Source organism: Artemia sp. Qi Xiang Cuo, chromosome 15 (assembly GCF_049724085.1).
Source record: "Artemia sp. Qi Xiang Cuo chromosome 15, ASM4972408v1, whole genome shotgun sequence".
In the NCBI taxonomy this organism is placed as follows: Eukaryota; Metazoa; Arthropoda; class Branchiopoda; order Anostraca; family Artemiidae; genus Artemia; species Artemia sp. Qi Xiang Cuo.
The window spans coordinates 696,429-832,794 of NC_142808.1; the positions used below are offsets into that span (position 1 = coordinate 696,429).

The window sequence follows — 136,366 nt, forward strand, 5'->3', positions numbered from 1 at the left end:
AGTGTCTACATCAATGGCAGGCTGGTGAGCACAAGCTACAATCTCTCAAATTATACAAGTTTCATACAATTCACGCTGATGAAACCTAAGTCCTACAAGGAATTGAGAGGCACCTCCAATGGATATGAATATATTACTAATACTGATAGTACAGATGCACTTAAAAATGCTACAACTAGTGAATTACATCTAGTTGGAAAAATATATCATGAAATATTTAATATACCCCAATGGCTGCCGCCCAATATTAAAGTGGATATAAAACTAACGCTTGCACCCTCCAATTTCATATTGAGAAAAGAACTTGCTGCCAATCCTGATGTAAGTCTTTCCTTCACCTCGGCAATACTTCATGTACGCAAACAGCAGGTCATGAGTTCTGTTGCTTTGGCAGTGGGAAAACTGAGAGCCAATGGTAACAATATTAAACTACTTGTTCCTCATACAATCACCAATCAACGTCATATTGCCATGGGCTCACGCACCTTCACCGATTCATCATTTATCAATGGTGAAATCCCTTCAAAACTCGCTTTGGCATTTGTAAAAAGCGCCAGTGCAATAGGATCGTGGACTGAATGCCCACATAAATTCGAGATGTATGGACTTTCATCTTTTGTGTGCAAAGTAAACGGTATCCCACTCTACAATCTATCTTTTGATAAATCCTATAGAACATTGTATGAGTTGACCATGCAAACCCTAGATCATGACTCTCAACTATTTGAAAATGGTATAACCGAAAATATGTTTCCTAAAACACATGGTTTCATTGTTCTGGATTTGTCTGGCACACATGATATGAGTATACTACCTACGGGGAGTGTGCGTTTAGAGTGTACATTTGCCGATCCATTGGCTGAGAGTATTGCCCTAATCTCACTAAATCAATATGAAACCTATTGGGAAATCACTCCCGAAGGCAGTGTTCTACTAGACTTGGCGCCATGAACACTAGTCAAATAATCAATGAATTTAATATGGACCCCTACATGTCCCAGTACAAATCCTATTGTCTACCCTCAGACTTTGTTGGAAAAATTCAAAATGTCAACAATACCTTGATTATTGTTAATAGCAGTCCGTCGACTGTGCTGACGGGTCATTGGCTGTGCATCTTTCAAACAATGAAGACGATTGAATTTTTTGATCCTCTTGGTCTACCATATACATTCTACACACCCCACATCAGCAACTATATTGAGAGCAGTGGGAAAACTATTATTCAAAATCAGAAGAGGGTTCAGGATCTAACGACTAAAAGCTGTGGCTTCCATGCACTACTATATTATGTGTTCCGATGTCGCGGCTATACTTACAAGCAGTTTCTCCACATTTATGGTAACAATCCGCGTCTGAACGACTTCCTAGTGGAAAATATCCTCTCGCACCTGTACAGTATTGATTTCAGTGCCCTAAGAGTCAACTGCTAAAAAATTTTTGTGAATTTGTTTATTAATAAAATGCATATATATACAACAATGTCTTTAAATCTTCACTTTAGATTTCTTCATCTTTGATATATAGGCAACTGTCGTGTACCACTAATGCTGATAAATCATTTGGATTCACTGTATATTGATCTTGATTTACTGCAAAGTCAGGGTCACATTTTCTACAGTACAATGTAACTTCGCTCTTGTCATATCTCTTTGTATAGTCAATGATACTATTTGCATTCATATTATGAAATTCACGAGTTTCAATCTGTCTATTTGAAGCAATATCACATACAATGTTTTCAAATGGTGAATCACATTCGGTAACTGCCCAATAAAAATCACTTGGTTTATAGTCATAGTAGGTAGTGTCGTCACAACGATGACGTAGAAACCAAATTGTCTTGTTACCCCAACAGTTGAATCGTAGAACAGATTCCTCCTCCCAGAATAATTTAAATCCACGACGATACCAATCTCGTAGAAATAAACTAAAATCACGTTTGGGATTCTTTCCAATCATAGCGGGGTAAGTATTCTCCCACTGATCACATTTATCATAGTGACAATTGGACATATTGGACAAATAGCACAGGTGCCCTCTAGGGTGAGTCACACACCTCTTCAAGACATGAATTACATCCTTTAATTTGTACTGCATAGCCTCTATGTAATTTACAACGATTACATAATTTACACTTTTCACTATAGTCATCAATAATTGTACAATTCTCACATTGAGTCCAACTGCCAAGAGTGTACATGCACAATGGGCATATATAGAACATTTTTGGTTTCCGATGTCAACTCACTCACAGCTAAAACGAAACTGATCGTCCTTGCTCCATAAATTCAATGAGGGGAAATGGGGGAGAGGAGTAACTTTGTGACGTTATCTCTTTCGAAGGAGGAGCCATCTACATTGAATCCGGTGGTAATGATTTCAAAAGAGTATTAACGATATTATTCTGCTTGGTTCCAATTAATATTTCAATATAATTACTATATGCATTTGAGTCACATCTTAAAAGTTTCATAAAATAGTCCACTGGGTGAGAAGCAGTCCTCATTATATTGTCAAGTGTTCCCTGACGAGAGAATATCCTGCGTTTAAGAGATAACTCGAGAAAATCGTCATCCAAAATCAAATGTTTTTCCATAAACACTAGATTTGATCTAATTCTCTCTTTCTCAAATTTATCCATTTTTCAATCCTTTCACTCCGACTGCTGACTCTAGACTGACCCTGATTCGTTAGCCCATAGCCTAACCTAACCAGAAAAGAAAGAAAACATTTTCGATTTCGATACAATTTTATTGAATAATTACAACAGCCTTAATAATATAGAGCATGTAGAATTAGCAATACTGTTTATTGCCTTCAATATGTTTCACTAGTGCACTTAAAGCACATTGAAGTTTCTTCACATGTGATACATCAACTTTGGTGGCGAAACACAATTGATCTCCTATTTTAAATTTGCTCAAGGATAACACATATCTTGCATATACTGCATCCGATTCCAGACAAAGACGTGGTCCTTGCGTGATTTCCACCGCAATGTTTGGTGCTCTTGTATTATTATCATCAACTCCACTATCAACTTCTAATAGGGTAAAAATTCCACTCATTGCCATCAAAACAAATATATATCCAAATGAGTAAAGTCAAACTGTTCTTCTTCTCACTCCTTTGAATTATATTCACAGACAAATAAAACTTTAGAAAAAAACCCTTTCCTTATATTCCCTCCGCCGCTAATATGTAACCAGCCCTCTGATTGGCTGAGAAGGGGTATGTAACCGACTCGCTGATTGGCTGAGAAGGAAACACGTGATCTAACTGTTTCCTGGAAACTCATAACATTCGCGTCGAGCATGTACATTCTCACTGACAAAAACCATAAAACAGACATAAATTGCTGTTGACATCCATAAATGTGAGAAAGTTCCTGTTTTTCCATTCTCATTGACAATGAACCATAAAACATCCATCAAAGTGAGAAAGTTCCTGTTTTTCCATTCTCACTGACACTGAACCATAAAACATCCATCAAAGTGAGAAAGTTCCTGTTTTTTCATTCTCACTGACAACGAACCATAAAACAGACATGAATTGCTGTTGACATCCAAGAAAAACATCAAATAAATTGACCAACACCCATAACCATCCAAGAAAACATCCATCAATGTGAGAAAATTCATGTTTTTTCAAGTGAGAAAATTCCTGTTTTTCCATTCTCACTGACAAAAACCATAAAAACATGCATAAATTATGTAAAAAAGTTGTAGGTGGCAGCAGGGGTTCCCCGTGGGGCTGGTACCCCCCTTCTACTGTCGCCAAGTTTAAAAAAAAAAAAAAAAAAAAAACAACTATTCAACTTACTCTATATAGACTAACCACCTCTCTCTCACCGTTTGACCCCAAAAAATGGATGTTACCTCAGAAGAACCCGTCTGTTAAGGCAAGTACCGTTCCTAGTAATAGGTGACTGACCCTGGTAAGCCAATGTACCGGTTAAACTGCACACATATCCATGTGTAATTCAATGTAGGATCAGCGCTAATTGATGCCTTACTACTTACATTGTGCCAACATCGTTCTTTACTTAGGCAGCGCTATTGCGCTGCCTATGATAGCAAAAAGTAGCTCGTCTAAAATTTTACCATATATAATTCAGACTATATATTTGCACATTATGGGGGGGAGGTAAAGTGTAGTAAACTTGTAGTTAAAAAGTGTTAATTACAATAGTCTAGAGAAGGACATGTTGAGAAGGAAATATAAAAACAATTCATAATATGCAGAATAATTGTAGCTAACACATATCGCATGCATCCCAGATATACTTTACCCCTAGCCCCCCCCCCCTAATGCACAAATATATAGAACGAAATATATATTCCCAATGCATTCTGCCACCCATCACTGGTTTTTCTGGTTCTTGTTTTGTCACTGCTGATTAAATTTACTGGTAGGCTACACTGAACGAATTTCAGCTATAGGCTATATTTGCACATTAAGGGGGAGTTCCTGTGGGTAATGTATAGCAGGTCTACAAGCAAGATATCGGCAACAATAATTGCTATATATTATTAAATATGAAGTGTGTTCTTAACATGTATCCTTCTCTAGATGTATACCCTTACAACTAGGGTAATCTGCATATTACAAAGTATAAATTGTTTTCTTAACATGATTTTTTTTTGCAACAGCCCCAATTCTAGATTTAGCCTAGCTTAGGCCACAAAAAGGTTGGGCCAGGAGATCTGTCAAACATATCAAAAAAGGATAGATCTGCATTAAATTTAAGTCTTGCCTCAATCAAGCAGCAATGAAACTCCTTGTAGCAATTAGAATAAGAAACCTCACAAGTATATTCCCTTAAATTAGCACTATTCTGCTTGCATCTTAACCTAAGACCTAAAACACAGAGCCATATCAGCCTTGCGGAAATACATTCCCTAGATGGGAAGCAATACAGAAAAGATAAAGTTCCATGGGTTAAAGGAGGGCGCTCTTGCCTCTTTGACAAGAGCGACAATAGCCACGGCTGAGCCACAGTGATTTTGGAATTTTCGTACGGTTCCGAACTTTCAGTCAAAATAAGCCCATTATTTTTTTTAAGCTGACATTCCCGCCCCACGCCCACTCCAAAATTAAGCCCGCCCCTGACGGCTAAAACAAGCCCGCGGGGCGGAAAACAAGCCCATCTGGCAACACAGGGAAGAACAGCCATTTTGCGTGATTCGCCAAAATTCATCTGTTTTTAGCTGCAGGTTTATGCGTCATAATGGTTAAACCGTTGTCGAGTCTTTTCATTTACTTTTATAACTTAATAGAGCTTGTTCCTACGGATATGCTGGTGTATGCAAGTAATAACCACAAGCTAAAGACTTACGATATCTTAGGTTTATTATCATATAAAAATTTTTGGTACAGTTGCAATGCATGATTAAAGGTAACTTTATAATTAAAGTAAGGCCTGAAAATGAAACGTGAGAATCACAGCAGCAACAACTGTATATATGGATAATGGTTTTTTATTTCTTGGGTTTAGGTTTGATTTAACTGGTCGTAGTCCCCTTTGTCTTCTTCATTTTGAGATTTTTCTCTCTCTTTGTTTTTAAACTGACTGAACATGTGAATTAAAATAAGTCTCAGTTCAGTCAGAAATGCCACATAATGCCTTTTACCACAACCGCCTAGTAACTAAGAAATTAACTCACCGATTCAACTATGCTAGGAGACATCAGGCCATTAAAACGTAATAGTGTAACCCGAAGCGTTAAAACACGATAGTCTCACTGCCCCATAGACGGTTATACCATATATTAACTATAGACAAAAATCCTGTTTGTACCGTAGTTCAAAAACCAGAAAATAGGACAAATATCTTATTTGTCATAACAAAACAACAGGGCATTTTATCGGGCAGAAAAATTTATTGAACCGATTACCAACCGGTTTGAGCAGTCTATTTCTTTGACAGAAAAAAACAAGAAATTGCGCGGACCGGAGTTTTTTACCAAAGATTGTAATTGAATTAAAATCCTAATGCGCTTTTACGAGGGGATACAGGGGGTATTTGCCCTAGGCGCAGAAATTTTAGGTGTGCAAAATGTCGGTGGCCGGTGCTTACACCCCCCCCCGGCGATTACCCCACGCAGAATACCCCAAGCGGAAAATCCCTCCAGAAAATAAGGCTTTCCAAATTTGAGAATTTTATTTGAATTTTATTTCCTTAGGGGAAAGGAATTTTGGTACTTGTGTATTATGCGCCACTCATTCAAGTTTACGCTGTGTAAAATTCGAGAACACGCCGGTTTTTTTCGTTAGTTTCTTCGTTACTTTAGAAATAAATTTGGGCTACAGATTTGCACATTAGGGGGGGGGGGGTAAAGTATAGCGGGTCTGCATGCATAATGTGTTTAGTACAATTATTCTGCATATTAGATAGATAGTTAAATAAGTGTATTTTAAAGCCAAATATATGGCCATGAACACAGTAAAATAACATAAATGAAAGGCACAAATAACAAACTTTGATCAGGGATCATCATAAAACACTTATATGAAACTCTACATTAACCTAATAATAGTACTTAATACTTGGAAAAACGGTCATTGAAAAAAAAAACATTTAACACTTGGAAAAAAAACACTTAAATAAAACATTACATTTACTTTATGATGGGATTTATTTTTTTTTTACTTAACAAAATTTCCAGATACCACGCTATTCTTCTGTGATTTTTTAGTGGCCATATACATAGAAAAAATTGTTTTCTGACTTCAAACTATCAAAATACTTTACCCCCCCCCCTCCCCTAGATACAAGTACCTACAAGTCTTATAAGGGCATAACCTTTGGGCTTATAAGGGCATAGTCTTTATAAATTTCGATTACATCCATCTCAATTTCACTGAGAAATATTTTCATGATCTTATATAAATATGACAATAATGCAGACTTAATTCATTAAAGATACCCGTTAGTTATCTTTAGTAAAATTTACTACAAAAATAAATTAAAAGTTACTTTTCAGTAAGTAACTGTAAAAGCTACTTAAAAGCTATTACACTAGCGTCACGTGGAATTAAAAAAAAAAAAGTTAGTTTTAGTTAGGTTTTCTTGAACCCGGGTTGCACCCATGCTGTCTGTAGTTTATCATAATTTATGTCGTCTATAGATATGATAAATTTTTGTTTTGAAAACAGCTTTTACAATTAATTGATGTCAGATTTGCGACCTTATTAGTAAATAACAATGAACAAATAAAGCTAAAATTAAATGATCAAAGCCACTAAGCTTCAATATTGACATGAATCCGTTATTAATCCAAAACAAAAGACTATATGTTTCTCGTCATCAAAATTCTTTCACCCTTAAATTTATCATTTGACATTACCTAGATGTCACACCCAAAGGTAATATATGACATTCGGAAACTTCTGAAATGATTGCAAAAAAACTAAAAAACTTTAGCATCGAGAGGGGGATAAGGGTAGTTACATACACAGGGTGGCATCGGGACTAGTCCCCACGTCCCTCTCTCTGATACCCTAATTTTTTTTTAATTTCTTAGCACATCTTATTCAAATTGTCAAATAAAACTAATTTTTTGACTGTTTTCCACCCTAATTTTACTTTTCTTTGCCTTCCCAATCCTCTCCCCAAGAAAAAGTCCTGGGTATGTGACTGGTGAAGGGGGTGGCAGTGTCCCTATTACATACGATAGTTCCTGCATGTTTAAGTTAATGTTCTCTTTACTTTCAACAGTATTCTTTTATTTAATTCTAAAAGGATCGATCAGCAGGGCCATGCGGATCAGGAGGATAATCAGGGTATGAGCAAATAATAATATGTCTTGGAGGGGCAATTGCCCCCCCTCCAGACTTTGAAAAATACCTTCTTATTTCTTTTTCATAGCTGTTTTCTATTCTACCGTGGCTAACTAGTTGTTTTTGCCTCCTTACAATCCCTGTTCCCCTACATTTGTGGGAACCGGTGAGAGTGCATTAATCCCCGAAGAGTTTAATAAACAGTTTTTGGAAATTATCTTAGAACTTTATTAGAGTTAAGTACAATCCTTAGGCGTTGCAGTGGCATTAATTCCCCTCAGGAGGCCCATCTCGCCTAAAATCTTAATTTTTGGGAACTTTTTTTTCAAATTGTCAGTAATTTTTTTTATATATATATCCCCTCTTCCAAAAAAAAATGGTATGTTCCATGATGTCACTTGGGTTAAAATTTATTGGTGATACAGTAAATTCAAGGTAAATCAAGGAATTAATATTCAGCAGACATACTGCATAGAACTTTGTTACTTGACGCCCCTCCCCATACTGATTCAGTTTAAAACGGTTTCATATGGTTGAAGTTTTAGTTTCAATAGCGTTTCATTCAGTTGGTATTGTAAGCGCCGCTTATTCAGCGCTCAGGAATTTGAATCACCTAATTAGCATAAAAAAAAATTAATTCAGGTCACTTTAATTAACTATCATCAATACTTGACTTTGAAAAACTCTTTTAAAACCACCATGGTCAATGCATACCGCACTCGCACACCATTGATTTATGCCCAATCCTGTATACCCGAAATTCATTCAGTCTTCATCAAAACTGTTGAGCGTACACTTAGGATTGTAAAACATGGGTAGTCGTGTAATTAACAAAAGGATTATGGTAAATTGCTTTCTTTATTTGACTATCGCAATTAATCCTTGCGACCTGTATGGTATTTGATTGAAATAAAACTTACATATAAATTTGACTAAATCACATAAATTTTAGGGAAGGCGTCATACCGAAGCAGTTCAAAATCCGTCAGAACCTCGAACCGTCATAACATCGAAAAGTTTTAAACTTTAGTTTTTTGGGGTATAAGGGGGAAAAGGTACCTAGGTTAGGTTACGTATTTAATATATGCTATGCTTTACCCACACCCCCCTGATGTGCAAATATATGGCCGAAATTTGTTTCTAAACTATTAGGCTATGTACTTATTACTATTATATAAACTTATAAATTTTTTTAGTTGTTATGACGCTTCGCGGTACTGACGGTTCGATGTTATGACGTTTCGTGTTTGTTACGGTTCACCGAAATGGTAGCACCCCATTTTAGAACCCTTCAGTCAAAAAAATATTTGGGCAATCAAATAGTATATATTTTTTTTTATGATTTCTGTCCTACAAGAAAAAATTACGAAAAATTGGGTAAATATTTTGCAGTTTTGACTTGCGAATAAAGTGAACATAACACTCGATTTCTTTTTTTTGCTCTTTACGAATATATCCTAATAATCAGTTTTGTGGCACATGAATTCTACTCCACTCCTATATATACCAATTCAGGGTATATATTTGCACATTATGGGCGGTGTTTATTTCTGATGCAAATGAGAGATAAGTTAAAAACTTTATCCCCCTCCCCTAGTGGGCAAATATATACCCTGAATTGGTATATATAGGGGTGTGGGTAAAATTCGTTTGCGGCATAAGTGATTTTTTTTGGAAAGAGCATAAAAAAGACATCAAGTGGTAGGTTCACTATATTCTCAAGTTAATAATATGAACAGCGAAATATTTACCCTAGAAGCTTCCCAAACATCCTTCCTCCTCCTACAGTTTCGTGAATTGGGGCTCCTGATCCCAGGTCAATGGGTATACTTTGATTATTCCTTGGTATGACCTTGTTTAACAAGCTTAGATTACTTATTTACCGGATGAGCTGACCGTTGAAACACGATTGTCAAACATGATACACTTTTTAATTGGTAATTAATTTAGCGAAATTAGTTTCGTATCGCAGTTTTGGAGTTTTGATTTTTTTTTTCTAGATAGGGATTAGCGCTAAAATTGAAAGCGAATTTTTACTCAAACTTTAAAACGATTCTTCTTCGTAACAACTCTAGCTGTAAAATAACAATCCAGTGGTCTTTCCTCCTCCTTAGAAGTAATAATCTAGTGATATTTCCTCCTCCTTAGAAAATCTAAATTGGCGATAATGTTTGCTCTCACATGTACACATCCTATGTACATGTAGCCTATACACATCATATGTACAGATTAACACTTCTTATCTCAGCATTGAAAGAAAAGCATATAAAATCGCACGGGATGCTTGCTCGAGTTAAAGGCCAGTTTCACAAAATGACACCGGACAGACTTTACAACACTTTTTTTGCCCCACATTTCTTCTTCTCGGTCCCTTTATGGAGTTTTTTCCACAATATCTGAGCGGAAGAAAATTAGATCTCTACTCTTCCGTTTTTGCAAATGTAGCTTAATTGTGTTGTTTAACTACCCGAGATGTTATTTTTTCTGAGTTTTTTCTTGTTAGAGTTTTCATTTTTTTGTATTTTTATACTCCTTTAAGTACATTTGGGGGAGGGGGTAAAGCATAGCATATATTACATGCGTAGCCTAACCTAGGTACCTTTCTCCCTCCTAAACCCCAAAAAACAATCGTTTAAATATTGAGAAGCTTTGCCATCAATTTATCTAGAAAACCACCCGTTGTCTGCTAATGAAATAGCAGTTTGACGGGTTTCGTGACTGGTTTCTTTGATACAGTATATAGCGATGCCCGCACAATGCACCAGTACCCATGTTTCTTTTTCTCAGATCTCATACTGTCTTTGTTTCTCTTGTCGTACAAACATTCTTGAGCTCCAGTGCCCTCTCCCAGCATTTCACTTGTTTTTTAAGTCTACTTCACTTGTTATTTATTATTCTCTTTTTTGCGATTGTTATGGAAACGCTCTCGTATAATCTCATCAACAGAATCAAATTACGAGTCTTGCAGGAGGGTTGCCGCAGGTAAGTTCGAACTCTAGGTCCTGTATTCCCAAGCAGAGAACAACTCTACCGTGCCGCTACAGGGCATTTATTTTTCATTTGCAGTTTTTTTTTATGTCTGAACAAGATTCAGAAAATTAGCTAGTCAAGCCATGATTCACCAATAGTCCCAGGGTGCACAATGCCAGGGGATGCAATACTGGTGTGGTGTGAAACTGGACTGGTGTGATTTATCGTCAAAGTGCCAGGTGCACTCCACCATCGTCCTGCCCATTCCAGAAAATACAGTTTAAAACAACTGAGGAATTCCGTTGCCGCTACTGTCAAATGTCTCCCAAGAATGGCAGCTGAGAGTTTGGTGTCACCTCTTTCATTACTTTTGACTCATCAGTTGCGTTCTGTTCGGTGCTTCCGCCATCCCTGAATTTTCAGGGATTTCCCCCAAAATCTCGCAAAAGCGGAGCGACCAAAACGCTTGGGTCTAGAAGCGTCAAAGCTTTAAAACCGTCCCTGTAGCCAGTCAAAAATTCTATGACGAATTCTGGTTAACTCCGCCTAAGTTCAAACCGACTGAACTTTGGCTGTGGGTCGATCCAGTTGTGGAAGTTAGCTGGATCACTATTGTAAACAGGCAGGGGCGAATCTACAACATTTTCATTGGGGGGGGGGCAAGAGGGGTCTACTTTTGGATGTTCAAGGAGCATGGGCTATATAATAATTATTTCTCCATATTAATGGAGGGGCAACAGCCCCCCCCCCCTTGCCCCACCCAAACGACGCCCCTGTAAACGGGTTTGGTTTCAACTAATTCCTTAAATTAGCGGTAGCTAATTCTGCGTCTTACTAAAACCTCATTGTTAATGAGCATTGAGCGCTTCATTCATCAGAAAGGCAGAAATAGCTTAATTCGAGATCGAGAAATAGACTGTGAAGCTTAACTCAACTCCAAAAATAGGACTTTAACCCGGATTCTTTGACTGATAAGAAACATTTAGGCTGAATAAAATGTCGAGCCTAACCTAACCTAGGTACCTCTCCCCCCCCCCCCCCGACAAAAAAAAAGAAAAACAACACTTTAAATATCGTATACGCAATTAAAACCACGCTATACATTGTATTTCTCTACAGCGGTGTCTTGTATCATCCCGTTGAGATTTTTCCTCTTCATTTGTGACGTCTTTTCGGTAAAGATTTAATTTTGTAAAAAAAGAGAACAACAATTATGGTTACTTTCGCATTAGATGGGCCCCTCTAAAGAAGTCCAACAAGAGATGCTACAGTCAAACGGCCGAGACGGCTTTGCTAAAGAAGTCCAACAAGAGATGCTACAGTCAAACGGCCGAGACGGCTTTGAAAAACCTGGTTTTACAAGATGATGCAAGACACCGCTGAGAGAAATACTTTATCTAGCGTGGTTTTAATTGCGTACAGTATACGATATTAAACTGTGGTTTTTTGGAGTTTAGATGGGGAAAAAGGTACCTAGGTTAGGTTGCGTATTTAATATATGCTATGCTTTGCCCCCACTCCCCCTAATGTGCAAATATAAAGCCCAAATTTGTTTCTAAACTATTACATAGTCATCCTATTTTATTTTATTAGCATTAACCAAACTTGAATTTTTAGAGAGACCTATCTAATGCGAAAGTACCCAATTGTAACATATTGTTATTTGCTTCGCTTGTCTTGACAGTACTGAATGTCCAAAGCTTATAGGCATGTTGCAGACAAGGGTGGATCCAGGATTTTTTTAGGAGGGGGGGCAACATAGGTTGATCCAATAAGCTTGCGTTAGGAGCAAGTTTAATTAACGCAAAATTGCATTAATTAAGTGAATTACACTACTTTAGACTAGGTTAGGGGGCGCGCGCCCACCTCGTCCCCTGGATCCGCCACTGGTTGCAGAGGTTTCATTAATAGTATATTGATCGATGCCAGGAGACACGATAATCACACAAGTTTTAGAGGGTGCATATTCCTTTTCAATGGGGACGGCTACTTTGAAATTCCAAGTGGGATCTCCCCCTCTTAAAGTCCTACTTTTGGATTCCCCGCGAACATCCGTTAAAAAGGGTTAATAAATCTTTTTTAGGGTAAAGGCTAATTTACAGGCTTTCAAAGCAAATTATGGTAGTATTTGGTAGAAAATGTTTCAGGTTTCCCGTAATAAAAATGTGTTGTTGTTTTTTATTGTCCTGCTTTTTGTAGATACTTTTTTGCCAAACATGTGTTTGTTAAAAAGGTAATAATAATGGAATACAAAAATATAGGGAATTTGTTAATATGATGAATAAGAAAAAACAGTTTTTAGCATGACTGGCAATTTGATTTTATTATATAAACCCCAATGCATACATATTTGCATGTATTTAAATTAAACTAAGAATTCTGATCAAAGTATTCCATTTTCATCATATTTTATTGTCATCAAACCCCACTTCTCGAGTGTGTTTATATAATAGACAAGTACCGTTTTATCTTTTCCAACCCAGCAAATAAACCAGTCATCATGTTGTAGGTAACATTTTCAAACTTCTGAATGATGGTCAAAACCGTTGTCGCTCTTCGCTCTCAAAGAGAGAATCACAAAAAGCAACTCATGGGTGTTACCAAATAAATATGATATTTTTGGGGTCCAAGATCCCCAAATATGTGATAATTGTAGGGGGTTCTCTTTGGAAGTTTCGATCCTGCTACTTTAGTGCCGGTTCGTGTCATCCACGAGGATAGCACTTATGCAATATTTTGTATCGGTTGACGGAAGGGTAGGCTACGCCATCAAAGGAAAATCAATTGGCCATTTAAATAGAAAATATAAAAAAAAACACTTTTTGATATATCCAGGGATACAGTGTTCCGTTTCGTGAAAGATCCTAAGCTGAAATGCCCAAACCTTTCTGCCAAACCAACAAATCCTGCTTTTGGCACTTGCGCAATATAAATAATTTGTTGTTAAATTTTGTGGCAAATTAATATCTTTTATGCATTTTTTCTGGTTAGGCCACTAAATACATCTTAACTTAGCACCGTGGGAAACTTACATTATGCCCTATGATTGTGCATAACTGACCTACCCTCTACGCTTCTCTTGCTCGACTTTTTGTTTATTTCATCATTTCTCAACCTATTTAGTGCCGTAACCTCTAAAAAGGTTAACCACCTCGGTATTTTCCTATATAAGTAATAACTTTGACCTATATCTGTGAGTACTATCACAAAAGCTTATCTCATTAATTATTAATGATCTTGGTAATTATTAATTGATGTATGGCTAACTATTTTCTAACTCTCCATTTTTACGCTTGTATCTAAATTTGATTGAAATCTATGAACAAAAAAATAAAACGTTCTTTCTTGTGTGAGCTTTGTTTTTGGTCTGACCGAGTACAACCCCTTGTCTATGTGACTACAACCCTCCCTCAGGGATTGAAACAAGGGTGTATGTTTTTTTTTCTTGACAAAGCAAGACATTTTTAATCAGTAGCCTATTTACGGAAGGCACTTATGTGGGTAAATAGACAAATTACATGAAAGACCTTGAAATTTCCCAAAGATCTATAAATTTCTGGGGGTTAGAAGCCCTAAGGTCAGTAGAGATGCCTCAGGAGGTCCCACGCGACACCCCTGCTGCCACCTACAACTTTTTTACATAATTCATGGATGGTTATGTGTATTGGTCGATTTATTTGACGTTTTATGGTTTTTGTCAGTGAGAATTTGAAAAAACAGGAATTTTGTCACATTTTTGTATGGTTTTATGGACTTTCTCAGTGAGAATGAAAAAAAAGGAAGTTTGTCACATTTATGTCTGTTTTTATGGATTTTTATGTGTGTTGATTATTTGACGGTTTTATGGATTTTGTCAGTGAGAATGGAAAAACAGGAACTTTGTCACTTCCTTCTTGTTGTTGTTCAAGCCAGATGTTACGGGTTTCCGGGAAACAGTATCTATTGTTGTTATTCAAGCCAAATGGTGTGAGTTTCAATGGTAGCAGTTAGACCCCCTATTCTCAGGCGATCAGGGGACTTTGTTTACATAACAATTTGACCTTGAGATTTCATATATAACAGGCAGGCAATGTGATTCAATTATCAGAAAGTATTGTGACACAATGGATAGAACAATTGACATAATTGATGAGCTTGAGGCCTTGGCAGCCGCAATTAGCAATGTAAGTGCATTTTTATTTTCAAAGGAATTTTCCTTGGACACCCTCCAGTATATTCAGCTAAAACGTAAATATTTTCCTATACCCTCAACCCCTCCCCCCTCCACAAACCCTACTCAATGCAAAACTTAAATATATTCCTATACCCTCAAACCCCCCCCCTCCACAAACCATACTCAATGCAAAACGTGAATATATTCCTTTACCCTCAAACCCCCCCCCCCTCCACAAACCATACTCAATGCAAAACGTAAATATATTCCTTTACCCTCAAACCCCCCCCCTCCACAAACCATACTCAATGCAAAACGTGAATATATTCCTTTACCCTCAAAACCTATCCCCCCCTCCATTGTCTTACAACCCCAAATTCTCGCAAAAAGAAATACCTTTTCGACAAATTCCACTATTTATTTTCGTTGGACACCCTCCAGTATAATCAGCTAAAACGTGAATATATTCCTTTACCCTCAAACCCCCCCCCCCCTCCCCCATTGTCTTACAACCCCAAATTCTCGCAAAAAGAAATACCTTTTCGACAAATTCCACCATTTATTTTCGTTGGACACCCTCCAGTATAATCAGCTAAAACGTGAATATATTTCTTTACCCTCAAAACCTAACCCCCCCCCCCATTGTCTTACAACCCCAAATTCTCGCAAAAAGAAAAACCATTTCGATAAATTCCTTCTCTCTATATTTGCAGCTAAATCCCCCCCCCCAACAAACCATACTCAATGCAAAACGTAAAAATATTCTTTTACAGTCAAAAACATTTTCGATAGAAATAATTTTTAGGTAAATTTGGCCTTTCTGTAAGCCTCATCAACTTCTGCCTATCTCTTAACTATTAACCCGCTATGTTTTGACTATACATTTCCGTGCAAGCATATAATTACTTTATCACCCCTTTTCCGGTGTGCTCACGGTATCGATCTAGCCAAAGGGTTGTTTTGGTTGTCAAATTAAAACGATTTTAAGCAAAATTAGATTGTGGATTCGTAGCCTGTATGGAAGTAGAGAAACAGATTATTTTCAAAATAATTGCTAACAATATATTTAGAACATTATGTAAGGGGGAGGGCAATACCTTCAATTCTACCGCCATCAGTGTAAAATGAAAACAAACAGTGCAGGGCTAGAAAAGTCTTTGGGAGTTGCATGAAGCTTATATTATGTATAAATTGAATAGCATTTTAACCTATGTTTGCAAAATATAGGCCTATAGGTCGATGGGTTAACGATCTAATTTAAAGCCTATAGACCGGAAAATTTAATATTTTTCTAAATGGTAAAAATAGAAACAATGATTCCTATCCTATGGCTATAGACTACTGATTGTCTAATAAAAACGTTTGATTTCTAAGCCTAATATATTTCTCGCGAAATTTTTACTTTTGCTTTACTGAAAAGAGATAAAATGCTTTGTCTAAACAAAATTATGGTTAATAATTTTCATTCTTTAAAAAGGGGAAAATTATTTGATACTAATTTTTTTCTCTTCTTTAAGGCAAATCATGAAGAATTTGCGGTCCCTACATCGAAGAGAGCTACAGGTAGCGCAAATAGCGAAGAATGCTCGTCACCGCCACCCACCAAGAGAGCAAGGGCTAATAATGCGCCCCCTGTGAAGGCTACTGTCGTACAGTATGGTCGCTGGCCAAAACCCCCCAGCTCCACACTGCCTGCCCAAGTGCAGCCGTCTGTACCAGCCCCTCTTAATCAAGCCTCAATGCTGCCTCGTCAAGTTGCAGCCTCGGCTGCACAGTCATATGATATCGCTGGCCCGGCGGCTGCACAGTCATAGGATATTGCTGGCCCGGCTGCGAAAGAAATTAACGTCACCAGTCGCTCCGCCCTCCAGCATGCACTACCTGGTCCTCTAATAGCTGCCCGGCTGCAAAGTCATATGATATTGCTGGCCCAGCTGCACAAAATCATGAGGTTACCATCCAACATGCACTACCTGGTCCTTCGGGCACCCAAGCTCAGATAGATTACGCAAATGTGAGCATTTTTCTCCTACCTATCTATTTCTTCCAATGTTTTAGTCTTTTTCATTTCCAATATAAACTTATCTCTGCGAGATATTAACCCCTATTACATATCTAAATGTAATTTTTTTTTGCAAGGAAACCACTCTTTTCTCTGTTGCTATCGCTTCACATATAGTTTAGATACCATTGAAACTCAAAATGCTATTCCGTTCATAATTGAATATTATCTTGCTTTAATCTTTGACATAAGCTCTCCACACAAGCATATAAATAGATCTCTTTCATCCCCTTTTCCTGTTCTATCATTAGCGAGGGTTAGGCCACCAAGTCTAGGCTTTTAACATAATTCTAATGTATGAGCTGTGAATTGTCTGCAAAATTAGGAAATTAGAATTCTATGTAAGAGCGAAACAAGTCATATCCCCCAAAAATAAGAAATGGTGAAAAGAGGAGATGCTACTTGCCCTCGAACCGTTATAGTCATTTAAAAAGGGCGCTAGAACTTTTAATTTCCATTTACAAAGTTTCAAGAGATATTATTCCCTCTGTCACACATTGACGTCCTAATTTACACTGAATATTGCTATTTTAGTGAGGGGGAATTAGAGCTAATTGTTCCAGCCTGGAACACTCGCGCGAGAATTAGAGAAAAATTTTGATAGGCATTATGCAAAGGAGGGTTGGGAAGCGCTGCGGGAGGCGCTGCATGAAGCGCCGCGGGCCCCGAGAAGCGCCGCGGGGATGCGCCGCAGTTTGTGCTGCAGGGATGCCCCCCGCAGGGGGGTGCGCCACGAAAAAAAAAAAAAAAAAAAAAAAAAAACTTCTATGTCATATCTTAGATTGTCGTTAAGCTATTTTTCATTTATAGGTTGGTGCATTGGTCCCATATTCGCCGTCCAGGTAAGAAGGGGAAGAAGAGGCAGTGGACTTTCAAGACAAAGAAACATTGGATGATATCAATTAAGTACCAGATAATATTGATGTGTTTTCAGATGATTATTTAAATGCAAAAGATAGTACAGTTGAGCATGTATACTTGAGCCTGAACACTTTACAGGTTTTAGATGATTTCGGTAGGAACCCTTCTCTATCCCACACTGATTACCTAATTCCACTTCAAACACCTGAAGTGGAACATACCCCGAATATCGTTGAACAACTAGGGGGAGGGGGTACATCTGTCCCTGTATTACAGCTCTCGGACACAATGTTAAATAATATAGTTGTTTTCACTGCAATGTTTGGGGATCCATTTAATACGCTAATGGGGGGGAATTTTGTGTATGACCCTGTAGAGATTGAGCATGCCTATGTAGAAATAATTCGTGCACTACTGGAGAAACACATTCAAGGGGGGGGAGGTAGGGAGTCAATTAAGGTCTCCTTTGTTTTAAAGGTTTTTTATTTGAATGAGGGGAAAAGCGAGGTTTACTATCATTTCATACATTCCGAGATGCGCGTAATTTATCCAAATTTAGAAAATTTTGAGGGAGTTTTTAGTGAGTGGGTAGGACAAATTATAGCACATCTTGAGAACTATAACGAAAATGGGAGTGGATATGTAGTTTTATTTATTGAAAATTTAAGCGTTAATATTTGTAAATTTAAGAAAGATTTTATTTTAAGAGGGGGGGCTAGGTCTGAAAGGGATACAGTTTTAAATTATAATCCAGATCTAGTAGGTTGTCAAGGTGTCCAGAAGATCTGTTTTGAAACAGATCAAAAGTGTTTCAAGTATGCTTTCCTCATATCAGCATTCGAGCCTCTAGCTCAGGACGCTACCAAGAAGAATTTAGATCACTGGGCTGTACATGGGAAGGAAGGGTCCGATTTCCCAGTTGTAGATTTTTCTTGTTTAGAAGGAAAGTACCCAATAACGCTAAGATCCATTGATATTTTTGAAAGGGCCAATGCCCATTTAAATATTGGCGTTACTGTGGTACAATACGAAACAGAATTTAAAGATGGGATTCGCTCTAAGAAGAAGGGGTTGGTTTTCCCCGTAAGGGGCCCGTCAGTTGATTTGGTTAAACACTGGGTATGGTTGCTTTACACGCCACCTAGTCAACCGAACACAATCGGTCATTTTAACCCTATCACTGACATTAGTAGAGTTCTGGAGGTTGGTAGGCATAGGGGGATCCGTTTCTACTGTCCGACAAGCCTGTCAGAATTTCGTAGTGATATAAAACTACGGGATCATATGAAGCATTGTAGCCGCCACGGCTACCAGACAGTGGAAACGGTTTCAGGGGATAGGGCCATTCTACGTTTTAAAAATTTTCAAAATACCCTTCTCCAGTGCAACAAAATATCTTTGGACTGTGAGGCTAAGCTGGTGGAGGTGAACGATCCCCAATTCCCAAACCGAGTCAAAGAACACCAGGCTATTGCAGTGTCCTATGCACACGCACAAAGAGACAATTCTAACACCATGCGGTTGTTAGAAATAGTTGAGACATTGGATGAGAATGAGTGCATGGTCAAGGCATTGACTAAACTGATTGGCACGGCTAATGGTGCTATTTCTCGTTTAAGAAATACGCATTATCCAATGGTGTTGTCCGCAGAGGATCGTCTCGCGATTAAAAATCAAAAAATATGTTGGGTTTGCAAGGGGGAGTTTGTAGAGGAGGATAAGGGGACTAAAGGGAAAAGAAGGGGGAGGGGGAAAGTCAGAGACCATGACCATTTGTGGCAGGAAATATCCTCTGGGGGTAGTAATTTTAGGGGGGTTGCGCATCAATCGTGTAATTTAAACGTTAGCCAACAGTTTTTTATCCCAGTTTTTATTCATAATTCTAACTATGACTTAAAATTTATTTTACCGGCACTGGCACGTATGAGGGAGGGGGAGTAGACAGTCCATGGGTGAATAATTCATTTATCTACAACATCATTCCCAAATCAGCCGAGAAGTTGTTGCTTCTAGAACTGAAATGGCAGGTAGTGGATAATGGGCGTACGTGCTGGAATAAAATTAGGTTTTTAGATTCTTTTAGTTTTTTCCCCAAATCCTTAAGTCAACTAATTCATGTGCAGAAAAGCGACAATTTTGATAGCTTTCCCTTGCTTAAACAGCACTTTTCACACAGTGAAATGTATGACCTGTTGACCTGCAAAGGTATATATACATATGATTATTACTGCTCTGGTATTCGCTTAAGTGAAGAGAAACTATCTCCAACTGAAACATTTTACAATTCACTGACCAACAGTGAATGCACAGTCGAGGATTATGAGTTTGCGAAGAAGGTCTGGTCTAAGGGGGATTGTAAAAATGGGTGGGATTATTGTAGACTGTGCTTGGCCAGTGACGTTCTAACTCTGTTGGATATAGTCTGTAAGGATACAAATCAAATCTATTCAGAGTTCGGGTTAGATATAGGATATTATTTTTCTACACCACATTTAGTAATGGATTTAATTTTAAAAATTAGCAGGGAGGAAATAGGCCTAATCACAGATGTAGATCAACACCTTTTTGTAGAGCGTTCAATGCGGGGAGTGCATGTTTTTCAAGGGGACCGCGTCTTATCTACCGATCCGAGCGGACAAAACACTGGTGTAAAGTCAAATGCAGTGTTCTTGGACATGAACTCGTTGCACCCCTTGGCAATGTCCCACTACTCTATGCCGTATGGGAACTATCAATGGCTTGAGAATCCTTGTGAGTTGCCCGACCTTAACAACGTCGAGGGCAACGGGCCACAAGAATGTGTTTTTGAAATTGATGGTCAAATCCCGCTGGAACTTCACGACTCAGTCAAAGCTTTTGTTTTTCCCTGTATCAATCAACCAGTGACAAGTTACTCACTAGGCCCCTACACCCGATCATTGGTCGAGGATGTGGGGATGCATTAGGCTCCCTCTAAACAAAAGATGATTGCTGACTTGGACCCTAAAGAGAATATCATTGTTCACCATGTGCTTTTGTACTGGATGGTGAGCAACGGTTTCAAGATCACAAAAATACCTAGGGTCCTGCAGTTCAATCGGAAACCTTATTTGAAAACGTTGATCGATACATTTGTTGATAAACGTTCTAGGGCAAATTCAAAGGTAGAGAAGGAATTGTACAAGCTCATTCTAAATTCAGCGTTTGGCAAAATGTGTGAAAGCGTGCGCAACAGATCTTGCTGCGACGTCGTGACTGACCCTCTAGAGTGTGCACGAATTATTGCCGACCCCAATTTTACATCATTCACGAGCATAGAGGCCGGCATGGGTCTTCTACACAGGAAAAAGCGAAATTTAGTACAGAATAAGAATATCGCAGTAGGTAGTTCAGTACTAGAGATTTCAAAAAAGCTCATGTTGTCGTTATTTTACAATGTGTGCAAGGTGCAATGGCCACGGGAGGGGAGGTTCAAGTTTACTATGGGGATACAGATTCTCTGCTGTTAAAGGTAAATGGAACTGAATATTTATTGGGTGATTTACAAAAGGGGTCGCATATCAGCTCGTAGATTGATTTCACTAACTTGAATCCAACACTCTACCCCGACTTGTTGGAACTTCAAGCCCCCAACCAATTAACATCAGAAATAGGGAGTGATTTTATATCCAGGGGAGTGGTCCCGGATCCCAAAGTTGATTGCGTTGAGACACATAGTGGGGATGAAAAGAAGACATGTAAAGGGCTGCGTTCGCACTTTGTAAAGAGTAATTTCAACATGAGCGTGTACAGAGACTGTGTAGAAAGTAGCCTAGTGCCAAGAGCACAAGTGCTTGCAATTCGCTCTCTACAGTAGAGAAATTATGCTATGAGAGTAGAAAAAAATGCAATGTCACGTATATCCAACAAGGTCTATGTGCTCGAGAATGGTGTGAGTGTCCTACCCCATGGCCACTATCGTATTTCAGACCGAGTTGAATGTGTAAACTATCGTACTCAACTTGGTCTGGATAAACTAATCTAACCCAAGCACTAACCACCACCACTTAACCTTTCATAAATTAACCTATCCAACTAATCTAGCCCACGCACTAACCACCACCGCTAACCTGTAGCAGTGATGACAACTAGTGTTTTTCCATCGCGGCCCCCGGGGGGTGGGGGACCCGTCCAACGGCCGGCTCCCGGGGGTGGGGGGCCAGCAATCACTGTAATGTTCAACTGTGCTAGTTCCAAATGTATTTTATTGTACAAAAAGTGTTGTATAGAAAAGTGTTGTACAAAGATGTTGTACAGAAAAGTGTTGTACAGAAAAGTGTTGTACAGAAAAGTGTTTATTATAAAGTGTTATCATTGTTCATGTTGAACAAATAGAGTTTTCATGTTGACCATATATTTGATGTAATAAATGTCGACACGAAATATTATTTTTGTTTTTATTGAATAGATATATATATGGGAAAATTACTACTTATTCATTGGACACGTATGATTTACAGTCAGTCATAGTCCGACTGTTGTCAACAGCATGTATCAGTTTGAAACGCCTTTCAGATCGTTTCTGTGAGGACCCTCAATGTCGGGTAAAACAACACTTTTAGCTAGAATAATTCAAAATTGGGATTAAATGTTTATTGAAAAACAGAAAAAAATCTACTATTGCTATAGTATTTGGCTAGAGACATATGATCAAATGAAAGCTATTGCCACAACCAGACCAATACAATTCATGAAAGGACTTGATGTTTTCAATAGTATTGAACCGAACTCGTGGCTGATTATTGATGATTTGGCTGAATCCATTGAACAGTTCTCACAGGAAATGCTACAATTGTTCACCGTTCGCTCTCACCATGAACACATTTCCATAACCCTGGTTCTACACAATCTGTTTCATCAGAGCAAATGTATGCGAACCCTTGCTTTGAATTGCACTATCTATATTATCTATCGAGTCGTGAGGGTTTAAATCTCGCGCAAAAAAATCAATAAAACGATAAAACCCCGCGCTCCTACATGTAGGTTGTCAGCGTAAACACAGGCGACGAGCAAGCCCTTTAGTTACAATTTATTTGATATTAATCAGAGCACGCCCGAGGATCATCGTGCAGTCACCGACATTTTCGACAATGAAATTACAGTATATCTTCCAGTGAATAGTAGAAAAGGCTATTAGTCGCCATTATGACACTGAAGAAACTACACGAACAACGGCATCGGTTTTCCGTTCTAGGCACTTCAAAACCTCCGCTTAGGAAGGCTATACTTAAACATGGTGTCGAAAGTGATTTCATTAATTTAATATCTGAACTGTGTTTAAATTTAACTGAGGGCAATGTTCAACTGCCAGAAGGTGTTAGATAACAGACAAAGCAACATCGATCCACTGTACGTGTCTTGGATTTTAAATATAAGGGAAAAAAATTTAAAAGAACACGGCGCCTTCAAGCAGGCGGTAGCTTTTTTACACTTTTACTGCCAATAATTGCAGGACTTGTAAACAGTTTTCTCTAGAGAATGGCAAAACCCTATAAATTGACTCCAATAGAACTTGTCCTCTCGCCCGTCGAACATTTTGAAGACAATCTGAGTAAATTCATTAATGATGAGAATATTGCCGATGATAAAAAACTGCTTTTACTTCAAGATGCATTGCGACGTATGGACAAACATAGACCTGATCGTGAGAGACCCGCCGTCGCCGATCCATCTAAACATGAAACATCTCCAGATTCTGTATTAACAAAGGAGAAGAAATTGAATTCAAGTGTATTGAAAATTGGGAACCTATTGCTCCTGTCATATCGGAAACAGAGTAAAAGAGTATTATCTTATCTCATGTTTGAAACTGGTGATCAAGTTCAATTCAACAGCATCGGGAAACAAATTATAATTCGGGGAAAAATTTATAATCTAGTTGATTTAATTTGTTATATGGTGACAAATCGTAAAGGACTTTTATCCTTGGACGATAATCTATATATCTTTCTAAGTATATCAAAATTCCCCATAAGTCTTATTGGCAATAGGGCAATTTTTAAGAAACTAATAGAATATATTCAAGAAACAACAACATTTAAAACACAAGAAGATTCAATAGTTGAAAATGCTAGAACCACTGATTCTACGACATCTGTGTTTGCTCGTGAAAGGCGAAGACTAATTGATTTGCCCGCCAGTGTGCCAAAGGGGAGTGGACATTACACTACGTGTTTGCGTTCTAAAGGGATGAAGTTTTGAAAGGTAGCTATGAAAATGTTGGTAAAGTGGGGAGTTTAAGTTCCCCCAAAACGCATTCTAGAGCTGTGTCCGGCACCACATTGAAAAATGCAAAAGATTATCTAGAAAATGAACCGAGTTACACGCTGCATCGGAATCATAGACTTTACAGTAAACAATATCGTCAAACTAAAGCCTTTTTCCCTCTGCATATAATGCAAATGTATCTTTTAACTTTGGGCGCAGTTCAATGGCATCATAATGCACCCTAGAAATAAATTCTAGTTGCAATCAGTATTTTTAGTCGCCATGCCCACGCAATTCCACTATAATCATAGAGAGCTGTTCAAGTCGCTCGGGCCATTAAAAGTATTCACGAACAGGATTCCTATAGAAAAATTCAATCAGATCGTGGCAGTGAATTTGTTAACCCACATGTGCAAAAAGTTCTTTTGAAATATAATACGGCACTCTATCATAGTCACAGTCCGATAAAAGCTGCATTGGTCGAAAGATTATTAAAAACGATTCGTCTATTAATTTCAAGATATTGTACACTGAAAAATACATCTGCTTTTATTAACGATTTAGACACAATCATGCAGATATACAACCATCGACCACATTAATCTCTGTCCAACTCTAGCCCTCGGACTGTTCACTACAGTGAGAATACATTTGATGCTTTTCTAAAGCAATACTCCAATGGCAATGAGAAGAAAAATAAAAAGAAGTTCAATGTTGGTGATATTGTTCGAATTAATAGAACTAACGATATTTTTTAAACGGGGAATTATTTACGGAGCACCAAGCTTTTTAAAGCGTCCAAAATTCTAGATACTATACCCATAACTTATGGACTATGATACACCAAAGATGATTATATTCTTGGTGGTTTTTATGACTATGAACTGCAAAAAGTTAGAAATACTAGTGAAATTTATCAAATTGAAATTATATTAAAGAGTCGTACTCGTAGGGGAAAGAAACAGTTGCTTGTTCGTTCGCTAGGATACGACTCGGATTTTGATTCTTGGGTCAGTGCTGAAAATATTAACAATGCCCAATGCTTTCTATGTGACTTTCATGTCCAATGTTTCTGATCCTCTCTGCAATGACTTGAATAAAACAAGTGATTTTTGGACATAACTCTCCCCCACCATCAAATTCGACGGAAAGTATGAAGTGGCTCTTGTCGACTGTATTCTCAAAAATACCTATGACATGCTGAGAAAGGATCTTAAATATGAAATAAAAATTAGACCATATGATTGGCCACCACCACCAGGTGATCAAGAACAAATTCAAAAAATCAATTGGTTGGAACTCACGAGGAACTCACGAGGAACTACGAGGAACTCACCTGTATGAATGATTTATGTCGTACTATTAATAAAAGAATTTCCGCCCGTAAAAAAGGAGCTTTTCATTTCAACTATTCAAAAGAGGAGGACAATATCTACATTAGTTCACCTATTGCCAACGAAAATATTAGTCTCAATGATAACCTAAGGGATGTTCTTGGCTTTAAGATTAATATAATCAACGCTAAAATTGCCGAAAACACTAATTTCATTTTGCCGACTACCCGCCTGCCTTCGCCACAGACACTTGTATATTTCTCTATGCTTCAGTTGTGGAAACATCTCGGGTTGGCAATTCAAATGTTCCCCTCCTACGACTCCTATCATGAACATATTCATCCCTACAATATAAAGCATCTTCAATATATTCCAGTAAATACTTCATATTTCAAACCCTGTAAGTTTACATTAAGTACTAAATTGGGTGATCCAATAGCGATTTCAAAAGGTTTGACTGTGACTACATGTCATTTTCGACCCTTAGTTCAACAGCACGATGTCTAATAGAAAGGTGGTATTCACTTGTCCTGATATTGACTTCTCTGTTAATACTCTTGGCCCAAGACAACAGTGCAATAGAATGGACTATTACAAGGGTCGCTCGTCAGTTTATGGCTATGGTCTTGGCAGCTGGTTTTCTAAGCTGTTACGCTCTTCACTACCACTGTCTAGAAAATATCCTTTACCAGCTGCGACAGATTTTGAATCCTCTACACTATACGATTGGGATTCTGGCAAGGATTTTTAAAAAAGTGCTACTGAAAAACTTAGGTCCAGTGCGCGAACCCTTGGTGAGAAATTAAAACAAAATGGTAAAGGTTTAAAAAGGCCAAGAAACAACGTATCACTCATCAGTCTCTACTCAGGACGGAAGCGTAGGACATCATCCCTTTTGTCGAAGAAAAGAAGGAAAAAGTCGACACGTAGTGCAGCCAGAAGCCCTGGGAAGACAATTATTAGATCAAAACTTGATTTCTTTTCTAAAGATGTCCTACCTACCACATAAGGATTCCCAACCTTCAGTCACCGCCTCAGTGAATCTTTTCACTGTTAAATATATTGATGTGAGTTTCAAGCATGGATAATATGAACAATTCTATCCACTACAACCCCTCTCCGATAACATCCACTTTCAAATTTAGTCCAATGAAGACTACTTTATGGATTTATCTTCCATATTTATAGATTTACAAATAAAGGTGCAGAAATCCGATAATACAATGCTAGTTCGAGCCGATGGGATATCCTATGACAATTGTATACTACATAATTTATTTCGTCGAATTAGCGTCTACATCAATGGCACGCTGGTGAGCACAAGCAACACTCTCTCCAACTCTGCTAGCTATATTCAATTCATGTTGATGACACCCAAGTCATACAAAGAACTGAGAGGGGCCTCCAATAGATATGAATATATTACTAATATTAATAGTATAGATGCACTTAAAAATGCTACAACTCGTGAATTACATCTAGTTTGACAAACATATTATAAAATATTTAATATACCCCAATGGCTACCACCCAATGTTAAAGTGGATATAAAATTGACGCTTGCACCATCCAATTTCATATTGAGAAAGGAACTTGCCGCCAATCCCGATGTAAGCCTCTCCCTCACCTCAGCAATACTTCATGTACGCAAACAGCAGGTTATGAGTTCTGTTGCTTTGGCCGTGGAAAAACTGAGAGCCAATGGAAATAATATTAAACTACTTGTTCCTCACACAATCACCAATCAGCGTCATATTGCAATGGGGTCACGCGCATTCACTGATTCATCCTTTATCAATGGTGAAATCCCCTCGAAATTGGCTTTGGTATTTGTACAGAGTGCTAATGCACTAGGATCCTGGACTGAATGCCCACATAAATTTGAAATGTTTGGACTTTACTCTCTTGTGTACAAAGTAAATGGTATCACACTCTACAATCTATCTTTTGATGAATCCGATAGAGCATTGTATGAGTTGACCATGCAAACTCTAGATCATGATTTACAACTATTTGAAAATGGTATAACCAAAGATATGTTTCCTAAAACACATGTTATCATTCTATTGGATTTGTCTGGCACACAGGATATGAGTATAGTACTTACAGGGACTGTGCGTTTAGAGTGTACATATGCCAACCCACTGGCTTAGAGTATTGCCCTGATCTCACTAAATAAATATGAAACCTATTAGGAAATCACTCCCGAAAGCAGTGTTCTACTAGACTTGGCCCCATGAACACAAGTCAAATAATCAGTGTATTTAATATGGACCCATAAATGTCCCAGTACAAATCCTATTGTCTGCCCTCAGACTATATAGGAAAAATTCAACGGGCGAACAATACCTTGATTATTGTTAATAACAGTCCGTCAACTGTTCTGACGGATCATTGGCTGTGCATCTATCAAACAATGAAAAATATCGAATTTTTTTATCATCTTGGTCTACCCTATACATTCTACACACCTCACATCAGCAACTATATTTAGAGCAGTAACAAAACTGTTATTCAAAATCAAAAAAGGGTACAGGATCTAACGACTAAATGCTGTGGCTTCCACGCACGACTCAATTATGTGTTTCAATGTTGTGGCTATACTTAAAAGCACTTTCTCCATATTTATGGTGACATCCCCCGTCTGAATGACTTTCTAGTGGAAACTATACTTACAAGTGTATTTAATATTGATTTCAGTGCCCTAAGAGTAAAGTGCCTAAAAAAAATGTTTGTGAATTTGTTTATTAATAAAATTTATATATACAAAAATGTCTTCAAGTCATCACTTTTAGATTTCTTCATCGGTGTATATGTAACTGTCGTGAACCACTAATTCTGGTAAATAATTTGGATTCAATATATATTGATCTAGATTGACTGCAATGCCAGGATCACATTTTCTACAGTACAATGTAACTTCACTCTTGTCATATCTCTTTGTATATTCAATGATACTATTTGCATTCATATTATGAAATTCACGAGTTTCAATCTGTCTATTTGAAGCAATATCACATACTGTGTTTTCAAGTGGTGAATCACATTCGGTAACTGCCAAATAAAAATCGCTTGGTCTATAGTCATAGTAGGTGGTGTCATTACAACGATGACGTAGAAACCAGATTGTCTTGTTACCCCAACAGTTGAATCGTAGACCAGATTCCTCTTCCCAGAATAATTTAAAACCACGACGATACCAATCTCGTAGAAATAAACTAAAATCACGTTTAGGATTCTTTCCAATCATAGCTGGGTAAGTATTCTCCCACTGATCACATTTATCTTTGAGACAATTGTAGCAGAGGTACCCTCTAGGATGGGAGTCACACACCTCCTCAAAACATTAATTACATCCTTTAATTTGTACTGCGTAGCTTCTATGTAGTTTGTGAGGATTACATAGTTTATACATTTCACTCTAGTCATCAATAATTGTACAATTCTCACAATGTGTCCAGCTACCAAGAGTGTGATTGCACAATGGGCATATATAGAATAGTTTGGTTTCCTGTGTCAACTCTCTCACAGCTAAAACGAAAATGATCCTCTTTGCTCGTTAAATTCAAAGTGTAGGACAGTGGGGAGGAGTAACTCTATGACGTTGCCTCTTTTGAAGGAGGAAACATCTACATTGGCAATGAAAGTATATTCATGATATCATTCAGACGTGTCGTGAACAATATATCACTAAATTGAGTATAAGTATTTGAATCATATTTTAAAAGTTTCATACAATAGTCCGATGGGGATTATTTCAAAAGGCGAGAAAATCATCATCCAAAATCAAATGTTTTTCCATAAACACTAGATTTGACCTCATTCTCTCTTTCTCGAATTTATTCATTTTTTAATCCTTTCACTCTGACTTCCAACTTTAGACTAAGCAAAAAAGAAATTTGGCTCGGAAACAAGAACAACATTGACCTTGGCATTCGCTGAGAGCGTGCCAAAACAACAACAATAGCATTGACCCCATTAACCAGGTGTTCCCCCTTATGACTCTATCGCGTGCCCAAAACAACAACAATAGCATTGACCACATTAACCACGTGTTCTCCCTAATGACTCTATCGCGTGCCCAAAACAACAACAACAACATTGGCCCCATTAACCACGTGTTCTCCCTTATGACTCTATCGCGTGCCCAAAACAACAACAAGAAGGAAGTGACAAAGTTCCTGTTTTTCCATTCTCACTGACAAAAACCATAAAACCGTCAAATAATCAACACACATAAACATCCATAAAAACAGACATAAATGTGACAAACTTCCTGTTTTTTCATTCTCACTGAGAAAGTCCATAAAACCATCCAAAAATGTGACAAAATTCCTGTTTTTTCAAATTCTCACTGACAAAACCATAAAACATCAAATAAATCGACCAATACACATAACCATCCATGAATTATGTAAAAAAAGTTGTAGGTGGCAGCAGGGGTGGGCAATGGGAGTAGCACCTCCCCTTCTACTAAGGTCCTCTTCATGCGTGCGTGACAGATCCCCACATGTTCAATTTTGAAATTAGAATCAGAGTTTACATGCAAAATTTTTTGGCTTAAATAGTTTCGTTCTTTTTACTTACTAATGGGGATTCGATACCTAAAATTATTTTAAGACCCTCAGCGTCGTCTGATCGTCTTAAAGACAAAGAGTCTATTAAAGAATTCTCCCAGGGGACTAGCCAACATCGAGAGCTATTGAGAATCCCTGGTTTGACTATGAACTAATTGAAAAGACAGTGAAATTGTATGTCCCCTGTGAAATTGATTGAGCAAGGTGCTCAATCAAAGCTGGGAGCGCCACAGGCAATTCCCAAAGCTGTCAAACTGTTCTAATGATATTTCCTTTGAGCTAATTTTTAGCGTTTTCCTAGTAGGTATATCGGAACATTTTTAGGGGCTGTACTTTCCTAAACTTTAAAAAGAAAATCCTGCTCCGTCTAGTCTAAAAACAGAATTCCCACTTCTAATTTATTTGAGTTTCAACAAAACTGAATATCTATAACTCTGGTACAAAACAAGATGAATTAATTGTTTTTCTAATATTTTCGAGGTTAAAGTAGATGCCGACTTTTAACACCGCCCAATCAGTGCTAGATGCTCTGTACACACAAACTACAAAAAATTATAATGGACGAGATTTTTTGTCCTTTAAGGAATCCAATCCTTAAAATTTCCTACAAAAGCACAAACCAGATTTTGCGTTTTTTTTTTCACTGGCTCAAAACAGGCAAACACAATAGCAGCTAAAATGGCGTTATAATTTGGCTCCCTTGTCTTGAGCATGCGCTCAAGACAACGTAAAAAAATGTAAATTATTGATATCACAAAAATGACCAAATGAATTAAAGCACACTTTAAGACGAAAGTATTATTTCTCTTTCTGTTTGATTACAGCCTACTATCTCAAATTTCAGAACCACTTGATGATATTGGCTTTTGTTGGGGGGTATGGTGCTGCCAAGAATTCGGACTTGCCTAATCCCCAGTTGAGTGAAGATCTGTTTTCCTCTACTTCCAAGCTAGAGGGCCTAGTTGCCAAAGAACAAGCAGTTGTTCAAATGCTTGAGATGTACGCCGCTGAGACAAAAGCTCATTTACAGACAATCGAAAGGTAATTTATCTAAACTGCATTTTATTGTTTAGCCTAAGTTCTTTTTCATCCAGCCCTATTTCAACTGTCGATTAGTCACCATCTGTTCTAAATATGGAAGCCAGAGCCCTTGAACCCCCCCCCACAAACATAGGATATTTATGTTATAAAACTTGGCCCCTTCTTAATTTTAGATGGCTGGGACCCATAGTCTTAGTCAGTTATAGATGTGCACACGTTACGGATAAACCTGTAGGTTAGTTTAGACTGTAGCCTAGACCCCAAGTTTAAGGGGTTCACCCAGGGCCGTATCCAGGGTTTTTGTTTGGGGAGGGGTATAAAAAAAAACTTGGTTACATGTGTTTTTATTACTTTTGCACGACTCAGTCAAAAATTTCGAAGGGGCTCAAATATGATGCCCTCCCCCTGGATAAGGCCCTGGATTCACCAGTATTATGTTAAAATAAGAAACATTTCAAATAGGCATTAAAAAAAAAAATTATTACAGTTCATTGTAATAAAAAATAATACAGTTCATGGTAACAAACTGTAAAGATCGACTTGGCCTAACAGTTACCGGAACTCTAAAGACGTAATTTTGATAACAATTAATAAATCAATAGAATTGGCCTTTTCTACTGATTCGAAATATATAAAATTCATTAAGTTTTATGGAACCAACCAAAAACTTCGCGACCGAGAATATTTGCCTGATTTTCGAAAAAGGTTCCAAACACTCCCAAAAAGTTCAGAGGTAAAAAAAAGGTAAAGGATACGGTACTAGACCCTTGACGTCCAAATTGGTGGTGCTGATCTCCGTCTCAAGGCCCTTCAGCCAGGAAGTACAATGGGGGGGGGGAGTCCAGGGACCTTAATAAAAATTACACCATCACATTCAGTATATCAAATACCCATTCTATAGTGGTTTTAAGCTCCTATCTGCAAAAAAGTGGAATTTCGTATAATTTTTAGATCCTGGAAGTGTGTTCGTTTCTTTTTTTTACCAGACTGATCATGTCGAATCAATGGTCCTAAAAAACTAGGAAAGGGTTGATTAAAATAAATGTTTTATGTCCTTTTCAAGTGAAGGACTAGATGGCAGCTAGTCTCCCTTCCACGTCCCTTTTCCCCCATAGACATTCGATCAAAAAATTGAGATAGTATGTTCACCATAATAGAAAGGTTCAATAACTATGTTTAGTGGTGTAACGTGACCCCCCCCCCCGCTGGTCCTGGGGAAAGGGTTGCAAGTAACGGAGTTTGCCCATTGACATTTTGCCGGAGGGATTTTAAACGGGTATATTTTTCCAAGGGGAGGAAATTTTAAGGGGGGAGGGATTTCAGAATTCGCTCCATATACGGAATTGTTTTGATTTATTTTACTTTCTTGTATCTCCCGTTTTTAATTTTAAGGTAGGGGACGAGAAAAGAAGGCTGTTAAACATTTTTGTAAACATGATGGGGTATTCAAACTTTATTTTATTAATATGGCTTCTCAAACATAATTAAAATAATTTTAAAATTGTGGCCAGAACGGAGCCTTTCGTTTTATCAAGCTGATCTCCTAAAAAAAATGATAGGGTTTTCGCAAAGGCTTAGAGTGTGAAGCTTGTATGGCATGCCGCTTTTGGGATAGTCACTGGCTAGCGGCTTGACCCGTACTTTCCCATTTCAAAAGTCAAAAATATATATATCTGTAGATCGAAATTATTATGCTTTCAGTTGAGAACTCAGGGTTCATTCAAGTGCTATATTTTTTTACTATATCTGAACTGAGAAGATACTGGATTGTTCAATTAAATTTTTTAAAACACAGTAATTTGCATTTGAATATTTTGGGTTTTAGCAGGTGAAATCAAAGGTAACGTTGGGTTGGGTGGAAAGAATATTTTGAATTTTAAGAAAACCTCCAGAAAATTTTGGATATTGGGAAGGGAGAGGAGGCTCCCTCTCTGCACGTTCCTTTTATAATATACATCGTTTCCTTTCGATCACGATTTCATCTTGCCAATAAGTTATACACATTGGTAAATATATGCCAAATACCCTATTTAAGTTAAAACTTTTTTATGATGTCCTGACTTTCGGAGAAACGAGTGCATGCTGTAGAAATGACAACCCAACAAATACAAAAAAATAGAAAGTAAAAGTCTGCTGTCAAGATTTGTCTTATTCGGCTGCTTCAACTTACTAATGGGTAACATATGTTTGCTAAATAAGGATATATCAAGCTGTCATTTTAATTAAATATAAAAAATTGATTCATATTTTACGATCTGCTAGATCAAATTCCTAATGCAACAGGTTTTCATTTGAAAGTTTCGTTTATTTTTATTCGACGCCCGGTTTATGGGGTGTTATCCATACTCCTGTTTATGGTACTTTCTGTTTTTTTAACGTTTATGGTAACGTAAACGCCCAATAACGCCGGTTTATGGGGCGTTATCCATACTCCTGTTTATGGTGCTTTCTTTTTTACGTTTAACTGGATTATTCATGGTAATTTATGTTCGTATTCGGGTCTACTTTATTTTTCGATAGTAACTTGCATTTGTGTGAATTATTATATAACCTTATTTCAGCTTGTCTTTGGTTTAGTATAGCTCTTTACTTTCCTTCGAAAACTACTTTTTTGGTAAAAGTTGTTTTGGTACTTGGGCACAATATGGGCCTTTACAAGGACACTAGTCACGAAAAACCCGTTTTTGACGGGTTAATTCAAGAGACCGCTATGGAGTAATGCATGCATAGCGTGCTTTTCATTGCGTTACGATATTTAAAACTGTTGTTTTATGGGGTTTAGGGGAAAAAAAGATACTTAGGTTAGGTTAGGTTACGTATTTAATATATTCTATGCTTTACCAAGCCATCCCCCTCCCCCCTGATGTGCAAATATATAGCCCAAATTTGTTTATAAACTATTATATATTCATCCTATTTTATTTTCTTTCATTAGCATTAACCAAACTTGACTTTTTAGAAAGGCCCATATAATGAAAGAGTACCGTTTTTTTCGGGAAATTAATTTCGGTACTTACCTATTAGCTAGGCAACACGCGAGAAGAGAAGTTTGGTTAATGCGAATGAAATAAAACAAAATAGGACGAAAATATAATAGTTTAGAAACAAATTTGGGCTATATATTTGCACATTAGGGGGGGGGGGGTAAAGCGAAGCATATATTAAATACGTAGCCTAACCTAAGGTAGGTACCTTTTTTTACCCCTCAACCTCAAAATCTAAAGTTTAAATATTGTTCCCGGAGTGAGAAACCCCTGTTTCAAAGGAATTCTTTCTTTAAAGATGTTGCTTGACTAGTTTTTCGTAATACAAGTTCTCACGTGTTGCCTAGCCAATATGTAAGTACCTTATTTCAAACAAGTTGACTTTTTTTTCATTAACTTTTATTTACCTAAGAAAATAAAAAAAAAACTATTATAGATATAAATCACTGCGCTAGGGAAAAACTTAAATTTTGCTATCGCGTAGCGATTAACTGCGTAAACTTTCCTTAAGTCATCCTGAATTAATAATAATAAAAACTACATAAATATTCCTAGATCCATTCTAGACTAATTAAAATAATAATAATAAAAAGACAATCACCTTCCTCAAACACCCCCAGGGTAACAAACGCCATCCAAATATAACTCCATCCACTCCATCAAGTAATCAGAGAAAGAATTCTATTCATTCTCATTTCATTGGTATTTCGTCACTTATTTTCTAGTTTCATAGATCATAATAAATCCTGATAAAAAGTCAAACTCAAAACGAGATTGAAACCTGGTTAGTTTCAATCGGTTTTCTAATTTCTGTTGGCTGCAGACTTGCACGTATGCCTGACTTTAATTCGTAGAGGGGGGTAAGTTCATCAACGTCAAACAGCAGAACAAACTGCACGAAAATTAATCGTACCTGGCTCATGGTCTAAATTGTACAATTTCAGAGGAGGGGAAAGAAGCCTTCAGTGACTTACAAAGGGGAAGTGTGCCCCCTGATATCCTCAGTTTTCCTAAATATCTTGGAACTCCAAACGATTTTTTTTTTAATTGCTCTCCCCCCCCCCCCGATAAAATCCTGCAAATACCTCGACAACTTGCATTCATCCTTGATTTTTTTTTTTTTTTTTTCATGATGGCTGCTAATGTTAAACACTCATCATCTTTTCTTGTGGATACAAGAATAGATTTTCACGCGAGCTTAAACGTTTGGAAGCGCTCTTCACAAAGGGCGTGTTCTACAAGACAGATATCTTTAATTATAAGTAATTACTTGGCTTGGATCGTAAAATAGCTTATCAGCAAATTCAACCCATTATAAACTTAGAATAATACTGGTAAAATACTGAAGAAATACTCGAAAATAAGGGGGAATCCTAAGAATTGGGACTCATTGGAGAGGGTAAGGCAGGCGGACTAATTCATTGAAAGTAGGAGGGGGCAACGAATTTTGTTTCATTTTTTATCAAGGAAGATATAAAAAAGGTATTTGTCAAAATTTGAGTTGGTGTTATTTTTTTTTCAACAAAATGCAAAAAAAAATTGGAATCAAGGAAGGGGAGAGCTACTGGCCCTTCTCTCGAATTGGTATTCCTGGGAGAAAGGAGGATCTCTGACGTACGTATGTTATAAATTATTCAAATAATAAAAAATAAAATTTATTTTGAGTTTATATTGCCGGATGAGATTTATCAATAAGTTTATTATTTCACAATTGATTAGTGTGATAATTGATAAGAATCTGAGTTCCATTTAAATATTTAATATATCCAATATATAGGGCCCCGCCAAAAAAATACAATCGGGCTCCGCACGTATTCGATCTGGGCCTGGATAACTTACAGCCAATGATCTCAGTTCGTTAAATATTATCTCCCAATTTAGTTTTTTTTTCTAGATATATCAAGGAATACAAGTCGGTTATATCAGGCGTTTCTTCAGCACATAATCTGGTGGCCAATCCAATAGATGCATACATGCTCGTAAAGCGGACGACTGTCGAATGGGATGGAGTCGAAAGAGCCATCTATCTTATGGCAAATCGTAGTAGAGGTTAGTGATGCAGAATAGGGTATTATTTTTGCCGTTTCGATATGTTTTAAGGGAGTTTTACCATAGAAATAGAAAAAGGAATACAGGCCAGATTCTTGCTATTCTTCTAATGCATTGTTAGTTGTAATATCTTCTTTAAAATAAAATATGACTGTTTTAAATAAGTCTGAGGGTAGGGGGAAGGGAGGGAGGGGGGGGGACAAAACGGAAGATCCTATTTATCAAAGTGTAGGTTTTTACTATCTTTTCTTTCTTCAGGGGAAGGGAGAGTGATATTTTTCCCTCTCCTAGATGTCCTCCCTGAAGGAGGCAATCATTATCACTATATTCAGACCTAGTAGTGAGGGTCAACGCCAATGCCATATCTTTGGGGGGGGGGGGGGTTCAGAGTTTGAACCCCCTTCCAAAAAGTAGAATTTTGTCTGACTCATGGAAATGTAACGGAAAATACGAATAAAGAAATTTTTGATGCAGTTTTTCTGGAATCGCCCTTGGTCAAAGTCAAGATTATGATATCGTTTGTAGTTAAAGTTATTCCAGTTCAAAATGGAATGAGATTCGGGGGGGGATACTCTCTTGCGTACCAGGGACTAGAACTCATTCCTTGACATGAATTCTTCCGTTTTTTGTTTTGGTTTTCAATATCTAGTAAGTGGCATGATGGACATCATATTGTATGTTGCGTAATTGCCATCTTTTTGCTCATCTGTTTAATTTACATTAAATTTCGCAAGAATTTCAGTCTAGCAGCTTGTTGTTCTGGCTACGTTATTTCTAATAAAAGTAGCTCCATTCGACAAACATAAATAACTGCTTTTCACAGCCTTCATTTTATTCTTTGGAAGTCCAAGGACTATCTTTGCTTTCTCTATTGCAGTGGTTTTAGGTTACTGTTGTAATATTGACTATTAACCCTGTCGTATTAACAATGTGGCTATTCGAGGTTTCCACATGAGAAGCTTTTGAAGGGACTTAGGCCTATAAAATAGACTAATTTCGGAGGTTTGAGGATATTTTCTTTTTAATCAGGCTCTTGAAAAACATAGGCTGGAAGTCATTGTCAGATAGTTTGTGGTAACGACCTGTAAGTAAGGAACGACTCGGCCGAATAGTAACCGAAACTCTAAAACCTGGAATTTTAATAACAATAGATAAATTAAAAGAATTAACTTTTTATGCGGACCCAAATATAAAAATTCAAAAAGTTTAATGTTACCTATCAAAAGGTACAAGCCTGGGAATATTTGCCTTCTTTTTTAAAAAGGGAGGAAACATCCCCAGAAAAACAAGCGATCTTAATGAAAAACACATCATTAGATACAGCACATCATGGACCCTATTGTAGACGTTTCAATATCATGTCTACAAAAAATGAGAAACTTATTTTGCCAGAAGAAAGATCATGGATGTGTATTATTTGTTTTTCCTCAGTGGTGATTTTATGGAACAAATGGTCCTGGAAGATTAGAAGAGGACTCATCAAAAGCTATAGGCCTTTTTTAAGTTGCCAAAACGATTGGAAGGATCCCCTCCCCCTTCACACGCCCTCTTTCCACAAAGATATTTGATCAAAATTTCGAGATAGCCATTTGATTCAGTATAGTTGAAAGACCCGATAACTGTATCTTTGAAGATGAGATGCCCCCCCCCCCTAGTCCCTGAAGAACGGGCTGCAATCTAAGCGATTTATCCATTGTTCGTAAATGGTATTTGTTATTGGTCAATATAAGGAATTTTTGAGGGGGGATTTCTTTGGGGGAGGACATTTTTTTATGGAGAGAAATTTAGCAGTGAATATTCCAGGGGAAACTTATGGACGGGGGATTTCCTGGCATGATTTGAAACATGGTAAGAAATTCAATAAAAAAACAAAAAGTTTTTTTAACTGTAAATACGGAGTAAAATTTAAATTTAAAATGAACATAACTAATCCATGTGGAGGCTTCCCTTTCCTCAACCCTCGCTCCTCCTTAGGCTAAACTTTGTATTATTTTTTAAAAAAATAAAAAACTGCTCAAACACATTGCCCATTAAATTTGAATGAGAAGTAGGCTATTCTTAAAGAAATTTAAGATTTAGCGTAAAGAGCGAGAGTTAAGGAAAGGGTAGCCCACCTCATATACGGAATAATTTCTGTTCGTTTCAAGTTTTAATGTTGCACATTACCTTCAGTTGAAAAAAAAGCTTTATTTTAATTTAATATGACTAGAAAGTCCACATTACAATTTATTATTTCAAATTGTAGGAAGGAATTTAATTCTAGTGGATTTTATTCGTGCGTCTACGAACTTTTCGAGGGAAAAACTGATCGTCGGAACCCAAGTCCATGATAGTCTTGAGAAATAAAAACCCCTACTCCATCATCCAAGAATAGTTTGAGCCCCCAGCAAGAACTTTCTTGCTTTCATCTGAATAATTGCTTTTATGCCAAAATATACAAAAGTGACCCCCCACCCGAAATGTTTGTCCGACTCGTAAAAACATAACAAACTGAATTTATACAAATTTTTGATGCATTTCTGGAAGTTTTTTGTAACCACCCCCCCCCCCCCCCAAAAAAAAAGATGCTGGATGCGTTCTTTGAAAACCCGTCAGCTATATTTTGCCACAGTTGACTCCTATGAAGTTGAACAACCCCTCTGAAAAGTTTGTCCGACTCGTAAAAACGTAACGAAAACAAATTTAAATACATTTTGATGAGTTATTTAATTTTTTTTTGTTATCATCTCCATCACCCCCCCCCCAAAAAAAAAAAAAATACTGGATACGTATTGAAAAACCCTTTAGCTATATTTTGCCTAAGTTAACGCGTCTGAAGTTTGCGCATGACAATTGGGATATATTCAACCAAAACTAGAATAGAAGAAAATTTTTCAAATATTTTGGTCAAATAAAGATGCGTGATGCTTGGCCACCATTGTTTTTTCTCAGTGTTTATTCCACTATATAAAAGAAAATTTACTGATCTACTGGTTTTCTTCAATTTCCTTTCATTTTCAGAATTACAAATTACATTATATATTCCCTTTACTTATACCATTTTAACAGAATATCCGATATTTTAATTTTTGTTGGACAAGTACTAAATTTCCCGTAATTGCTTGTATTTCTCCTAAAGTCACAAACCAGAAATGGACACTGGTTTAGTTTCTGTATGTGTTGGATAAATAATAAGGAAATAAGTGCCCCCCATCCCAAACAAAAAAGCTACTACTTACGAATTTTTGAATAAATATGGATCATCTTGTTTGTATTGGGTAATTTTTTTTTAGTTTAGGATAAATTGACAGACAATTCCAACTACTAATGCATTGTGATAGTATACGTTGTTCATGAACCAAACTTTTTTCATTATTTGGACTTTAAGAGAAAAAGAAGACACGCTTTACATAGGACTATACTAAATAAAATAAGGTTTTCTTTCAATTAAAAGTAAGGAGCAACATATAAACTTAAAACGAACATAAATATGCCGTGTATTAAAGGGGCTGCCCCTCCCCAACGCCTTACTCTTTACGCTAATGTTTTTCACTACTTCAAAAAGGTTCTTATTCTAATTAAACGGAGTCGTTCTTAAAGAATTGTAACAAAGTAAAATTTTAGCGTAAAGAGCGGGATATTGAGGTGGGGCTAGCCCCTTTCATATAGCGTACGGAATAATTTATTTTCTTCTTAAGTGTTAATGTTGCTCCTTACTTTCAGTTGAAAAAACTTCTATTTTTGTTTTCTTTAGTTTGTGATCGGTTTTCAAATAATGTCAGCAATCCCCTTCCCGCCGTATGAAATTTCTCCTGGAGAATTCCCCCAGAATTTTTCCTCCCAACAGAAAACTGGCCATGGAAAACCCTCCCCTTCAAAAATTCCTCTTCCCCAAAAAAGCTCCGTATATTTCCCAACAACAAATACTATATGTGAGCATTGGGCAAATTGCATAACTTACAGCCCTTTCTCCAGGTACGATGGGGGGTCATGTCATCATGAAAGGCATAGTTATTGAACCTTTCAACTATGCTGAATCAGATGGCTATCTTAAAATTTTGATCGGGTGACTTTTACGGGGGAAAGAGGCGTGGGACGGGGGCTAGTTGCCATCCAATCTTTTTGGTCACTTAAAATGGGCACTAAAACTTTCGATTTCTGATCAAATGAGCCCTCTCCTTATCTCCTAGGATCAATGGTTTCAACCAATCACCCCGAGGGGAAAATTAAGAAAAAAAAACAACAAATGAACACGCATCCGTGATCTTTCATCTGACCAAAACTGCAAAATTTCTTATTATTGTGTGTAGGAGCTTGAAACATCTGCTGTAGGGTTCTCCGATAGGCTAAATCTGATGGTCATCTTTTCATTAATATTTCTTGACTTAATTTTCTCAGGCTATCACTTTTGATGGGTTACATTAAACTTGAGGAACCTTATATATTTTGAATCAGAATAAAAATTCAGTTTTTTTTATGTATCTATTATCAAAACTCTACTATTTAGAGTTTCGGTTACTATGAAACCGCATCGCTCCTTACTTATAGTTTACTACCCCGAACTGTTTGAAACATATTAACATTTAATTTCCTGCGTGAGAGGCGGGTAAACATCTAGTATGTTGTATCGATCTGCCAGAGTTCGATTTACACTAACATGATAAGGTTTTCCGTTTCACATTCATGTGGGTACCATGCTAACAAATGGGTCATTTGATGACCAAATACTGCAATGGCTATTCTACAGGGGCATATACTATTATGACTGGTACCTTGTGCTTTTTAGTCGTAAAATGAATAACTAGAATTTTATTATTAATACCTTCCCAACGTAAATAAGACGTAGATGATTCCTCATTCACCGTGGGCCCGACTCCGTGACACAGCACCTCATCCTTCATGTCTGAGAAGTTAAGTTCTATATCCCTTAATTTCATGTTTTCTATCCCAGGGATATGAGTTCCAGAGACTCCTAATAATCAATAAATGAATGCTCTTTCATCAATAAGAGTTGGTGTCCACCACAAGCAATCTCAAACCTATTATCAGTAACTCAGGCGAAAATTTTGACAAAAATTTTGCAAAATCGGGCGAAATTTAGCAAAATTCTTGATTTCTGCCAAAAAATTCGGCATAAATCAGGTAGCGATTCAGTGAAATTTAAGAAGATCCCCCCCCCCCAATAAATGAGCCTCAGGGCGTCCCTGCAACTGAGACACAGGCCATACTAGCCAACTTAGCTTGGAATATATTATTTAGCCCAAAGATGCCCACCAAAACAAACCAAACCCAGAAGAATTATTCATTAATCAGAGTATTGTGTAAACCTGTCTCGTTTACTAATTAGAGATTTATTTTTTAAAAAGTATGAGGTAACTCATTTTAATATAAGTACAGTAAAACTTTTATTAGTCAATTAATAAGAGCAATTGAACAAAAAGTATAAGATAAGAAGTATTTTAACGAAAAAAAACAAAACAAAAACCATTCAATAATGCAATCTGAAAACCCCACAAAGGCTCCAGGGTCCGTAAGGAGGGGTGATCATGAAACAAGCCTCTTAACATTAAACTATCAAAAACTGAAATACATGATATATATACATAACATTTAATAAATACATAACATTTACTCATAAAAATAGAGAAAAGAAAGAAAAGAGACAGAAGGAAAGAGAGCTCATTAAATAAGCTTTGTGACAGATGTAATCATTCCCAATGTTTAAACAATAACAATAAATAATAAAAAAAAGGTTAATTTGATTTGATAAGGCCAGGATACAGACTAATGCTAACAGTAACCACAACTCTAAGAAGAAAAAAGAGTTGGATTTGGATAACACGTCAAAGAAATGATAACGTCAAAGAAATACTAATCATATATGTTGCTAAATCAGTGACTCCACTCAGCTGAAGTATCTGGAAAGCTCTTGAACTTTATTGATGCGTTTTTTTGAAATATTAAGTTTTTGTGGGATAGTTAGAAGTAGATGTTTCAGGTTTTGTTTTAGCATTATGAACTTTTATTTAAAATTACACTAACGGCAGCAAGGGAGCCTTTCAGAAACTTATGAATTCTTATACGAGGATAAGACTAAGTCTGTGTAATCTATATAATAGTATATGTATTGGCTATATATAAGCTATAGTTTAAGACTATGTATAATATGAGGACTAATAATGAATTCTTAGCTCCAAATTATTTAACTTATCCCGAAATGGTACTTGTATGATAACCCCCTACCTAATAATCTTCTAATATGTTTCTCTGACGCTCAATCCTAATGAAATATACCAAAGTAATATAATAGTTTAGAAACAAATTTGGGCTATATATTTGCACATTAGGGGATCATGGATACATACATGATAGACTATCTATCAACAAGGCAAAATTACATCCTTTTTATTTATTCCTGAAAAAGGCTTATGCCTCTCACTCAGACTATCAACTGTCTTGGCTTTTTCTCCAGTTAGCCATGGCTTGATGGGAACTTGATTTTAATTCAAGGGGGGGGGGGGGTAAAGTATAGCGGTTCTGCATCCCTAATGTGTTAGGTACAATTATTCTACATATTTTGTAGTAAGAATTGTTTTCTAACTCCACGCTGTCCAAATACTTGAGCCCCACCCCCTAATGTGCAAATATATAGCCCAAATTATATATTTTCCATTTATTCTGTAACTTCTCTTTGCCTTGTTTCACGCTAAGCTGAAAGAAACTAACGAAAAACAAGGTTCTATAATGCGTCAATGAACGAACAACTTGGGGGTAGGGGGTTATCATACAAGTACCCACGAAATATTTCAAATGTTGGGGTGAGGTTTACATACCCTTCTTCTCTATCTGTGCAGGCATTGTCGCATAGTAAGTTACAAGAGTTTCTAGTACCTTCATTCCATCTTTCAAATCAAAGTTCATGCAAACCCTTCGGATTGCATTTATTCCGCTTATTTCACAAAACTTATCTGAGGAATCAGAGAGCTGGCAAGATTTTGGTGTGTGATTCTAAAAAATTCTGAAAGTGTCTTTCCACTAGAACGTTGAAAAATTAACTGGTTTGGAATTACATGGTAATAAGTTAATCACCCATTCAGGGGAGTACCCTGGAATTGAGAAGAGTCGGACAAATGTATGTCTTTTATTTTATAAATACCGAAGATTTCTTCGTTTTTCTCCCATAACGTCTTATATTTTTCATGTAATTGACGGCTTTATTGTTTTTTTTTTTTTCGAAAATAAACGATTCATCACCTCTTTAACTTTGACATTTGTTCGTAAAAAGATTTGTAACGTCTTTAATTTTTTCAGGAGTGTTTGATCAAATACTAGATTTTCGTCATGATCAGTTTTTTCCAAACCAAGAAGATTTGAATGGGGCTGCAATCGCTCTGGTTCGTCTTCACGATACTTACCGACTCAATATGACAGACCTGGCAAATGGTGTTCTTAAAGGAACTCCAAGCTCCAAAACTGGTAAGTTTTGTCTACATTGTGACTGTTGTCTTCAAGGAAAACATTACATAGCAATTGTATTTTTCTGTAGCTTAACCAGCATGCCAGATTCTTCGCTACTTCCCCCACCCCATGAAAAAGAAATCTGAAGTGGCGTTCAAAAAGAAATATTGCTGGCCAACAGTGAAAGTTTCTATTATAAAGGTACTCAAAGTATTTTTTTTATGTTAACCAGAAGGCCATAATTTCCTTTCTTGAAGACGGGAAGGACAAGCATTAATCAAGGGGGTGCCCACTTTTAGAAATTCCGTATAACAGGTGGTGCGTGCCAAGTTTGGCAGAAACTGTACTAAGGGTGGCGGAATAGTGCGTTGAACGTGCCGTTCTGAGATTTATATCAGGCTGATGAAAGATATCTACACCCCTCGGTGTAGATCTCCTACTGTGCAAGTAAGGTTAGTAAAAGTTGTTCTGATTTGGCTTTTCAGTGAAAATAGCCGCAAAAGGTATTATTTAGGGGGGCCAGAAAAGCCCCCAAAATTTAGGGGGAGGCCCAAAAAAACGCTAGCGGATTAAAAAAATCCCCTGCTCCCCAGTTGGCACCACTGTGCATGTGCCAGGAGACTGAGAAGGATATGTAAAGAGTTAATGATTTAAAGTCACCTAGCCCCTCCCCCCCTCAAAAAAAAAAATTCTGGCAGGTTGAAATCGATTCCCCCGCTGTGAGACAAAACAGGGTAGACTCCCCGAAAATTTAACTTTGGAAATAGTCATCTATGGCGAGAAAAACTTCCTCTCATCGCCTCTAACCGAATATTTATTCTTCTGCAGGCGAATTTTAGTCTAATATTAAACTTCTTACCCCACAAATGCAACAAATGTTTGTTGTGAACAAACGGAATATATTACCAATATTTATGGAAAAAAACCCATCAAGAATGAAGCTCTTTTTACGACCCTATGAAAGATCTTACGGATTCTCTGCTGACGGAGCTAGCAAGACTTATTGGTTCGTTTTACACCTTTAATGTTTATTTGTACAAATGAAGGGGTAAGCGAGTTTTCTCTAAAGGGCGGGACACATGTAACTTTTTTTGCACCGATTTGCCTAATTCACATCGAATTGCAAAGAAAGCGGCAGCGATCCAAGATTAATGTTCTAATTTTCGGTGCCGATTTGCAAAAGCGACACCGAATTTCATCCTCAAAAAAAAGAAAACAAAGCTAAAGATATGAAACAAAGAAATACGTAAATACTTTGATAGAAAACAAGTCAAAGATTTTGAGATTACATGAAATCAATAATGCAACTATTGATAAACTACAGTCGACTATTGGCGTCCATAATGTCTACTTTTGAATATCTCGCGGAAAGGGCACTGTTTTTGTACCGCTATCAGTTGCCCAATAAACTGCTGATATCGGTGTCGAAAAAAGCTACGTTTGTCTGCCCCTTAACGCCACAGCCAATTTTATCAATAGATTTCCTGACATTTCTGTTACCTCGCAGGGATAAAGGCGATAACTAACAAAAATGTGCTTCTGACAATCCGTTGAAGCATATTAATGAATGGGAAATTTGAAAATGGACCTTGATGCAAACACAGGTTTAAAATAACATTTCAAACTTCAAAACAATTATACAAATACTTTACAAAACTCAAAGACACAAATTTTGCCTGTTGTTATGTCCTAAATGGAATAAACGTAGTGGTTTTAGATTATTCTAAAAAAATTTGAACATCTCACTCAAAACACATCGCAAGTTTCTTTCAGCAACGTCTCGAATTTACTAAACATTGTTAGTAGCAATTTTCTGCAAGCTCACAGCGTGGCAGATGTACATTATTCAGAACACATCCAAGAAGTGAAGTTAGGTCAATCCTAATGAAACACACCAAATATGATGAAAATATAATACTTTATTTACGAAATATTATCAACCTAATCAAACCAAAATACCAACTATACAAGGCCGTACCCAGGATTTTTTTCAGAGGGGTTTTTACTCAGTTTTTTTTTTGGGGGGGGGGGGCACAAAAAAAATTCAAAAAAAGCATACTAAATTTGTTTATATTCATTTTTGTTACGTTTTTACGAGTCAGACAAACATTTCGGGAGGGGGGGGGGGGTTCAAGCCCCCTACCCCCCCTGGATACTGCCTTGCAAATATATATTAAATATTTAGTTAAATATTCCTACAGTTTTGTTTTTCCACTAAGCCTAAGCTAATTGTCTCCGAATATAGACAGCAAAACCGGTTTTTTTTCAGACCTTACATATCAAAATTCTTGAATGTATTAACATTCTTGAGAGTGTCTTGAGTGAAAATTCAGAGTGTTAGTGTATTCTAAATAAAGGATAAGTACCGCTATCGTTTTTAGTTAGGAGGGCACCGATCCTCCCCTAATTCATTTTGACTAGCCGTCGTTTCCAATAATTTTCAAGCTCCCTTTCAAAGTTTTGAAAAATTTATATTTGCAATAAAGTTTCACCATGCATCAAGATAATCCTATCTAATAGTTATCATTCCTGATTCACCTTCATATGAAACATCTTTAACACTAAGGAGTTGTATATGGATGGTGGTTGTTACCCTGGGGGCGTTTGAGAGAAGGTGATTGTCTTTTTTTTACTTTTTATTAATTATTATTATTATTATTTTAATAAGTCTAGGTTGCTTTTATTTATGTAGTTTTTTTCTTTTGGTACTTATGCATTATAACTAAACCAGCGCTATACACGAAAGAAGTCAGGTTTGGTAAATGCTAATGAAATAAAATAGGCTGAATATATAATAGTTTAGAAACAAATTTGGGCTATATATTTGCACATTAGGGGGGTGGGGGGGGGGGGTAAGCATAACATATATAAATACATAACCTAACCTAGGTAGCTCCCCCCCCCTAAACCCCAAAAAACAATCGTTTAAATATTGTAAACTCCATGAGAAACCACGCTTTGCCATCAAATTATCTAGAAAATATTTGTTTGTCTGCTTTCCTTGTACATTCTATAGTGCTGGTATAGTTATAATGCACAAGTACCTTTCTTTTTTTATTAATTTAGGATGCCTTTAGGAATGTTTATGTAGTTATTCGCTACGCGTTAACAAAATTTAAATTTTTCCCTAGTTCAGTGATTTATATATGCAATAGTTTATATTTTTCTTTATTTTGTTAATAAAAGTCAACCTAGGTAGTTTATTTTAAAACAGGTTTTAAATTTCGGTTGCTATCGGTCGTAATTCGCTCTTTACTTGGTTGTCGTTGCTGCTGCAACCATGATGATCACTCAATAACACTACATATGCTGTCAAAACAATATCCATGCATCGTTAAGTCAGTATACACCCAATATAAATGTGAGAAAATCATTTGAGCGAATCACCTACTTTCGCAGTACTTAGGAAAATTATTCCAAAATTTGGAGCAAAATTGTGCCGTAAATTAACTACACCTAATATTTATGCGCCTTTGTGTCTACAATATACATATATACGAGGGGTGTTTTTTAAGTAAGGTCTGTTTGAAGGTAAGTACACAACGAAAGATTATTTCAAAAAATAAATTTATTTTCAGAAAGAACATACTTAACTCTATTAAATGGCATAGTTTTTAAGTTCGTTCAAACACTTATCATACCTCTCAATTAATTTTAAAGTAACCTCTTCATAAAAACTTGCCGCCTGTTCCAATAACGAAGAATTCACTGCCGTCTTTACACCGTTGTGAACATTATAGCGGTGTCATCATTATTAAATTATGTACTAATCAATTACCACACTTAAATTGAATAATTCATCTGTAATTATAATAAATGATTTTTAATCCTTTCTTATGTGACACGAGGGAGCTCCTACCCACTGGTGGATCTAGGCGGTGGGATGGGGGCACCTCCCTCCTCCAAGATTTTTTGGCGCTCTCTTATCCTGTTTTTTTCTTTACTCTTTTTATAGAATAAATTTGTCAATTCGTTCAATTATTGGCATCTTTGTCACATTGGCACCCCCAGGATTTTGCACTCATTGGCGCCTTTGTCACGTTGGGGCTCCTCCAAAATTTTGCTCTGAATCCACTCCTGCTCCTACCTCACTGCTCTTCTGGGGTGGGATTTCATATATTGACACATGGCATATTTGGAGTAAAATCTGGTTGTAAAGTCGGGGTAATGGGTATGTGCTAGTTTAATGATGAAACCCCTATGCCTACTCACTACTAAAACCCCTATGCCTTCCCAAGGCCAGAACAAAATTTGCACTTTACTCAAAAAACATAAATGTTTTTACTGTTATAAATTTAATAAATCAAGTAATATTAACATTTTGATTACTAAATATCAGTATATGTATATTAAACTGACAATGCACATTCATTTGTATCTTTTCAGTTAAGTACAAATTTTGTTCTGGCTTTGGGAAGGCATAGGAGTTTTGCGGCCAATTTATGTTAATTTCTGCTCGTTTTGAGTTTGACTGGGTTATTTATTGTAGTTTCTGTTCTTTTTGGGCTTCATTTATTTATCGATACTGATTTGCGGTAGTTTCACGCTTCGTAGATTATTTGATTTTATTTTTGCTCAATTTTTGTTTCATAGAGTTCTTTACTTTTCTTTGAAAAACTTATTTTGTGGAAAAAGTTTTTTTTTAATAAAATTTCTGTTCGTTTTGTATTAACATAGTCTTTTCAGGGAAAAAGAAAATAACACTTTAAATCTTTTCATTTTTTGAGACTTTATAGTTGGGCCTGCTATTTGTATGCTGGAGAAAAATTTTCAGCCATTTTAACAACATACACCCTTTTTAAAAATCTGGACACAAATAGTAGTGTTTAATTTCGTTTCATACCTACTCTAGTTGACCTGAAATGGAAAACTTGATACCATTTGCAAAAATATCTGCTTACTTTCTTTGATAGCTTGGATACACTTACGCTATTTTAACTTGGTTAAATTTTAAGAGCAGAAGTAGCCCCGAAAGTTTGAACATAATACCCTCAGTTGTTCTTGGGATACTGCTGAGATGCCATATTGAGTATTAGCATTGATATAGTGCGATTTGATTTAATCTTAAGGCATTATTTAGTTTTTAAACATAAAGTTACATGGAAGTGTGGGCGTGGGAGGGGGATTAGTTGCACTCCAATCACTTTCGACTATGAAAAAGGACATCAGCCCTTTCTATTTTCAATCGAATGAGCCCTTTTCGAAGTTCCTACGACAACTCCTTTGATACGAAGTGCCCTGGTCTAAACAACAACAACAACAAATAAAATATCATACATTATACCCACATTGATCTTTACTATAAAAATTTCAAGCCTTCCGATCACTTTCGACTATTAAAAAGTTCACTACGCCTTTCGATTTCCAATCGAATGAGCCCTTTTTGAGTTTCTACCATAACGCTTCCTATGAATACCTTAAATGCCTCTAGGGCATAAATTACAACCCTTACCCTAAGGGCTGTGAGGGTGGTTGTCATCCTCTGAAACATAATTTTCAGAACTTTCAACTACGTTAAACAAAATGGCTATCTCAAAATTTTGATTGGAGGTGTTTGGGAAAATGGTGGGCGTGAGAGTCGCTCTCCCATCACTTTCAACTATTAAAAAAGGCACTAGCCCTTTCAATTTCCAATAAAATGAGCCCTTTTGAAGTTTCTACGACAACGCTTTTAATAAAAATCTTATATACCCTAAGGGCGTAACTTACGGCACTTGCTCTGAGGGCTGGGGAGGGAGGGTTGTCATCCTCAGAGACCTAGTTTCCAGAACTTTCTACTCTGCTGAACACACTGGATATCTGAAAATTTTCTTTGGATGTTTTTGGGGGAATGTTGCGAGTGAGAAGGTGGTTAGTTACCCTCCAATCACTTTCGACTATTAAAAAGGGCACTAGCCCTCTCAATTCCCAATTGAATGATCCCCTTTTGAAGTTTTTACAACAACTCTATCTATAATAACCTTATACGCCCCCAGGGCATAACTTACAACCTTTGACATGGGGACTCTGGGGTGTTTGTCATCCTTAAACACATAATTTTCAGAACTTTCAACTACGTTGAACAAAATAGTTATCTCTAAACTTTGATCGAATTTGTTTGGGGAAATGGTGGGTGTGAGAGGGGGGTCAATTACTCTCCACTAACTTTCGACTATTAAAAAGGGCAATTTCAATTTCCAAACAAATGAGCCCTTTTTGAAATTTTTACAACAACTTTCTATATAAACCTTATATACCCCCAGGGCATTACTTGCAACCCTTGCACTGAAGGCTCTGAGGGGTTTATCATTCCAAAAGACCTAATATCCAGAACTTTCGATTACATTTATCAAAATGGATATCACAAAATGTTGATTGGATGTGTTTGGCGAAATGGTGAGCGTGAGAGGGGGGTTAGTTCCCCTCCAATAACTTTCGACTATTAAAAGGGCACTAGCCCTTTCAATTTTCAATTTAATGAGACGTTTTTGATGTTTTTATAACGTAACATTATATATAAAACTTACATGCTCCCAGGGCATAACTTACAACCCTTGTCCTGAGGGTTGTGTGGGGGATAGGTTTGCATCCCTAAAGACCTAATTTCCAAAACTTTCAAGTACGTTTAATACAATGGCTATCTAAAATATTGATTGGATGTGTTTGGGGAAAAGGTGGGCGTGAGAGGGGGGTTAGTTGCCCTCAAATCACTTTCGACTATTGAAAAGAGAGCTAGCCCTATGAATTTCCAATCAAATAAGCCCTTTTTGAAGTTTCTACAACAAATATTTTAATAAAAAAACCTTATATGCACACAGGAAATAACTTATAACCCTTGCCCTGAAGACTTTGGAGTGTCCTGCTCAGAGGTATAATTTCTTGAACTTTAAACTGCGTGGAACAAAATGGCTATCTCAAAATTTTGATTGGATATGTTTGGGGAAATGGTGGTCGTGGAAAGGGTGTTGGTTGCCTTCAAACCACTTTCGACTTTTGAAAAAGGCACTAGCCGTTTCAATTTCCAGTCGAATGAGCCCTTTTTGAAGTTTCTACGACAACGCGTTCTATAAAAACCTTATATGCCTCCAGGGCATAACTTACAACCCTTGCCCTGAGGGCTGTGGGGGAGTGACCTCCTCAAAAACACAATTTCTATCTGGAAATCAACACCGCTGAACAAAATGGCTATCTAAAAATTTTGATTGGATGTCTTTTGGGAAAAGGTGGGCGTGAGAGGGGGTTAGTTACCTTCCAAGCACTTTTAACTATTAAAAAGGGAACCAGCCCTTTGAATTTTCAATCGAATGAGCCCTTTTTCAAGTTTCTACGACAAAGATTTCAATAAAAACTTATATGCCCCAAGGGAATAACTTATAACCCTTGCCCTGAAGACTGTGGGGGGAATGTCCTGCTCAAAGGTATAATTTCCTGAACTTTAAACTGCGTGGAACAAAATGGCTGTCTCAAAATTTTGATTGGATGTGTTTGGGGAAATGGTGGGCGTGGAAGGGGTGTTAGTTGCCTTCCAATTACTTTGGACTATTAAAAAGGGCACTAGCCATTTTAATTTCTAATCGAATGAGCCCTTCTATTGTCTAATCGACAATGCCTTCTATAAAAACCTTATATGCCCCCACGGTATGACTTACAACCCCTGCCCCGAGGGCTTTGAGGGGGTTGTCATCCTCAAAGACCTAATTTACAGAAATACGCTGAATAAAATGGTTGTCTCAAAATCTTGATTGGATGTGTTTGGGGAAAAGGTGGGCGTGAGAGGCGGGTTAGTTGCCCTCCAATCACTTTCGACTATTAAAAAGGGCACTAGCCATTTGAATTTCCAATTGAATGAGCACTTTCTGAAGTTTTTACGACAAAGCCTTCTATAAAAACTTTATATGCCCACAGGGCATAACTTACAACCCTTGCCCTGAAGACTGTGGGGGAGTGTCCTCCTCAAAAACATAACTTCTACCTGGAAATTAGCTACGCTGAACAAAATGGCTATCCCAAAATTTTGATTGGATGTTTTCGGGAAATGGTGGGCGTGGAAGGGGTGTTAGTTGCCTTCCAATCACTTTCGACTATTAAAAAGGACACAAGCCACTCCAAATTCTAATTGAATGAGCCCTTTTCGAAGTTTCTACGACAACTTCTTCGATACGAAGGGTCCTGCTGTTAAGGAAAAAAATAAATAAATGATACATTGTGCCAACATCGTTCTTATGTGCCCTCAGGGCATAACTTAAAACCCTTGGCCCGAGGGTTTTGGGGGATTGTCTTCCTCAAAAACCTATTTTCTATATGGAAATCAACTACGCTGAGCAAAATGGCTATCTCAAAATCTTGATAGGATATGTTTGGGTGAATGATGGGCGTGGGGGGGCTAGTTGCCCTCCAATCACTTTCGACTATTAAAAAGGGGCACTAGCCACTCCAATTTCCAATCGAATGAGCCCTTTTCGAAATTTCTAAGACAACTTCTTCGATACGAAGTGTCCGGGTATGGAGGAAAAAAATAATACATTGTGCCCACATCGTTCTTTACTTAGGCAGCGCTATCGCGCTGCCTATGATAGATTTTGCTCATTTTGGGGTTTAGCGTTACTCTACTTTCCTAATAACAGCGTAGAGTAGAAATACTCCCAAAAATCACGATGAATGATCACTCTTTTGATGCTTTTATAAAGTTTTTTGTATTCTCCCATCACCTAAAAATACCCCCGCCCCCAATAAAAAAATTCCTGGATACGGCCCTGGGGACTATTGATCAATTATTGAGTATTTTCCGAAGGATATTTTTCGGGGCGGGGGATAAACGCCTAAAATCGTTCTGACCATAATATATATACATATATATATATTATATATATATATATATATATATATATATATATATATATATATATATATATATATATATATATATATATATATATATATATATATATATATATATATATATATATTGAGGTTTCCTGTAAGTGGCTAGAGAAGGATGTGACCTTTAGTTCAGCGGCACCTCTGGAGTTGAAAAATAAATAATTACTCAAAATTAGTTGATACAAGACTGTTGTCTTTTTTGTTGAGAAACCTTGATGAATTCCAAGTTCATTCTGGTATTGCGGTTTAGTGTTTTTGTGATCTTAAAATTGCTCTGTTTTTCTCTGGTGTCGTCGATTTTGCGGTAATTTTTATAGAATTGCATTTTGCATATATGAAGTCAATAAATTTCCTATTTGTCTTTCATGATATATAACTCACTATTACACTTGTTGTTGGCATTTTTGTCAATTTGGCAACTGTTCGGCTGAATGCGATCTTAATAATACTGAGATTTAGCTAGCATTAATTTAAGCCATTCAGCTTTTACATATAATTTTGTGATTTGCTGAAAAGCTTAGTGAACTCTACTAAACTCAGTTTTAGCAAAACTCACTGCAAATGGTGCATTAAATAGACATAATCATAGCCAGGTGACACTTTTTTTTACGAATTTTTTTAATATTTATCATTGGAAGCATAAAATATTCCCATGGCCCAACAACCGCCAATTTTTACGGAACAGTGCATGGGCGGATCTAGAGCAAAATCATGGGATGGGGCAATGTGACAAGAGCGCCATTAATTGACTGTGTTTACAAATTTATTTTTAAAAAAGAGTGAAAAACAGAAAACACAAGGAATGAGGGCACCAAAAAAAATCTTGAGAGGGGCAGTCTCCCCTGAATCAACCAGTGGAACAGTGGGCATGCTGCATCTTTTTGAAGCAGAATGACGCAAAAATTGTCAATCTTTATAATTGTAGGACCAACCAGTGCCCGTCAACCCTTTAACAAAGGACAGTACCCAGAGGGGGGCCGTGCCCCACTCCCCCCCCCCCCAATACTGGTTTTACTGGATTTCTTCGCATTTCTTATCCATATTATAATAAAAAATCGTTATTATCATTATCATTGTGTCAGTATTCATTCAGTCTCTAACCAGTTCACATCTTAAAATAAAAAGTACATTTCATGGATTAATCTTTTACTTGTGGATAAACCTAGGCACGGAGCCAATTGATTTTGCGTAAGAAATTATTAAGCTAAAATCTGATTACACAAATGACTTGCATGTGATTACGGCTTAAGGATTATTTATGGATTGTGGCTTTGGATCAGTATTCAGCTCTATTATCATCTGAATCATGCATTGAAATACTTGGACTTCTTGCAATTACTTGAAATTATTTGAAAATTACTGGATTAACTGGCCCACTCAAAGATAAGTAATTATTTATTTTCAGTGCTACGCTCCTGTCGAAATTCAAGCCTTTTGACATTGTTTTCGCTAGTTTCAAAAATTACCCCCCTTGGCCAGTAACTGTTTTGCAGTCAAAAAGGAGTGCTAAAGGATTATGGAGATACACAGTTTTTTGCTACGGCGATCATTCTGAGCACCAAGTTTCAGAGTCTAATTTGAAATTATTTTCGGATAACCCTAGTGTTCGCAAAAGAACGGAAAAAGATGTTGGTAAAGCATTTACCGAATTAGATTCGTTTTCAAACATTTATAAATCGTCATCACCTACTTATCTATCATTAAAGCCAGCGAGCGTTATTGCAGAAGACTCACTGGCACCTAGCCTAATCCTGCAAAAAATAGCCTTTACCCAGGATGAATTAAATAGGACACAAGTGAATCTTACAGCTGAGATTTCCCGTCAAGTAAAGGCTAAACCATCAGATCCTGATACAGCAAATCAAGCAATTGATATTAAAGTAAAAAAAATTAATGATGCTATTTCCATTGATTACAACCCAAAATTCCAAGAAATAGAAAAATCACTGAAAGGACTATTTGCAATGGTTAAAAGCTTGGAAAGTAGGATTTTGGCATTGGAATCGAAATTGGATGATTTTGAACAAGAAAAGATGTTGGATTGCTTAGTGATGAATGGAGTAAGGCAGAGGCCTGGAAATGATCTAAAGAAAGAAGTATCGGTTATCATTAAAGACAAGATGCTGATCCCTGGTTTTGAAGTTAATAATATTGTAAATGTTTATCGATTTAGTTTGAATGACTCTAACGATCAATCTAAAGTGTCTCCAGTGCTAATACGCTTCAAAAATGTGGAATTAGCTCGAGTTGTTTTCAAAGAAAAGACTAAACTAGCAAAGAGTGGAATATTTTTATCAGAATCGCTAACAAAAGAGCGTCGTGAAATTTTAAATGCGGCAAGAGATTGCTTCGATAAATTTAATGTATGGACTGACCGCGGGCAAATTTTTGCCAAACCACCGGGTAAATCAATGATACGAAAGATTCGATCATTCGCGGATTGTGCTTAGATTTTTATTTTTTTTTTTTTTTTTTTTTTTTTTTTTCATTTATATTTTATTATTTAATGCCATATCTAAAATCGATTGTCTTGTTTTTTACTGGCAAATTAGTAACGCCCCCAGTTGTAGGACGACTTTTTGAGCTTGAAAATAACCCGTTAGATGTTTTAAGCATTATCAATAATTATATCGGACATGTCAACAGTGATTTGATCACAGTGAACCACACAGTAATAAGTAAATATGTTTCTAGTCTGAGGGAGGCTGTCAAGCGGGATGGATATTTTTCAGTGCTCCAATTGAATATCCAGGGTCTTTGTTCTTCAATTGACTATCTAAAACAGATTTTTTTTGATGTGCTAACCTTACGGTGTTGGCTTATGCGAGAATTTTTTAGATTATAAAAATGATATACTTTTGAATTTGCCTGGCTATAAAATAAAATGACTGAATCAACAAAAGATGGCGAAGAGTGGTCTTGCTTTTTACATTTCTAATAATCTTCCATATTCTCTTAGAATGGATTTATCCAGAAATATCGAAAGTGTCTTTGAGTCACTTTTCGTAGATATTAAATGTGGGGGTAAGGATTTAATTGTTGTTATTATTTATCGATCTCCTAGTGGCTCTATTACACTGTTTCTACACACCCTTAATGATCTACTAGATACCATCCTAAAACAGTCGACTGAATTAATTATTATGGGATATTTTAATATAAACTTGATGGATATAAAGTCTTCTGTATCTTTGGATTTTCTGTCATCCATGCTTGCCGCAGGTACTTTACCTTCTGTATGTATCCCATCTCGCATAACAGAGAGTACATCATCTCTGATTGACAAATTAAACAAAAAAAACAAGTTTTTTAAAGTGAAAGTAAGGAGCGACATTAAAACTTAAAACGAAGAGAAATTATTCCGTATATGAAAGGGGCTGTCCCCTCCTCAACGCCTCGCTCTTTACGCTAAAGTTTTTTATTGTTTTAAAAAATAAAGTTGTGAGACAGAGTCAAACTTTAGCGTAGAGCGAGGCGTTGAGGAGGGGACAGCCCCTTTCATATACGGAATAATTTCTGTTCGTTTTAAGTTTTAATGTCGCTCCTTACTTTCAGTTTAAAAAACTTGTTTTTTTTTATTTAATTTCTGATCGTTTTTTAGTTAATGCAGCTTTTATTTGCATAAAAATTTTACTTTTCTTTTGCTAAATGGATGTCTTTACAAATTAACTTAAGTAACTAACTTATATATTCGTGTATTTTTATTATGGCAAAAAATACGAAGTTGCAGATTTTTGCAGATATGAGCTTGAAACCTATGTAATAGGGTTTTCTGATACGTTGAATCTGACGGCGTGATTTTCATTAAAATTCTTTCACTTGGAGGGGATGTTTCCCCCCTCTTTAAAAAATCGAGTAAATTTTCTCAGGCTCGTAGCCTTTGATGAGTAATACTAAACTTAATAAATTTTATATATTTAGGATCAGCATTTTAAACACATTCTTTTGATACATTTATTGACATCAAAATTTCGTTTTTAAAAGTTTCGATTACTATTGAGTCGTATCGCTTGTTTTTTTATTGTTTTTTTTATTACGTATATGTTATTACTTATATGAAGGGGTTCTCCCCTTAGTCAATACCACGCTCTTTACGTTAAAAGTTAAAAAAAAATTTTTATTAACAAACGACAGAATCACAAAGGCCGTTTAATTATAATAGATAGCTCTTTTGAAAGAACTAAAAAAAAATGTAGCGTAAATAGCGAGGTCTTGACTTGGGGGAGAACCCCTCACATACGTTATAATTTCTGTTCGTTTTAAGTTATAATATTCCTTCTTACATTTCAGTTGAAAAAACTTGTTTTTTTTATTTAACTTCTGATCGTTTCTTAAATAATGCTTGGAAATCCGGCGCCCCCTTCAGAGAAATGTCCCTTACCCCAAAGAAACATCCTCCACGGACAAATTTTCCCGAGTCATCCCCTCCTCTAGCCCCCCCTCCAGAAAAAATCCTTCCTGAAAATGGTTGTATACTTCCCAATAACCAATAAATAATGCTGGCAAGTCCGGCGCCCCCTTCATGGCAATTTCCCTTCCCCCATGAAAACTTCCTTCATGGAAAGATCCTTCCATATAGCCCCCGACCCTCTCCGTCCCCCACCTACCAGAAAAAATCTCCTCTGAAAAAGTCTGTATACGTCCCAATAACCAAGACTATATGTTAACATTGAGTAAAGTTCATAACTTTCAGCCCTCCCCCTGGGGGCTTCGAGGGATTAAGTCATCCTAAAAGGCATATTTATCATATTTTCGACCATGTTGAACAAAATGGCTATCTCAAAATTTTGATCAGGTGACTTTGGGAAAAAAATGAGCGTGGGAGGGGGCCTAGTTGCCCTCCATTTTTTTTGGTCACTTAAAAAGGACACTGGAACTTTTAATTTCCATTCCATTGAGTCCTCCCAAGATATTCTAGGACCACTGGATCGATACGATCACCCCTGGGGGAAAAAAAAAAAAAAACAAACAAACAAATAAAAACCCAACCGGGAGCTTTCTTCGGGCAAAAAATGGAAAATTACACATTTTTGTAGATAGGAGCTTGAAACCTCTACAGTAGGGTTCTCTGATACACTGAATATGATGGTGTGATTTTCATTAAGGTTCTATAACTTTTAAGGGGTCTTTCCCCCTTTTTTCGAAAATCAGCCAAATTTTCTCAGGCGCGTAACTTTTGATAGGTAGCACTAAACTTGATGAAAGTTATATATTTGAAATCAGCATTGAAATCTGATTCTTTTGATATATCTATTGGTATCAAAATCCCGTTTTTTAGAGTTTCGGTTACCATTGAGCTGGGTCGCTCCTTACTTACAGTTCGTTACCACGAACTGTTTGATATTTTCTGTACGGCCACCTTGATCCAAAATTATGTTTTAGTGAGCGACATTTCCGATCATTTCCCTGTTTACTCTAGATGCGGTTTTGATAAACTGACTAATGAGAGGACTGGTGAGTCTGGTAAGACGCCTTTTAGGTTTGGTGAAGTGGAATTGATGCTTCTTAGGTCAAGATTGGCAGAAATTTTTTGGGGTGGTTTTGAGACTGATTCTGATTTTTGTAATTTATTTGATACTTTTTATGAGTCTATTAAAGATGCTGTTTTTGATATTTGTTCGGTTTCACCTACTAATCGTAAGTCTAAGAATGCTTTTCCTCTAAATCCTTGGATGACCCCTGGTCTCCTTAGGAGTTGTAGGAGAAAAAATAATCTCTGGAGGGCCTTTAAGTCTTCAATGAAAGCTATTTGCTTTCAGCGATTTATAATTTATAGGAATGTTTACAATTCTGTGTGTCGAAAGGCCAAGTCACAGTATTATTTTAATTGTTTTTCAGATTGTGGAAAAGATATACGAAAAAAATGGCAGGTTAAAAATTCTGTGCGTAGGCCCTCTTTTCAGTCCCCATCAGCCCCTTCTTTTTGGATCTCGATGGCCAAATCATCGAAGGTGAACTGAATGTTCAAGATGCATTTACTTCATATTTTGCGAATATTGGTAAAACGACCGCTTCGGCTGTTGGTTCTTCTCCTTCAGGATCCAACTTCAGGTCTTATCTTGGGCCACCTTGTATGAAGTCAATGTTTTTGGAACCAGCGACGGAGAATGAAATAGCTAAAATTGTTATCGGATTGAAAAATTATTCGTCGGCTGGCCCTGATAATATTCCTACTAAAGTAATTAAGTTCATACTTCCTTCCATTATTTCTCCCTTAACGAAACTTATTAACCTCTCCTTTTCGCATGGTATTTTCCCGAGTAGTCTCAAGCATGCTCGAGTCATCATATTATATAAGGGGGGACACGAAATGATCCAGCCAACTGTCGGCCAATTTCTTTTTTGTCTGTGTTTAGCAAAACATTTGAGAAGGCGATGCTTTCTCGTCTTCATAATTTTCTTAGTTCTAAAGATTTTTTCACGATTTTCAATTTGGTTTTCGAGCACGTCATTCGACTAAGCATGCTTGTGCAGTTTTACTGAATTATCTTCATTCTGCCATATATTCCCATTTGATTCCCGCTGCTTTGTTTCTGGATGTTCGTAAAGCCTTTGATTCTTTAACCCACAGTGTTCTTCTATTTAAACTTTCTCATTTTTGCGTAAGAGGTAGTGCGTTTTATTGGTTCAAGTCTTTCTTGTTTGGTAGAATAATTTCTGTTGATCCACTTTTTCGCTCACCATCAAGTGTTGACCAGGGGGTCCCTCAAGGGTCAGTTTTAGTAAGTAAAAAAATATTTGTTTTCATGTGATTAATTTTCTTTACTTTTGCCTGCTGCCAATAGTTTTTTTCATTTAATTTTTTTTTAAATATATATATGTTGTGATTCACTGTAGTTTGATAAAGCTTATTTAGTGAACTCTCCTTTTCTTCTTTTTTTTTTTTTTTTTTTTTTTTTTTTTTTTTTTTTAAGCAAATGCTTTAAATGTTAAAAGTTAAAATGCTTATGTTTATATGTTTAAATATTAATGTTATGTTTATATTGTTTAAATCTTAAGCGTTTAAATGTTTAATGTTTATTTGATCTTTCCATAATCCCCCTCCTACAGGCCATGGAGCCTTTGTGGGGATTTGTAGATTGTTATGTAATTATTTTACTGATATATGGAAAATAAATCTATCTATCTATTGCCCCCTGAAAAAAACTGCAGATAAAACTACCTCCATTGCCCACTCAGCTGACAGATTTTAATCGAAAGAGATTTGGGGCCCCTCGTTTGAAAATGAATCATCCAATGGTTTTCAATCTGGATCATTAAAAGCTATATTGGACCCGTGGACCATTCAACATCCTCGCCCTACCTATGGCCAACGTTTTGTCCGAAATGTAGGTGTATGTACCATATTTGAAGTACTATCACGCAAGAGTTTTCAATCTGTGCGCCTGGAAAAGAAGGCAAATATGGACATTCTCCATATGGGTAGAAAAAACTTAACTTAAACCCATCTTGGACGACTTGGATTTGTCTTTGGAATGAAGGAAATGGCATTGTTTCTGCGGAAAGCAGAATAATCGCAGTGGTGGTTGTGGCCTCTCTTGCGCCCCGTACGAAATATTGATTAGTACCCCTCTCCCCCTGTCTCCCCAAAAATTTTCAGGCCAAATTTGAACAAAATTTTCATTTATTAACCAAATTTAAATCAAAAATACCATAAAAATATTAAAATTAGCTAAATTCGATCTTCTTATTTTTATTTTCAAGGAATGGTGATAAAAAAATATCGGATTCAATTTGGTTATGCTTGCTGCCAACTGCTCCCTTTACTTCATTTATTAAAAATAAAATGTCTAAAATTACAAAACGGTTATAACCGTTAGAGTATTTATTTAGGATTTCGTGGCCCTAAAATTTTTTATCCCGGGGCAACTGCCCCCTCAGTCCTCCCCCCTAAAACCGCCTTTGATTAAAAGATTCTCTCCAGAGCCATTTTTTCCGCAGATTAGAGCACCCACTATTTATGCGCGTTTGGTTCCAGGAACCGGGTATCAACATTGAGAATTTTATTTGAATTTTCTTTTTCTTTTATTTTCCGTAGGGGGAAGGAATTTTGGTACTTGTGTATTATACCCCACTCACTCAAGTTTACTGTCCAAATGTTTTATCCCCCCTCTCCCTCACTTATGTGCAAATATATAGCCCAAATTATATATTTGCCATCTATTCTATCACTTGTTTTTGTCTTGCTCACGCTAAGCTGAAAGAAACGAACGAAGAAACAGGTTTGTCCTCAAGTTCTACGCAACGTAAACGTGAGTAAGCGGCGTATAATATACCAGTACCAAAATTCCTTCCCCCTATGAAAAAAACAAAAAAACACACGAACAAAATTCTCCAATGTGGAAAGCCTTATTTTCCTCGGGGGAATAAGCTTATCCAAAAATCACTTCTTAAGGCGGCAGGAAATGACTAGCTTCTGTCAGCTTGTCACTCATATCAACTAATGTCAATCTAGTCAACTACTATCAACTTCTCAGTGCATTTAGCATTGGTAATTTCACAAAAAGGCTTCATTCTGTATTCTGATAAATCTCTGATAATTTTAAACCTTTGATTTTAATCAGTAATTTCGAATTTAGCATTTTTTTTTATTTTTCAATTTTTTTTGCTACTTGTTTTAGTACTACATGTATAATTTTCTCGGGCCTTAAGAGTATTGAAATGTTATTATTACTATTACTTTTTAATAACTTCCGTTATCAAAACTTCCGACCACATGTTTTGAATAGCATGGTTATTATTCAATTGCTAGACTCTTGGGCAGTTGCTACTTCAGTTTTTTGATATTTAGTTCAAGGCCAAACAATGTAGGAAATTGTATTGACCTTAGTTTGCATAATCTAATCTACTCTTGAAGTATTTATCTGTGATAAGATTAAAGTTCAAGTTTAGCTTCTAATAAAAACATATCATTCAATAGAACTTTAATTTAAAAGTTCAGTTCGCGTCTAGTACAATTCTCTGACATAAAGATTGTGAGAAAAAAGTGAAATAGCAAAATAACCGATAGTAATTATTGTACACTGTAACAGATGATTCAAGGAAGTCGTTTATCTCTAAGAAAAATAAAAAAAAGTAAATAATAACTATATAATTATCAATAATTTCCAAATAATTAATAATAATTAAATAATTATCTGGGACCTCCTTTGTTTGTTATCTTTTTTTTTAATCTTTAAAGTCAGAAGCAATAATTTAGATGGAGTAAAGACTGTATCCAAAGACAAATGATTTAAATAAAATCCAAGCGAATATTTTGGCAACGCTGCCAATAGCTGTCCGCAGCGAAATATAAGGAAAAATAAAGAAATCACTATAAGATATAATACATGATAAAAAAAGCAACTCCATGAAGCTCAAACTAAAAACCACCATTAAAAAACGGTACTTATGTATTAAACGTACTCTTTTGAAAACCAATCACGAGAAACCCACCCATTCAAGAGACCGCTATAGAGTAATGCAATGCAAGGCGTGGTTTTCATTGCGTTAACAATATTTAAACTGTTGTTTTTTGGGATCTATGGGGGGGGGAGGTACCTGGGGTAGGTTACGTATCTAATATATGCTATACTTTACCCCGCCCCCCCAACCCTTAATGTGCAAATATATAGCCCAAATTTTTTTTAAACTATTATATATTTATCCTATTTTGTTGCATTAGCGTTGAATACATAAGTACCAAAAAAACCTTAGCTTCAGCGAACACTCCCGCCATGAAAGGAGCTTCCGCTGAACTTCCGTGAAGTCATAAAGATAAAGCAGTATTAATGTTTGATTTTAGATTTCAACAAAAAAATGTGTCAAATTTTTTATAGCATTTTGTTAGTTGTTTACGATTCAGACAAAACTTCAGAAGAGGGAGTCCATCCCAGTAACCACCCACCCCCCGTAGATACTGGCTTAATGGAAAAGTAGTGTCGTCTTGCGATACGTAAAGTACGATAAGTAAAGAACGATGTGGGCACAATGTGTTTTTTTCTCCACCCGGGCACTTCGTAAGGAGTTGTCGTAGAAACTTCGAAAAAGGCTCATTTGATTGGACATTGGAGTGGCTAGTGCCCTTTTTAATAGTCGAAAGTGATTGGAGGGCAACTAGCCCCCCCCCCCCCACCCCCCACATTCCCCCAAAAAAATCCAATAAAAAATTTGAGATAGCCATTTTGTTAAGCGGAGTTTATTTCCAAATAGAAAAAATGTTTTTGAGGAGGATAATCCCCCAGAACCCCTGGGGGCAAGGGTTTTAAGTTAAGCCCTGAGGGCATATAAGAACGATGTTGGCACAATGTACTATGTATTTTTTTTCCTTTAGAGCTGGGCACTTCATATGGAAGGAGCCATCATAGAAACTTCAAAAGGGGCTCATCCGATTGGAAGTTGAGAGTTCTAGTGCCATTTTTAATAGCCGAAAGTGATTGGAGGGCAACTAGCCCCCCCATGCCCATCATTCCCCCAAAAACATCCAATCAAAATTTTAAGATAGCCATTTTGTTCAGCGTAGTTGATTTCGAGTTAGAAAATACGTTTTCGAGGAGGACACTCCCCCACGACCCTCAGGCCAAGGGTTTTAAGTTATGCCCTGGGGACTTATAAGGTTTTTATAGAAGGCGTTGTCGTAGAAACTTCAAAACAGGCTCATTCAATTGAAATTCGAAGGGTTAGTACCCTTTTTAATAGTCGAAAGTGATTGGAGGGCAACTAGCCCCCCCCCCCCCACCCCCATCACTCCCCCAAAAACATACAATAAAAATATTGATATAGCCAAATTGTTAACCGTAGTTGATTTACAGATAGAAAATATGTTTTTGAGGAGGACACTAGTAGTATGTATATAATGGTTGAGAGCAGAGTGTCCCCCCATATAGCTATAATGGTAAGTAGAGGGCAGTACCACCATATATTTATAATGATAAGTAGCGCACAGTACACCCGCCATACAAGCAGACAGTGTAATGACCGGAATTCAACCACCGTGAAAATTCGTGCTCTGTTCAAAGAGCGTGATGATTCCTTTATACTATAGTAACTTCCTATCTGTCTGCTCTCTTTAATTTGTTAGGCGTGATTGACTTATGTTTGACCTTGAATACGGATCTAAAAACTCTGACAATTTGTTATCTTCTCAGTTCAGAATTGTCATTTGAAATATAATGATGCATTCAAATAAAAGGAGTATTGTCAAAAGCTACACGCAAGAAGTAAGTTATTCATTTATATTCATAGTGGGTAAATAAATTAATTCTATTAAAATTTATACAGACCTTATTATAGTTAACAGATTGTTAAATATTTTTTGAACCTGGATCTCCAGCAGTCGGTAAAGAGCAATATCAAAACAAGAAAAAAAGTATTTAAACACTGTATTTAAATGGCTTGCGAGCTTAGCACATGAGTTAAATCATACCTATTTTTTATTCCGGCCCAAACTTCCAGACATTCATTCCCCACCGGCCCCACATTCATTCCCCACGGGCCCCACATTCGTTCCCCACCGGCCCAAAGTGCCACAATCGTCCACCCCCATCCCTCCAACCCCCTTCCTCCAACCCCCACCCTCCAACCCCCTCCCTCCCCCTCCCTTTTTTTATATTTTTTTTTAACTTTTTTTACATCTCTTAGAATGTCATGAAACACACTTAAAACACAAAAATTTCATATTTGATATTTTCCAACTTCAAAATGGGAATGATATAGATATGTGTGTCGCAACTTTTACTATTAGAAAAATAATGTTTGTAGTGACCAATTTTTTGTTTTTTTAACTTTTTTTCTGACAGTTTTTTTTTAACTTTTTTTCAACTTTTTTTTTGTTTTTCATCTAAATCATATCAGAAAAATAGAATGACACTTTTAATTTAAATTTTAAAAACTTATTCTTGTGCATACTATTGATGAGGACTGATGGTTCTCTTAGGGAGTCATTATTTTATACTAAATTTTTTCTTCTTTTCTAGGAAATTCCCGAGTTGACAGACCCAATGAAAAGGGTAAGAAATGATAATACAACACCACTAAAATGGTCGACGATGCATAGCCCATCCACACTTCATCTCTCCCCTTCCAAGCCGTGAATGCCCACGCAATCTGCCACTCATCATGAAATACCTGACCCTTTGATTGATCATGTCGAGTTAGAAATATCATTTTTTTGTGACTGTTCAATATGTAAAGGACATTATCATGAATTTGAGAATTCTAAGGAATCTACTACAACATGCTTAGACAGTGTGGACATAGGGATAGACGAGAAGAATCTGGAGGAAATGAGGAGAAGAATCATACATGATATGGAGAGAAATTTATACAGATTGCAAGTAAGCTCGCATAAAACAAGATTAAATGTGAAAGAAAAGGAAGAGGAAGACCGAAAGAAGAGACGTGATAAAGAGTATCTCTACAGAATTATCTCAAAATATAGTATAAAAGACAGTGATGAAAACTCAAAGAAAAATGTGCCTAGTGCAAGATATAACAGTGAATATTATGATGAAGATGACCTAAGAGACGAGAAAAAGTGGCCATTTAAGAGGTTATTCTATGGAATGGATTTTAAACATCGAAAATCGGGCTGGAAGAGCTCTCATATATCATTTTACGATAAATCTCATTATTGATATGCTTGACAAGTTTTGTAACGTAATCTCACAATGAATTTAATGTAACCCTCACTTTGCAACCAATCAAGGTCAATATACAGTGAATTCAAATGATCTATCAGCATTAGTGGTTCTCGAATATATTTTTTTAAATGTTTTTTTAATATGTTTAAGCAATAAACATCTTAAGCCACAACCATCTTTATTCTTTAGATTAGTTCAACGCCACGAAAACCACACTTTCAGATTCAGCATGTCAGGGAACCCACTTTCAGGCTCAGCATGTAGGAGAACCCTAAATGCCCACCCCTAAAAACACACACACAAACAAACACACAAAAACTTAAACACACACACAAAAACTTACACACACAAAAAAAACTTAAACACAAAAAAAACTTACACACACAAAAAAACTTACACACACACAAAAACTTACACGCACATTGAATTGCGCATAAGGTTTCAAAAATACATGAAAAAATACATTAGAATTGGGCAAGGAAAACCCATGCGTGGGACACTGTATCTCCACGTGAACATTTTAAAGGTTGGCCTACTGAAGTCGAGTTTTTTTTTTTAAACTTGGCAAAGTTTATTGTAGTCAAGCATGTTTTGCTCGTAATAATATAGTTTAAAGCAAACAGGTTTTTTTTCTGTTTTTGTTGTCAATTGCACAATGAATGTACGTCATGAATTCACGTGTACATTCTTAAAAAAAAAAAAAAAAAAAAAAAAAAAAAAAAAAAACACCAATCTAGTTTCGTATCTATTATTTTCTTATGGAGTACCATTAACTAATCAATTCTGATTAGACTAATCAAGTCTGGATTCTGAACTAATCAATATTCCTTGACAAATGTTTTTTTTATTTTTACTGTATTGCTATTATTCAAAGCATTGCATTGTCTATGCCACATCAAACTAGCGAATAATTATCGTGGCTTTTTAGGTGTTCAATTTTTTTTTTCAGTGTAATTAATAACATAAAAAAATGATGAAATTTAGATTTGGCTAAGCTCTATTTTGACTACTTTATATGAAGTGAGGGGGTGGGGGCAAGTATTCAATTAAAATAAAGCTAGGAAGGGGGAAATTAAGTTTTGAGGGAGGTGTAAAAATGCTACTTATTTAATACCCCGGTAAACATTTGACTTGAAATGCTTCAGGAGAAATAGACTATTGCTTCTTTCTGAACTGTCTGGGGAATAGGTGGGGGCAAGTATTTAGTGAAAATAATGCTAAAAAGGGGGAAATTAAGTTTTGAGGGGAGGTGTAAAAATGGTACTTATTTAATATCCCGGTAAACATACGACTAGAAATGCTTGAGGAGAAATAGACTATTGCTTCTTTCTGAACTAATCAATATTCCTTGACAAATATTTTTTTTATTTTTACTGTATTGCTATTATTCAAAACATTGCATTGTCTATGCCACATCAAACTAGCAAATAATTATCGTGGCTTTTTAGGTGTTCAATTTTTTTTCAGTGTAATTAATAACATAAAAAAATGATGAAATTTAGATTTGGCTAAGCTCTATTTTGACTACTTTATATGACGTGCGGGGGTTGGGGTCAAGTATTCAGTTAAAATAAAGCTAGGAAGGGGGAAATTAAGTTTTGAGGAAGGTGTAAAAATGCTACTTATTTAATACCCCAGTAAACATTTGACTTGAAATGCTTCAGGAAAAAATATACTATTGCTTCTTTCTCAAATGTCTGGGGAGTGGGTGGGGGCAAGTATTTAGTGAAAATAATGCTAAAAAGGGGGAAATTAAGTTTTGAGGGGGTGTAAAAATAGTACTTATTTAATATCCCGGTAAACATACGACTAGAAATGCTTGAGGAGAAATAGACTATTGCTTTGTTCTGAACTAATCGCAATTCCTTGACAAATATTTTTTTATTTTTACTTTATTGCTATTAGTCTTCACGATTGCATGAATATACAGTGTATTTTCACGACTACAAGCCTGAGGCATGAATATACAGTCTGGTTTGACGATTACATTGCAAAAAGCGAGAAATCCTTTTATATTATATACCTATAGAGTGAAAAAACACGTTTTGAGAGTATAGTTGAGATTATATGACGCAGCCAGATGGCTTTTTGAAGCACTTTCATCATAACATGTTTTTTTTTTGGCAATTGACATTTTTTTCTGATAACAAGTAGCGTTCATTGCGATCGTAGCTCTATGTTGGCTCGTTTTATGTACTTCAGCTTGTCTATTCATTTGTGTTAAATAAAAATCTTGAATCCGGAAAATGAAAAAATAAGTATTTAAACAAAATGTACCATGCTGCTAATTAAAGAATAGTAGGCTACACTCAGAATTGTTTGAAAGAGGGCTCACTTGCACAAGGGTTCAGATGCTTGGGGGTTCAGTTGCTCGGGGTTCTCTTACTCGGGGATTCAGTTACAATGGAACTAAAACAAAAACAATGGGGCACACACTAAAACCAAATTAGGACAGTGGCCAATGAGAAATCGTAAAATACCCGAGACAATGAACAAGTCCCGATATGGCAAGTATTTAGTTAATATAATGCTTGGAAGAGAAATTAAGTTTTGAGGGGGGGTGTAAAAATGGTACTTATTTAATATCCCGGTAAACATACTTCATATAAAGTAGTCAAAATAGAGCTTAGCCAAATCTAAATTTCATAATTTTTTTTATGTTATTAATTACACTGAAAAAAAAATTGAACACCTAAAAAGCCACGATAATTATTCGCTAGTTTGATGTGGCATAGACAATGCAATGTTTTGAATAATAGCAATACAGTAAAAAAAAATATATTTGTCAAGGAATATTGATTAGTTCAGAAAGAAGCAATAGTCTATTTCTCCTGAAGCATTTCTAGTCGTATGTTTACCGGGATATTAAATAAGTACCATTTTTACACCCCTCTCAAAGCTTAATTTCTCTTCCAAGCATTATATTAACTAAATACTTGCCATATTGGGACTTGTTCATTGTGTCGGGTATTTTACGATTTCTCATTTAGAATGTGTTACCTCCAAAATTGACTCCCCCTCCCCCACTCCTACCCTCCCCTGCCCCGCAGAAATGGGGGGACGAAGGGAACGTTAGATCCAATTTTAAATTAACAATGCTTTTCAAACGTTACTTGTGTATTATACAGACCACATCGGAGAGGTAAAGCTAGGTCAAGTAACAAATTACCTAAGTTAACAACCCCTTCGGGGTTACTTTAACTGTTAATCAGTTTAATCCTTTCTTTCTCCACCGTCATACAATCCAATCACTAATTAGAATCATTCACATTCCTATTATTCAAAATCTTAATCAATATCGTTCGCAGAATCCAATTTGGAAACTCCTTATCTCTTTTTGCAAAAATGTCAAATGCTCACTCTCATTGAAACAATAAAACTGACTATACCCACCATATCTATAGTATAAATCGAGTGGACTGATTTCTAATGCAACGCCACATTAAATGATCAATCAGAGATGTTTTTACTAACGGTACTCCATAAGACAATAATACATACGAAACTAGATTGGTGTTTTTTTTTTTTTTTTTTTTTTTTTTTTTTTTTCTTAAGAATGTACACGTGAATTCATGACGTACATTCATTGTGCAATTGACAACAAAAACAGAAGAAAAAAAACCTGTTTGCTTTAAATTATATTATTACGAGCATAATATGCTTGACTACATTATACTTTGCCAAGTTTAAAAAAAAACCTCGACTTTAGTGGGCCAACCTTTAAAATGTTCACGCGTAAATACAGTGTCCCACGCATGGGTTTTCCTTGCCCAATTCCAATGTATTTTTTCATGTATTTTTGAAACCTTATGCGCAATTCAATGTATTTTTTCATGTGTAATTGAAATCAGCATCTCTCTTACTACTGTTATTACATGCTACTTCTGGATTGTACCATGTCATTTACAAACGTACCAGGACCTCTAAGTTGTACCAAAAATAGTGCAATTGTACCGCGTTTGTAACACTGCTATTGACATTGTATTTAGGAGAGGATGATTTGAGGATGCCGGACTGAAGCTCATCATTACCACTATTGAAAAATCGGCCCTTAAATTGACATTGCTCCTAAAAGAAAATCTCCCAATCCATCCCTCAAAAGTGGGTAATTTCGTATTCTTTCTGGAAAATCAAGATCTCTCCAAGTGGACAATGGTAGCCCGTTGACTCGCACCTGCATTCAAATTCTTAAATACTAAAATGGTAATTTCAACTTAAAATAATGTTCTTCACCAACACTCTCTTTAATAGTTCTATAGAAAACTAAATTGGTCGAAGCACTCGTGCCAGCAACCCAACACTGAGGCTTTAGGTCTTCTGGCCTAGTCGTTAATTCCCCCCCCCCTCCCCAAAAAAGAAAAATTTATATTAGGCATTAGTCATCCATCCTTAGCAGTTCTTCATATGCAGCCTTGACTGACCTATGGCCCAGATAATGTAATAATCCTTAGCCAAAATTGATCCATCGTGTACACGTGAGTTTCTCAATAAAAATAAGCTAAAGTTCCCTTTACGACGATATTGTGGGTTGTTTCTGCGGGCCACATCTTTGCCAAAGGAACTGGAGCTGAATGGACTCTATTACTTAGTGGAGTTAATCCTCCTTACCTCTGCGCCATACTGAAGAATTGGTCTTATTTCGAATTGAACGCTTAGCATCTTCAGGCTATTGGCCTCTTTTAAGTTACTATTTTTTTTTATATAGAACAAACAACACTGCTTTCTGCTTTGCAAGAGTGACTGTACTATCCTGCCTGAGATGTCTCTTTTTTAGATTACTTTCAGAGTCAGCAAGATCTTGGTGCCCGTGACTGCCTCTTCCTAGGAAAGCATGCATTTAATCGAGGCTATTTTGACACTGCTGTTCAGTGGGCTGAAGCTGCCATTTCAAAAGTAGAGTCTGGAGATGACAATTTGGACAAATCAGAAATATTTTCATTCTTAGATATGGCTGTTAGAGTGGTATGTATCTTATCCACAAAGTAGAGTAATGGATAGCATTGAAAATTAGTAATGGAATCATTCCGAATTAGTAAATTACTTGATTACCGAATTAGTAAAGTAATCAAGTAATATTAAAAATGTGTTTGTCAAGATGTGACAAATGATTCCTGTTATATTTTCAAAATTTTGCGTATTTTCCTAGATAAATCAATGTTTGCTTAACTGCCTTTTGTTGAGTAAGTGTAAAAAGGTATGAAGCGAGGGTGGCCCCAGGAGAGTTGCTCCTACGGAAAATATCCTCCCGTGGAAAATTTTCCCCCGGAAAATACTCCTTCTCCCCCGCGGCTGGCTGGTCTCCAATACCTTTTGACTTAAAAAAAGGACTTGAACTCTCAGTTTCTGATCTAACGAGCACCCTCCGAAGTTTCTGTGACCATGAGGTGGAGGTGTGGATGAGTAAGGGGCAGTCCCCATCCTATACGGAATAAGCTCTGCTCATTTTGAAGTTTAATGTTTCTCTTTACTTTCATAATAACAGCGTAGACCAGATATATTCCCAGAAATCATAAGGGATCAGATATCAATTTCCCATTTTTGATGCGTTTTTTAAAGTTTCTTTTGTACCCGCGGAAGTTATTTCCGCGGGGGGGGGGGGAGTACACCCCTAAAACCGAAACGAGTATTGTACCTCCAACAGTAAACTTCTTGGAAACTATATAATGTCAGATTCGTCAAGAGCAGGAAGCAGCGACATCAGCGGCTTAGTTGTGTGTGATTTTTCACATGTTTGAACAGGAGGATCAAACCCCCCAGAAAACCGTAAGAAATCTAATTTTAAGGAGCTTATTAATGACAAGGTATTATCCAGCAAATTACAACTGTTATATTCTTTGGGTATTTAGTTTAACAGTATTAAGTCTTCAATTTTTAGATAAAAAGTTTAAAAAGAACTCTAGCTTTGCGACACAAATATCTGCATAGTGAGATTCAGTTCAGCAGAGCTCGCCCAAATTCGCCAGTTCAAAAGTTCTCTGATCCGTAAGAGTAACAGTCTGTTATTTTTCCGACAAAAACTCCTAACAAACTCGAGCGTTGTGAAATTAGCCTCTACAAAGTAAGGTTTAGTTGAACGGGTTCCAGCGTATCCCCCCCCGAAAAAATCCTAAAAATGACCCTGATTGTTTTTATTCGTCTTAATTTCCCTTTGGCTACTTAGCTTTATATTTGGGGAGAATTCTCCTAAAGGGGGTGGATTAGCCGAGGTTTTTTTTTTTTTTTTGGGGGGGGGGGAATACGCTGGAACACGTTCAACCAAACCTTACTTTGTAGAGCCTTATGTCACAGCGCTTGAGTTTGCTTAGAGTTTTTGTCAGACCAGGGGGTTTGTCAGAACAAGGGGTTTGCAAAAGTTTTTTTTTTTGGGGGGGGGGGGTGCTTACAAAAAAAACTTAAAAAATGCATCAACAATTTGTTTTTATTCATTTTTTTACGTTTCTCCGAGTCAGACAAAAAATTTCTGGGGGGAGGTTAAATCCCCTATACCCCCTCCCCTGGATACGGCCTTGAAAACAATAAAACAAAGAAGGGGTTATTGAAGTTCAATCTATATTGCAAAATACATGTAAAATATATGGTGTAGAATCAAGATAAAGTGTGGAAGTGAGGAGCGACATGGTCCACTAGTAGCCAAAACTCTGTAAAAAGGAATTTTGTAAACTATTAATGCATCAAAAGGAATAGTTTTTTATGCTGATTCCAAATATATCAAGTGCATTAAGTTTGATGTTACACACTAAACGGCATTAGCCTGAGGAAATTCGCCAGATCTGAAAAATAGGGGAAACATTCCAAAAGGCAAGTGTCCTAAAGAAAATAACACTATTAGATGCAGTATATTAGAGAACCCTCTTGTGAAGGTTTTAAGCTCTTATCTACAAAAATGTGGATGTTTGTTTTTTTTAGAACAAAGATCAAGGATGCATATTTTTCTTTTTTTATGAAGTAATTTTTACAGTAACATACCCAAAAACAGCTGGCAAAAATGACCAGACAGTCAGTAAAATCTATTCCCCCCCTAAAAAAAATAACGGCTAGTTACGGCTCTGGCCGGTACCAAGCCAAGTCCACGGGAAGTTGCCACTCATTTCATGCTCTAATTATTTTTTTTAAGTCTTATATTACCCTACTATGATAACCTGATGCCCAAAGACACGAAGAAGAATTTGAGTCTAAAATAAAAATGTTAAAATTAATTTTATAGGATATTTTACACCATACATCATGCTTTTATTATGTCTAGAACCAAGTTGAACAAAATTCACACGGAATCGTTAGTCTATGGAGTAGAAATAAATGGTTTATAATATATGTATACAGCCTGTCACTCAATACTGTGACTATTTTGGCTTTAATAATAGAAAACTTGCAGTGTACCATGAAATCAGAGGCAGAGCAATAACGCTGCCCAAGTAAAGAGCGAAGTGGGCACAATCTATTGTTTTATTTTTTTTTTTACCAAGGCACTTCGTATAGAAGTTGTCATAGGAACTTCAGAAGGACCTCATTCAGTTAGAAATGGAAAGTTCTAGTACCCCTTTAAAGAAGTGATTGGATGGTGACCAGCCCCCTTCGACGCCCATTAATTCTCCGAACAAATCCATTGCAAATTTTGTTATATCCATTTTGTTCAACATAGTTTAAAGGTCTAAAAACTATGTCTCTGTGGGGTGTCAACCCTCCACAGCCCTCAGGGTAAGGGCTGTAAGTTATGCAATTTGCCATTGTTTACATACAGTAAACAATATCCCCTTCCCAATAAATTGGAGAAAAAGTTATTGCATAGCCTATGCCCCTTGACTATCCGGATGCAGACCTCTCTTGCCCCCCCCCCCTAATAAAAATTATGGAGATGCGCCCCTGCTTACATATAGTATTTTATTGGGAAAGGGGACATGGTTGACCTTTAGTGTCCAAAAGCACCAATGGCATTCAGGTGAACCTTCCAGAGAATGTTGAGGGGAGTGTTTAATTTAAGTGAAACATTATTGATTAAAACATAAGTTATATTAAGTAAAACATAACTTAATGAAAACATTAATTATATGCATGCAGGTTGTCGGAAGTACGTACTCAGGGATGAATGAGTGTATTAAGTTGGAACCTTTATTTAATGTGGAGGGTGGTCGATTGTTTAACCAAAAAGAGAATATGAGAACGCTACTGCTAATACAGCTACAATTGCTACTACTACTACTATTCGAACTACTACTTCTAATGCAACTACTACTAAGGCTAAGAGCATTAAGATCAAAATTTCAAAAAATGTTGAGAGGGAAGTTGAACTAAATTAAAACTTACTATGAACACAGATGTTATCAAACGGGTTTATAAGCAATATCATAACAACGGTTTGTTGCATTAAGTTGAAACTTTCAGGGCTTGATGAAAAGGAAGTTCAAGTGACCAAAAGGCAACTTGTGCATAATACTCCTAGTAATATTAGTGCTACTAATGTTAATACTACTACTAGTCCTACATCTAGTATTGCTAGTGTCTCTACTACTTCTACTGTGACTACTAATACATCTATGGCTAAGGGTATGAAGGTGAAATTCTGAGGGAATATTCAAGGGGAAACTAACTGAATCACAATACACCGTCTGCATGCAGGCTGTCAAAAGAGCGTATCAGCAATATCTTAGATACTGCTTGGTGTGTAAAGTTGAAACTTGCAAGGCTCGTTGTGGGGGGTGTTGAACTAACCAAAAGGCAATGATTGTATCCTACGACTACTACTACTGCTGCTGCTATTGCTACTGCTATCAAAGCTAAGGCTAATACTACTAATCCTACTGCTACTAAAACTAAAAGTATTAAGGCGAAAATGTCAAGGAAAGTTGAAACAGTGTTGAACTAAATAAAAACACACTATGTGCATACAGGCTGTCAAAAGGACGAAACAGCAATGCCCCAGGAACGGTTTATGGTATTAAGTTGAAACTTTCAGCTTGTATTGAGGATGATGTTGAAAAAAACCAAATGTGCTGTGCATACTGCTACTAATGCTACTACTACAACTAGTGCTTTTACTGAAGGTAAGGGTAGTAAGGTAACACTTTAAGGTGAGCATCGATTGTCAAAAGAGTGTAGCAGCAACATTTCACAGACGGCTCATATTATTAAGTTGGAACTTTTGGGATATGCTCTGGCGTATTCTGAACTAATGAATAGGCAGTAACTGTATACTAGTAATGGTACTAATAAGACTACTGTAACTAGTGAGGCTAACGGTATTAGGCTGAAACTTTCAGGAAATGTTTTGGGGGGCTTTCAACTAGACAAAATAAAAAATATATGCATGCATGTTTTCAAAAGGGCATGTAAGCAATATCATAGGCAGCGCAATAGCATTAACTAAGTAATGTGGGCACTATGTATTATTTGTTTATATTTTGTTATGTAGTAACTTTTTCACCAAGGCCCTTCGTAAAAAAGGGATTATCGTATAAAATTCTGAAGAAGCTCATTTCAATGGACTTTGAAAAATCTATTGCCTTTTTAAGAGTCAAAACAGATTGGAGGGCAACCCCCCGCCCCCCCCCTCGCAAGCCTATTAATTTTCAAACAGACTCAACCAAAATATCGAGATAGCCATTCTGTTCAGCATAGTTAAAGGTCCAATAACTGAAGTTTTTTAATCTCAAAATTTTCACCATAATGTTCAGTTAATGGCAATCCACCAATCACAAACAAGTGTTTGCACTTCCTGGCTGTATAGTTGAGAAACGGAGATTAACACCGCTTGTAGTCACTGCAAAAGTCCAGTGCCTTATCATTTACCATTTTTTATTACCATGGATTTTCATACGAAATATGTTTCAAAGATTTTTTTTTTAAGTTTGAAAGAAAGAGTAAGTTGTTATGTGTTTGTCAAACAAGGAATCCTCACAGGGCCTTTCAAAGGGGGGTGAGGGGCAACCAGAAAAGCTGCCCTTGGCACCGAAGTGGGGGGGTGTTGCATAGTGGCTGGGGTATCGCCCACTTTGATCAGATTTTTCACTTTGATTTGGCTATTTTGCTTATATTTTAGTCGGAAGGGGGACGCTGTAATTTATTTTTGCCCGGGCGTCACCAACCTAAAAACGGCTCTGAATCACCCCCCTCCCCATCTAGAAAAGTATCTATAATTTTTTTTGTTTTTTATGAGACAGTGTTAATGGCTAGTACACGTGTCTAATATGTATTTTCTTTAAGCACGATGAAACCTTGGAACGTCGCGGTCCGCTCGGTGCATACTGGCAAACAAACCCTGTGCCTATTGACAAACATCTTAGAAATATTCACAAGGAGAAATACTCGACATTAGCAAAATCAAAATTTATTCCAAAGCTTTGGAGAGAACAAACGGACGATGAAGAAACGGAACACTACGAACGACTTTGTAGGGGAGAAAAGATGCTGGTAAGGCAGTTCAGCGTTTCAATTTTCAAGAATTTTCTATAAATGGCCCAGAATTTTTCTAAACTCCCGGTGAAAAAATCTTCTTTTCCATCTCCTTGACATAGCCCCCCCCCCCATTTTTTTTGAGTAAGCATGATGCTTCGCCTGCAAAGTTTTTTTATGTTATAAAAAAATCTGTTTCAAATGAGTAAGAGGCTATGATCTTAGCCCCAGACACAACCAGTTTTTAGTTTTTTTTTAGGGTGGGAGTAAAAAAAAAGAAATTGAAATAATTAATTTGTATTGAAACTATGAGAAATTATTGGAAAACCGTTAAGGTTCCAAAATATCGCAGAAGTGTTCAACTTAGGTGAAATCAATTTCAAAGCTTTGGCGGGAACGGTGAAAAAAGAGGGAGGGTAAAGACATCAAATTAGGGAACAGAGGGACGATTAAAACGAAACATAACAAATAAATTTGCAATAAGGGGAAAATGCTGGTAAGACAATTGGACGTGTTTAAATTTTCCTGCATTTTCAGGGTCTTCTGCAAAATTATTCGCAAGTCCCTAAAAATATTCGTCTCATCGTATATTTTCTTAATTGGATTTACGACATTTTTTTTTTTTTTTAACCTTAAATAACCGAGGTCTTTCAGTCTGTATTGTTACAGAATCAAAGTGGGACAGTTAACACTTCATCATCCACCTCACCTCTTAATTACAACTTGATTACCCAAATCATACTGATTTAAACCCTTGCTATAATCCAGCTCAAACAAGGTGCAATATGCCTACTTTTCTGTTAAAAATTTGGCTGTGGGAAGGGTGGGGGAAAATTGACTGTGTCATGGGATCACTTTGAGCCTCAACTAGGTATTAAAAACTTGTCCGTGGCTCTGCTTCAGACGCAGGTCCAACATGCCTGGCGAAAAAATTGGTAGAGAAAAAAGAATGGGTTTGGAAGGTTCCACGGCCCTATGTTTTGCCTCTAATCATACTGAATTCAAAACACTTGCATTATTCTTTTTAGAAAGAGCGTGAGAGGGGTTTATTTGCACAAATGATTATAGCTCAATGGCTAATTTTTATGTTGCACTACAAAACAAGTGATACAGCATTATACAATGACGCGAAAAAGGGGCACGAAAGAGTTATGCAGAGGCACAAGTTTTGCCTTCTCTCTCATAAGACTGTTTGTCCAAGCTTCTGAGTGTAAAATGTCACGGTGAGCACGGTTAGACAGTAGCATTTGGCCGAACCTCAGGATAAAGTCACCTGCTAAAGTTTGGATTTTGAGGTTTACAGGGCATCGTGGTAGAAAATACCTCTATTGCTCAGGATTATCCTGGTCACCCGTTTCTGGACTGACACTAGTTCTTGCATCACATAGGTGGTTATTAATTCTGACGGGCGCATGACAGGAATGGCGTATTCGAGGATGGTTGGCCGCAGCAAAGTTATGCCTGAAGCAAAGTTAGGGTGTTGCAATCGAAGCGACACTCTTTTGACAGAGTTTGCATATATATGTTAGCTGTACGGGTCAGAATTGATACGCTAGTGAAGGTGCAGTCATATGAGAAAATGACACCTTGTATTTTCACCTAATTCCCAACAGGGATAGGGACCCCATGCGAGGGGGGGGGGTCGAAGTTTGGCTATAGTTGATTGAGTTTAAGTATGCTAGAATTATCAGAGTTGATAGTCAATATAGAATCGGATCACTGTGAACTTAGTAGATCAGAAAATTTTCGGGGAATTGCTTTGTGAGGACATTCCCTTGAAAAAAGAAAGGCGAGTTTAAAGCGACGAATCTTCTACAATATAGCATGTGTCCCTATTTTACGCCCATAAGTAGCTGATTATATTGATAATTGTTATTACTGCAGCTTTGTCCCTTGCAGAACAGTGCAGGTTATTTTATTCCACTCTGAGTCACATTCCTCTGCGCGTAAAGCAAATATGTTTTTGTTGCCTTTTGGATAGAAAATTAAGCACGATGTCAAGTGTTTGGCATTTGCACTCATTTGTTTCACATTTAGGCAGGCCACTAGATGTAATAGGAGATCAAAAGCTTTGGAAAAGTTGATAGTTACTAGGTTAACAAAAGAAAAAGATATATCACAAAGGTTAAATAAAAAGACATCAGATCAAAAGAAAAGATACAACATGTCTATATTTCGCAAAATCTAAGGAAGGGGCATGTTGAGCGCTATTAAGAGGGGCCATTTTGTGCTTCCTCTAATTGAAAGTCCTTGCATGATTAAAGTTCAAATGAGGTACAGCATGCTAACCTGTTTACTAAATGGCCTTTTGTGTTATGTGCATGGGGAAAGGGGAGGGGGATTGGCCCACTTCTTGCCTCCTTGCTGTTTACAACGGATCAGGTTGTAGTCTACTTCTGAGAACAACATTATCTTATTCTTTTGGTTCACAACAAGGAAGACGTTTGACCCTCAAATTTTCCAAAATGCAATTTCCTCCCACTCCTCGGTGCCCCGTGCAGAAATCTGCAGCTTTCGATATCAAAATTTTGTTTCTAAGTTCAAAAACGGATAAAACTTTACATACAGTAAAAAGAAATAGTTCATTAACTAAAAAAAAGGTTCTGTTTTCAGTTGTTTCGATCTGTTGTATAATTTGTGTTGTGTAACATTCTGAATTTGTGTTGTGCAACATTATGGGTGGCCATAGCCCACGACTTATGGGCTATGGCCACCCATAAGTGGTGAAGAGGCTGACTCTTGTCGTAACCCTGATTCCGAGTACTTCATCACTATTGCTCAGGTAGAGCTATTATACAAAACACTTGGAGTACGCCCCCCTGGTTAGCAAACTCATTTCATTTCTTTCTGTGTGTCAGCTACGAGGCTAACTACCGTACCTCCTATTGCGTAGACAGAGTATTTTATGGGACATGGTTTTCTCAAGATCTGTCAAATCATATTAACTCTCAGTTTTCTCCGGTTAGCAAGGTCAGCTTATTTCTGTTCTAATAAACAGCTATTGGTTTGTAAGCCCATATCGCGTAGACAGAGTGTTCTACGGGACCAGGTTTTTTCACTGTCAAATAATGTTGATTGTCGAATTTTGCAATTGACTTTGCTTATTCTTGGTTGAAACCCCCATTGGGCCCCCATTTTCTATTGGCATATAGGTGCGTTCTTGAAGCCGATTATCATTAGCTAGTTGTTATTACCTTCTTCCTATTATTGCTCACAATTACAATTTTTACCACTTAAGTTCTCAAAGGTGGCCGGCGTTTACCCCCCCCCCCCGGAAAATACCCCCCTGATAAAAATACCCTCCCCCGTGGAAAATAAGGCTTTCCAAATTTGAGGATTTTATTTGAGTTTTATTTTTTTAATTTCCGTAGGGGGAGGAGCTTTGGTACCTGTGTATTATAGGCCAGTCACTCAAGCTTACGCTGTGTAGAGCTCCAGAACAAACCGGTTTATTTGTTAGTTTTTTTTTCAGCTTAGCGCAAGACAAGACAAGACAAGTGACAGATTATATGGTAAATATATAATGTGGGCTACATATTTGCACATAAGGAGGGAGGTAAAGTATTTGGACAGTTTAAAGTCAAAAAACAATTCTTTCTAGGTAGGGTCATTAAAAAATTACAGAAGAATAGCGAGGTATCTGGAAATTTTGTTAACTAAAAAAAAAACAACGGAAAATACCCCTCCGAAAGTACCCCCCCCCCCTTGGAAAATAAGGTTTTCCAAACTTGCGAATTTTATTTGATTTTTTTTTATTTCCGTAGGAGGAAGGTATTTTGATACTTGTGTATTATGCGCCACTCACTCAAGTTTACGCTGTGTAAAATTCGAGAACACGCCAGTTTTTTCGTTACTTTATTTGGAAGAATAGGAAGATAAGTCTGCAAACCAAGGTTAGAATATTAGAAGCTACAGTATTGACAGTGGTCAAATATCGCTCTGAAGCATGGACGCTCCGAAAAGCGGATGAAGATTTGCTAGATGTTTTCCAGAGAAATTGCTTAAAGTACCAAGGACACCTAAAATGAAAACTAATTCATTAAATTGGTCAAGTGCTAGCTTACACAGCCATATACGTCTTAAATTAGTGTGAAAAACCGATAATTCATTTTTTAAGGAGAAAGATCGCCTGTTTAAATAATGTATTCCAATACGCAAGTTCGTGGCCAATTTCAAAAATAAAGAACGTGCGCTTTTAAAAAAGCAGAAGAACAGCAGAAAATGACCAAAAAATAAATAAATCAGCATATAGTCTCAGAAAGTGTTGTTTTCTTGTATGTTCTGGTAAAACAGAAATCGGAACCTAGTTCAGCAGAGCTTTTTTCTTTGAAAAATACTTTTAAGGAATGCTTTTTGAAAAGAGCTTGGCTAGACTAGGCCTAATCTTGATGTTACTAGGATTTTTGGCATTCCAGGATCTTTTAACCATGAAGCAGTGTAAAGGTAAACATTAATGATTCTAAAAGAAAGCATCAATATATAGGCTACCCTATTGGTAGTTTTGCAGACCTAATGACTTCCACTGATAGCCTACCTTATGTAGGCTAAGGTAAGACACCTAGTAGGCTAAGTGATTTGCTTGAATATTTTGATATAAATCTACCTCATAGTTACTATATAATAGTAGCATATACCTTTTATGCTTTTTTATATTAGAAATACAAATTACTTGGGTGAGCACTGTTTGACTAGCAACTAGGCCTATTAAAGTCATTGGTTCTTTATACTCTAAGCAACAAATATTGTCATTTACTCTTATATACAAAGCACTATAAAATCAAAACAATAGGCAATATTGTGTTTCCTTTAAACATGGATAATGATATGAAGTCTTCTCTATGACTTTTTAAACACTATGACTTCTCTATGACTTTTTTAGAGAAACATGAATAAAGTTATACAGAATACTTTTTGGTTTACTTATTTAATATATGATCCACTAAAATGTCATACACAAGAAATTACATTACCCCACTGATACATAGAGAAAACAACAAAGTCATACAGATGGCTTTTCATAGTTCCAATTGCAGTTCAGGCAACTTGGTGGTCACATATCAATCCTAAAACTTAGTCAACCTACCTGAGAATTTATGTGGCTAGGAAAATTAGGCTTAAGGTGCTTTCACATTGCTACGTAAGAAATTACGTTATGTCGTTAAGTTACGTTACGTCTCTTAAGTTATGGAGCCCTTTTCACACTATTACGTCCACTTTCACATACAAACCCATAAGCCTCTACATAAAAATCCATAATTTCGTCACTATCAGCAGCAGCAGTGGCGGTTTTTTTTGAACTAGCAATATGTGGAACGGTGAAGACTCAAGCAGCTCTGATGATGAAATTTTGATGCTTTCTGCAGCTCTTTTGTGTGTAAAAGGAAAAAGCCCAAAGAAGAAAAAGAAAAGAGACTATTGGGTCAGACCTATTTTTACATCTGAAAACAGAGATGCATTTGGACAGTTGAACCTTCTACAAGACATGATTCTGTGTGATGATGAAGAAAAGTTTTTAATTTTACCCGTTTTTCAAGAAGTGAATACCTTGACATATTTGAGCAAGTCAAAGATAAAATTCGGAAGCAGGATACAAACTTTCGAAGAGCTATTTCTCCTGAAGTCAAGCTGGCACTAACTTTGAGGTACCTGGCAACAGGAGCCTCCATGACTTCATTGCATTACGACTTCCGTCTGGGAATCTCTACAGTTAGTGGAATTCTAAGTGAAACTTTAAAGGCTGTTTTTGATAGTCTGTCACCAACTTACCTGCAACCACCCTCAACAAGTCAAATGGAAAAAATTGCAGACGATTTTCTGAAGAAATACAAAATTCCAAATTGTGTAGGTGCAATAGATGGGAAGCACATAAGGATGCAGTGTCCAAACGAAGGTGGATCTCTGGACTTCAACTACAAAGGTTTCCATAGCCTTGTACTACTGGCTGTCTGTGATGCCAGTTATAAATTCAGCTTTACTGATGTAGGCGCCTATGGCAGTGAAAGCGATGGTGGCATATTTGCAAGATCAGATTTGGGAAAAGCCATTGAAAACGGAAGCATACAGTTTCCTGCAAACAAATTGCTACCAGGCTCAGATATAGCTTTTCCCCACTTCTTGATTGGTGATGAAGCGTTTTCACTGAAACCATACATAATGAGAGCATATCCTGGCAAAAAACTGAATGATCAACAGAGGATATTTAATTATCGATTAAACTCGGTCAGGAGGATAATAGAAAACAGTTTTGGGCTTCTATCACAAAGATTTCGCATATTTAGAACAGAGATAATAGCCCAGAGAGAAAAAGTTTGTCAAATTGTGCTGACAGCAATCTGCCTTCACAATTTCCTTATTGTCAATAGAGGTGTCACTCCTGAAGGTAGCTCTTCAGCATCATCTGATGGCTTGGGAGATATACGCCTGGCCACTAGCAACCACAGCTCAAAACCTACCCGAAACCTACGAGACAAGTTGGCAGACTATTTCATGACTGAAGCTGGTTCAGTGAGAGGACAAATGCAGAGGGCATTTCAAGGCTCATTTTGATTAGTCCCGATATTTTACTTTTTTTTTTTCCTTTAATTAATTTTGTAAACTGTTTATGGATGACTGCAACAAAGAATTAAAGCAAAGAATAATCTCAGAAAGGTTATTAACATTATTTCAATCTCGTTTACAAAAATATATATGAAAAAGGTAACTTCAATTACAAAAGAAGCTCATTCTGTATGCAATGTATTTTTCTTTCTATAATTCCTGATGATACTCAGAATCTCAAGTTGATTAAGGTAAAATGTTGTCTTGTCTAAAGTTCAATAAGTATAGACCTGTCAGGTAGTCAAATTTCAGGACCCTCTAGAGAGAGAAGGAGTAAAGGTAGGTACTCCAAAATACCATCCTGGGACTTACTTCAGCCTGTAGATCCATCCTTCAAAATTACATTTTCCGAACCTAACTCCTTTCCAAGATAGCCAAAAGTAGCTAAAGTAGAATTTTATTCCAGCAATTTATTGGGGGGGGGGGCAAAAATTAAAAATTAATGGGGTAAATTAAATTTTATTTTTTACAATTTATTTGAAAAAACTATGGTAATGTAGGTTAATCATTAAAGTGTATTGTACTTTATAAAGGAAGGATGTTATGGTCTTAGTGTTTTCTTTTTTCCCCTGACTTATAATCCGAGACTTAGAAATCATAAGATCGTTAATGTGGAAGCTTGGTAATACCTTTCCAAAGTATGGTTTTGGCCCTGGATTCATAACTGAAAGTTTAATTTTCCTAACCTAACCCCTTTTCAAGATAGCAAAAAGTGTAAACAATTTACTTACATTTCTGTCAGTTAGCAGTGTAAAACCTCTTAAGAAAACTGAAAACCCCTTGAATGTTCCTTAAAATGAATGGAAGCTTTAGCCTTAAGGAACAATGGTAGATTAGCCTCCTCCCTATAATGCCAAGCATTTACAATGCTAATACCAATTTCATGTCGTGTATCATAAAGCAAATAATGTTTACATTTCACAGCAATTATGACCTCCATTATTTTTGTTGGGGAGGGGGGACACGAGGGGTCTATATCCAGATAGTCAAGGAGCATGGGATATATAATATTTGTTTCTCCACATTATTGGGGGGTGGCTTGCCCCCCCCCCCCCACAACCCCTCTGATTATGAATTTACTTTTTGATTTTCAGAACGGAATGATTAAGAACTACTTGTTTTGCTTTACATCTCTATTTAACTTTGATAGTAACTTCACTTTGAAGCTTTATCATTTTTATCATTTCACTCTGTGCAATTTACTGGTGTTTCAATGCATGCTCTTCTACTAAACAACTGTGTATCTTAGCTAGATATATTTGAAATCTACCTTCCTTTCATAGTAAGTAAATTTGTTCTCTATGAAATAGAATTGAAAAGCATCAGGGTTAAGCATTTCAATCCACCTCTGTTCATTTTAAAAAGGAATAGTGCCAGTTGCAGCCATATTTATCATTTCTGGTGCTTGTACCCTCAGAAAGGTTATTAACATTATTTCAATCTCGTTTACAAAAATATATATGAAAAAGGTAACTTCAATTACAAAAGAAGCTCATTCTGTATGCAATGTATTTTTCTTTCTATAATTCCTGATGATACTCAGAATCTCAAGTTGACAGTCCAGTTTGTCTTCCTGCGCCACTTGCTTGAAATGGGGTAAGATCGACTGAAGGAACATGAAATCTGGATCTGAAGTGGGACCACTTGTGTCATCTTTCTTTCTCTTTGAAGACATTTTTTCAACAAGGTAGTTCTTCAGGGTTTCCTCTAGCTCACTGCTGTCTTCCTTCACTTTAGAAGAAGTACTGACTCCTGATCTCTTTCTCTTAACATTAGGAACAGGACCAGGTGATACTGGGAATTCCTTTGGTAGGTTCTCCTCTTTCGACAAGTTAGCAGACCCTGGATCGCAACTTTCCTGTAATAAATCTTCTGGGGAATAAATAATGAAAGTACGTTCAATCTCTTTATCAGATTCTATTTCGGTAACTTCTCCTTGAGTATCACTTGAAGCATATGGCTGGATCTCGTCAGTATAATCAGTCATCATTGGCTTAGGTTGATTAACATTGCTGAAGGTTTTTCTATTTCTAGGCACAATCACATCTTTCAAAAAATCCATCGCAATCAGCATTTTTACCTCTCCCGGCTTTATGTCGACATCTGCTAGACCAGATCCACTTGGGGGTTTCAAGTTTTTCTTGATCCTAGAATATCTTTCCCGAAGGCCGGTCCATCTTTTCATCAGGTCCTCAACTGCAATGAAAGAAATATCTGTAAGTTACTAATAACTTACATAGGCTACTAAGTTTATTTATTGCAAAACATTGATCTCCATGTTGATCTACTAAACTTAAAACTTGTCATTTATAGCATCATAAAGAAGTACAGAGCTACTCATTGTCTAAGCATGTTATTACTTTAGGGGCTTGAATTTATGCCACTGATGTTAATACCTATTTGTATTCAGAGTTGCATTATATTATAGTACAATATTGAAATCAGTGGTCACTTACAGAAGTTTAAAAAAAATCAATCAAATGGCAGCAATTTACTCTATCTTGAAAAGCCAGGGAGATAAAAGTGACATTTTGGCATGCAGATTTGCTTATAAGGTATTTTTGCTCTAGTATCCAATGGCAAAAAGACAAAATCCAAAGGCTGAGGGCAAATCTGTGATTTAGATATAACCACTAATCTTCTAGGAGCTATGGATACAATCTGGATTTGCAATTTGAAAAGCTTTGGCATAGGCTACTAAGTTTATTTATTGCAAAACATTGATCTCCATGTTGATCTACTAAACTTAAAACTTGTCATTTATAGCATCATAAAGAAGTACAGAGCTACTCATTGTCTAAGCATGTTATTACTTTAAGGGCTTGAATTTATGCCACTGATGTTAATACCTATTTGTATTCAGCGTTGCATTATAATATAGTACAATATTGAAATCAGTGGTCACTTACAGAAGTTTAAAAAAATCAATCAAATGGCAGCAATTTACTCTATCTTGAAAAGCCAGGGAGATAAAAGTGGCATTTTGGCATGCAGGTTTGCTTATAAGGTATTTTTGCTCTAGTATCCAATGGCAAAAAGACAAAATCCAAAGACTGAGGGCAAATCTGTGATTTCCATCACAGCTGAAAAAAACTTTGGTAAAGGTGCAGTGTAGCTCCCCTGATAAAAACAGCTTATTTCTAAGGGTATATTATTCAATCAATTGGGTTGTAAAGTTGCACAGATTGCAGCAAACATCCAGTAGAAGCAGAATGCAAACAACACACTTCTTACTGTATATTGCAGTTCTATTTGTAGGGCCTCTGCACTTATACTACAGGGGAGCTACACTGCACCTTTACCACCATAATAACTTTGGTAAAGGTGCAGTGTAGCTCCCCTGATAAAAACAGCTTATTTCTAAGGGTATATTATTCAATCAATTGGGTTGTAAAGTTGCACAGATTGCAGCAAACATCCAGTAGAAGCAGAATGCAAACAACACACTTCTTACTGTATATTGCAGTTCTATTTGTAGGGCCTCTGCACCCTATACTACAGGGAGCTACACTGCACCTTTACCACCATAATAACTTTGGTAAAGGTGCAGTGTAGCTCCCCCTGATAAAAACAGCTTATTTCTAAGGGTATATTATTCAATCAATTGGGTTGTAAAGTTGCACAGATTGCAGCAAACATCCAGTAGAAGCAGAATGCAAACAACACACTTCTTACTGTATATTGCAGTTCTATTTGTAGGGCCTCTGCACCCTATACTACAGGGGAGCTACACTGCACCTTTACCACCATAATAACTTTGGTAAAGGTGCAGTGTAGCTCCCCCTGATAAAAACAGCTTATTTCTAAGGGTATATTATTCAATCAATTGGGTTGTAAAGTTGCACAGATTGCAGCAAACATCCAGTAGAAGCAGAATGCAAACAACACACTTCTTACTGTATATTGCAGTTCTATTTGTAGGGCCTCTGCACCCTATACTACAGGGGGAGCTACACTGCACCTTTACCACCATAATAACTGTGAGCTATGATGGAATCACCTTCCAAGGCTCTTTTACTAGGCTTTAAAGGTACAAAGAGTACTAGCCTATGTAGATACTGAAACAAAGGAAATGAAAGGAAAACGAACATTATGTAGGTGGCAACCAGTCATAAAACTGGGGTTTCTACCTCCCCCAAAAGCATTTCTTAAACCAGTTTTGCCTATGAAAAGTAGCAAAGAAACTTACCAAGAAAAGTTCTTCCACATTCTTTGTTGATTTTCTCAACAAATGAAGACCAAGCGTTTAGCTTCTTTGCAGAGTCCTTATAGTCCATCTGCTTTTTATCGTACAAAAAAGGACGTTGTTTGACAAAGTCAATTATTTTTTCATCAAGGGAGTCCATTTATCCCACAAAGCTTGAAACTTTTGCGTAACGTAACGTAAAAATAGAGCCCGACTCTATTTTCTATGTTCGTTATGCTATGTAAAAATCCTACGTTACGTCGAACGTAAGAGAACATAACGACCAAAACATAACGTAACTTCTTGATGTGAAAGGTTACATAAGACGCATAAGGCAGTGTGAAAGGCATGACGTAGCAATGTGAAAGCACCTTTAGGATGCTTCTTCATCAGCAAGTTCCATAGACATTGTCTGCTGTGAGTCAGCCCAAAAATCTTAGTCATATCTATTGTAATTCAAGTAGACTTTCTGAGTAGACCTGACCGCCTAGAGTCTAAGGAATTTTGACCAAGTTTTAGGATTAACATGAACACTAAGTCACATGGACTTGCAGTCCACAGTCAGAAAACCCAATCTATAAGCCAAGACAGTTACACTAAAACAGAATTAATTCAAAATTGGTTGACTGAAAAGTTGCCTGGCCTTGTGTGCAAACAAGTGGCATAAGGTCTACCTGCCTAAAGTCTTAGACAGGCAACCCAGTTTATAAGCTCAGACAGTTACACTAAAACAAAAGTCATTCATAATTGGTTGACCCAACAAGTTGCCTGGATTTGCAGGTGAACAAGTGACATAAGTTCTGCCTGCCTATAGTCTCAGGCAAGGGCAGCTGAGTTTTAGGACTAACATATGAACATCAAATTGCCTGGACTCACAGGCAAACCAGCAACAATAATAATAATCGACTGAATTTTCAGAACATATATCCTATAGGCCTTAAAAAAATTATGGGTATTTATTAGTGAAAAGGATTTCACAGTGTTATACTAAAGCAATGCAAGAAAAAAAGTTACTGTTCTAATATCTGGGGAACATGTGAGAAGTGAAGTTTGGTTAATGCTAGTGAAATAAAACGAAATAGGATAAAAATATAATACTTTCGAAACAAATTTTGGCTGTAGCCTATATTTGCCCATTAGGAGGGTGGGGGTAAAGCATAACATATAATAAATACATAACTTACACTAACCTAGGTACCTTTTTTCCTCCTAAACCCAAAAAAATAAAGTTTGAATATAGTTCCTGGAGTGAGAAACCCCTTGTTTATAGAGCATAAGATAGGAAATTACTGGGTAATGTTATCTGTTCTTGGCTTTTCTCAAGTTGCATTCTTGCATGTTGCCCATATATTACAACAGTACAAAAAAAAATTTAGTGGAACAAAACAGGAATTATATTAAGAACAAAATTAGAGAGTCATGATTTCTCTGAATGACAAATGTTGATTAAATAAAGCAATACTATTAGATCATTATCTATCATTGTTATTATGTAATATATATTATTGTATTATGAATCATATACAATATATTATTGTATTGTTTGTACTTGCCATTGTACACTGTTTATTCTAATTCAGCATTAGGCCACATAATTTTGGGGTGCCAATTATGAGAGGGGGGAGCAGTTGCCTCAGTTAGACTTTGAAAAATACCTTCTTATTTCTATTTTGCTACTTTTTATTTTATCATGGCTAAATGGTTATTTTTGCCCAATTTACATTTTGAGGATTGGAATCACTGACATAATTACCAGATACAAATCATCAGCACAACTGGGTTATATTTTGTTTAGTGATGAGCCAGAATAAAAGACTCTTACTTAGTTACTTCATAATAAATAAATTATTATGGTTATTAGACTTTGAATTTGATACCACAAGCCTATGCTTTACTCCCCCCCCCCTAATATGGAAATATATAGCATAAGTCAGCTTCAATCATTAGTCAGCTACATATGACCTATTTTTCTCCTTAGCCAGTTATTTAAAGAAGCAAATTTTTGAGCATAGGGTTACTAGGTTTCTATGGGCTGTTCTGAGCCTTCTAGTCCCTTCATGGCTCAAAATTAATTGTCCCTGTAAAGTGATTATTTAATTATTAAAGAGCATGAAAAATACTCATTATTTTGAATTGGGCTGAACCGCTAAATTTTGTTGAAAAGTGCAGTCGAGGCTATATACCAAAAATATGGTGTTGATTTGATTTATAATTCAGGGTATATTTTCACCATTATGGAGTGAGGGAGGGGGGCAGTCTTTATAAATTTAGCTATATATGGATTTGCAATGGAGTTCTGACTATACGTGTGTCTTATTTTTTAGGCCAGACCATCTAAATATTAAATTAGTCTAATCAGAAAACTTTGAATATAGCTTTTAACTTAGAACCTTAATTTTTGTATAAGGTCCTTTGCCTATCAAATTAAAAACATTTTAAAGGGGTGAATTTTATTTTGTATGTTTTTTTTTTTTTGCTCTTTTGGACTATTAAAAAGATATATTTCATTAAAAAAAGGTACTATCAAGGTAATATCACTTAAATATAATTGCACCAATTGCCCCCCCCCCCCTCTTCTATACTATCTTGATAGGATACCGTCTGTGCTTTAAATAACAAAAATATTTAACTTATTGGCACCCCTTCTTTAAAAAAAATCGAGGTATTATGATTTAAATATTATAGCTCACTACTCCCCCCCCTCTCTGGATACCACCTTGATAAAATACCGTCTCTGCTTTAAATTAAAAAAAAAATTGGGGATCCCTGCTTTCAAAAAAAAAAAATTAGAGATTTTATCATTTAAATGTAATACGTCCCTCCCCCCCCCCCTCTGGATACCACATTCACAGGTTACTGTCTCAGATTTCATTAAAAAACAAGCTACTTAATAATTATAATTGTCACTATTTGTTACAAGCAAAAATATAAATAGACTGTAAAAAGCTTTGTTTTAATTTAAATATAACTTGTGTCTGAGTAAGGAGGTAAAAATAAGACTACAAAAATTTCAAAATTACTAGTATATACCTCAAAATATTGGAAAACTGATTCATATATTTGCTGTGGCATTCAATAAGATCCAAAGAATACAATTAAAAGGGAGCACACACAAAAGCCAAATTAGGCCAGTAGCCTATGAGAAATCGCAAAATACCCAAGATAATGAACAAGTCCTAATGGGGGGCCTTGGGTATATCAAAATATTTCAATGGTTTCCTAGGGAATTTGATATCATTTTCTTCTATCTCCGTTTTAAATGAAAAAAATAATTAGCCTTTTGGCATCCCCGCTTTCAATAAAAAAATGAGGTATCATTTAAAAATGATAGCCCCCTATCCCCCTCCTATAGGCAATAATTTACAATTTATTTTTGAATCATATTTTTTAGGTAACTTCCAGTTCAATCTTTAATTCCCAAACCTTGTACATAGCTTAGTCTATAGCTAAATTTGTCACAATAGAAGGTTTTTTTGGGGGGGGATTCAACTTGAAAATAAAATTCTTGACTACAAACGATGTAAGAAATAGCGATTGGGAAACTGCATTCGAAATGGTTTGAACTCATTTCATAAAGACGATCCTGTTTTTTGTCAACATACGAAGAACTGTGTATGTTGCAATATTTGCAATTGCATCTGTCTCTTTTTTATGCAAAGTAACAAAAGAGACGAAAATTAATGAACAAGAGAGTAGTGAATAATTATGGTATGCCAAGTAATATTTGGCAGGGAAAGTCACTGGTGATAAATCGCTAGGGGTGGCACCGTGATTGCGTGGTTTTCGGGGATTCGGGGAACCAAATTTTTTTTCGGGGTGACGCATAGATTTTCGGGGAAATACCCGAAAATTCGGGGATAGTACAAGCCCTGCTTGATTTCTAATCAGGAAAATCGAAATACTAAACCATACAAGAAGGAAAGGCTCGAAATTTGCGGTTGACGCAATAAAGAATCGCCGCAAAATTAATTTGAAATCGGCCAAACGTCGCCGCCTCTGTCGGCGGCGGCGTGCGGGTTGCGCGCCGTTGGCATTACTACACGTCGTTGCCGCCAAGCCTCTCGTCGGCGGCGTTTGGTCTATTCGCCAGCGCGGCGTCGGGGTCTAGCTGGAACAAGTATCCTGAAATGGTATCTTGCATACCATCTAGCTCTGGGTCACCATCAAAATATTTTCTGACACCTCAGAATATTCACTGTCTGAACTTGAGGTCACATTTTTTTCACAAAGTGTATTGTCACTAATATATATATATAACAATCAACAGATTTTGTAAATTCTAATTTTCACAAATAAAAATAATTGTTGGATTCCTAGGAAATAGTTTTTTCTGATCTTATTCAGCTCCGAAGTTTATTTTTGTTTTATTATTGACGACACTGTTTTGCGAATTTATTCAAACTAAAAATACTAATAGCAGCTAAACAAAAACTCGTAGGAAACCCGGATTTTCAGGTATGAATAGGCCTAAAATAGATTAAGAGGGCTAAATGGGTTTTCATTTTGATGTCCTTGGTACTTTAAGGATTGTTTCGGGTACCCGGCTGACTGACCGTATTTCAAACAATGGGCTATACGAAAAATGTGGTTCAATACCGCTCTCTAGGGATATAATGAAAGAAAGGTTGAGGTGGCTAGGGCACGTTGGGCGGATGAAGGATGGCAGATTGTTTTTTCGGCCAACCGTCTTCTAGGACAAAACGGAAAGCAGGTCGTCCTCGTTTGGGGTGGGAGGACGTCATAAAAAAAGATTTAAAGGAAATGGGTTCGTGGGCGAGTGTAAAAAGGGAGGCTTTGAATAGATTGGGGTGGAGGAGGAGCGTGCGTAGCTGTGTTGGCCTCAGGCGGTTAAGGGGAGGGGGGTAAAGTATAGCGGGTCTACATGCAAAATATGTTCGGTACAATTATTCTGCATGTTAGATAGATGGATAGAGAAGCGTATTTTAAAGCCAAATATACGGCCATGAACATATCAAAATAACATAAACTTTGATCAGCGATCATCATAAAACACTTAAATGAAACACTACATTAACCTAATAATAGTACTTATACTTGAAAAAATGGTCATTGAAAAAAAAAAAAACACTTAACACTTGGAAAAAAACACTTAAAGCTAAATTTTTTTTTTAATTAACAAAATTTCCAGATACCTCACTATTCTTCTGTAATTTTTTATTGGCTATACCTAGAAAGAATTATTTCTGACTTCAAACTCTCCAAATACTTAACCCCCCCCCCCCTTATGTGCAAATATATAGCCCAAATTGTATATTTCCCATATATTCTGTCACTTATCTTTTGTCTCGCGCTAAGCTAAAAAAAAAAACCAAAGAAGAAACCGGTTTGCTCTCGAGTTACCAGGGGAGTAAAATATTTGGACAGTTTGAAGCCAGAAGAAAATTCTTTTTAGGTATATATCCACTAAAAAATTACAGAAAAATAGTGAGGTATCTGGAAATATTTATAACTAAAAAAAAAAAATACCAGTATAAAGTAAATGTTATGTTTCATTTAAGTGTTTTCTCCAAGCATTAAGTGTTATGTTTTTGTTTTCAGTGGCTGATTTTCCAAGTATTAAGTACTATTATTAGGTTAATGTAGTGTTTCATTTAAGTACTCTATGATGATCGCTCATCAAAGTTTATGTATTTGTGCCTTTCATTTATGTTATTTTATTGTGTTCATGGTCGTATATTTGGTTTTAAAATGCACTTATCTATCCATCTATTTAATATGCAGAGTAATTGTACCAAACACATTTTGCATGCAGACCCGCTATAATTTAGCCCCCCCCCCTAATGTGCAAATATGTAGCCCAAATTTATTTCTAAAGTAACGAACCAACTAACGAAAAAACCGATGCGTTCTCGAATTTTTACACAGCGCAAACTTGAGTGAGTGGCGCATAATACACAAGTACCAAAATTCCTTCCCCCTACGGAAACTGAAAAAAAAAAAAAACTCAAAATTTGGGAAGTCTTATTTTCCACGGGGGGTATTTTCCAGGGGGTAATCGCCGGGGGGGGGGGGGGTAAACGCCTCGAACCCGTTCTCAAAATAGCCTAAACGACCAACATTTGAGTTTTCCTACTAATGAACCAAATTTCGCATTATCTGGTGTTTTGGAATGCAATTAATAGTAAATCATTAATTATAATTAGTGTGAATTGTCTTCTGGGACACATCGGCAGTTTAGGTTGACATGACACGCCTTTATTCCATAACAATTTGCGGTATTTGAAAATGTACCTAGTAATAATCAATAATGTCTAATTAGCACTAAAATTCACGAACGCGGCGGAAGTTGTGTAATTTGCTTCTTTGGACCTATTCAGGTTACTCATTTTAGTTTGGGATTTATTCGCGTCTGACCTAAATCAAATTATCGAGGTGGAATATATTACTCAAAATTTTTTGTATAAATCATAAAAACACAGTGACGGTCTATCAAATAGTGGAACATTACGTTCTATCTATTCATAATGAAGTTATTTTCAGAAACCAGTAATAGAAAATATTTTTGAGAAAAAATTGGTTCGGCCCTTTTTTATAACCCGACTCATGGAGCTGGGGTATATTTCCAAGAATGGAGAGTAGGAAGGGTATTTTTTTTACTGGCAATGACAATTTTCTGAGGGATCTTATACGACAATATTTTATTCCACCGTCTAATATAACGCAAATTTCAGTACGACCTAACCTGGTATTTAGCTGCCAACTATATAGAATCAGATATATTGTCGTCTTATTGAGTATATCCTAATCTGTTTCAAAACTGCAGTTCATAACTTCAAAGGATTCATAAACTCAGAGAATTTTTCTACTGGGCAATACGCTAAAGAAGTGTCTATTTTTAGGCGCAAATTTCCTGTTTTATTTTTGGAAGGGGGTCCTTCAAGCCAATCTGGAGGGGGCGGTAGGAGGGATATATCTCTTCCTCCCTTTACGTAGAATTAATAGCTTAAATTTATTTTATTTGTTTTCTTTAGGGGGTGCCTTTTGCCAAGCCCAAACAAAATTGAACGACCTAATGGCATTGTTTGTTGATAACAAGGATTTCCAACCTCCTAATCTGTTATTGAACTGCTGCTTTGACAGAGTGCTACATCTACTTCTAATAACTTACTGCAGCACCAAGCCGCTGATGCCAACAGAGCTACGTTTGCTCCTCCTCCGTCCTGATTTGCTTCCAAGCCTCCCTCTTTACAGCCTCCCAAGAAGTTCCATTCCTCTTTAATCTTTCCTCGCAAAATCTTCCCACATCATTCGGGAACGACCTGTTTTTCTTTTGGACCTAGGTGGTTGGCCGACAAGGATGATCGTTGGCAATCTGCCTTCCTTCATCCACGAAAGGTGACCTAGCCATATCAATCTTCTTCTCAGTATAACCCTAGAAAGTGGGATAGAACTGCACTTTTCGTGCAGCTTACTGTTTCAGCTTACGGTCAGTCAGTGCAGTAGCCAAAAAAATCTGTATGCAATTTCTTTGGACAACATCCATCAAATCCTCTCCCGCCTTTCGGAGGACCCACACTCCAGAACCATACCTGTGTCCTAATGTTATTGTTGCTTCCACTGCTCTAATCTCTGTACGCAGACTTATCTTCCCATTCTTCCTAACTTTCTAAACTGTGAAAAGACATCTGGACCTTGGCTCTTCTATTTTTAACATCTTCACTGCGCCAACTGTCTTTACTTATAATACTGCCTAGGTGAGTGAAGCTATCTAATTGATTGGTATTCTCGTTACCCAACATCATCTTTTCACCTTCACTTATTCCTATTTTTAGCGAATTAATCTTCTTGACATTAATTCTTCAACCTTTTCTTGCACCCTGAACTCTAGAAACCTCCAAAAATCCATTCATTTTGCTAACATTTTCATCTAGCATGTTTAAACCATCAGCATAATCTAAGTCTAGGAGTTTTATTTCCCCATTTGATTCCGTGGTCTCCCATTGCCTTTGGACCCATTGCCTTAGGACACAGTCCATCAAAATGATCGATATAAATGGGAACGTAACCTTACTTGACTCTTGATTAAATACGAAACGAGCAACTAGCCTCATTTCCTACCTTGACCGCAGCAATATTATTCTCGTACATAGCACTAATCATTTCAATGTTTTATCCGGTCTACCCCCCAAGGATAGGACCTTCGCTATAGCTGTTATATCAGCTGAATCAGACGCTTACTTCTAATCTATAAAACTGAGAACTAAATGCGTTTGGACTCAAGTGCTTCTCAATTATTAATCAAAGAGTAAAAATTTGGTTGACGCATCCTCATCCCTTCCTAAGACTACACTGTTCTTCTCTACATAGTCTAAACAGTATCATCATATTAAGTAATTTGCTTCCTACAGAAATCAACCTAAGGCCTCTATAGCGCGGCCTCTCCTTTAGAAAAAATAAGCTCCCTGGATCCAATATGAAAAGTTTCAAAATTAAATTTACTAGCTGCAAAACAGTAATAATAATAAAAAAAAACATCTTTCAAGGATTATTAGTTGTTTTTTCACTAGATTTAATCTAGTTTCTTCGTGAAAGCTCAATGTACATGCATCTTTTACGCCTCGTTAGAAAAGTCAGCAAGTGATAAATATTGATTGATGAAATTTTAGCTTGATGAGCCGTTCAACTATTAAGTTTAATGAGCTGTTTGTTAACTTTTCATTTCTTTTCTTGCTTTCACTCTTCCTTGACTAGTATTGACGTGTCTGGTATTAATATCCATGTGCTTGTTGCTTGCTATTAAAATTTGTTTTAAAAACAACAGCTAATGCATATGTTGGTTACAAAGCTTACATTCAGAAAGATATGTTTAATAATGAATTAGAATATAGCAAGAGAACATTTTAAAGACTGTTACGTAAACATGTAACAACGAAACCTTAAATATAATAATAAGCTATATTCACCTTTAAAAACAGATAGACGTTTTTTCCAAAACGTAGAGAAATGTAGATTTCAATTTAACGTTTTGTTCGTTTGTTCTTGTGGCGTGGTCAGGGGCAAATCCCCAGCATTTTATTGGGGTGGGGGGGGGGAGAAGAGTCTATATCCGGAAATTAAAGGTGCGTGGGATATATAACAATTTTTCTCCATATTATTGGGGGGGGGGAGGGAGCGACGCCCTTTAAAAAGAAAAATTAATAATATGTAATATTACTGTAATATTATCGTATGTAATATTATGTGTCCCTTATGACATATTCAAATATTTTAGCCAGCAGTCGTTGAAGCAAAACTTTTTTGTTATCACGTGACCCGGAATCATCCATATCTACTACTTCAGCCTCTGAAGGTTGAAGAGGCATCTAGAAATCCAAGCATTGTCATCATTCATGACCTTCTAAATGATGGACAGCTCACTAAGTTCAAAGAATTGGCAGAACCGAAACTTCATTCATCGAGACACAAGTCGTCGAACGGCCAAGGATTTGTTAAGTCCATGATAAGAACTAGCAAAAAGTAAGTAAATACTTTTGTGTAATAGTTTTGTTCAAATTTTACTTTACTAGCCTGAATTGTATCGCTTGATGAAAAACCGTGTTCATTGAGCAGCAATATTTGTGTTTAATCGTGTGTTTGAAACATTCTGTGTTGGATCATACTTGAAATTTTTTTTTTCTCAGGTACGTAAAAAAAAAATAATAAGAAATTCAACCTGGCTTAATAAACTTTGCTTAATCTGGCGTAAAATAACTCGGATTTAACAAATAAAACCTGATTTTAATAATTAATTTTAAAATAAATATTAATCTGGTCCTTCTATCTTTATCTGCTATTCAAACCAACACCAGGGATACTAAAGATGGCATTGTCTTTGTAAATTTAGTAAGAAGCTTTTGTTTTATTTTTAGTACAATTTTGTCGACTAGAGAAACATTATGTTTTTTTTTTTTTTTTTTATTATATCTTGTTATTAATTCTACTGTTGAAAAGAGCACTGGATGCAATCGTGAAGCATCCAAATTTCCTTTTTCTGTGGGTGGAATCTGTACATCCACGGAATCTATCCAAAAGGGTGAGAGACCCTTAGTTCCCACAAAACAGTGTTCATATCTTCAAATAGTTTGGACTAGGATTTTTCAAAGGAATCCTTAGAACCACGGGGTGCCGTAAAAACTTCCTTGAGAATACAGGGGATGAAACTGCGATGAAAAAATAGAAAATATTTTATATATTGTGCAGCGCTTCCTTGATACATATAATTGATATTAATAATATAGCTGATACATATAATATAGCTGAAAGTATAAAACAGTATATATATATATATATATATATATATATATATATATATATATATATATATATATATATATATATATATATATATATATATATATATATATATATATATATATATATATATATATATATATATATATATATATATAAGACTTTTGGTATTTCAGTATCTTCTTTTTTATCGGGAGACGGATTGGGAATCCGGTATGTCTCCCAAGAAATCGGTAGAAGTAGAAAGAGTGATTTCACGGCTCATAACGATGAAAGCAACGACCTGTCCTAGCCAAGTGGTTGGCGCGCTAGACTTGAAACCCTTTGTCCGTGACGACAGGGGGTTCGAGTCCCGGTGTCACGGCTATTCGGTTTGGAACGGTGGTCAGTGGCATGACTCTGTAGGCTCAGTCTGAGTCGACCTAGCTCAAAATCGATACCTGGAGAGATTTGGGGAAGATAAACTGGAGGGGTGCGCAGAAGCACAGAATGACTGCCCCCCCCCCCCCCCCAATTGCGATTTCTGGCTAAACGGCCATGAAACGGAGATCAGAACTCCAGTAGAAACTGTAAAGCTCAATGCCGTATTCTTTACCTTTACCTATTACATTCCGAAATCTCTAAAAGAATCACAACTGCCACTAGTCTTCTGGTTCAAAGACCATCTCCTCCCTAAAATTTCCATAAAAATGAATACCCGTATTCCATGACCTTTCCACAAATTCTCAAATGCGTTTAAAATTCACGTTAATTTGAAAGAAGAATTATACTTCGTTGAGCGCTAAAATTTGAAAATAATATGAGGCTGCTGGTAATTCAATTATGTGATTGCTATTCTTCAAAAAGTGACTACATTTCTTTCAATAGCATTTATTGTAATAAAAATCCAACATTACTTGAATATTTCGAGTGTTCTGTACCTCTATTTGACTTTGATTTATGACTCTTTTTCAAAATGACGACAAACTTCAAAATCTGTTGAAATGTCGCTTATGACAAATCCTTCTATCACGCCATCTATTTTAAATTACAGTGCCTGGCTAGAAGAAAGTGACGACCCAATACTTTCGAAAATTTCTAAAAGAATCACCACTGCTACTGGTCTTTTAGTTCAAGAAAAGACTTCAGCTGAGGATTATCAAGTTGCAAACTACGGCATTGGTGGATTATATGTTACTCATACGGACCATTTGATGCACAACCCAGATCCAAACGCTTACGGCCCTTGGGAAAGACTTATTGGTGATCGTCTTGCTACCCTAATGGTTTATGTAAGTATTATAAATCCTAACAGAACAGTAACTTAATGCTTGTGAATTTTCACAATGCACATATGATTATTTTATCTAGTCTACTTTAAACTTCCGACGTTAAATTAGATTGAAATCATGACTTGAGATAAAAGGCCTATTTCTTGCTACGTTTAACTGGCATATAGGTCTATTACGTTAAATTTATGTATTGGAAACAGTTTAGCACAATTATTGATATATTGGTGTACAGATGTTTCTAACTGTGCCTGAAAAGCAGCGCGAACCCAAAAGAAGCCCTTGACAGCTTCTAAAGACGAGTTTATACAACACTTACAATAAAACATATTTTACAGTTCTAGCCCCCCCCCCGGAAAATAACCCCCCCCCCCCCAAAAAAAAAAAACATCCTCGCTGAATAGAAATGATTCAAAAAAATTTATTCCCCCGCGAAAAATGTCTGTATGCTTGCCGATAACAAATACTATCTGTAAGCAATGGATAAATTATAAAACTTAAACAGGCGCTTAAACTTCTACAATGGAGTTCTCTGATAGTTGTGTAGTTAGAGAGGGAGAGAGATGCCTTAAAGGGTGTGTTTTAATGCCATAACATCCCATCCTATCGTTACCATCCCATCATAACATCCTATCGTTGAACCATCAGACAAATATATATTTAGTTCTAAGGGAGAGACGAGGAGAGTGTGGAGGTAGAAACTGATGTATGATCCCAAAAGCCGTAACAAGGATTTTTGCTGGGGAGAGTGGGGGGGGGGGGCCGGGGAGATGGGTACGAAAGAAACTTTAAAAAACGTATCAAAAATGTGAAATTGATATCTACTCCCTTATTTTTTCTGGGAATATTTCTGGTGTACGCTGTTATTATGAAAGTAAAAAGTAACATTAGACCCTAAAATGAGCAGAACCTACTCCGTATAAGAGGGGGACATCCCCTTCTTTATTCATACCTCCACCTCATGGTCACAGGAACTTTGGAGGGTGCTCATTAGATGGGTGAGTATTTTTGGGGGAGGGTATTTTCCGAGGGAAAATTTTCCACAAGGGTATTTTCCGCGGGGAGGGGGGAGATTTACTGCTGGGGGTCTGTTTAGGGGTTATCTTCCAGGGGGGAGGGGTAATCACCGACAACACCAGTTTGGTTTTCTATTATAACATTGATATATCAAAACTATGTCAAATTCCTAGCCATATATAAAGTGACGGATCCAAAAGAAATTTTGGATATTTTTGGAAAGCATTTCAGTACTATTGGGTCTAGGATTGTATCGAGTACAAATAGGCAAGAGAGTCAGTCGACTGATTTTGTTGTTGAAGATGAAGCACCAAACTAATGTTAAATAATGTGGAATTGAAACGGGTACAACAGTTTAGATATCTTGGGATAATTATTGATGAAAATTTGTCGTTCCATGAACCTGTTAAAACTCTATTGGTAAAGTTCTATATTGGTAAAAGTATATATATATATATATATATATATATATATATATATATATATATATATATATATATATATATATATATATATATATATATATATATATATATATATATATATATATATATATATATATATATATATATATATATATATATATATATATATATATATATATATATATATATATATATATATATATATATATATATATATATATATATATATATATATATATATATATATATATATATATATATATATATATATATATATATATATATATATATATATATATATATCATCATCACACTTGATTGATCATGGCTAGGCAACACAAGAACCGTCCTCATCCTAGCTGCTGCATGGTCGACATAAGGACCTTTATGGTCAAGAATCATCGTTAACCTGTAGCCTAGACGAATGGGAATAATATGGCTCCTTTACAATGTATTATGGCTCCTTTAAAATTTATTATGGCTCCCTTACGATGTATTATGGCTCCCATAATATATACTGGCTCCTTTACAGCTTTGCAACTGTCTTGATTATTCATTTTTCTTCTCCGTACTATTTTTCTAAGTATTGAAAGAGTAAAAAAAAAGAAACCAAAGCTCCTGCAAAATGTTCATCTTATTTTTCTGAGACTTTTCTCAGTAATTTTGGCGTCTGAAGACGCCTATAGCTCTGCTAAATAAAGACTATATTTTGAAAATTTCAGTTCAAATATTGAGCTACGGAACATTTGGTTAGTTTCCTACTATATAGAGACCCAAAATGTGTTTAGTGAGTCTTTGAGGTGATTCCTCTTGTACTTTACGTTTCCAACATGGCACACAAAATCGAATTGATAATCAGTTTTGATTTCCAGGCAATCGCACTGGTATACCAAGCAGTATATAAACTGGTGAATAAAAACCAGTTTTCATAATTTATTTCTGGCTTTCTTAGATAGTACAAAATAACAGTAGACATTTTTTTTTAATTATAGTTGACTGATGTTGAAGCTGGTGGTGCAACTGTATTTCCACGCGCTGGCGTCACTCTGTGGCCAGAAAAAGGAGCTGCCGCATTCTGGTATAATCTTTATAGAAGTGGAGAAGGCGATGACAATACCCGTCATGGAGCATGCCCTGTACTTCACGGATCTAAGTGGGGTATGTATACAATTGCTGAAACCACGCACATGATTCCAATAATTGTTTGTAGATCCGATTTATGACGGATCAGTCGCAGTAGAAAAAATACAAATTTACTAGAAGTTTATTTTAACAAAATTAAAGTCAGTCAACCTGAACTTAATTAAACACAAATAAAATAAAAATTTAATGTTAAATGCAGTTGGGCTGTCCTCAACTTTGTAAAATTCATTTAAAATAGCTGTGGCACAACAGCTTGTGCCACACATTTTAAGGCTCTTTTGTACAAAATGTATGGCATATTGCTCAGTTCGGCTGGTTGTGACTCAAATGGCGTTATGCTAAAAGATATATGTTTTATTTTATGTAATAGAAATGTCATGAACATGTGTCATTTTAGCCAAAGAGCCTGCCAGGCGACAAGCTTAAAAAACAGTTTTGTTAGCCTTTTTGAAACGTATGCGTAAAAAGCAATATATTTTATACTGTTATTCTAAAAGTATATAAAAAAATCAAAATAAATTCTAAAAATAGAGAATAGTGTCTGGATCAAAACTATGATCCAAGATTGCGAGTTCAGTGTAAAAAATAAACGGGTATGATAAATGTATTTTAAATGTATATATTTACATATTAAAATATATTTTATATATATTAAAATTAAAATATATATTAAGAATAGAGACTAGTGTTTGGATCCAAACTATGATCCAAGATTACGAGTCTCATGCCAAAAAAAAAAAAAAATTGGTTATCTTATCTCTTTTCCTTAGTTCAATTATTCCCGCATCTGGATATTCTTGTCTTAATTTTTACATAATTGATATGTAGTCATTCGATTTTATGAGGAGGGAGAAAATCAGAAGCTCCTCCCTTCAAATAAAGTTCATGCCAATACAGATTGTTTTAAAGTCCATATTAAAGGTAGGATTTGGCCTAAATTAAAAAAAAAAATTCCGTGAAAAAATTTCACCGGGCTCAAAAAAAAAAAAAAAATCCGAATATTGGTTATATTCCGGCTACCAACCAAGATTGCTCTACTATCATAGGCAGCGCACTAGCGCTTCCTAAGTAAAGAACGATGCGGCCACAATGTGTTTTTTTTTTCTCTTCTTTCTTCGACAGGCACTTCGTATCGAAGGATTTGTCATAGAAACTTCGAAAGGGGCTCATTCGATTGGAAATTGGGTATGGCTAGTGCCCTTTTTAATAGTCAAAAATGATTGGAGGGCAACTAGCCCCCACCCACACCCATCATTCCCCCAAACACATCCAATCAAAATTTTGAGATAGCCATTTTGGTCAGCGTAGTTAATTCCCAGATAGAAAATATCTTTCTGAGGAGGACACTCCCCCACAACCCTCGGAGAGTATACCTTCCTAAGGCCAGAACAAAATTTGTACTTTACTGAAAAAACACAAATGAATGTGCATTGTCAGTTTAATATACATATACTGATATTTAGTAATTAAAATGTTAATATTATTTGATTTATTAAAGTTATGAAAGTAAAAACATTTATATTTTTTGAGTAAAGTACAAATTTTGTTCTGGCCTTGGGAAGGCATAGGGGTTTTGCGCCCAACTTATGTTAACTTCTGCGCGTTTTGAGTTTGACTTGGTTAATTATTGTAATTTCTGTTCGTTTTGGGTTTCATTTATTTATCAATGCTGATTTGTGGTAGTTTCACGCTTGGTAGATTATTTGATTTTATTTTTGCTGATTTTTTGTTTAATGGAGTTCTTTACTTTTCTTTGAAAAACTTATCTTGTGGAAAAAGTTTTTAAAATTAATATAAGGTAGAAACTGCCCGCACTTGATATATCGTTTTCCACTTTTGCTGTATGTAAAAATAAATCGTTTTCTCGTAAAGGGAAGTGTTTTCGCTGATACTTTTTAAATTTATAGAACTAGAACTTTATGGCAGGGGGTAAAGATTAAAGCTTTCAATAGATTATGGGGTGGTGTGTGCAGTTTTGGTGGCCTCAAACGGCTTGGTGCTACAGTGGCTTTTAGTAGTTGCTCTAGTAAATTTTGCTTTCAGCCCCCCCCCCAAGCCTTTAGATTTAAAATCCTTGCATCAACCTAATTTTGACAAGATATGCCCACTACCTACAAGTGTGCCCTTAAAGCACACATTTCCTAGCATTCTGAGAACCAAGTGAAATACGATATCTACCAAGTGAAATCTACCAATCTATCGATTTTAAAAGAACTAGATTATAAACACTGAATCAACTGGAAAACTGGATTAACTGGAAAAACTGTTAAACACTGTATCAGTAAAAAAAAAGGCATATATCGCATTAACATGAACACCCCTCTCAAAAAATTTTTATTTTTGAGAAAAAGACATTAATCTGAGAACAAAAAAATATTTCTTTAATTCTTAACAAAAACGTAACAGATATTTCTTTTCCGTTTCTAGAAGTTTGTTGAACATTTATTTGTAAATTTTTGGCCTAATTTTAATTAAACTTAGAAACAATTTCATCATTTTCTACTTCTCGAAACGGAAGGTCGCCCTTTAATCTTACCTTCCTTAAGAATCTCAAAAATGTTTTTAATCTTTCAAGTTTTAATCTTTAATTTTTTAATCTTAGAAAAAATTATTTTCTACTTCTTCTTGAAGGTCTTAATTTCAATAGCAAATTAGAATTCACAGAAACTTTTCAAGTTCTATACATGTGAAATATCTTAGCCAATTTACGCGTGTGGAGAATGCAGCTCACTCACACTCAAAGAAAAGCTGCACACAAAAAACTTCCATTTTTAACGGAATCAGTACGTGTTACCTTATTTATGTTTTCTTTTTTCTAATGACTAAAAAATTAAGGCCTGGTGATCAAACTCATGTTAAAGATTCAAAACATATTTTCTTAATTTACGACGGTAAGGGGATAACTCAAAAACGCCTTTGATTATTTTGAGTTTCAATGAATATTTTTTGTACGCCTAGTATTAGCCACGAAACGTGGCCAGTTAATATCAAGGTACAGAGGGGCGTAGATGGAATTCAATTTTGGATAGTTTTTAGCTCGTTTTGATAGTGGAACGGGCTTTCCTGATATATCCAACGGCCCAAAGTTTATCATAGTAAAGCTATCAAAAATTAAGATTATAAAAAAAAACTTTACCGTGCATGCTGCTTACCTTTCTTAAGAATATGAAAAATGTTTTTAATTTTTCAAGTTTTAATCTTTAATTTTTTTAATCTTGGAAAAAATCTTTGTCTACTTCTTCTTGAAGGTCACCCTTAATTCCAATAACAAATTAGAATTCACAAAAAAAGTTGGCGCTGGTGCTTCTTTTCGTTATAATATAAAAAAAAACTTGGCTTGAAGCAGGTTGCAATGAAGATGAACAACCTCCAAAACTACAAAAATAAACCTTACCATCACAAAATCCATTCATTTTTAGTTTTATTTTTCTATCCCTTAATTTCTCCTTTGGAAAAACAAAGGGTAAAAACGAAAAACATAAAATTCCTCCCACATAGAGCTCCTAAGCTCGATAGACACCCGATACGATAGAACCTACACCGATACTGTAGGTTCTAGTGGATTACTATAGGTGTAGCAAAGGCAGTCATGCTCCGTTTAAAACTTTTCAGAAATAAGTGCAAACCTAAATTTTGACAAAAGACAAAAGTACTTTGGTCCTCCATCTAGCTGACAAGTTCCTTCCTTAACCCTATCTACCCCCATCGAAAATATCTTTTTGACACTGAATTTAGACTCCCCAACCTTCTAAATTTTCGCGAACTCAAACTGGTCATTATTTTAATAACTTTATAAAAATATTTAATTCCTGCCAGAGTGACAGCACAGTCACACTTGTGGATAAAATCAAAATTACGCACAATTCTGCAAAATTACAATAGTAGTCATTCTTTAGGTAAAATAGAGTTTCTGGTCATAATTTACTCTAAGTTCATATAGAATTCTAATATCTTATAAATTACTCATTATCAAGATTAACCCACATTTTGCACTTATATTGTCTACAGCTTAATAAAACTTTTGTTTTGCAGTATCAAACAAATGGATTCGTTACAACGACCAGTTCTTAACAGCCCAATGTGGATTACATAAATTGGACAAATACAGACTTATGGACGGATAGCAATAGACAATTCCTTTGTTTAGGAGATATTTATTTGAGAGACATTCTCTTCGAGTTTCTTTGAATGACATTCGTTTTTTTATTTTTTCAAAATAATTTTTTAGTCGATCGTAATAAAAATGATTAGAAACCATTTTCTCTTTTTCATTTTTGGATTCTTGGGCCGAACGAATTATTACGTTAGGTGAACAGATAAATATATTAAATTGAATAGTCTATGTGCAAGCCGCAGTTAAGGCAGGAGATGATATTAATAGCTGAATTCGTATTAAACCAGGAGTTAAGCAGGGCTGCGTCCTTTCCCCGTTTATAGGGATCATTTAGATGGGCTTTATTTTGGGTTACAATTGTACTTTAATAGTAGTCACCTATAAACAATGTCACCTAGATACTCTTGATTACTTCAAAATTACATTGAGCTGTGTTCCTTACTCTAAAGTAAGGTCTTAAAATTCTCAAAAATCGGAGTAGTAAGTTTTAAAAGCACGTCTCAAAATACCTCATTTAAATTGCTTGCAAAAAGTATATACTTGAGAAAAACATACTCTTCGGATTGAATCATTAGCAGAGATTCCTGAAAACTAATTGGAGTTTGAAAGAGCAGTGCTCCATCCCACAATAATAGTCTGTTGATCGATACAGTTGGTACGATGTAATATTTTGGCGTCATACGTCACTTGCTGATAAAATGACGTAATTTAATTTAAAATCATATGGGAAGTCATATACATGATAGGAGTACAGAGGTTATTAGCACAGATATACAAACATGGTATTATATGTATTTAATCTACAGAAAGAAAAGGAGCTAAGAATGCCAGTTGATAGAGCCATTTTAAGTTCAGTAAACTATAATTTAATTCATGCAGTTCGTGAAGGAGATTTAGAAAGAGCAAAGGAGCTAATCAACTCTTTTAGGCTATCAAACAGTTCGTGGTAACCAACTGTATAGTAAGAGCGACTCGTCTCAATAGTAACCGAAACTCTAAAAAATGGAATTTTAATATCAACAGATACATCAAAAGAATCGGATTTTCATGCTGATTTTAAATATCAAGTTTACTCATAACTATCAAAAGTTACAATCCTGAAAATATTTGCCTTATTTTCAAAAAAAGGGAAAAACACCCCTTAAAAATCATAGAATCTTAATGAAAATTCCACCATCAGATTCAGCGTATCAGAGAACCTTACTGTAGAGGTTTCAAGCCCCTATCTACAAAAATGTGGAATTTTGTATTTTTTGCCAGAAGAAGGATCAAGGATGCGTGTATATTTGCCTTTTTTTTCTTTTCCCCAGGGACGATCGTATTGACCCAGAAGTCCTAGAATTTTGCCAGAGGGCTTATTTGAATCGAAATTAAAAGTTCTAGTGCCTTTTTTTAATCAGAAATAAAAAAAAAATTAAAAATAGAATCACTTTTAACAAAAAAAAAACTGCATTTTAGATGTCTTTTCATATTTTCGAAGGTAGTTGGATTTGTAAAAAATCATAACAGCACATGAAGTAATAAGTGACGTGACGTAAGATCTAACACCGATTGTTTACTAATACCCATATATGACTTAATGAGTGACGTGACGTTTAAATTTTAAAAAACATCAATTTTTGTTTTATTTTAGCTTTCAGTTCAGAATCACTAAAGTTATAAACTGCAAATATATTTATGGTATCTGAGCAATAATTTTAATCTTCTAATTTAAAATAGAAAAATACCTGAAAATTTTAAAACTAGGTTTATTTTTTGTTTTACATTAAAAGACGATCATTGAAATAACAAACCCTTTCAAACATTAATATGACGTAGATAATTTCGGAGACCACAGTGCCTTTCCATGACGATAAATAAAAGTTCAAATAGGGATAAAATCCTTTTAATAGACAGTGAATGATAACAGTGATAGAAATTCACAAAAATACTAGATATTTCCGTCACATATACAGTGACCGTCATCAGTAGTAAAAATAAAATAAAAAAAAAAAAAAAAAAAAAAAAAAAAAAAAAAAAATATAAATAGTTCTTTATAAATGGGAAGTATGTATGTTTCATCGGTAACAAACTAAGTCCAAAATGTGCCATGGTTTGTTCTTTACTAGGTTTCAGCCATCTCTACAGCCATGATACCGATGAAACTTACATAATCCCTATTTATTATTTGTATAAAAGATCGATATGGTTCATCATAAATACATATAGAACTGGACACTGGTATATTTACATATAGAACTGAACACTGGTAAATTGTGATTGTATCATGGTTGCAGCTCTAGCTGCAATAAAGTAAAAGCGAACCACAGCCAATACTAACTATAAGTTGAAAAATGCATTTTGAAAAAAAACTGCCTTATGAGGAAAATTTACCATCTGACAGCGCTTCAGGAATGTCATGGTTGCAGCTGTAACGGCTAAAAAGAGACGATCAAGTCCTATACTAAGAAATAAAACAACCAATAACTTCGAAAAACAATGTTAGATCGAATTACAAATTATAAATAGGCAGTTCTACATTTAGGGGTTAGTATGTGAATCCGAAAGGTAAGGAATGGGAAGTTATCAGCACTTATTAGGCTTTTCAATTACAAATAAAAGAGTTTGGAGCTATATTGAAGTTTCAATGAAATCCTAGAAATAAAAAGTAAAACAATTAAATGATTTTGGAGCAGATCCCCCTCTACTAAATTCCATGACCAAACTACAACCGATTTGACCTATCTAGCTATAGTACAAGTATTATAAAAAGCACTAAGTCTTATTTTTTTTCAATGATTTCTTTTTCATTCAGGGAATTATATTCAGTGTATATCTACCTTCTTATTCTTCAATGATTCAGTTACTGTCCTATTTGCAGATGTAGAGGGTGTATTCGTTTCCATATTTGAAAGTTTTAAAACAAGAAAATCTAATCTAATATATATATATATATATATATATATATATACTTAATGAGCATGATGCTCAATGTTTGTATGTAGTTAAGGATATGGAACAGCTAGTATCTGCAGATATCACGACAAGGGGACGTTTGATGACAGCAGTTTTAGCTGAGATAGCGAAGACAAAAGATAAGGAGACAGCAGCTCGTGTTTAGGATACTTTCGGTCTTACTTGGAAATATTTTGGAGCCAAGACTAGTGATAATGTAGAACAACTTATTAGTTCAAAAATTTGGGTTTCATGAAGGATTCACCTGGAAGCCTGCATCAAGCATCACCCTGAACGAAGAGATAATACTAGTACAAAAAACAAATGTGACACCAAGGAGTTTAACACGTGAGAAATTCCATAGTAAATAAGGAAGGGAGTTAGAGAAAATATTTTTGTACTTTAGAACTTGTGATGTGTTTGAGAGGAGTGATATTACAATATTTACTAAGATTTAATCTACAGGATAAGATTGACTGTATATAATCTAAATTGTATGTTTACTGTGTCACCAATAAAATGTTGTTACTTGGAATCTTAGAGTTCTTGAACCATATTGTACATATTAGGATTACGTACAAAATACATTAATAATAGCAAAATAATAAAATAAATATATAAAGAATAAATATATTCCTTAAAGAAGTAAAATAATCATAATCTGATATCTATAATGGGTTAGAAATAAGAAATTAGAAATTAGAAATAACTCTGAGGTTAGAAATAAGTTATTGAAGATTATGAATATGATTTTTGAAAAAGGGGAAGTACCTAACAATTTTAGGAAAACCTTAATTAAGCCACTTTATAAGAAAGGTGATAAAAGTGAGTGTGGTAATTATCGAGGCATTAGTCTGGTCTCTCTAGGTAGCAAATTACTTAGTAATATGATACTTTTTAGACTGAGAGATGCCGTAGACAAAGTTTTAAGAGAAGAGTAGTGCGGTTTTAGAAGAGGCAGAGGATGTGTCGACCAAATTTTCACACTTAGGCTAATAATTGAGAAGAGCCTGAGTTTTCAAACACCTTTGGTCCTCATTTTTATAGATTACGAGCAAGCGTTCGATTCTGTTGATAGAAGAGCTTTAGTAAAGGTTTTATCCTTGATGAAAGTGTGAGCAAAATGAATGAAGTTTTAGAGGTTTTGCGAGTTCAGGGTGCTAGAATTGGTTTGAAAATTAATGTTAGGAAGACTAAGTCACTACAGTGATGACAGTGGTCAAATATGGCTCTGAAGCATGGACGCTCCGAAAAGCGGATGAAGATTTGCTAGATGTTTTCCAGAGAAATTGCTTAAGGATTGTTTTGGGTACCCGGCTGACTGACCGTGTTTCAAACAATAGGCTATACGAAAGATGTGGTTCAGTACCGCTCTCTAGGGCTATAATGAAAGAAAGGTTGAGGTGGTTAGGGCACGTTGTGCGAATGTAGACTTCTACGTGCGGATTATAGCATTCATTATGGCTGTCACTCAAGCAAAATTTGATGAAGGAATGAAACGGATTCAGGCGTTGCTGGATAAAATATTAGCAGAGCAGAAAAGTTTTTCTGTCTCAATAATTTCCCTTCAAGATGAAGTTAGGCAAATATCAGCTGAAAATGCGAATCTACGAGAGGAATCTAAAAAGCTTCGAAATGATATAGAGCAAGAAAAATTGCGGAATAACGATTTGGAGAGTAAGCTTCTGGACATTGAAGTGAGAGAAAGAAAGTTGAATTTGATTGTTCATGGTCTGCCTACTGAAAAGCATAATCAATCAGTGACTAGCAACGTAAAGTCTCTTCTTTCTGACAAATTGCAAGTTACCGAGGACATTTCTCTTACCAAGTGTTATCGCCTTGCGAGAAATAGCAGTTCAAACATCACTAGTAGGAAAACTAGTGTTCGACTGGCCCCTGTGTTTATATTGCTAGACACAGATCATAGCATTCAGGCGATTCTCAGTGAGGTGAATAAGTTGAAGGGTAGTGGTATTCGCATTTGCACTGATCTCCCACCAAAGCTAAATTTTCTATTGAATGATCTATTATCCAAAGGACAGGTCATGCGTGATTAGGGGTCGGTTCATCATAAACGTATTCAACAAAAAGGAAGCAAATTATGGCTCGAGTGTAAAAAGTCTTCGTCTTCACAGTGGGTTAAGATTGACTAGCTACTGTGATTAATAATGACATTCGTTTGGTGGGATTATTTTTATTACTTTATGTAATGTTTCTCTGTTCATAGGATCTATTATTTTTATTTCTTGTGAAGTTTTTTGTCCCTCTGTAGACTTATTATAAGTTTATTTTCTGTCTTTTTTGTGTGCTTCTATTATTTTTGTTTATTGTGAGGCTTTTTGTCCCTCTGTAGCTTATTATAAGTTTATTTTAAGTCTTTTTTGTGTGTTTCTATTTACATGAAGTAATTGAGTACAAGAATTTTTTCTGTGTCCGCATTTCGTTTTAAAGTGGATAGTTTCAGTTTCTTTATCTTGTTTCTATTTATTTTCAAGCAGTTTTTTTTTTTTCATCATTATTTTCGAGTACTCGCTGGTTCAGTTGTTTTTGCTACGTTAAGACTCAGACGGTGTGCATTTTGAGTAAGTTTATGCTAGTCCTGATCATAATTCTGATTATTTACATTGGATGATAATTGCATTTGGGATAGACTGAGAGACCTAGAGTCTAACCCTTTTGACTTTTCCATTTTCCAGAGCCATGATAAATTTTTTGGAAATGAGATAAATGATGGTGGGCTAATTAATTTTCCAAAATGTAGATATAAATTACCTTCCGAGGTTTCTGATCTTCCCAGTACCGGGGTTGTGAGAACGGGATTTTTAAATTGTAGAGGTTTTTTTAGTTCACAGGATGATCTTGTCGATGTAGTTCATAAGCTATCTTGTCATGTCGTTGGATTCTGTGAGACTTTTCTTATAGACATAGACATATACATAGGTTTATTAAGAACGAACAGCGTAGCAATGGCTAATTTATGTCGTCTTTACAACAATATGGAAAAAAAAGAAAAAAAACAAATGACACTATAAGAACACTAACACGTGAATACAAATAACAATAAGTCTTGTTGTATGCTTCTACAAAAAAGGGGACAAATGTGTTTTTGTAGCGGTTGGTCCTGCAGACCGGGGGTTGTAGCTTCAACTGGGATCTGGTTCTTTGGTTAACAGGAGCATCGGGTGGGAGGATCAGTCTGTGATGGGGCGAAGATAGCAGTGACTTGCCGAGGGACATGTCGTCAATCGACAATCGTCTGTCGCTGAGGGATTCAAGGTTCAGTTCTTGTAAGAGTTTGTTGTAGTCGTCACTTCTGTTACCAACGATTATGTTAACTGCTCGTTTCTGCAAAGATTCAAGGTCATCGCAAAGGTAGTGGGTGCTCTGGACAAAAGGTCCCCAGACAGCGACGGCGTATTCGAGTAGAGGTCTCACATACGTAATATAGGCATTTTTAGGCTTTGAGTGTCGCAGCCAAACCTGCGCATCAGGACTAGGGTCTGAAGTGATGCATTGCCAGCCTTAATAACCTTCTCCACGTGTTCGGTGAATGTGCAGTCCATCGATAATGTGACTCCGAGGATTTTTGCAGATGGAACAATAGGGAAAGGGACTTGCGGGAATTCCAGATCACGTTTTAAGGGGGCAAAACCTGAGGATCGTTGATTTATCTGCATTCAGTGTCAACTTGTAACGTTCACAGTCCTCAGAGAAGGATGCCAGAAGGGTCTCGCTGAACTGACGTTCGATTACACCTTCGCTCACGAGGTATTTGAGGACAAATGATAAATCGTCGACGAATTTGAGTCGCTCTTCGAAATTCTGAAGGAGGAAGTTGATGAGGGAGATAAATATGAAACCAGCAAGTCTTGTACCCTGAGGGGCTCCACAGGTAAGTTTAGACCAGTATGAGATTAGGTCACCTTCAAGCAATGGAAATACACACTGCGTTCTGTCCTGAAGGAAGCTCATCACTAATGCAAGAGACCGCTTCTGTGCGCCTATGGCTCGCATATTTTTTGCTGCCGTAAGATGACAAATCAGGTCAAATGCCTTCCTGAAATCGGCGAGAGCTAGGTCGATAAAGGTACTGCCCTTGTCAAGCCACTTAAAGATAATGTCAACTAGGCGCACGAGGTATATCGAGGTATTGCAACCTTTGAGGCCACCATACTGGTAACGGTCTATGTTTTCCCGCGTTTGCTTGAGCAATTCACGCAGGATGAATGACTCGGTGACTTCTGCAAAGGTAGATGTGATTGATATCGGTCGTAACTCGTTGCAAGATTTGGGTGTTTTAGTCTTCGGTATAACACGCACAAATGCGCGTTTCCAGCACGACGGGAAAGTTGACTGGGCGAAACATTCGCTGATGATGTGTCCAAGTGGCTTGGCGAGGAAAAGAGAGAACTCTCGTATTAACCTTATAGGCAGCTCTTCAGGAAAAGAGCTACTGGATGGACACAACTTGTTCAGCTCTTTGAAAACTTGATACTCAACTATTTCGACTTCACCTTCGTCGGGGCATATTAACAGTAGATTCTCTATTTCAGTGTTAGTTGGGGCAGGAAAGGATGTACAAATGTCAGTAAAGTAATTGTTGACGTCATTTGCACTCACGAGTGACCCATCATCGTTCAGAATACGGATACTGGATGATACTGTTTTTCAAGCAATCTGCCTCACTAGACGGTGCCATTTACGGGGATCCTTTTTTATTTCAGGGTCCAAAAGGGATTTTCCGAAGGACTTTCTTGCCTCGCGACAAACGCTAACGATTTTGTTTCTTAATAATCGTAACGACGTTGCGTCTCCACTTGACTGCCTTACAGTGTTTTTTTCGCGAATCAGCTGTTTTATTTTTGGAGTGATCCAGGGCTTGTCAGATTCGCTCACGACAAATGGCTTTTCCGGGAAAATTTCTAAGTATTTCTCATAGAGTAGGGACTTAAATATTTCTGCTTTCCTGTTGACATCGCTTTCGTTGTATACTTCGCTGAAGCAGTGAGTACCGACCAACATTCGGTACGTATGAATAGCAGACCTCGTGATAGGTCTCCGGAGTACTTTTATTTTCTTAAGCTTCCTGATTTCACTTTTTGCCTTCATCAGCAGAGTGTGATGGTACGATTTGCCCAATGGCCCGTTCGAAGACACGTCTTTGTAATATAGAGCAAGGTTTGTAAGAATAAGGTCAAGGGTGCTCCCGGTCACATGGGTGGGTATTTTGACCACTTGTGACATACCCAGCGTATTAGCAAGCCATTGTTTCTTTGTTTGGTTGAAGTCACCAGCTAATATGAAGCCCGGGCGGCTATACCGCTGACGTAATGTGTCTAACGTAGACTGAAGGTAGGATACCAACAGCCGTCTGTTCTTGGCGCTTTCAGGATAGTAGATACTTGCAATAATGATGCAAGAGACATCTCGTGGTAAATGTTTTGGCTTGCATAATGCCCAGATCGCTTCATGGCTAGGGTCATTGAAGTTATCTAAATATTTGCAGGGGATATCATCGCGTACATACAGGGCAACACCTCCGCCAATCCTGTCTGTTCTAGTGTTCAAGAAAACCTTGTAACCAGCCATCCTTCCACTTGTTTCATCGAGCTGCCATGTTTCGGTAATTGCGGCATAGACACGGCTCCTCATATTGCTTTTCCTGGATATCAATTTACTTTCAAAAACCGACTGACAAGGCGCCAAGGTGGTTTGGCAGTATTAGTTAAAGAAGGTATCTCTTTTAGACGCCTTGTAAATCTAGAAGGTTCTCATGAGGAAATACTTTTTGAAGTAATGGTGACTGAAATTAGTCTTGGAAAAAAAAGATATAGTTTTTTGCGTAGCATACCAACCTCCTTCTTCTCCAGTCAAGTCTTTCCTCTCTAAACTCCATGATTTTTTGCATCAACCTCATTTTCAAACCAAAGATGTTATCCTCTCTGGAGATTTCAACATTGACCTTCTAGAAGCTTCAAATGAAGCTTCTGTTGATTTATTGTCTTCTTGCTTTTCTGCATATCTGCTTCCTACTTGCCTGATACCTACAAGAATTTCACCTAGTTCTGCTTCTCTCATTGATAATATTTTTACATCTTTACCAATTAAAGCAAATTTTGCTGTTTTAACTGATATATCGGATCATTTCCTGCTGGTTTCAGATTTAGCTTTTACTTATAAATACCGCAGGTAGGTAGGGAACGTCAAGTACGGTTAATAAATAAAATAACATTAAAGCACCTGAATGAAAGCCTTGGTCTATTGGATTGGCAGGATGTAATATCCACGGAGGATACAGATGTGGCAACTGATACTTTCCTAAGAAATTTCAATTGCTGCCTTGATTCTAGTTGCCCATTTGTTACGAAGAAAATTTGCAGAGAAAAATTTCCTATAAGGCCGTGGATAACGTCTGGAATTTTTATATAAGTTAAGAAAAAAAAACAGTTATTTAAAAAGCAGTAAAAGAATCCAACTGATTATAATATTAAAAATTTTTTAACTTTCAAAAATAAATTAACCGCAATGATAAGATTCTCAAAACATAGGTATTATAAAGAGTCTTTCGAAGAAGCTCAAAATTCTCCTCGAAAAACATGGTCTTTGATTAATTCTATTATTAAAAAACAAAGGAATTCTAAGTTGCCTGAAGTTATTAGTTTAGAAGATGGATCGACGACTAACAAATTGGAGAAAGTGACTGATGTTTTGAATACTTATTTCGCTAGTATAGGAGAGAAAATTGTTTCATCAGTAATGAACCAGTTTGATTCACGCAGTAATAAACATTTTTCTTCATACCTTCCATCTCCTCAAAGTAATTCAATTTTTCTTACGCCTATTTCTCGGTCTGAAATAACAAAAATAGTGTGTGATCTAAATCCAGATAATTCAGCGGGAATTGACGGGTCTAGTTCTATAATTGTTAAAGAAATATTGTCTGCAGTAATTTTACCATTACAGCATATAATTAATCTTTCATTTCAAACTGGAGTTCTCCCGTCTGCTTTTAAAGAAGCAAGGATAATTCCGCTTCACAAAGGTGAATCTCCTGAAAACCCATCAAATTACCGCCCTATTTCTATTTTGTCAGCATTTTCTAAAATATTTGAGAAGGCAATTTATAAGAAGATCTATGATTTTCTTAAATCGTTTAATTTTTTCACAAATTCCCAGTTTGGTTTTAGGTCTGGACACAATACTGAGCACGCTATCATTGCTCTCATCCAATATATTCATGAATGCTTAGAGAGAGGTGAAATTCCAGCAACAATATACTTGGATTTTTAAAAAGCATTCGATACAATATCCCATTGTATTCTTTTTCGTAAATTGGATAATTGTGGTGTACGCGGACCGGCGTTGGATCTAGTTAAATCTTATCTTGATAAGATTAAGCAACGAATAGATGGAGGTAATTTTCTCTCTTCGCCTGTTCCTCAGTCCTCGATGGTTGGGGTGCCTCAGGGCTCTGTCCTAGGTCCTCTGCTTTTTCTAGTTTATATAAATGATTTTAACGGCGCTTTGGCAATCCCATGTCTCAGCACACATTTTGCTGATGATGCGGCAGTTTCAATTTCTGAGAGGAATGAAGAGGAGTTGAAGGCAAAACTTGATACTGCATTTTCTAATGTTCTTGAATGGTGTTCCGCAAATTTTATTGCTTTGAATTTATCAAAAACGAATTTCATAATTTACGGCAGGAAGTCAAATATATGCCCTCGTATTACCCGAGTTACTTCTTCAAAGTATCTATTATCAATATCTCGGGCGAATGTGATAAAGTACCTTGGACATATGATTGATGAAAGCTTATCTTTTAAAACACACATTCAAAATATACGTTTAAAGATTTCAAGGTATGTTGGTTTAATGCGGAGGTTGAAGCATTATTTGCCCTACTCTGCTTTACGAAGCATTTATTTTTCTCTGATTCAGTAAAATATTAATTATTGTTCTCTAGTATATTTATCAACATTTAAAAGCCATATTAAACCAATACAGATTTTACAAAATAAAGCAGTAAGAATCCTTAAATTTTTTATTCCGTCACCTTTTGCACTTCCAAATAAGTCTTCTACAGCATCTTTATATATTTATTTAGATATACTTCCAGTTTCTCAACAATTTACTTTTGGAGCAATTATTTTCAAATTTAATTATGACATTAAGAAATTACAGCCATATTACCTCAATCAAAATTTGTTCTCCCGATCACAAGATTTACATCGTTATAACACGCGACAAAAAAAGAGTATCTACATTGACAAGTATAGTACTGAGAGATCTAAATTTGCCCCGTTTGTATCAATAGCCCGGTGCTGGGATGCTCACAAGGATTTTATTGATAAATTTTCTTCTATCTATTTAATAAAAAGGAATCTTAAATTTCATTTAGTTCAGGATTATTTTTAATTAAGTGTCTTTTTAACATGATTAAGTTATTTGTTTGGATTTTTGTTCTATGTGAATGTGGGCCTCTCGGCTATCTTTTAGTATGAATTTATATTTAATAATATTGATCTCTCTTTTTTTTTATATATATTTATATTTATATTTGGATCCTGGGCTAGCTGCTACTTTCATATTATTTTTGTATTATTGTATCTTTGCCGTCGTAATTATCTTTGTATTGTAGCGTAAATTTTTTTATTGAATCTTTGTCTAGGCCTAGTTTTTCGAGCTTGTCTCCCCATGGGCCTATGTCAATTATATACATGTATATGTTAATAATAAAATGATTGAACTTGAACTTGACAGATTGCCGAAGATTGTTCTTTTCGGCCAACCATCTAGGGCTAAACACAAAGCAGGTCGTCCCCGTCTGGGGTGGGAGGACGTCATAAAGAAAGATTTAAAGGAAATGGGAACTTCGTGGGCGGGTGTAAAAAGGGAGGCTTTGAATAGATTGGGGTGGCGGAGGAGCGTGCGTAGCTGTGTTGGCCTCAGGCGGCTTGGTGCTGCGGTGAGTTGTTAGTAGTAGTAGTAGTATAATGGGTTTATTGAAAGGGTGGCGCGAAATGACATTCTTGCCCCGGGCGCTGACTGATCTAGATTCCTCCCTGCTCTTACTGAAGTCAAATCTTTAACATTAACTAAAAAGCCGTTGGATGATCGACCCGAGAATTATTTTTAAGTTTTACTTGAAAATTGCTTGTGCAATGCTGATTAAGGAAAATACTTCTCCTACTGTTTTTCTCCCTCTCTCTCCTTCCCTTTCCCCCTGTTTCTTATTCACTCTTTTTTTCTTATTTATCTAAATCTTTGTGTGTATATTCTGCTTATTTTTCTACCACGGTAGAAAAAATCCCGTATATGAAGGGGTTGCTCCCCTTCTCAATACCGTGCTCTTTACGCTAAAATTTGACTGTTTCTCCCTATCTTTTATGAACGGCTCCCGAAACACATGGGCCGTTTAGTTAGAATAGAGGGCTTTTTTAAAAGTGCTAAGAACTTTACTGTTGCTCATTATTTTCAGTTAAAAACAATTGTTTTTTTATTAATTAAATCTGAGGACGCCAAAAAATTGAAGGTCCCATCTGCCAGTTCCAGAGGTATCTTAATTTCATTAACAACTAAATGAAAGAGAAAAGAACCTGGAAAATACGAGAACTCTTTTTGTTTATCGCTCTGAATTTGTAACTAACTTTAAAGAATAATCTGATTCACTGTTGGAATCTCATCAATGCACCTTTCTCAGATCTTGTTCTGGACTAAAAACAGAATATCAATGAATCGTTAATTTGATTTGAATTTTTTGCCTAAATGTCTAGGAGCGTCCACTTCGACAGCCAATCAACTTAAATAATATCACACAAACTTTGTGTCACATGACAGAAAATTAAATTAACTGTGTCACAAATACGTCCACACTGACATCCACCTAACTTATTATGTCATCAACAAGTGATTACTGGTAAAGCTCTGAATCTTCAATATTTTGTTGTTTATTGACTGCGAGAAAACACCTAATTTGTAGCTTCATTTTTTAGAAATCAATCATAGGCAGCACAATCGCACTGCCTAAGTAAAGAACGATGTTGGCAGAACGTATTATTTATTCATTTCTTTTTCCATACCAGGGCACTTCATATCGAAGGAATTGTCGTAAAAATTTCGAAAAGGGCTCATTCGATTGGAATGGCTAGTGCCCGTTTTATAGTCGAAAGTGATTGGAAGGCAACTAACACCCTTGCCTGCCCACCATTTCCCCAAACACATCCAATCAAAATTTTGAGATAGCCATTTTGTTCAGCGTAGTTGATTTCCAGATATAAAATATATCGATATAAAAAATATGTTGATATAAAATGGTGGAGGTCCCTCCACCATAACCCTCAGGGCAAGGGTTTTAAGTTATGCCCTGGGGGCATATAAGAACGATGTTGGCACAATGTATTATTTATTATTTTTTCCTTCGTATCAAACAAGTTGTCGTAGAAATGTCGAAAAGGGCTCATTTAATTGGAAATTGGAGTGGCTTGTGCCCTTTTAAATAGTCGAAAGTGATTGGATGGCAACTAACACCCCTTCCACGCCCACCATTTCCCGAAACACTTCCAATCAAAATTTTGAGATAGCCATTTTGTTCCAGGCAGTTTAAAGTTCAGGAAATTATACCTTTGAGCAGAAAACTCCCCCCCCCCCACAGTCTTCAGGGCAAGGGTTATAAGTTATGCCCTGGGGACATATAAGGTTTTTATTGAAATCTTTGTCGTAGAAACTTAAAAAAGGACTCATTCGACTGGAAATTCAAAGGGCTAGTGCCCTTTCTAATAGTCGAAAGTGATTTGAGGACATCCGACCCCCCTCTCAAACCCAAATTTCCCCCAAACACATACAATCAAAGTTTTTAGATAGCCATTTTATTCAACATAGTTGAAAGTTTTGGACATTAGGTCTTTAAGGATGACAAACCCTCCCCCCACAGCCCTAAGGGCAAGGGTCGTAAGTTATGCCCTGGGGGCACATAAGGTTCTTATAGAAAGCGATGTTATAGTAACTTCAAAAAGAGCTCATTCAATTGGAAATTGAAAGGGCTAGTGCCCATTTTAATAGTCGAAAGTGATTTTAGGGCAACTAACCCCCTCTCACGCCCGCCATTTTCCCAGACAGATCTAATCAAAATTTTGAGATATCAATTTTGTTCAACGTAGTTGAAAGTTCTGGAAATTAGGTCTTTTAGAATGATAACGCCCTCAGAGCCCTCAGTGCAAGGGTTATAAGTTCTGCCCTGGGGGCATATCGAAAGGCCTAGTGCTCTTTTTAATAGTCGAAAGTGATTGGAAGGCTTGACATTTTTATGGTAAAGATCGATGTGGGTATAATGTATTATTTTTGTTGTTGTTGTTGTTTAGACCAGGGCACTTCGTATCGAAGGAGTTGTCGAAGGAACTTCGAAAAGGGCTCAACATAATTTGCACTCTACTGAAAAAATACAAATGTTTTAACTTTTATAACTTTAATAAATCAAATAATATTGACATTTTGATTACTAAATATCAGTATATGTACATTAAACTGACAATGCACATTCATTTGTATTTTTTTCAGTAAAGTGCAAATTTTGTTTTGTCCTTGGGAAGACATAGGGGTTTTGCGCCCAACTTATGTTAATTTCTGCTCGTTTTGATCTTGTCTCGGTTATTTATTGTAATTTGTGTTTGTTTTGGGTTTCATTTATTTATCGATGCTGATTTGTGGTAGTTTCACGCTCGGTAGATTATTTGATTTGATTTTTGCACATTTTTTGCTCAATGGAGTTCTTTACTTTTCTTTGAAAAACTTATTTTGTGGAAAAAGTTTTTTTTAATTAATAACATATAAATGAGTTAGGTGCGACTAGAGGTGATGTAACTACAGACTTGAATGGTACTGATAGATGTAACTACAGATTTGAGTGGTACTGAAGTTAAGCCTTGTGATAAGTTGACATATTTTGCTTTCCCAGTTGGTGAGAATCTTCAGAAAACTAAATTACTAATATTAGAAAATATGGAGAGTAAAATTCGTCGTTCATATGGCACGATAATAAATTGCAAATTCCATTTGAATAGAGCCCTTCTTGTAAAGGTTCATGATAGTGTTATTGTTTGTGCTTAGTACTGTTTTACCGAACATTTAGCGCATTTCATTGTCTTAAATGAAGCTTTTTTTTTTTTTAGATATGCTAAGTTTCTTCTGCGAGTTCCCTCATAGAACCGTAACACGTACCTCATGAGAAATTATAATTTGTCTGATCCATGCGCAAAGCTGTGTGAGCTTAACAGTCAAATGTCCAGTAGGCAAACTGGCTATGAATGGCAAAATGTAATTTTTTTTATGTTTAAGACAGAAGTTTGTTGCTGTTTTTGAGTGATGATTTTCGTTCCTTTTTTTTTGTTTTAATTGTACTCCATCTTTTCTACTAAACATACATACTGCCAAAAATCCTATCTAGTCAAACAAACAAACATTTCTTGTAATTAAGTGAAGAAAATCAAGACTCTGATTGATCATTTAAACAAAAAAAACTTTTTACTGGCTGAACAAACCAACCAAGGGTTAAGGGACTGAAATTAATCTCTTTGTATCTTACATGGTTTATGAATTTGCCCAAAAAAAGAAAGTGGGTAAATTTTTGGCAGTTCATATTATCGACTTACAAATAAAGTGAACATACCACTCGATGCCTTTTTTATGCTCTTTACGAATATAATAATCGCTTCTATCGGAAATTCAAATTTACCCACCCCTACTAAAGCATATGATATATTAAATACGTAAATAATTTCTGAGACCACACTGGCTAATCATGATAAACAAAAAATCGCGAAGAAAGGAAACGAGGACAATTAACAGCCAGTGAAAAAATTGAAAAATTATGCAAATATTTTGGTCAAGACCTCCGCTTGACCGTCCTCAGTGCAGAATAAAACTGATAAAAATGTAAAAACCAAACCTTAAAATAAAAACACCAAACTAAAATTGGACGACCCTTTCCTAGTAACGGTGAAAGGGTAACTGAATAAAAAACACAAGTCTAAATGGCATTTCAGAATTTCATTTTGCGTAAAGCACTTTTAAAGGCTGATCGCTTTCCAGTTTGATTGTTATCGGAGACTCTATTCGATTGCACAATATAACTTTGTGGATGTATGTAAAAACGATCAGAATTAATAATTTTGTCATAAATGGGACTTAGAAAAATTTCTCCAGTGTCTCTATTGAGAGCTACCTTTTGGTGAATGTGCTTTTTATTTCAACTGCCTCCCTGAAAACTTGCGTGAGACCTTTAACGGGGGCAACGATAGAGGCCTCGTCAAACAAAATGAAATGGTGTGGATTCTCGTACACATGTTGCGCCAAGGCGGACTCAAAAACCTCAGGCCTTTGGCGTAACCTCATTGCCGTGTCAATTGAGGACTTATGTTCAGATAGCCTCTCCCCCAATTGCTGTTGGGTTCTACCAACATAAAAACAGCCACAAGAACAAGAAATTCTATAAACACCACTACCCAGAATGGGGCTGGTTTTATCTTTGCCGTTGTTAAAAAAGTTCTGTGTAATATTTGAATTTTTAAAGGCGACGCTAAGTTTATGTTTTTTAAGGATTCTTTTCAATTTGTCACTCAATTTTGGAATGTAGGGTAGAACAGTGAAAAGTTTCTTATCATACACCAATGGGACGGTAACTGTTGGGACTTGCGGACCTGATGCACTCCCCTCTGCCTTTTTTCGTCTTCTGTCTATAATGGTTTCAAGCAATTTTATAGGGTAGCCATTGCAAAATGGCTCATTGCAAAAGAAGACGAAAAAAGGCAGAGGGGAGTGCATCAGGTCCGCAAGTCCCAACAGTTACCGTCCCATTGGTGGATGATAAGAAACTTTTCACTGTTCTACCCTACATTCCAAAATTGAGTGACAAATTGAAAAGAATCCTTAAAAAACATAAACTTAGCGTCGCCTTTAAAAATTCAAATATTACACAGAACTTTTTAACAACGGCAAAGATAAAACCAGCCCCATTCTGGGTAGTGGTGTTTATAGAATTCCTTGTTCTTGTGGCTGTTTTTATGTTGGTAGAACCCAACAGCAATTGGGGGAGAGGCTATCTGAACATAAGTCCTCAATCGACAAGGCAATGACGCTACGCCAAAGGCCTGAGGATTTTGATTCCGCCTTGGCGCAACATGTGTACGAGAATCCACACCATTTCATTTCGTTTGACTAGGCCTCTATCGTTGCCCCCGTTAAGGGTCTCACGCAAGTTTTCAGGGAGGCAGTTGAAATAAAAAAACACATTCACCAAAAGGTAGCTCTCAATAGAGACACTGGAGAAATTTTTCTAAGTCCCATTTATTACAAAATTATTAATTCTGATCGTTTTTACATACATCCACAAAGTTATATTGTGCAATCGAATAGAGTCTCCGATAACAATCAAACTGGAAAGCGATCAGCCTTTAAAAGTTCTTTACGCAAAATGAAATTCTGAAATGCCATTTAGAATTGTGTTTTTTATTCAGTTACCCTTTCACCGTTACTAGGAAAGGATCGTCCAATTTTAGTTTGGTGTTTTTATTTTAAGGTTTGGTTTTTACATTTTTATCAGTTTTATTCTGCACTGAGGACGGTCAAGCGGAGGTCTTGACCAAAATATTTGCATAATTTTTCAATTTTTTCACTGGCTGTTAATTGTCCTCGTTTCCTTTCTTCGCGATTTTTTGTTTATTAAATACGTAATCTAACCTAACTTGGGTACTTCCCCCCTAAACCCCAAAAAACATTAGTTTAAATATTGTAAAAGCAATGAAAACCAGGTTTTGCAATCCATTTCTCTATTGCAAACACCCGTTTGACCGGTTTCCTTTAGTGTTTCCCGATAGAGTATATAGCGGGGTGTAAGATATAATGCATAAGCACCGGGGGGTGGGGTGGGTAAATTTGAATTTTGGATAGAAGTGATTATTATATTCGTAAAGAGCATAAAAAAGGCATCGAGTGGTATGTCCACTTTATTCCTAAGTCAATAACACTGGTCAATAATATGAACTGCCAAAAATATACCTGACAGTGGCAAATTTATATTTATGTGAAAAAATGTATTATGGTTAAGTACAACATGGGACTTAATTGATTTGAATGATAAAGACAAAAGAGATTTTCAGGATCGATGTGTGAGTGAACTAGCAAGCATAAAGAGTAAGAAAATTGAAAATTCCAAATATTGTATTTAATAACATTTTGGTAAAAGGTGCAAGCTCGTTAGCAGCATGTCTGAGGAATGAAAATGTGCGGGGGGGGGGGGGCTCAAAAATCGCAAAGTATGAAAAACAATTTCCAATATATACTAGCATACTAAAAAGTCGTTACAGAAAGGGTATGGAAAGGAATGAGTTTCTTGAAGCAGCCAATAGAAGTTTCAATTCTCACCTTACTGAGTTACGATATGAATGTACTGAAAAAGTATTGAGCTATTTAAGCAATGATGACTTGAAAAAACTGATAGATGTTTAGAGCCTTAAGGAAGAATGGCAAAGTTTAAGACTTTTTGCATAAATTTATCGATTAGCAATCGACAGAATATTTTAAAAGTTTAGTGGCAACTTTTGGAAAAGCATACGCGTCAAGTCTACGGAAAAATAGCGTATATAATGTATCTAAAAATGGACAATATTAAATAAACCATTGGCAGCACATTTGGAACTAGAAATAGAATGGGATTTATCTAAAGAGAAAAATACAAATGTAAAATCGCAAAACCAACATGTACTGCGAATTCATGCAGTTGAAACATTTCCCTAAAAAATAATCGAAATTATCTTTATTCTATCTCATAATGCAACTTATAGTAAATATATATGCTTTAGAAATATATACTTTTTAAAAAAAAAATTGATTCTTTTTTTCCTTAAAGTTAGTTTGACACAAGATTTACACGATGAAACCCAGCTATTCAGAAAGGGGTATGAATATATTATTATATTATTGTAGACCGAAAGATTAATCGTTATTTTTCTTGAAATAAAAATGAAAGTCACTGTTTGTATTAAAGCTGCCATGTATAAAAAAAACACAACTAATTAACTAGTTAAAAAATATTCATTTGGAATTCATGAAAAACCGTACAAAACTTGATAATTACTTTGAAATGAAATTTAATAATCAAATGTTGAAATTTCAACATTCCTCTACGACAACTCCTTCTATACGAAGTGTCTTGGTAAGAAAAACAAAAATAAAATTAATATACATTGCACCCAAATTGTTCTTTCCCTAGGCAGCGGTATTACGCTGCCTAGGATTTAGCTTACCTTGAGAAACGCATATAATTTACCAATTCTGATCACCATTGTCATCTTTAATATACTGTGTTATTACATAAGAATTATGTAAGGGGAGAAGCCGGCTTAAGATTTATTTCTGTCATTTGGTCAAAATCACGATCTCGGCCTGTGCATGATGAGCACGATGTGATCAAAGTAATTATTTTTTTTTTCTGACCAAGGCACTTCACATAGAAAAAGATGCAGTAAAAGCTTCAACAGGTGTTCACTCAATCACAAATTTAAAATTCTAGTGCTGTTTTATAGAGTCAAAAGTCATTGGAGGGCAATCATCCCCCTCCACACCCATCATTTTTCTAAACACGTCCAATAATTTTTTTTAGATAGCAATTCTTTTCAGCACAGTTTAAAGGTCCAGCGATTATGTCCTTGGGGATGACAACCCCCCCCCACAGTCATAAAGGAAAAGGGCTATAAGTTCTACTAGCTGCTCATTATTAGCATATAAGGTTTTTATGGAAGGTATGGTCGCATAGTCTTTAGAGAGGGTACATTCAATTGGAAATAAGAAGTTCTAGTAACCTTTTAAAGAGTTGAAAGGGATTGCAGGGCAACTAGCTTCCCTCTCACGTTATCTTTTTTGCAAATGTATGCGATAGAAGTTTGAGATAGCCATTTTGTTCAAATTGGAAAAAAATATATAATAACAAGACCTTAGCGATTGAAACAATCTCAAAACCCTGGTAGCAAAGGTTGTAACTTATGCCCCAGGTGTATATGAGATTTTTATGGAAGGCATGGTTGTATTAACTTTAGAGGAAGCTCATTTGATTATAAATTGAAAGTTCTGGTTTCGTTTTGAGCTTCAAAAGTGATTTGAGGGAAACTAGCCCCCTCCCGATGCCCTATTTTCCCCAAAGGTATCTGATTGGAATCGAGAGATAGTTATTTTATTCAAAATGGTCTAAAGACCGTCTAAAAGGTTGTCAAAAGTGTGTCAAAACGGGATTTGAAAAAAAAATTGGGACCCCTAACCGTATCACGGTGAAACTTCTGGGATATCATAGGGGAGATATTTAACTATCTACTAGTACTACTACTACTACCACTACTACTACTTCAATTGCAACTATTTGTAAGGCTAAGAGCATCAAGATAAAAATTTCAAGAAGTATATAAATACAAAGGTTATCAAAAAGACATATCGGCATGTTGTTACTGCATTAAGTTGAAACTTCCAAGACTGAATGAGAGGGATGTTCAGCTGGAAGAAAGGAAATATTTTAATACCACTGGTGCTACTAGTACTAGTGCGAATACTCTTAATAATCCTGCTAGAACTGCTACTACTTAAACTGCAACTACTAGTACAACTATCCCTAAGGATAGGAAGGTAAAGTTTCATGATTTTTTTGTGAAGAGAAGATGAGCTGAAGCACAACACACTGTCTGTATGGAGGCTCAGGGCTTCCACTCTCGAATCTTAAAATTTGTAGAAAAGTCTTCAAAATTCAGAGAATTTTCGGGGAAATAATACGATATAGAATTTTTTGGGAAAATCTAGTAGCCCAAATTGATTTTAGCTTCTTTTTAGCTACTTTTGCAACGTATATTCTAGAGCTAAAGCTCAAGATTGGATCTCCTAGCTCAAAACGTCCATTGCTAATCTTACGGAAAAACTTCAAAATTGTTTTCAAAGTAAATGAAATTTACTCTGGCACTCAGTTCTTTTAGCTTTTACAGTATATTATCTTTGCTTCTTTATTCTTTTAGCCCAAAGATGAGGATTTATGTCGCTTATTTTCAGAAAGATGGCAGAAATAAAACATAAAAAGGGGATAATAATATACAAATAAAAAAAATCTGATGATTTCTCCAAATTAATGAATATCCTTCTGGAAACGGACATTACTTTACGTCAGGAATCAAAGAAAAAGCAGGCTTTTTCTACTAAAAGCAGGGAGCAACATTAAATCTTAAAACAAACAGAAATTATTACATATATGAGGGGGTTGCCCCTTCTTCAAAGCTCTTCGTGCTTAACTTTTTAGTGCTCCTGAAAAGCTTCTTATTGCTTTAATTAAACGACCCTGTCTCAGGAGTCGTTCTTAAAGAATTGAAACATAATTCAAACTTTAGTGTAAAGAGCAGGGTGTTCTAGAGGGAAAACCCGTATCATACATGTAATAACTTCCGTTCTTTGTAAGTTTTAATGTTGCTCCTCACTTTCAAAATAAAAAAAAACTTGTTTTTTTAATCTTTGATCGTCTTTTAAATAATGTTAAGTAATCTGGCTCCACCTCAATGGAAAAATCCCCCTATACAAGGAAAGATCGTCTAGACAATTCAATCCTGGTGAAAATTTATCCAGGATAATTACCAGTAACATCCCCTTGAAAAATTGAGTCGACAAAGATAAAGAGTAAAGAGAAAGCCAAAACATCTAAAAAGCTAAAACAACGACCCCAAAAATCCTCCCTCCCAATTGAAAATTCTCCCACGAAAATCCCTCCATCAGAAAATTCAACCCTCTTTCACACACCCGAAAAATGTATGCATACTCTCATTGTATTTATACATAATTGCATACTTAAAATATATTCACCGCTAAATCAAGCAAGGACAACTACCGAAAATATACACGGAGATAATAATTGTAAGAGTAGGGAGAGGGGAATATATTTGAGGATAAATGGTGGTATGAAAAAAAAAAATCATAGAGAAAAGAACTTAATTTTTGCACACCGAATGAGACAAAATTTTACCCAGCAAGGATTCCTGACAAAAAATTCCTTTAACCTATAATACGTCCAATAATAATCTATTAAAAATTAATATAGGTTATCTAAAACTAAAAATAGGAAAAGAAAACAAAATTGAAGCACAATCCAGCTGTAAAATAATTGTCTTTCTGTCGATGTTCAATTTCAAAATCCAATTGAACCTTCAAATAAAATTCCTCACCACGAATATATATAGCATTTAAAATATACTTATAGCATTTCAAATGCTGGATTCAATGAAATAATCAAACAGTTCGTGGTAACGAACTGTAAGTAAGGAGCGACCCGGCTCAATGGTACCCGAAACTCTAGAAAACGGGTTTTTGATACCAATAGATATATCAAAAGAATCAGATTTCAATGCTGATTTCAAATATATAACTTTCATCAAGTTTAGAGCTACCCATCAAAAGTTACGCGCCTGAGAAAATTTGGCTGATTTTCAAAAAAAGGGGAAAGACCCCCTAAAAGTTATAGAACCTTAATGAAAATCACACCATCATATCCAGCGTATCAGAGAACCCTACTGTAGAGGTTTTAAGCTCCTATCTGAAAAAATTCGGAATTTTGTATTTTTCGCCAGAAGAAAGATCAAGGATGCGTGTTTATTTGTTTGTTTTTGTTTTTTTTTTTCCCAGGGGTGATTATATCGACCCAGTGGTCCTAGAATATTGCGGGAGGGCTCATTGGACCGGAAATTAAAAGTTCTAGTGCCCTTTTTAAAGTGACCAAAAAAATGGAGGGCAACTAGGCACCCTCCCACGCTCATTTTTTTCCCAAAGTCACCTGATCAAAATTTTGAGATAGCCATTTTGTTCAGCATGGTCGAAAATATGATAAAAATGTCTTTTAAGATGACTTGATCCCCCAAAGTCCCCAGGGGAGGGCTGAAAGTTATGAACTTTACTCAATGTTAACATATAGTATTGGTTATTGGGAAGTATACAGACTTTTTCAGAGGAGATTTTTTCTGGTAGGGGGGGGAAGGAGAGGGTCAGGGGCTATATGGAAGGATCTTTCCATGAAGGAAGTTTTCATGGGGGAAGGGACATTGCTATGAAGGGGGCGCCGGATTTCCCAGCATTATTAAAGAAAAAGATCAGAAATTAAATAAAAAAAAAGTTTTTCAACTGATCAACTGATTGTGATTAAGAGGTCATTTTTAAAGAACTGGAAAAAAAATTCGAACTATAGTTTAAAGAGCAGGGTATTGACTAGGGGCGAACCCCTAATATACGTGTTAAAAATTTATGAATATAGAAGTTCGTTACGTAAGTTAATTCTAAGTTACGTATATTTATTACTAATAAAAACGTTCGTAAATAAAATTAAACAAGTTTCGAGAAAGCCATTTAACCAAATATAATATGCAAATTTTGTTTTAATTATTCATGTACGGTGAGCCAAAATCAAAACCGCATTAATTCAAAAACGTTCAAAAATTAAATAAAAAAAACAAGTTTTTTAACTGAAAGTAAGGAACGACGTTAAAACTTAAAACGAACAGAAATTATTCCGTATATGAAGGGGCTGTCCCCTCCTCAACGCCTCGCTCTTTACGCTAAAGTTTGACTTTCTCACAACTCTATTTTTTTAAACAATAAAAAAACTTTAGCGTAAAGAGCGAGGCGTTGAGGAGGGGACAGCCCCCTTCATATACGGAATAATTTCTGTTCGTTTTAAGTTTTAACGTTTTTCCTTACTTTCAGTTAAAAAAACTTGTTTTTTTTATTTAATTTCAAACAGATCGTGGTGGCGATCTTTAAGCAAGGAGCAACTCGGCTCAATAGTAACCGAACTCTGAAAAACGGAATTTTAATATCAATAGATACATCAAAAGAATCAGATTATTATGCTGGTTCCAAAGATATAAAATTAATCAAGTTTAGTGTTAACATGCAAAAGTTACAATCCTGAGAAAATTTGCATAATTTTTGAAATAGGGAAGAAACACCCCCTAAAATTAGAGGAATGTTAATGAAAATCACAACATCAGATTCAGCTTTATAAGTTCAAGCTCCTATCTACAAAAATGTGAAATTTTGCTGTTTTTGCCAGAAGACAGATCACGGATGCGTGCTTATTTGTTGTTGTTTTTTTTCCAGGGGTGATTTTATCGAAATAATGGTCCTAGAAAATCGGGAGAGGGTGCATTCGAACTGAAATGAGAAGTTCTAGTGTTATTTTTAAATGACGAAAAGATTGGGAGGAAACTGGGCATTTTCCCACGTTATGAAATTTGCCCATTGTTTACGTATATTATTTTTTACTGGGAAGTATGCAGACATTTTTTTTTTTTGGGGGGGGGGGTTGTGCTTGAGATAGATTTCTATAAAGAAAATTTTTCTTGGAGAGGAGCACTTCTGGGGGATAAATATTCCAGGGGAAATATTACACAGGGGGGACTTGACAGAATTACTTTACGAAATTCTTTTTTAATTGTCTTACATTATTTTTGCCAAATTTTTCATGTGAAGATGTTCCTGGGGAATTATCCTGGAGCTTTCTTCCACGTGTTTTTTTTTCTGGGAAATAATTTCCACGAAAGGGGGGATTACTGGAGTGATTGAGAAACCGATTAGAGATTAAAGTCTAATTGAAATGAAAGAATGCTAAGGAGAATGTTTCAGAACTGTCTGGAGGGAATTTGACGGGGGGGGGGTGCACTTTACGTTGGATTAAATTTCCACGGAGGAGTTTTCCCTGAGGGGGAGGGGTATGTTTTATGGAGGGTGAGGTAGATTTATAAGCATTATTTGAAAAACGAACAGAAATTATTTTATATATGAAAGGTTGCCCGCTAATATTCTAACTACATATCCTTTTGATCTTCATTTTCGTTTATCATTGCTTCAGACATTTTTTCAGTGCCTTTTGCCTTAGCTGCTTGGATTGGTCTTGTAACTTTTGATGGTCTACATTGTTCATTATCACACGCCGTACATTTACATTTCTCATGTCGTTCTCTTGATCCTGTCTCATTTGAGGGTCCCGTTTGTGCATTTTGAGCTTACGATGTTTTCCTCTTTTGTTCTTTTTTGTACTCATTTTTTGTTGCTTTAGTTAATTTGCGTTTGTGTCCCCTATATATTATGAAACTGCTAAAAATGCTTTTTGAAATTTACATCACCAAACATAGGCACTTGAATTTACCCATTTCAAATTTGTATTCTGCAAATACTTCTAAAACGGTTTTAAAAGATTTTTTCCTTGTGTCCTCACTTTCATTTAACAAGATTGCTAAACTATTTAGTCTATCCTGATTTGTTGTTGATATTACATACTTTTTGTTTATTGGTTCTAGCCTGGAGAATGATCTCTCTCCACAAGCAACGCTTACTGGAATTGTTAAGTACATTTCACAATTGCAAAAATCAATTGTTCATTTTGATTGTGGCGCAGGGCCCAATCATTCCAATCGCCCTTTTCCGGCCCTGGTGTCAGGTTCCTGTTCGAAAACCCTATAAATTTGTTTTTAAATAAACTTTTACTATCAAGATTAAAGCTACAAATGTCAACTTTTACTCACCAGACAATTTCCTTTTTCACGTGATTGTAAACTTTTGGTTACTATGGGCTGGGGGTTTGCTCTTTCCTAGGCTGCAGCTGTTGCTGCAACCATGATATTATTAACATAATATTTAAATATAAATCAGTATTAAGCAACAACATTACGTGTTAAAATCATAAAATTTAACTGCTGTTCTAATGAATTGCGACATCTTTGAAATAGAATTTTCTTAGTCATAATCAACGCGCATGCTTTCTAATTGGTCTAGTATGATGCTTTGTCTGTCATCTCGAATTTGTGTCAAATTTTAAGCAAGCTAGGTAGTACTGATTTGTCATCTTAGTAAAGTAAACAAATTAAGGAAATTAAAAATAAAGTTAAAGTAAGTAGTAAAGTAAATGTTCTCAGTTTAAGTTCTAACCGAGACATGGATTGCAAAGTGCAAAAATGTAAAAAAGTAAGGATTAAATAAACAGTAATAAATAACCCTTTGACTAATTATGACAATACGGTCTGTATTCCCGTATATACTACATTCCCAAACTTTCTCATTGGGGCTGCTTTAATATTGGATGCCACAATCTTTCTGGGCTTAATACCCTTACTTAATAGCCATAAATGTTTCTGCAAAAGTGCATATATGTCCTCATAATAACCTGCATGTGCGTAGTGTCTTTTTGATTATTTCAACCTTTTCTGAAAGTTTCTCCTTGATGCCCCTAGCCGTTCCTTAGATAATAAACAAACACTCTTTTAAGGCTCGAGTGCATTATTTTTATTTTGAAAAAGTAGTGCTTGAGTGCATTATTTTTTTTTTTGGGGGGGAATAAGTAAACTTTTTTCGAAAATATGCATTACCTGAAATTGTTTTCAAACTTTCTAAAGCAGCTTTATCTACTATTCAGGGTTACTTTTTTAGGTCAATATTTTGGGTATCTAACATATTGGGTACATATTGGATATAATTTGGGTATCAAACCTAATCTAACATATTAACTTTAAAACTAATCAGTGAAACTTTAGCGTTGCAAACAATATTAATTTTTTCACTTCGATATATTCAGTTGAAAAGGAATAATTTGTCCACAATATCAAAGTATCCGCAGTAATAGTATCAATATTAAATTCAGAATGAAATTTTTGGTGTAATATAAGGGATATCATATCAAAGAGTATAGGCAACTGTAATAAAAAATTCTAGATGGTGGTGGTAGTATTTTTCTGTTGACACTAGCACTAGTCTTAACTCTTAGTTTTACCGTAATTACTTAAAGGAAGTTCAGCCAGGACTAGGACTAAACAAGAAAATAACATGTTATTTGTATCCTGGAAAGGCAGTATGGTCCTCGTTGACATCGTCGTTATTAAGTCCTTCCAGCTAGTTTTAAAGGAATAAAGTATTTTCTTTTTTCGAAAGAGGTGTTATCGGATTTTATCCGTTGTGGAATAGACACGATACTTGATGGGATTTTGGTTCAAGAAACCCTTATCTGACATCTAAAATATCATTCATTGTTGTAAACTATATTTATCTAGCTATATTTATGTAAGCTATATTTATAACCCGTTGGACTAAAATTAATAAATTGGTAGGGCCTAAGCCGCGCTTGAGTTAGCATATCTTTCGACACGACAAGGGCTTGTTTTGTTTGATTCTATTTTGACAAGGTGGGTGTTTGATTTTTAAAATGTTGACATTTTGACGACATGATTAAAGGCGGTGTTTTCCTTGTCGCTAATGAACTATAATTTCAATTAACAAATTAAAGTAAAATAATGACATTTGTTTCTTTTTATTAGGATATTTTGTTTGTGTTCAAGAACAGTAAGGAGCATTTGAATAGATTAATTAACTGACTAAAAGTTGACAGTTTGTTATTTCTGTTGTAAAAGATATTATAGTATATTTGATTTTGGTGTAAAAAAAAAGTGTGTTCGATTCGCCATTCCATGTCGACATAAAATGACACAAATCAAATTCAAAAGAGCAAAATCTCGACAGTCTCTTGACTTTATAATCCTGCTTCAAACCTGCCTCTAACAAGTATTCAACTTATAGTGATTTTCAAAGTATAAGTTACAGCTGTTCTTCTTCCAAATTGATAAATTCTATTACCTGAATTCGGTTATTCTAATTTTGGAATTCTGAAACAGGAAACTTGTCTTCTATAACTATAATTGTAAATTTGCTTTTTCACTGAACTTTTCGCTATGGTAGGGATCCATAAAAATCAAAGGTGGGTTTTTCACCTCCTCTGAGAAAAATTGACGCTAAAGGCACCAATTGGTGGGGAAAGGGGCGATTGCCCATCAATATTTTGTACATGCCCTCTAGATTTTGAAAAATATGTTTTTTGATATTTTCATTGGAAAATACCTTATTTCTGGTATTTTCGTTGCAGAAAATCGAGAAAACAGAATTGCCCCAGGTACATTTTGAAAAATGTATCCCCCCCCACACTACTATGTTTTTGACGTTTGGCACCCCCTGATCAACGCTAATTCTGTATTACCGGCAAGAGTTGATTGCTCTCCCGACGGTTAACTTTTGATAATGGGGAAGACCGTTTCAAAGGTCGGGAAGCTCAAATTATTTTTATTGCATTTAATGCATAATTTTCATTCCAGTAATGGATTGCCATGTATTTGAAGGATGAAACTAAAATCGTCTGCTGGGGAATGAGCGAGTAATATTTTTTGAACGAAACTGCCCTGCGTCTTGGAAGAAAAGACAAATTCTATATTTGAGTGCTGGTGGGTTATGATCATTTCGACAGGACGTTCCAAAAATATGCATGGCAGACCTAAGAATCTGTAATTTGGATCATCGACCTTAGACGAAATCATCGCCACTTATGGATTTGTTTGGACGAGTCAGTGTCATCTGTAATTAAGAGATTTTAAAATCGAATTTTACACTTTACGAATAGGAATGATAAAAGGTTCTATTTTTGTTAAGAAGCCCACTTAATATATTTTGTGTCTAAACAATAAAAAGTTTAAAGTATTAAAATGTGTTTTCAAGCGAACTATTGAAGTTTTTCTCAATGGTTGCTTTGAATTTCACGTCGGAACATTTTCTGTGGGATCCCTCGACGAGAACCTACCACGAACTTTCCATGCATCTAGATGCTTTAGAATCTTTTAGGGACAATTGGAGAAAAATATTAAGAATTTTGGATATCAGTTTAAGTTTGTTTCCGAATTCTTTTATATTATATTCAGTGGCATCAATTATGAGAGGTAGATATTGAAAATACATTTGCCCCCCCCCAAATATTTTTTAATTGACGACAGTGATTATATTTTATCAGCAGAAAATGTTCAAACTGTGAAATCATGCATATTTTTCCTGCTTTTATGTAAGCTTGCTATACTGGTGAATGGTGTTTCCCAGAGAAAATATTCATCCAAAACCTTAATAACTTTATTGTTTTCGAGTTTTCGAAAGCTTAAAAGACATATAAAAGCCGCATCGACTAAAATCTCACTGCGATAACGACTTCTTACTCCTACAGATTCGTACCAACGTTAGGCCACCGAAAATTGATCAAAAATTCCAATACCTCCTCAACACCTTGCTTTTTACTCTAAAGCTATTACACTTTTAAAAAAATTTCCTATTCTAATGTAATTGTGTTTCAGTTGCCGTTCTTAAAAAAATTGGGACAAACACTCAAACTTTAGCGTAAAGAGCCAGGTAACGAGAAGGGGGCAACCTTTCATATTTAAAATAATTTCTGTTCGTTTTTCAAATAATGCCGGAAAATCTACCTCACCCTCCATAAAATATACCCCTCCCCCTTAGGGAAAACTCCTCCGTGGAAATTTCATCCAGCACAAAGTGCCCCCCCCCCCCCGTCAAATTCCCTCCAGACAGTTCTGAAAAATTCTCCTTGGAATTCTTTCATTTGAATAAGGCTTTAACCTCAGTTTCTCAATCACTCCAGAAATGCCCCCTTTCGTGGAAATTATTTCCCAGAAAAAAAAACACGTGGAAGAAAGCTCCAGGATAATTCCCCGGGAACACCTCCATATGAAAAATTTGGCAAAAATAATGCAAGACAATTAAAAAGAATTTCGTATAGAAATTCTGTAAATTCCCCCAGTGTAATATTTCCCATGAAATTTCAACCCCCAGAAATATATTTCCTATAGAAATTTATCTCAAGCACACCCCCCCCCCAGAAAAAATGTCTGTATACTTCCCAGTAACAAATACTATACGTAAACAATGGGCAAATTTCATAACGTGGGAAAGGGCCCAGTTTCCCCCCAATCTTTTCGTCATTTAAATATAACACTAGAACTTTTAATTTCAGTTCGAATGCACCCTCTTCCTATCTTCTAGGATCATTATTTCGATACAATCACCCCTGGAAAAAACAAACAAAAAAACAAATAAGCACGCATTCGTGATCTGTCTTCTGGCAAAAGCAACAAAATTTCACATATTTGTAGATAGGAGCTTGAAACTTATAAAGCAAGGTTCTCTGTTACGCTGAATCTGATGGTGTGATTTTCATCAAGATTCCTTTAATTTTAGGGAGTGTTTCCCCCCTATTTAAAAAATTATGCAAATTTTCTCAGGATTGTAACATTTGCTTGTTAACACTAAACTTGATGAATTTTATATATTTGAAATCAGAATAATAATCTGATTCTTTTGATGTATCTATTGATATTAAAATTCCATTTTCAGAGTTTGGTTACTATTGAGCCGAGTTACTCCTTACTTACAGTTCGTTACCACGAGCTGTTTGAAAATATTTCATTGAATCCAGCATTTGGAATGCTATAAGTATATCTGGAATGCATTATGTTGGTGGTGAGGAATTTTATTTGAAGGTTCAATTGGATTTTGAAATTGAACATCGACAGAAAGAGAATTATTTTACAGCTGGATTGTGCTTAAATTTTGTTTTCTTTTCCTATTTTTAGTTTTGGATATACTATATTAATTTTTAATAGATTATTATTGGACGTATTATAGGTTAAAGGAATTTTTTGTCAGGAATCCTTGCTGGGTAAAATTTTGTCTCATTCGGTGTGCAAAAATTAAGTTCTTTTCTCTATGATTTTTTTTTTTCATACCACCTTTTATCCTCAAATATATTCACTTCTCCCTACTCTTACATTTATTATCTCCGTGTATATTTTCGGTAGTTGTCCATGCTTGATTTAGCGGTGAATACATTTTAAGTATGCAATTATGTATAAATACAATGAGAGTATGCATACATTTTTCGGGTGTGTGAAAGAGGGTTGAATTTTCTGATGGAGGGATTTTCGTGGGAGAATTTTCAATTGGGAGGGAGGATTTTAGGGGTCACTGTTTTAGCTTTTTAGTTGTTCTGGCTTTCTCTTTATCTTTGTCGACTCAATATTTCAAGAGGATGTTACTGGTAATTACCCTGGATAAATTTTCACCAGGATTGAATTGTCTAGACGAACTTTCCTTGTATAGGGGGATTTTTCCACTGAGGTGGAGCCAGATTACCTGACATTATTTAAAAGACGATCAAAGATTAAAAAAAACAAGTTTTTTTTTATTTTGAAAGTGAGGAGCAACATCAAAACTTACAAAGAACGAAAGTTATTACATGTGTGATACGGGTTTCCCCTCTAGAACACCCTGCTCTTTACACTAGTTTGAATTCTGTTTCAATTCTTTAGGAACGACTCCTGAGACACAAGGGTCGTTTAATTAAAGCAATAAGAAGCTTTTTTAGGAGCACTAAAAAGTTAAGCACGAAGAGCAAGGTTTTGAAGAAGGGACAACCCCCTCATATATGTAATAATTTCTGTTTATTTTAAGATTTAATGTTGCTCCCTGCTTTCAGTGGAAATCCTTAGGGATAGTTGTACTAGTAGTTGCAGTTTAAGTAGTAGCAGTTCTAGCAGGATTATTGAGAGTATTCGTACTAATAGCATCAGTGGTATTAAAATATTTCCTTTCTTCCAGCTGAACATCCCTCTCATTCAGTCCTGGAAGTTTCAACTTAATACAATAAAAACATGCCGATATGTCTTTTTGATAACCTGTGTATTTATATACTTCTTGAAATTTTTATCTTGATGCTCTTAGCCTTACAAATAGCTGCAATTGAAGTAATAGTAGTTGTAGTAGTAGTACTAGCAGTAGTAGTAATAGTAGTACTAGTAGATAGTTAAATATCTCCCTTATAATATCCCAGAAGTTTCACCATGATACGTTTAGGGGTCCCAATTTTTTTTTTCGAATCCCGTTTTGACCCACTTTTAGACGGTCTTTAGACCATTTTGAATAAAATAGCTATCTCTCGATTCCAATCAGATACCTTTGGGGAAAACAGGGCATCGGGAGGGGGCTAGTTTCCCTCAATCACTTTTGAAGCTCAAAACGAAACCAGAACTTTCAATTTTTAATCAAATGAGCTTCCTCTAAAGTTAATACAACCATGCCTTCCATAAAAATCTCATATACACCCGGGGCATAAGTTACAACCCTTGCTACCAGCGTTTTGAGATTGTTTCAATCGCCAAG

General features: G+C 36.0%; 2 protein-coding genes across 2 annotated transcripts; one reads left to right on the forward strand and one right to left on the reverse strand.

Annotated features, from left to right (window-relative positions):
* The first annotated feature begins 8,544 nt into the window (after nucleotides 1–8,544).
* LOC148943201 (prolyl 4-hydroxylase subunit alpha-2-like) lies at nucleotides 8,545–104,481 on the forward strand. Its single transcript, XM_089101470.1, has 10 exons — nucleotides 8,545–8,629; nucleotides 30,812–31,008; nucleotides 35,887–36,041; nucleotides 43,332–43,496; nucleotides 69,732–69,919; nucleotides 75,155–75,361; nucleotides 95,359–95,603; nucleotides 97,411–97,648; nucleotides 100,080–100,245; nucleotides 104,263–104,481. Exons 1-10 carry the CDS (start codon nucleotides 8,597–8,599, stop codon nucleotides 104,352–104,354), a joined length of 1,686 nt encoding a protein of 561 aa, XP_088957596.1. The 5' UTR covers nucleotides 8,545–8,596; the 3' UTR covers nucleotides 104,355–104,481.
* On the reverse strand, nucleotides 83,293–86,340 carry LOC148943202 (uncharacterized). Its single transcript, XM_089101471.1, has 2 exons — nucleotides 86,130–86,340; nucleotides 83,293–84,136 (listed from the first exon to the last, which is right to left on the reverse strand). The coding sequence occupies exons 1-2, from the start codon at nucleotides 86,284–86,286 to the stop codon at nucleotides 83,433–83,435; spliced, it is 861 nt and encodes a 286-aa protein (XP_088957597.1). The 5' UTR covers nucleotides 86,287–86,340; the 3' UTR covers nucleotides 83,293–83,432.
* Nucleotides 104,482–136,366: the final 31,885 nt, after the last annotated feature.

Bases quoted from the DNA above. Each gene is read 5' to 3' on its own strand.
- LOC148943201 (XM_089101470.1), top strand. From the start codon at position 8,597: ATGGGTAGTCGTGTAATTAACAAAAGGATTATG. The intron at 43,497-69,731 runs GTAAGTTTTGTC...TCTCTTTTTTAG, and splicing joins AACTCCAAGCTCCAAAACTG to ATTACTTTCAGAGTCAGCAA. The intron at 97,649-100,079 runs GTAAGTATTATA...TTTTAATTATAG, and splicing joins TTGCTACCCTAATGGTTTAT to TTGACTGATGTTGAAGCTGG.
- LOC148943202 (XM_089101471.1), bottom strand. From the start codon at position 86,286: ATGGACTCCCTTGATGAAAAAATAATTGACTTTGTCAAACAACGTCCT. The intron at 84,137-86,129 runs GTAAGTTTCTTT...CTTTCATTGCAG, and splicing joins ATGTGGAAGAACTTTTCTTG to TTGAGGACCTGATGAAAAGA.